Raw genomic sequence first — 144,179 nt, 5'->3', positions numbered from 1 at the left:
TTTTTATTTTTAAACTTTCAAGTTAAAATTTTACATGACAACCCTGGTTTATAGTATTAATATAGTAGAAGCCATATTTGTTTATTTATACACAAACAAACTTTCAGAAACTTCTATAAGTTACAGCTTTGTTATTTTTTGTCTCAGGAAGCTGAAAAGTATGTTAAAATTTTACTGAGAGTCTCAGCTTTCCGACAGTATGTTCGGATTGACCGAAAAAAGTCGAATTCTGGAGATATATGTGCAAACGTAAAGTTATCTCTTGAAATTGCATTGTAATGCGAACATTTGGTCTATATTTTTTAGCCTGTATTTATGTTTTCATAAAAAAAGGTGTAAAGTAGTTGAAAAAAGATTTTTTAGTGTTTACTTAAATGACGATTGTGTACTCTTTAGTTTAAAACTTGATTTAAGGTAATTTCGTTTTAGAAACAGTTTGTTAAATTTGATCATAAAAAGTATTGTACAGTATTTTTTGTATTAAGTTTAAGTAAGTAAATACAATAATGTTTCTGTACTTGATTATATTATCTAGGTTTGTTTTTAATGTTTACCACAATTAATTTACATTTATCAAACTAACTTATTTACTAACTTAATCAACACAAAAAATAATAAACAAATTAATCAGTTACGTATATATTGAAAACAAACACAATATTTTCCCCGGCGCGATGGTGCAGAGGTTTATAAACGGTCTGGCAATCGGAACGTCGTAAGATCGAAGCCCGGAGCGTCGGGCAATAATGTATTTGGCTCTGCTGTTCTTTGTAAATTTAACGGCCTTAATCAGGCTTTTTTGTTTCCAAGGTAACTTTTTTTATGTGTTTTACTAACGATCACTCCTGGTAACTGTACTTATGTGTTTAAGTTTACAGATAAATATAATAAACTTCTAGAATATTTAGTTGTTATAAAAATTTATTTATGTTCTTTTTTCTTAATGAAAAATTCAACCAACCACAAACTAGCTGACAAACTACGCAATTGCTTACTTTAACTTGTTTAACATGAAATATCTGAAACTACATTTATTCTATAATATGATAGTCCAGTATATTTAAGTAAAATGAACAAATACATAAAACAAATACCAGTTATTAACTTTCTAAAACTTTTAATTTTAAAAACGTGTTTGCATCCCCGATACATAGTAAACAAGCTCATAACAATGAAAGCGATTAATTTTTTATTTTTAAACTTTAAAGTTAAAATTTTACATGACAACCCTGGTTTATAGTATTAATATAGTAGAAGCCATATTTGTTTATTTATACACAAACAAACTTTCAGAAACTTCTATAAGTTACAGCTTTGTTATTTTTTGTCTCAGGAAGCTGAAAAGTATGTTAAAATTTTACTGAGAGTCTCAGCTTTCCGACAGTATGTTCGGATTGACCGAAAAAAGTCGAATTCTGGAGATATATGTGCAAACGTAAAGTTATCTCTTGAAATTGCATTGTAATGCGAACATTTGGTCTATATTTTTTAGCCTGTATTTATGTTTTCATAAAAAAAGGTGTAAAGTAGTTGAAAAAAGATTTTTTAGTGTTTACTTAAATGACGATTGTGTACTCTTTAGTTTAAAACTTGATTTAAGGTTATTTCGTTTTAGAAACAGTTTGTTAAATTTGATCATAAAAAGTATTGTACAGTATTTTTTGTATTAAGTTTAAGTAAGTAAATACAATAATGTTTCTGTACTTGATTATATTATCTAGGTTTGTTTTTAATGTTTACCACAATTAATTTACATTTATCAAACTAACTTATTTACTAACTTAATCAACACAAAAAATAATAAACAAATTAATCAGTTACGTATATATTGAAAACAAACACAATATTTTTCCCGGCGCGATGGTGCAGAGGTTTATAAACGGTCTGGCAATCGGAACGTCGTAAGATCGAAGCCCGGAGCGTCGGGCAATAATGTATTGGGCTCTGCTGTTCTTTGTAAATTTAACGGCCTTAATCAGGCTTTTTTGTTTCCAAGGTAACTTTTTTTATGTGTTTTACTAACGATCACTCCTGGTAACTGTACTTATGTGTTTAAGTTTACAGATAAATATAATAAACTTCTAGACTATTTAGTTGTTATAAAAATTTATTTATGTTCTTTTTTCTTAATGAAAAATTCAACCAACCACAAACTAGCTGACAAACTACGCAATTGCTTACTTTAACTTGTTTAACATGAAATATCTGAAACTACATTTATTCTATAATATGATAGTCCAGTATATTTAAGTAAAATGAACAAATACATAAAACAAATACCAGTTATTAACTTTCTAAAACTTTTAATTTTAAAAACGTGTTTGCATCCCCGATACATAGTAAACAAGCTCATAACAATGAAAGCGATTAATTTTTTATTTTTAAACTTTAAAGTTAAAATTTTACATGACAACCCTGGTTTATAGTATTAATATAGTAGAAGCCATATTTGTTTATTTATACACAAACAAACTTTCAGAAACTTCTATAAGTTACAGCTTTGTTATTTTTTGTCTCAGGAAGCTGAAAAGTATGTTAAAATTTTACTGAGAGTCTCAGCTTTCCGACAGTATGTTCGGATTGACCGAAAAAAGTCGAATTCTGGAGATATATGTGCAAACGTAAAGTTATCTCTTGAAATTGCATTGTAATGCGAACATTTGGTCTATATTTTTTAGCCTGTATTTATGTTTTCATAAAAAAAGGTGTAAAGTAGTTGAAAAAAGATTTTTTAGTGTTTACTTAAATGACGATTGTGTACTCTTTAGTTTAAAACTTGATTTAAGGTTATTTCGTTTTAGAAACAGTTTGTTAAATTTGATCATAAAAAGTATTGTACAGTATTTTTTGTATTAAGTTTAAGTAAGTAAATACAATAATGTTTCTGTACTTAATTATATTATCTAGGTTTGTTTTTAATGTTTACCACAATTAATTTACATTTATCAAACTAACTTATTTACTAACTTAATCAACACAAAAAATAATAAACAAATTAATCAGTTACGTATATATTGAAAACAAACACAATATTTTTCCCGGCGCGATGGTGCAGAGGTTTATAAACGGTCTGGCAATCGGAACGTCGTAAGATCGAAGCCCGGAGCGTCGGGCAATAATGTATTGGGCTCTGCTGTTCTTTGTAAATTTAACGGCCTTAATCAGGCTTTTTTGTTTCCAAGGTAACTTTTTTTATGTGTTTTACTAACGATCACTCCTGGTAACTGTACTTATGTGTTTAAGTTTACAGATAAATATAATAAACTTCTAGACTATTTAGTTGTTATAAAAATTTATTTATGTTCTTTTTTCTTAATGAAAAATTCAACCAACCACAAACTAGCTGACAAACTACGCAATTGCTTACTTTAACTTGTTTAACATGAAATATCTGAAACTACATTTATTCTATAATATGATAGTCCAGTATATTTAAGTAAAATGAACAAATACATAAAACAAATACCAGTTATTAACTTTCTAAAACTTTTAATTTTAAAAACGTGTTTGCATCCCCGATACATAGTAAACAAGCTCATAACAATGAAAGCGATTAATTTTTTATTTTTAAACTTTCAAGTTAAAATTTTACATGACAACCCTGGTTTATAGTATTAATATAGTAGAAGCCATATTTGTTTATTTATACACAAACAAACTTTCAGAAACTTCTATAAGTTACAGCTTTGTTATTTTTTGTCTCAGGAAGCTGAAAAGTATCTTAAAATTTTACTGAGAGTCTCAGCTTTCCGACAGTATGTTCGGATTGACCAAAAAAAGTCGAATTCTGGAGATATATGTGCAAACGTAAAGTTATCTCTTGAAATTGCATTGTAATGCGAACATTTGGTCTATATTTTTTAGCCTGTATTTATGTTTTCATAAAAAAAGGTGTAAAGTAGTTGAAAAAAGATTTTTTAGTGTTTACTTAAATGACGATTGTGTACTCTTTAGTTTAAAACTTGATTTAAGGTTATTTCGTTTTAGAAACAGTTTGTTAAATTTGATCATAAAAAGTATTGTACAGTATTTTTTGTATTAAGTTTAAGTAAGTAAATACAATAATGTTTCTGTACTTAATTATATTATCTAGGTTTGTTTTTAATGTTTACCACAATTAATTTACATTTATCAAACTAACTTATTTACTAACTTAATCAACACAAAAAATAATAAACAAATTAATCAGTTACGTATATATTGAAAACAAACACAATATTTTTCCCGGCGCGATGGTGCAGAGGTTTATAAACGGTCTGGCAATCGGAACGTCGTAAGATCGAAGCCCGGAGCGTCGGGCAATAATGTATTGGGCTCTGCTGTTCTTTGTAAATTTAACGGCCTTAATCAGGCTTTTTTGTTTCCAAGGTAACTTTTTTTATGTGTTTTACTAACGATCACTCCTGGTAACTGTACTTATGTGTTTAAGTTTACAGATAAATATAATAAACTTCTAGAATATTTAGTTGTTATAAAAATTTATTTATGTTCTTTTTTCTTAATGAAAAATTCAACCAACCACAAACTAGCTGACAAACTACGCAATTGCTTACTTTAACTTGTTTAACATGAAATATCTGAAGCTACATTTATTCTATAATATGATAGTCCAGTATATTTAAGTAAAATGAACAAATACATATAACAAATACCAGTTATTAACTTTCTAAAACTTTTAATTTTAAAAACGTGTTTGCATCCCCGATACATAGTAAACAAGCTCATAACAATGAAAGCGATTAATTTTTTATTTTTAAACTTTCAAGTTAAAATTTTACATGACAACCCTGGTTTATAGTATTAATATAGTAGAAGCCATATTTGTTTATTTATACACAAACAAACTTTCAGAAACTTCTATAAGTTACAGCTTTGTTATTTTTTGTCTCAGGAAGCTGAAAAGTATCTTAAAATTTTACTGAGAGTCTCAGCTTTCCGACAGTATGTTCGGATTGACCGAAAAAAGTCGAATTCTGGAGATATATGTGCAAACGTAAAGTTATCTCTTGAAATTGCATTGTAATGCGAACATTTGGTCTATATTTTTTAGCCTGTATTTATGTTTTCATAAAAAAAGGTGTAAAGTAGTTGAAAAAAGATTTTTTAGTGTTTACTTAAATGACGATTGTGTACTATTTAGTTTAAAACTTGATTTAAGGTTATTTCGTTTTAGAAACAGTTTGTTAAATTTGATCATAAAAAGTATTGTACAGTATTTTTTGTATTAAGTTTAAGTAAGTAAATACAATAATGTTTCTGTACTTGATTATATTATCTAGGTTTGTTTTTAATGTTTACCACAATTAATTTACATTTATCAAACTAACTTATTTACTAACTTAATCAACACAAAAAATAATAAACAAATTAATCAGTTACGTATATATTGAAAACAAACACAATATTTTCCCCGGCGCGATGGTGCAGAGGTTTATAAACGGTCTGGCAATCGGAACGTCGTAAGATCGAAGCCCGGAGCGTCGGGCAATAATGTATTGGGCTCTGCTGTTCTTTGTAAATTTAACGGCCTTAATCAGGCTTTTTTGTTTCCAAGGTAACTTTTTTTATGTGTTTTACTAACGATCACTCCTGGTAACTGTACTTATGTGTTTAAGTTTACAGATAAATATAATAAACTTCTAGAATATTTAGTTGTTATAAAAATTTATTTATGTTCTTTTTTCTTAATGAAAAATTCAACCAACCACAAACTAGCTGACAAACTACGCAATTGCTTACTTTAACTTGTTTAACATGAAATATCTGAAACTACATTTATTCTATAATATGATAGTCCAGTATATTTAAGTAAAATGAACAAATACATAAAACAAATACCAGTTATTAACTTTCTAAAACTTTTAATTTTAAAAACGTGTTTGCATCCCCGATACATAGTAAACAAGCTCATAACAATGAAAGCGATTAATTTTTTATTTTTAAACTTTAAAGTTAAAATTTTACATGACAACCCTGGTTTATAGTATTAATATAGTAGAAGCCATATTTGTTTATTTATACACAAACAAACTTTCAGAAACTTCTATAAGTTACAGCTTTGTTATTTTTTGTCTCAGGAAGCTGAAAAGTATGTTAAAATTTTACTGAGAGTCTCAGCTTTCCGACAGTATGTTCGGATTGACCGAAAAAAGTCGAATTCTGGAGATATATGTGCAAACGTAAAGTTATCTCTTGAAATTGCATTGTAATGCGAACATTTGGTCTATATTTTTTAGCCTGTATTTATGTTTTCATAAAAAAAGGTGTAAAGTAGTTGAAAAAAGATTTTTTAGTGTTTACTTAAATGACGATTGTGTACTCTTTAGTTTAAAACTTGATTTAAGGTTATTTCGTTTTAGAAACAGTTTGTTAAATTTGATCATAAAATGTATTGTACAGTATTTTTTGTATTAAGTTTAAGTAAGTAAATACAATAATGTTTCTGTACTTGATTATATTATCTAGGTTTGTTTTTAATGTTTACCACAATTTATTTACATTTATCAAACTAACTTATTTACTAACTTAATCAACACAAAAAATAATAAACAAATTAATCAGTTACGTATATATTGAAAACAAACACAATATTTTCCCCGGCGCGATGGTGCAGAGGTTTATAAACGGTCTGGCAATCGGAACGTCGTAAGATCGAAGCCCGGAGCGTCGGGCAATAATGTATTGGGCTCTGCTGTTCTTTGTAAATTTAACGGCCTTAATCAGGCTTTTTTGTTTCCAAGGTAACTTTTTTTATGTGTTTTACTAACGATCACTCCTGGTAACTGTACTTATGTGTTTAAGTTTACAGATAAATATAATAAACTTCTAGAATATTTAGTTGTTATAAAAATTTATTTATGTTCTTTTTTCTTAATGAAAAATTCAACCAACCACAAACTAGCTGACAAACTACGCAATTGCTTACTTTAACTTGTTTAACATGAAATATCTGAAACTACATTTATTCTATAATATGATAGTCCAGTATATTTAAGTAAAATGAACAAATACATAAAACAAATACCAGTTATTAACTTTCTAAAACTTTTAATTTTAAAAACGTGTTTGCATCCCCGATACATAGTAAACAAGCTCATAACAATGAAAGCGATTAATTTTTTATTTTTAAACTTTAAAGTTAAAATTTTACATGACAACCCTGGTTTATAGTATTAATATAGTAGAAGCCATATTTGTTTATTTATACACAAACAAACTTTCAGAAACTTCTATAAGTTACAGCTTTGTTATTTTTTGTCTCAGGAAGCTGAAAAGTATGTTAAAATTTTACTGAGAGTCTCAGCTTTCCGACAGTATGTTCGGATTGACCGAAAAAAGTCGAATTCTGGAGATATATGTGCAAACGTAAAGTTATCTCTTGAAATTGCATTGTAATGCGAACATTTGGTCTATATTTTTTAGCCTGTATTTATGTTTTCATAAAAAAAGGTGTAAAGTAGTTGAAAAAAGATTTTTTAGTGTTTACTTAAATGACGATTGTGTACTCTTTAGTTTAAAACTTGATTTAAGGTTATTTCGTTTTAGAAACAGTTTGTTAAATTTGATCATAAAATGTATTGTACAGTATTTTTTGTATTAAGTTTAAGTAAGTAAATACAATAATGTTTCTGTACTTGATTATATTATCTAGGTTTGTTTTTAATGTTTACCACAATTTATTTACATTTATCAAACTAACTTATTTACTAACTTAATCAACACAAAAAATAATAAACAAATTAATCAGTTACGTATATATTGAAAACAAACACAATATTTTCCCCGGCGCGATGGTGCAGAGGTTTATAAACGGTCTGGCAATCGGAACGTCGTAAGATCGAAGCCCGGAGCGTCGGGCAATAATGTATTGGGCTCTGCTGTTCTTTGTAAATTTAACGGCCTTAATCAGGCTTTTTTGTTTCCAAGGTAACTTTTTTTATGTGTTTTACTAACGATCACTCCTGGTAACTGTACTTATGTGTTTAAGTTTACAGATAAATATAATAAACTTCTAGAATATTTAGTTGTTATAAAAATTTATTTATGTTCTTTTTTCTTAATGAAAAATTCAACCAACCACAAACTAGCTGACAAACTACGCAATTGCTTACTTTAACTTGTTTAACATGAAATATCTGAAACTACATTTATTCTATAATATGATAGTCCAGTATATTTAAGTAAAATGAACAAATACATATAACAAATACCAGTTATTAACTTTCTAAAACTTTTAATTTTAAAAACGTGTTTGCATCCCCGATACATAGTAAACAAGCTCATAACAATGAAAGCGATTAATTTTTTATTTTTAAACTTTCAAGTTAAAATTTTACATGGCAACCCTGGTTTATAGTATTAATATAGTAGAAGCCATATTTGTTTATTTATACACAAACAAACTTTCAGAAACTTCTATAAGTTACAGCTTTGTTATTTTTTGTCTCAGGAAGCTGAAAAGTATCTTAAAATTTTACTGAGAGTCTCAGCTTTCCGACAGTATGTTCGGATTGACCGAAAAAAGTCGAATTCTGGAGATATATGTGCAAACGTAAAGTTATCTCTTGAAATTGCATTGTAATGCGAACATTTGGTCTATATTTTTTAGCCTGTATTTATGTTTTCATAAAAAAAGGTGTAAAGTAGTTGAAAAAAGATTTTTTAGTGTTTACTTAAATGACGATTGTGTACTCTTTAGTTTAAAACTTGATTTAAGGTTATTTCGTTTTAGAAACAGTTTTTTAAATTTGATCATAAAATGTATTGTACAGTATTTTTTGTATTAAGTTTAAGTAAGTAAATACAATAATGTTTCTGTACTTGATTATATTATCTAGGTTTGTTTTTAATGTTTACCACAATTAATTTACATTTATCAAACTAACTTATTTACTAACTTAATCAACACAAAAAATAATAAACAAATTAATCAGTTACGTATATATTAAAAACAAACACAATATTTTCCCCGGTCGCGATGGTGCAGAGGTTTATAAACGGTCTGGCAATCGGAACGTCGTAAGATCGAAGCCCGGAGCGTCGGGCAATAATGTATTGGGCTCTGCTGTTCTTTGTAAATTTAACGGCCTTAATCAGGCTTTTTTGTTTCCAAGGTAACTTTTTTTATGTGTTTTACTAACGATCACTCCTGGTAACTGTACTTGAAGAAACTTATAGAACTTACAGATAAATATAATAAACTTCTAGAATATTTAGTTGTTATAAAAATTTATTTATGTTCTTTTTTCTTAATGAAAAATTCAACCAACCACAAACTAGCTGACAAACTACGCAATTGCTTACTTTAACTTGTTTAACATGAAATATCTGAAACTACATTTATTCTATAATATGATAGTCCAGTATATTTAAGTAAAATGAACAAATACATATAACAAATACCAGTTATTAACTTTCTAAAACTTTTAATTTTAAAAACGTGTTTGCATCCCCGATACATAGTAAACAAGCTCATAACAATGAAAGCGATTAATTTTTTATTTTTAAACTTTAAAGTTAAAATTTTACATGACAACCCTGGTTTATAGTATTAATATAGTAGAAGCCATATTTGTTTATTTATACACAAACAAACTTTCAGAAACTTCTATAAGTTACAGCTTTGTTATTTTTTGTCTCAGGAAGCTGAAAAGTATCTTAAAATTTTACTGAGAGTCTCAGCTTTCCGACAGTATGTTCGGATTGACCGAAAAAAGTCGAATTCTGGAGATATATGTGCAGACGTAAAGTTATCTCTTGAAATTGCATTGTAATGCGAACATTTGGTCTATATTTTTTAGCCTGTATTTATGTTTTCATAAAAAAAGGTGTAAAGTAGTTGAAAAAAGATTTTTTAGTGTTTACTTAAATGACGATTGTGTACTCTTTAGTTTAAAACTTGATTTAAGGTTATTTCGTTTTAGAAACAGTTTGTTAAATTTGATCATAAAAAGTATTGTACAGTATTTTTTGTATTAAGTTTAAGTAAGTAAATACAATAATGTTTCTGTACTTGATTATATTATCTAGGTTTGTTTTTAATGTTTACCACAATTAATTTACATTTATCAAACTAACTTATTTACTAACTTAATCAACACAAAAAATAATAAACAAATTAATCAGTTACGTATATACTGAAAACAAACACAATATTTTCCCCGGCGCGATGGTGCAGAGGTTTATAAACGGTCTGGCAATCGGAACGTCGTAAGATCGAAGCCCGGAGCGTCGGGCAATAATGTATTGGGCTCTGCTGTTCTTTGTAAATTTAACGGCCTTAATCAGGCTTTTTTGTTTCCAAGGTAACTTTTTTTATGTGTTTTACTAACGATCACTCCTGGTAACTGTACTTATGTGTTTAAGTTTACAGATAAATATAATAAACTTCTAGAATATTTAGTTGTTATAAAAATTTATTTATGTTCTTTTTTCTTAATGAAAAATTCAACCAACCACAAACTAGCTGACAAACTACGCAATTGCTTACTTTAACTTGTTTAACATGAAATATCTGAAACTACATTTATTCTATAATATGATAGTCCAGTATATTTAAGTAAAATGAACAAATACATATAACAAATACCAGTTATTAACTTTCTAAAACTTTTAATTTTAAAAACGTGTTTGCATCCCCGATACATAGTAAACAAGCTCATAACAATGAAAGCGATTAATTTTTTATTTTTAAACTTTCAAGTTAAAATTTTACATGGCAACCCTGGTTTATAGTATTAATATAGTAGAAGCCATATTTGTTTATTTATACACAAACAAACTTTCAGAAACTTCTATAAGTTACAGCTTTGTTATTTTTTGTCTCAGGAAGCTGAAAAGTATCTTAAAATTTTACTGAGAGTCTCAGCTTTCCGACAGTATGTTTGGATTGACCGAAAAAAGTCGAATTCTGGAGATATATGTGCAAACGTAAAGTTATCTCTTGAAATTGCATTGTAATGCGAACATTTGGTCTATATTTTTTAGCCTGTATTTATGTTTTCATAAAAAAAGGTGTAAAGTAGTTGAAAAAAGATTTTTTAGTGTTTACTTAAATGACGATTGTGTACTCTTTAGTTTAAAACTTGATTTAAGGTTATTTCGTTTTAGAAACAGTTTTTTAAATTTGATCATAAAATGTATTGTACAGTATTTTTTGTATTAAGTTTAAGTAAGTAAATACAATAATGTTTCTGTACTTGATTATATTATCTAGGTTTGTTTTTAATGTTTACCACAATTAATTTACATTTATCAAACTAACTTATTTACTAACTTAATCAACACAAAAAATAATAAACAAATTAATCAGTTACGTATATATTAAAAACAAACACAATATTTTCCCCGGTCGCGATGGTGCAGAGGTTTATAAACGGTCTGGCAATCGGAACGTCGTAAGATCGAAGCCCGGAGCGTCGGGCAATAATGTATTGGGCTCTGCTGTTCTTTGTAAATTTAACGGCCTTAATCAGGCTTTTTTGTTTCCAAGGTAACTTTTTTTATGTGTTTTACTAACGATCACTCCTGGTAACTGTACTTGAAGAAACTTATAGAACTTACAGATAAATATAATAAACTTCTAGAATATTTAGTTGTTATAAAAATTTATTTATGTTCTTTTTTCTTAATGAAAAATTCAACCAACCACAAACTAGCTGACAAACTACGCAATTGCTTACTTTAACTTGTTTAACATGAAATATCTGAAACTACATTTATTCTATAATATGATAGTCCAGTATATTTAAGTAAAATGAACAAATACATATAACAAATACCAGTTATTAACTTTCTAAAACTTTTAATTTTAAAAACGTGTTTGCATCCCCGATACATAGTAAACAAGCTCATAACAATGAAAGCGATTAATTTTTTATTTTTAAACTTTAAAGTTAAAATTTTACATGACAACCCTGGTTTATAGTATTAATATAGTAGAAGCCATATTTGTTTATTTATACACAAACAAACTTTCAGAAACTTCTATAAGTTACAGCTTTGTTATTTTTTGTCTCAGGAAGCTGAAAAGTATCTTAAAATTTTACTGAGAGTCTCAGCTTTCCGACAGTATGTTCGGATTGACCGAAAAAAGTCGAATTCTGGAGATATATGTGCAAACGTAAAGTTATCTCTTGAAATTGCATTGTAATGCGAACATTTGGTCTATATTTTTTAGCCTGTATTTATGTTTTCATAAAAAAAGGTGTAAAGTAGTTGAAAAAAGATTTTTTAGTGTTTACTTAAATGACGATTGTGTACTATTTAGTTTAAAACTTGATTTAAGGTTATTTCGTTTTAGAAACAGTTTGTTAAATTTGATCATAAAAAGTATTGTACAGTATTTTTTGTATTAAGTTTAAGTAAGTAAATACAATAATGTTTCTGTACTTGATTATATTATCTAGGTTTGTTTTTAATGTTTACCACAATTAATTTACATTTATCAAACTAACTTATTTACTAACTTAATCAACACAAAAAATAATAAACAAATTAATCAGTTACGTATATACTGAAAACAAACACAATATTTTCCCCGGCGCGATGGTGCAGAGGTTTATAAACGGTCTGGCAATCGGAACGTCGTAAGATCGAAGCCCGGAGCGTCGGGCAATAATGTATTGGGCTCTGCTGTTCTTTGTAAATTTAACGGCCTTAATCAGGCTTTTTTGTTTCCAAGGTAACTTTTTTTATGTGTTTTACTAACGATCACTCCTGGTAACTGTACTTATGTGTTTAAGTTTACAGATAAATATAATAAACTTCTAGAATATTTAGTTGTTATAAAAATTTATTTATGTTCTTTTTTCTTAATGAAAAATTCAACCAACCACAAACTAGCTGACAAACTACGCAATTGCTTACTTTAACTTGTTTAACATGAAATATCTGAAACTACATTTATTCTATAATATGATAGTCCAGTATATTTAAGTAAAATGAACAAATACATATAACAAATACCAGTTATTAACTTTCTAAAACTTTTAATTTTAAAAACGTGTTTGCATCCCCGATACATAGTAAACAAGCTCATAACAATGAAAGCGATTAATTTTTTATTTTTAAACTTTCAAGTTAAAATTTTACATGACAACCCTGGTTTATAGTATTAATATAGTAGAAGCCATATTTGTTTATTTATACACAAACAAACTTTCAGAAACTTCTATAAGTTACAGCTTTGTTATTTTTTGTCTCAGGAAGCTGAAAAGTATCTTAAAATTTTACTGAGAGTCTCAGCTTTCCGACAGTATGTTCGGATTGACCGAAAAAAGTCGAATTCTGGAGATATATGTGCAAACGTAAAGTTATCTCTTGAAATTGCATTGTAATGCGAACATTTGGTCTATATTTTTTAGCCTGTATTTATGTTTTCATAAAAAAAGGTGTAAAGTAGTTGAAAAAAGATTTTTTAGTGTTTACTTAAATGACGATTGTGTACTCTTTAGTTTAAAACTTGATTTAAGGTTATTTCGTTTTAGAAACAGTTTTTTAAATTTGATCATAAAATGTATTGTACAGTATTTTTTGTATTAAGTTTAAGTAAGTAAATACAATAATGTTTCTGTACTTGATTATATTATCTAGGTTTGTTTTTAATGTTTACCACAATTAATTTACATTTATCAAACTAACTTATTTACTAACTTAATCAACACAAAAAATAATAAACAAATTAATCAGTTACGTATATATTAAAAACAAACACAATATTTTCCCCGGTCGCGATGGTGCAGAGGTTTATAAACGGTCTGGCAATCGGAACGTCGTAAGATCGAAGCCCGGAGCGTCGGGCAATAATGTATTGGGCTCTGCTGTTCTTTGTAAATTTAACGGCCTTAATCAGGCTTTTTTGTTTCCAAGGTAACTTTTTTTATGTGTTTTACTAACGATCACTCCTGGTAACTGTACTTGAAGAAACTTATAGAACTTACAGATAAATATAATAAACTTCTAGAATATTTAGTTGTTATAAAAATTTATTTATGTTCTTTTTTCTTAATGAAAAATTCAACCAACCACAAACTAGCTGACAAACTACGCAATTGCTTACTTTAACTTGTTTAACATGAAATATCTGAAACTACATTTATTCTATAATATGATAGTCCAGTATATTTAAGTAAAATGAACAAATACATATAACAAATACCAGTTATTAACTTTCTAAAACTTTTAATTTTAAAAACGTGTTTGCATCCCCGATACATAGTAAACAAGCTCATAACAATGAAAGCGATTAATTTTTTATTTTTAAACTTTAAAGTTAAAATTTTACATGACAACCCTGGTTTATAGTATTAATATAGTAGAAGCCATATTTGTTTATTTATACACAAACAAACTTTCAGAAACTTCTATAAGTTACAGCTTTGTTATTTTTTGTCTCAGGAAGCTGAAAAGTATCTTAAAATTTTACTGAGAGTCTCAGCTTTCCGACAGTATGTTCGGATTGACCGAAAAAAGTCGAATTCTGGAGATATATGTGCAAACGTAAAGTTATCTCTTGAAATTGCATTGTAATGCGAACATTTGGTCTATATTTTTTAGCCTGTATTTATGTTTTCATAAAAAAAGGTGTAAAGTAGTTGAAAAAAGATTTTTTAGTGTTTACTTAAATGACGATTGTGTACTCTTTAGTTTAAAACTTGATTTAAGGTTATTTCGTTTTAGAAACAGTTTGTTAAATTTGATCATAAAATGTATTGTACAGTATTTTTTGTATTAAGTTTAAGTAAGTAAATACAATAATGTTTCTGTACTTGATTATATTATCTAGGTTTGTTTTTAATGTTTACCACAATTTATTTACATTTATCAAACTAACTTATTTACTAACTTAATCAACACAAAAAATAATAAACAAATTAATCAGTTACGTATATATTGAAAACAAACACAATATTTTTCCCGGCGCGATGGTGCAGAGGTTTATAAACGGTCTGGCAATCGGAACGTCGTAAGATCGAAGCCCGGAGCGTCGGGCAATAATGTATTGGGCTCTGCTGTTCTTTGTAAATTTAACGGCCTTAATCAGGCTTTTTTGTTTCCAAGGTAACTTTTTTTATGTGTTTTACTAACGATCACTCCTGGTAACTGTACTTATGTGTTTAAGTTTACAGATAAATATAATAAACTTCTAGAATATTTAGTTGTTATAAAAATTTATTTATGTTCTTTTTTCTTAATGAAAAATTCAACCAACCACAAACTAGCTGACAAACTACGCAATTGCTTACTTTAACTTGTTTAACATGAAATATCTGAAACTACATTTATTCTATAATATGATAGTCCAGTATATTTAAGTAAAATGAACAAATACATATAACAAATACCAGTTATTAACTTTCTAAAACTTTTAATTTTAAAAACGTGTTTGCATCCCCGATACATAGTAAACAAGCTCATAACAATGAAAGCGATTAATTTTTTATTTTTAAACTTTCAAGTTAAAATTTTACATGGCAACCCTGGTTTATAGTATTAATATAGTAGAAGCCATATTTGTTTATTTATACACAAACAAACTTTCAGAAACTTCTATAAGTTACAGCTTTGTTATTTTTTGTCTCAGGAAGCTGAAAAGTATCTTAAAATTTTACTGAGAGTCTCAGCTTTCCGACAGTATGTTCGGATTGACCGAAAAAAGTCGAATTCTGGAGATATATGTGCAAACGTAAAGTTATCTCTTGAAATTGCATTGTAATGCGAACATTTGGTCTATATTTTTTAGCCTGTATTTATGTTTTCATAAAAAAAGGTGTAAAGTAGTTGAAAAAAGATTTTTTAGTGTTTACTTAAATGACGATTGTGTACTCTTTAGTTTAAAACTTGATTTAAGGTTATTTCGTTTTAGAAACAGTTTTTTAAATTTGATCATAAAATGTATTGTACAGTATTTTTTGTATTAAGTTTAAGTAAGTAAATACAATAATGTTTCTGTACTTGATTATATTATCTAGGTTTGTTTTTAATGTTTACCACAATTAATTTACATTTATCAAACTAACTTATTTACTAACTTAATCAACACAAAAAATAATAAACAAATTAATCAGTTACGTATATATTAAAAACAAACACAATATTTTCCCCGGTCGCGATGGTGCAGAGGTTTATAAACGGTCTGGCAATCGGAACGTCGTAAGATCGAAGCCCGGAGCGTCGGGCAATAATGTATTGGGCTCTGCTGTTCTTTGTAAATTTAACGGCCTTAATCAGGCTTTTTTGTTTCCAAGGTAACTTTTTTTATGTGTTTTACTAACGATCACTCCTGGTAACTGTACTTGAAGAAACTTATAGAACTTACAGATAAATATAATAAACTTCTAGAATATTTAGTTGTTATAAAAATTTATTTATGTTCTTTTTTCTTAATGAAAAATTCAACCAACCACAAACTAGCTGACAAACTACGCAATTGCTTACTTTAACTTGTTTAACATGAAATATCTGAAACTACATTTATTCTATAATATGATAGTCCAGTATATTTAAGTAAAATGAACAAATACATATAACAAATACCAGTTATTAACTTTCTAAAACTTTTAATTTTAAAAACGTGTTTGCATCCCCGATACATAGTAAACAAGCTCATAACAATGAAAGCGATTAATTTTTTATTTTTAAACTTTAAAGTTAAAATTTTACATGACAACCCTGGTTTATAGTATTAATATAGTAGAAGCCATATTTGTTTATTTATACACAAACAAACTTTCAGAAACTTCTATAAGTTACAGCTTTGTTATTTTTTGTCTCAGGAAGCTGAAAAGTATCTTAAAATTTTACTGAGAGTCTCAGCTTTCCGACAGTATGTTCGGATTGACCGAAAAAAGTCGAATTCTGGAGATATATGTGCAAACGTAAAGTTATCTCTTGAAATTGCATTGTAATGCGAACATTTGGTCTATATTTTTTAGCCTGTATTTATGTTTTCATAAAAAAAGGTGTAAAGTAGTTGAAAAAAGATTTTTTAGTGTTTACTTAAATGACGATTGTGTACTATTTAGTTTAAAACTTGATTTAAGGTTATTTCGTTTTAGAAACAGTTTGTTAAATTTGATCATAAAAAGTATTGTACAGTATTTTTTGTATTAAGTTTAAGTAAGTAAATACAATAATGTTTCTGTACTTGATTATATTATCTAGGTTTGTTTTTAATGTTTACCACAATTAATTTACATTTATCAAACTAACTTATTTACTAACTTAATCAACACAAAAAATAATAAACAAATTAATCAGTTACGTATATACTGAAAACAAACACAATATTTTCCCCGGCGCGATGGTGCAGAGGTTTATAAACGGTCTGGCAATCGGAACGTCGTAAGATCGAAGCCCGGAGCGTCGGGCAATAATGTATTGGGCTCTGCTGTTCTTTGTAAATTTAACGGCCTTAATCAGGCTTTTTTGTTTCCAAGGTAACTTTTTTTATGTGTTTTACTAACGATCACTCCTGGTAACTGTACTTATGTGTTTAAGTTTACAGATAAATATAATAAACTTCTAGAATATTTAGTTGTTATAAAAATTTATTTATGTTCTTTTTTCTTAATGAAAAATTCAACCAACCACAAACTAGCTGACAAACTACGCAATTGCTTACTTTAACTTGTTTAACATGAAATATCTGAAACTACATTTATTCTATAATATGATAGTCCAGTATATTTAAGTAAAATGAACAAATACATATAACAAATACCAGTTATTAACTTTCTAAAACTTTTAATTTTAAAAACGTGTTTGCATCCCCGATACATAGTAAACAAGCTCATAACAATGAAAGCGATTAATTTTTTATTTTTAAACTTTCAAGTTAAAATTTTACATGACAACCCTGGTTTATAGTATTAATATAGTAGAAGCCATATTTGTTTATTTATACACAAACAAACTTTCAGAAACTTCTATAAGTTACAGCTTTGTTATTTTTTGTCTCAGGAAGCTGAAAAGTATCTTAAAATTTTACTGAGAGTCTCAGCTTTCCGACAGTATGTTCGGATTGACCGAAAAAAGTCGAATTCTGGAGATATATGTGCAAACGTAAAGTTATCTCTTGAAATTGCATTGTAATGCGAACATTTGGTCTATATTTTTTAGCCTGTATTTATGTTTTCATAAAAAAAGGTGTAAAGTAGTTGAAAAAAGATTTTTTAGTGTTTACTTAAATGACGATTGTGTACTCTTTAGTTTAAAACTTGATTTAAGGTTATTTCGTTTTAGAAACAGTTTTTTAAATTTGATCATAAAATGTATTGTACAGTATTTTTTGTATTAAGTTTAAGTAAGTAAATACAATAATGTTTCTGTACTTGATTATATTATCTAGGTTTGTTTTTAATGTTTACCACAATTAATTTACATTTATCAAACTAACTTATTTACTAACTTAATCAACACAAAAAATAATAAACAAATTAATCAGTTACGTATATATTAAAAACAAACACAATATTTTCCCCGGTCGCGATGGTGCAGAGGTTTATAAACGGTCTGGCAATCGGAACGTCGTAAGATCGAAGCCCGGAGCGTCGGGCAATAATGTATTGGGCTCTGCTGTTCTTTGTAAATTTAACGGCCTTAATCAGGCTTTTTTGTTTCCAAGGTAACTTTTTTTATGTGTTTTACTAACGATCACTCCTGGTAACTGTACTTATGTGTTTAAGTTTACAGATAAATATAATAAACTTCTAGAATATTTAGTTGTTATAAAAATTTATTTATGTTCTTTTTTCTTAATGAAAAATTCAACCAACCACAAACTAGCTGACAAACTACGCAATTGCTTACTTTAACTTGTTTAACATGAAATATCTGAAACTACATTTATTCTATAATATGATAGTCCAGTATATTTAAGTAAAATGAACAAATACATATAACAAATACCAGTTATTAACTTTCTAAAACTTTTAATTTTAAAAACGTGTTTGCATCCCCGATACATAGTAAACAAGCTCATAACAATGAAAGCGATTAATTTTTTATTTTTAAACTTTCAAGTTAAAATTTTACATGACAACCCTGGTTTATAGTATTAATATAGTAGAAGCCATATTTGTTTATTTATACACAAACAAACTTTCAGAAACTTCTATAAGTTACAGCTTTGTTATTTTTTGTCTCAGGAAGCTGAAAAGTATCTTAAAATTTTACTGAGAGTCTCAGCTTTCCGACAGTATGTTCGGATTGACCGAAAAAAGTCGAATTCTGGAGATATATGTGCAAACGTAAAGTTATCTCTTGAAATTGCATTGTAATGCGAACATTTGGTCTATATTTTTTAGCCTGTATTTATGTTTTCATAAAAAAAGGTGTAAAGTAGTTGAAAAAAGATTTTTTAGTGTTTACTTAAATGACGATTGTGTACTCTTTAGTTTAAAACTTGATTTAAGGTTATTTCGTTTTAGAAACAGTTTTTTAAATTTGATCATAAAATGTATTGTACAGTATTTTTTGTATTAAGTTTAAGTAAGTAAATACAATAATGTTTCTGTACTTGATTATATTATCTAGGTTTGTTTTTAATGTTTACCACAATTAATTTACATTTATCAAACTAACTTATTTACTAACTTAATCAACACAAAAAATAATAAACAAATTAATCAGTTACGTATATATTAAAAACAAACACAATATTTTCCCCGGTCGCGATGGTGCAGAGGTTTATAAACGGTCTGGCAATCGGAACGTCGTAAGATCGAAGCCCGGAGCGTCGGGCAATAATGTATTGGGCTCTGCTGTTCTTTGTAAATTTAACGGCCTTAATCAGGCTTTTTTGTTTCCAAGGTAACTTTTTTTATGTGTTTTACTAACGATCACTCCTGGTAACTGTACTTATGTGTTTAAGTTTACAGATAAATATAATAAACTTCTAGAATATTTAGTTGTTATAAAAATTTATTTATGTTCTTTTTTCTTAATGAAAAATTCAACCAACCACAAACTAGCTGACAAACTACGCAATTGCTTACTTTAACTTGTTTAACATGAAATATCTGAAACTACATTTATTCTATAATATGATAGTCCAGTATATTTAAGTAAAATGAACAAATACATATAACAAATACCAGTTATTAACTTTCTAAAACTTTTAATTTTAAAAACGTGTTTGCATCCCCGATACATAGTAAACAAGCTCATAACAATGAAAGCGATTAATTTTTTATTTTTAAACTTTCAAGTTAAAATTTTACATGACAACCCTGGTTTATAGTATTAATATAGTAGAAGCCATATTTGTTTATTTATACACAAACAAACTTTCAGAAACTTCTATAAGTTACAGCTTTGTTATTTTTTGTCTCAGGAAGCTGAAAAGTATCTTAAAATTTTACTGAGAGTCTCAGCTTTCCGACAGTATGTTCGGATTGACCGAAAAAAGTCGAATTCTGGAGATATATGTGCAAACGTAAAGTTATCTCTTGAAATTGCATTGTAATGCGAACATTTGGTCTATATTTTTTAGCCTGTATTTATGTTTTCATAAAAAAAGGTGTAAAGTAGTTGAAAAAAGATTTTTTAGTGTTTACTTAAATGACGATTGTGTACTCTTTAGTTTAAAACTTGATTTAAGGTTATTTCGTTTTAGAAACAGTTTGTTAAATTTGATCATAAAAAGTATTGTACAGTATTTTTTGTATTAAGTTTAAGTAAGTAAATACAATAATGTTTCTGTACTTGATTATATTATCTAGGTTTGTTTTTAATGTTTACCACAATTAATTTACATTTATCAAACTAACTTATTTACTAACTTAATCAACACAAAAAATAATAAACAAATTAATCAGTTACGTATATATTGAAAACAAACACAATATTTTCCCCGGCGCGATGGTGCAGAGGTTTATAAACGGTCTGGCAATCGGAACGTCGTAAGATCGAAGCCCGGAGCGTCGGGCAATAATGTATTGGGCTCTGCTGTTCTTTGTAAATTTAACGGCCTTAATCAGGCTTTTTTGTTTCCAAGGTAACTTTTTTTATGTGTTTTACTAACGATCACTCCTGGTAACTGTACTTATGTGTTTAAGTTTACAGATAAATATAATAAACTTCTAGAATATTTAGTTGTTATAAAAATTTATTTATGTTCTTTTTTCTTAATGAAAAATTCAACCAACCACAAACTAGCTGACAAACTACGCAATTGCTTACTTTAACTTGTTTAACATGAAATATCTGAAACTACATTTATTCTATAATATGATAGTCCAGTATATTTAAGTAAAATGAACAAATACATATAACAAATACCAGTTATTAACTTTCTAAAACTTTTAATTTTAAAAACGTGTTTGCATCCCCGATACATAGTAAACAAGCTCATAACAATGAAAGCGATTAATTTTTTATTTTTAAACTTTCAAGTTAAAATTTTACATGACAACCCTGGTTTATAGTATTAATATAGTAGAAGCCATATTTGTTTATTTATACACAAACAAACTTTCAGAAACTTCTATAAGTTACAGCTTTGTTATTTTTTGTCTCAGGAAGCTGAAAAGTATCTTAAAATTTTACTGAGAGTCTCAGCTTTCCGACAGTATGTTCGGATTGACCGAAAAAAGTCGAATTCTGGAGATATATGTGCAAACGTAAAGTTATCTCTTGAAATTGCATTGTAATGCGAACATTTGGTCTATATTTTTTAGCCTGTATTTATGTTTTCATAAAAAAAGGTGTAAAGTAGTTGAAAAAAGATTTTTTAGTGTTTACTTAAATGACGATTGTGTACTCTTTAGTTTAAAACTTGATTTAAGGTTATTTCGTTTTAGAAACAGTTTTTTAAATTTGATCATAAAATGTATTGTACAGTATTTTTTGTATTAAGTTTAAGTAAGTAAATACAATAATGTTTCTGTACTTGATTATATTATCTAGGTTTGTTTTTAATGTTTACCACAATTAATTTACATTTATCAAACTAACTTATTTACTAACTTAATCAACACAAAAAATAATAAACAAATTAATCAGTTACGTATATATTAAAAACAAACACAATATTTTCCCCGGTCGCGATGGTGCAGAGGTTTATAAACGGTCTGGCAATCGGAACGTCGTAAGATCGAAGCCCGGAGCGTCGGGCAATAATGTATTGGGCTCTGCTGTTCTTTGTAAATTTAACGGCCTTAATCAGGCTTTTTTGTTTCCAAGGTAACTTTTTTTATGTGTTTTACTAACGATCACTCCTGGTAACTGTACTTATGTGTTTAAGTTTACAGATAAATATAATAAACTTCTAGAATATTTAGTTGTTATAAAAATTTATTTATGTTCTTTTTTCTTAATGAAAAATTCAACCAACCACAAACTAGCTGACAAACTACGCAATTGCTTACTTTAACTTGTTTAACATGAAATATCTGAAACTACATTTATTCTATAATATGATAGTCCAGTATATTTAAGTAAAATGAACAAATACATATAACAAATACCAGTTATTAACTTTCTAAAACTTTTAATTTTAAAAACGTGTTTGCATCCCCGATACATAGTAAACAAGCTCATAACAATGAAAGCGATTAATTTTTTATTTTTAAACTTTCAAGTTAAAATTTTACATGACAACCCTGGTTTATAGTATTAATATAGTAGAAGCCATATTTGTTTATTTATACACAAACAAACTTTCAGAAACTTCTATAAGTTACAGCTTTGTTATTTTTTGTCTCAGGAAGCTGAAAAGTATCTTAAAATTTTACTGAGAGTCTCAGCTTTCCGACAGTATGTTCGGATTGACCGAAAAAAGTCGAATTCTGGAGATATATGTGCAAACGTAAAGTTATCTCTTGAAATTGCATTGTAATGCGAACATTTGGTCTATATTTTTTAGCCTGTATTTATGTTTTCATAAAAAAAGGTGTAAAGTAGTTGAAAAAAGATTTTTTAGTGTTTACTTAAATGACGATTGTGTACTCTTTAGTTTAAAACTTGATTTAAGGTTATTTCGTTTTAGAAACAGTTTTTTAAATTTGATCATAAAATGTATTGTACAGTATTTTTTGTATTAAGTTTAAGTAAGTAAATACAATAAAGTTTCTGTACTTGATTATATTATCTAGGTTTGTTTTTAATGTTTACCACAATTAATTTACATTTATCAAACTAACTTATTTACTAACTTAATCAACACAAAAAATAATAAACAAATTAATCAGTTACGTATATATTGAAAACAAACACAATATTTTCCCCGGCGCGATGGTGCAGAGGTTTATAAACGGTCTGGCAATCGGAACGTCGTAAGATCGAAGCCCGGAGCGTCGGGCAATAATGTATTGGGCTCTGCTGTTCTTTGTAAATTTAACGGCCTTAATCAGGCTTTTTTGTTTCCAAGGTAACTTTTTTTATGTGTTTTACTAACGATCACTCCTGGTAACTGTACTTATGTGTTTAAGTTTACAGATAAATATAATAAACTTCTAGAATATTTAGTTGTTATAAAAATTTATTTATGTTCTTTTTTCTTAATGAAAAATTCAACCAACCACAAACTAGCTGACAAACTACGCAATTGCTTACTTTAACTTGTTTAACATGAAATATCTGAAACTACATTTATTCTATAATATGATAGTCCAGTATATTTAAGTAAAATGAACAAATACATATAACAAATACCAGTTATTAACTTTCTAAAACTTTTAATTTTAAAAACGTGTTTGCATCCCCGATACATAGTAAACAAGCTCATAACAATGAAAGCGATTAATTTTTTATTTTTAAACTTTCAAGTTAAAATTTTACATGACAACCCTGGTTTATAGTATTAATATAGTAGAAGCCATATTTGTTTATTTATACACAAACAAACTTTCAGAAACTTCTATAAGTTACAGCTTTGTTATTTTTTGTCTCAGGAAGCTGAAAAGTATCTTAAAATTTTACTGAGAGTCTCAGCTTTCCGACAGTATGTTCGGATTGACCGAAAAAAGTCGAATTCTGGAGATATATGTGCAAACGTAAAGTTATCTCTTGAAATTGCATTGTAATGCGAACATTTGGTCTATATTTTTTAGCCTGTATTTATGTTTTCATAAAAAAAGGTGTAAAGTAGTTGAAAAAAGATTTTTTAGTGTTTACTTAAATGACGATTGTGTACTCTTTAGTTTAAAACTTGATTTAAGGTTATTTCGTTTTAGAAACAGTTTTTTAAATTTGATCATAAAATGTATTGTACAGTATTTTTTGTATTAAGTTTAAGTAAGTAAATACAATAAAGTTTCTGTACTTGATTATATTATCTAGGTTTGTTTTTAATGTTTACCACAATTAATTTACATTTATCAAACTAACTTATTTACTAACTTAATCAACACAAAAAATAATAAACAAATTAATCAGTTACGTATATATTGAAAACAAACACAATATTTTCCCCGGCGCGATGGTGCAGAGGTTTATAAACGGTCTGGCAATCGGAACGTCGTAAGATCGAAGCCCGGAGCGTCGGGCAATAATGTATTGGGCTCTGCTGTTCTTTGTAAATTTAACGGCCTTAATCAGGCTTTTTTGTTTCCAAGGTAACTTTTTTTATGTGTTTTACTAACGATCACTCCTGGTAACTGTACTTATGTGTTTAAGTTTACAGATAAATATAATAAACTTCTAGAATATTTAGTTGTTATAAAAATTTATTTATGTTCTTTTTTCTTAATGAAAAATTCAACCAACCACAAACTAGCTGACAAACTACGCAATTGCTTACTTTAACTTGTTTAACATGAAATATCTGAAACTACATTTATTCTATAATATGATAGTCCAGTATATTTAAGTAAAATGAACAAATACATATAACAAATACCAGTTATTAACTTTCTAAAACTTTTAATTTTAAAAACGTGTTTGCATCCCCGATACATAGTAAACAAGCTCATAACAATGAAAGCGATTAATTTTTTATTTTTAAACTTTCAAGTTAAAATTTTACATGACAACCCTGGTTTATAGTATTAATATAGTAGAAGCCATATTTGTTTATTTATACACAAACAAACTTTCAGAAACTTCTATAAGTTACAGCTTTGTTATTTTTTGTCTCAGGAAGCTGAAAAGTATCTTAAAATTTTACTGAGAGTCTCAGCTTTCCGACAGTATGTTCGGATTGACCGAAAAAAGTCGAATTCTGGAGATATATGTGCAAACGTAAAGTTATCTCTTGAAATTGCATTGTAATGCGAACATTTGGTCTATATTTTTTAGCCTGTATTTATGTTTTCATAAAAAAAGGTGTAAAGTAGTTGAAAAAAGATTTTTTAGTGTTTACTTAAATGACGATTGTGTACTATTTAGTTTAAAACTTGATTTAAGGTTATTTCGTTTTAGAAACAGTTTGTTAAATTTGATCATAAAAAGTATTGTACAGTATTTTTTGTATTAAGTTTAAGTAAGTAAATACAATAATGTTTCTGTACTTGATTATATTATCTAGGTTTGTTTTTAATGTTTACCACAATTAATTTACATTTATCAAACTAACTTATTTACTAACTTAATCAACACAAAAAATAATAAACAAATTAATCAGTTACGTATATATTAAAAACAAACACAATATTTTCCCCGGCGCGATGGTGCAGAGGTTTATAAACGGTCTGGCAATCGGAACGTCGTAAGATCGAAGCCCGGAGCGTCGGGCAATAATGTATTGGGCTCTGCTGTTCTTTGTAAATTTAACGGCCTTAATCAGGCTTTTTTGTTTCCAAGGTAACTTTTTTTATGTGTTTTACTAACGATCACTCCTGGTAACTGTACTTATGTGTTTAAGTTTACAGATAAATATAATAAACTTCTAGAATATTTAGTTGTTATAAAAATTTATTTATGTTCTTTTTTCTTAATGAAAAATTCAACCAACCACAAACTAGCTGACAAACTACGCAATTGCTTACTTTAACTTGTTTAACATGAAATATCTGAAACTACATTTATTCTATAATATGATAGTCCAGTATATTTAAGTAAAATGAACAAATACATAAAACAAATACCAGTTATTAACTTTCTAAAACTTTTAATTTTAAAAACGTGTTTGCATCCCCGATACATAGTAAACAAGCTCATAACAATGAAAGCGATTAATTTTTTATTTTTAAAATTTAAAGTTAAAATTTTACATGACAACCCTGGTTTATAGTATTAATATAGTAGAAGCCATATTTGTTTATTTATACACAAACAAACTTTCAGAAACTTCTATAAGTTACAGCTTTGTTATTTTTTGTCTCAGGAAGCTGAAAAGTATGTTAAAATTTTACTGAGAGTCTCAGCTTTCCGACAGTATGTTCGGATTGACCGAAAAAAGTCGAATTCTGGAGATATATGTGCAAACGTAAAGTTATCTCTTGAAATTGCATTGTAATGCGAACATTTGGTCTATATTTTTTAGCCTGTATTTATGTTTTCATAAAAAAAGGTGTAAAGTAGTTTAAAAAAGATTTTTTAGTGTTTACTTAAATGACGATTGTGTACTCTTTAGTTTAAAACTTGATTTAAGGTTATTTCGTTTTAGAAACAGTTTGTTAAATTTGATCATAAAAAGTATTGTACAGTATTTTTTGTATTAAGTTTAAGTAAGTAAATACAATAATGTTTCTGTACTTGATTATATTATCTAGGTTTGTTTTTAATGTTTACCACAATTAATTTACATTTATCAAACTAACTTATTTACTAACTTAATCAACACAAAAAATAATAAACAAATTAATCAGTTACGTATATATTGAAAACAAACACAATATTTTCCCCGGCGCGATGGTGCAGAGGTTTATAAACGGTCTGGCAATCGGAACGTCGTAAGATCGAAGCCCGGAGCGTCGGGCAATAATGTATTGGGCTCTGCTGTTCTTTGTAAATTTAACGGCCTTAATCAGGCTTTTTTGTTTCCAAGGTAACTTTTTTTATGTGTTTTACTAACGATCACTCCTGGTAACTGTACTTATGTGTTTAAGTTTACAGATAAATATAATAAACTTCTAGAATATTTAGTTGTTATAAAAATTTATTTATGTTCTTTTTTCTTAATGAAAAATTCAACCAACCACAAACTAGCTGACAAACTACGCAATTGCTTACTTTAACTTGTTTAACATGAAATATCTGAAACTACATTTATTCTATAATATGATAGTCCAGTATATTTAAGTAAAATGAACAAATACATAAAACAAATACCAGTTATTAACTTTCTAAAACTTTTAATTTTAAAAACGTGTTTGCATCCCCGATACATAGTAAACAAGCTCATAACAATGAAAGCGATTAATTTTTTATTTTTAAAATTTAAAGTTAAAATTTTACATGACAACCCTGGTTTATAGTATTAATATAGTAGAAGCCATATTTGTTTATTTATACACAAACAAACTTTCAGAAACTTCTATAAGTTACAGCTTTGTTATTTTTTGTCTCAGGAAGCTGAAAAGTATGTTAAAATTTTACTGAGAGTCTCAGCTTTCCGACAGTATGTTCGGATTGACCGAAAAAAGTCGAATTCTGGAGATATATGTGCAAACGTAAAGTTATCTCTTGAAATTGCATTGTAATGCGAACATTTGGTCTATATTTTTTAGCCTGTATTTATGTTTTCATAAAAAAAGGTGTAAAGTAGTTTAAAAAAGATTTTTTAGTGTTTACTTAAATGACGATTGTGTACTCTTTAGTTTAAAACTTGATTTAAGGTTATTTCGTTTTAGAAACAGTTTGTTAAATTTGATCATAAAATGTATTGTACAGTATTTTTTGTATTAAGTTTAAGTAAGTAAATACAATAATGTTTCTGTACTTGATTATATTATCTAGGTTTGTTTTTAATGTTTACCACAATTTATTTACATTTATCAAACTAACTTATTTACTAACTTAATCAACACAAAAAATAATAAACAAATTAATCAGTTACGTATATATTGAAAACAAACACAATATTTTTCCCGGCGCGATGGTGCAGAGGTTTATAAACGGTCTGGCAATCGGAACGTCGTAAGATCGAAGCCCGGAGCGTCGGGCAATAATGTATTGGGCTCTGCTGTTCTTTGTAAATTTAACGGCCTTAATAAGGCTTTTTTGTTTCCAAGGTAACTTTTTTTATGTGTTTTACTAACGATCACTCCTGGTAACTGTACTTATGTGTTTAAGTTTACAGATAAATATAATAAACTTCTAGAATATTTAGTTGTTATAAAAATTTATTTATGTTCTTTTTTCTTAATGAAAAATTCAACCAACCACAAACTAGCTGACAAACTACGCAATTGCTTACTTTAACTTGTTTAACATGAAATATCTGAAACTACATTTATTCTATAATATGATAGTCCAGTATATTTAAGTAAAATGAACAAATACATATAACAAATACCAGTTATTAACTTTCTAAAACTTTTAATTTTAAAAACGTGTTTGCATCCCCGATACATAGTAAACAAGCTCATAACAATGAAAGCGATTAATTTTTTATTTTTAAACTTTCAAGTTAAAATTTTACATGACAACCCTGGTTTATAGTATTAATATAGTAGAAGCCATATTTGTTTATTTATACACAAACAAACTTTCAGAAACTTCTATAAGTTACAGCTTTGTTATTTTTTGTCTCAGGAAGCTGAAAAGTATGTTAAAATTTTACTGAGAGTCTCAGCTTTCCGACAGTATGTTCGGATTGACCGAAAAAAGTCGAATTCTGGAGATATATGTGCAAACGTAAAGTTATCTCTTGAAATTGCATTGTAATGCGAACATTTGGTCTATATTTTTTAGCCTGTATTTATGTTTTCATAAAAAAAGGTGTAAAGTAGTTGAAAAAAGATTTTTTAGTGTTTACTTAAATGACGATTGTGTACTCTTTAGTTTAAAACTTGATTTAAGGTTATTTCGTTTTAGAAACAGTTTTTTAAATTTGATCATAAAATGTATTGTACAGTATTTTTTGTATTAAGTTTAAGTAAGTAAATACAATAAAGTTTCTGTACTTGATTATATTATCTAGGTTTGTTTTTAATGTTTACCACAATTAATTTACATTTATCAAACTAACTTATTTACTAACTTAATCAACACAAAAAATAATAAACAAATTAATCAGTTACGTATATATTGAAAACAAACACAATATTTTCCCCGGCGCGATGGTGCAGAGGTTTATAAACGGTCTGGCAATCGGAACGTCGTAAGATCGAAGCCCGGAGCGTCGGGCAATAATGTATTGGGCTCTGCTGTTCTTTGTAAATTTAACGGCCTTAATCAGGCTTTTTTGTTTCCAAGGTAACTTTTTTTATGTGTTTTACTAACGATCACTCCTGGTAACTGTACTTATGTGTTTAAGTTTACAGATAAATATAATAAACTTCTAGAATATTTAGTTGTTATAAAAATTTATTTATGTTCTTTTTTCTTAATGAAAAATTCAACCAACCACAAACTAGCTGACAAACTACGCAATTGCTTACTTTAACTTGTTTAACATGAAATATCTGAAACTACATTTATTCTATAATATGATAGTCCAGTATATTTAAGTAAAATGAACAAATACATATAACAAATACCAGTTATTAACTTTCTAAAACTTTTAATTTTAAAAACGTGTTTGCATCCCCGATACATAGTAAACAAGCTCATAACAATGAAAGCGATTAATTTTTTATTTTTAAACTTTCAAGTTAAAATTTTACATGACAACCCTGGTTTATAGTATTAATATAGTAGAAGCCATATTTGTTTATTTATACACAAACAAACTTTCAGAAACTTCTATAAGTTACAGCTTTGTTATTTTTTGTCTCAGGAAGCTGAAAAGTATGTTAAAATTTTACTGAGAGTCTCAGCTTTCCGACAGTATGTTCGGATTGACCGAAAAAAGTCGAATTCTGGAGATATATGTGCAAACGTAAAGTTATCTCTTGAAATTGCATTGTAATGCGAACATTTGGTCTATATTTTTTAGCCTGTATTTATGTTTTCATAAAAAAAGGTGTAAAGTAGTTGAAAAAAGATTTTTTAGTGTTTACTTAAATGACGATTGTGTACTATTTAGTTTAAAACTTGATTTAAGGTTATCTCGTTTTAGAAACAGTTTGTTAAATTTGATCATAAAAAGTATTGTACAGTATTTTTTGTATTAAGTTTAAGTAAGTAAATACAATAATGTTTCTGTACTTGATTATATTATCTAGGTTTGTTTTTAATGTTTACCACAATTAATTTACATTTATCAAACTAACTTATTTACTAACTTAATCAACACAAAAAATAATAAACAAATTAATCAGTTACGTATATATTAAAAACAAACACAATATTTTCCCCGGTCGCGATGGTGCAGAGGTTTATAAACGGTCTGGCAATCGGAACGTCGTAAGATCGAAGCCCGGAGCGTCGGGCAATAATGTATTGGGCTCTGCTGTTCTTTGTAAATTTAACGGCCTTAATCAGGCTTTTTTGTTTCCAAGGTAACTTTTTTTATGTGTTTTACTAACGATCACTCCTGGTAACTGTACTTATGTGTTTAAGTTTACAGATAAATATAATAAACTTCTAGAATATTTAGTTGTTATAAAAATTTATTTATGTTCTTTTTTCTTAATGAAAAATTCAACCAACCACAAACTAGCTGACAAACTACGCAATTGCTTACTTTAACTTGTTTAACATGAAATATCTGAAACTACATTTATTCTATAATATGATAGTCCAGTATATTTAAGTAAAATGAACAAATACATAAAACAAATACCAGTTATTAACTTTCTAAAACTTTTAATTTTAAAAACGTGTTTGCATCCCCGATACATAGTAAACAAGCTCATAACAATGAAAGCGATTAATTTTTTATTTTTAAACTTTCAAGTTAAAATTTTACATGACAACCCTGGTTTATAGTATTAATATAGTAGAAGCCATATTTGTTTATTTATACACAAACAAACTTTCAGAAACTTCTATAAGTTACAGCTTTGTTATTTTTTGTCTCAGGAAGCTGAAAAGTATGTTAAAATTTTACTGAGAGTCTCAGCTTTCCGACAGTATGTTCGGATTGACCGAAAAAAGTCGAATTCTGGAGATATATGTGCAAACGTAAAGTTATCTCTTGAAATTGCATTGTAATGCGAACATTTGGTCTATATTTTTTAGCCTGTATTTATGTTTTCATAAAAAAAGGTGTAAAGTAGTTGAAAAAAGATTTTTTAGTGTTTACTTAAATGACGATTGTGTACTATTTAGTTTAAAACTTGATTTAAGGTTATCTCGTTTTAGAAACAGTTTGTTAAATTTGATCATAAAAAGTATTGTACAGTATTTTTTGTATTAAGTTTAAGTAAGTAAATACAATAATGTTTCTGTACTTGATTATATTATCTAGGTTTGTTTTTAATGTTTACCACAATTAATTTACATTTATCAAACTAACTTATTTACTAACTTAATCAACACAAAAAATAATAAACAAATTAATCAGTTACGTATATATTGAAAACAAACACAATATTTTCCCCGGCGCGATGGTGCAGAGGTTTATAAACGGTCTGGCAATCGGAACGTCGTAAGATCGAAGCCCGGAGCGTCGGGCAATAATGTATTGGGCTCTGCTGTTCTTTGTAAATTTAACGGCCTTAATCAGGCTTTTTTGTTTCCAAGGTAACTTTTTTTATGTGTTTTACTAACGATCACTCCTGGTAACTGTACTTATGTGTTTAAGTTTACAGATAAATATAATAAACTTCTAGAATATTTAGTTGTTATAAAAATTTATTTATGTTCTTTTTTCTTAATGAAAAATTCAACCAACCACAAACTAGCTGACAAACTACGCAATTGCTTACTTTAACTTGTTTAACATGAAATATCTGAAACTACATTTATTCTATAATATGATAGTCCAGTATATTTAAGTAAAATGAACAAATACATAAAACAAATACCAGTTATTAACTTTCTAAAACTTTTAATTTTAAAAACGTGTTTGCATCCCCGATACATAGTAAACAAGCTCATAACAATGAAAGCGATTAATTTTTTATTTTTAAACTTTAAAGTTAAAATTTTACATGACAACCCTGGTTTATAGTATTAATATAGTAGAAGCCATATTTGTTTATTTATACACAAACAAACTTTCAGAAACTTCTATAAGTTACAGCTTTGTTATTTTTTGTCTCAGGAAGCTGAAAAGTATGTTAAAATTTTACTGAGAGTCTCAGCTTTCCGACAGTATGTTCGGATTGACCGAAAAAAGTCGAATTCTGGAGATATATGTGCAAACGTAAAGTTATCTCTTGAAATTGCATTGTAATGCGAACATTTGGTCTATATTTTTTAGCCTGTATTTATGTTTTCATAAAAAAAGGTGTAAAGTAGTTGAAAAAAGATTTTTTAGTGTTTACTTAAATGACGATTGTGTACTCTTTAGTTTAAAACTTGATTTAAGGTTATTTCGTTTTAGAAACAGTTTGTTAAATTTGATCATAAAATGTATTGTACAGTATTTTTTGTATTAAGTTTAAGTAAGTAAATACAATAATGTTTCTGTACTTGATTATATTATCTAGGTTTGTTTTTAATGTTTACCACAATTTATTTACATTTATCAAACTAACTTATTTACTAACTTAATCAACACAAAAAATAATAAACAAATTAATCAGTTACGTATATATTGAAAACAAACACAATATTTTTCCCGGCGCGATGGTGCAGAGGTTTATAAACGGTCTGGCAATCGGAACGTCGTAAGATCGAAGCCCGGAGCGTCGGGCAATAATGTATTGGGCTCTGCTGTTCTTTGTAAATTTAACGGCCTTAATCAGGCTTTTTTGTTTCCAAGGTAACTTTTTTTATGTGTTTTACTAACGATCACTCCTGGTAACTGTACTTATGTGTTTAAGTTTACAGATAAATATAATAAACTTCTAGAATATTTAGTTGTTATAAAAATTTATTTATGTTCTTTTTTCTTAATGAAAAATTCAACCAACCACAAACTAGCTGACAAACTACGCAATTGCTTACTTTAACTTGTTTAACATGAAATATCTGAAACTACATTTATTCTATAATATGATAGTCCAGTATATTTAAGTAAAATGAACAAATACATAAAACAAATACCAGTTATTAACTTTCTAAAACTTTTAATTTTAAAAACGTGTTTGCATCCCCGATACATAGTAAACAAGCTCATAACAATGAAAGCGATTAATTTTTTATTTTTAAACTTTCAAGTTAAAATTTTACATGACAACCCTGGTTTATAGTATTAATATAGTAGAAGCCATATTTGTTTATTTATACACAAACAAACTTTCAGAAACTTCTATAAGTTACAGCTTTGTTATTTTTTGTCTCAGGAAGCTGAAAAGTATCTTAAAATTTTACTGAGAGTCTCAGCTTTCCGACAGTATGTTCGGATTGACCGAAAAAAGTCGAATTCTGGAGATATATGTGCAAACGTAAAGTTATCTCTTGAAATTGCATTGTAATGCGAACATTTGGTCTATATTTTTTAGCCTGTATTTATGTTTTCATAAAAAAAGGTGTAAAGTAGTTGAAAAAAGATTTTTTAGTGTTTACTTAAATGACGATTGTGTACTATTTAGTTTAAAACTTGATTTAAGGTTATTTCGTTTTAGAAACAGTTTGTTAAATTTGATCATAAAAAGTATTGTACAGTATTTTTTGTATTAAGTTTAAGTAAGTAAATACAATAATGTTTCTGTACTTGATTATATTATCTAGGTTTGTTTTTAATGTTTACCACAATTAATTTACATTTATCAAACTAACTTATTTACTAACTTAATCAACACAAAAAATAATAAACAAATTAATCAGTTACGTATATATTGAAAACAAACACAATATTTTCCCCGGCGCGATGGTGCAGAGGTTTATAAACGGTCTGGCAATCGGAACGTCGTAAGATCGAAGCCCGGAGCGTCGGGCAATAATGTATTGGGCTCTGCTGTTCTTTGTAAATTTAACGGCCTTAATCAGGCTTTTTTGTTTCCAAGGTAACTTTTTTTATGTGTTTTACTAACGATCACTCCTGGTAACTGTACTTATGTGTTTAAGTTTACAGATAAATATAATAAACTTCTAGAATATTTAGTTGTTATAAAAATTTATTTATGTTCTTTTTTCTTAATGAAAAATTCAACCAACCACAAACTAGCTGACAAACTACGCAATTGCTTACTTTAACTTGTTTAACATGAAATATCTGAAACTACATTTATTCTATAATATGATAGTCCAGTATATTTAAGTAAAATGAACAAATACATAAAACAAATACCAGTTATTAACTTTCTAAAACTTTTAATTTTAAAAACGTGTTTGCATCCCCGATACATAGTAAACAAGCTCATAACAATGAAAGCGATTAATTTTTTATTTTTAAACTTTAAAGTTAAAATTTTACATGACAACCCTGGTTTATAGTATTAATATAGTAGAAGCCATATTTGTTTATTTATACACAAACAAACTTTCAGAAACTTCTATAAGTTACAGCTTTGTTATTTTTTGTCTCAGGAAGCTGAAAAGTATGTTAAAATTTTACTGAGAGTCTCAGCTTTCCGACAGTATGTTCGGATTGACCGAAAAAAGTCGAATTCTGGAGATATATGTGCAAACGTAAAGTTATCTCTTGAAATTGCATTGTAATGCGAACATTTGGTCTATATTTTTTAGCCTGTATTTATGTTTTCATAAAAAAAGGTGTAAAGTAGTTGAAAAAAGATTTTTTAGTGTTTACTTAAATGACGATTGTGTACTCTTTAGTTTAAAACTTGATTTAAGGTTATTTCGTTTTAGAAACAGTTTGTTAAATTTGATCATAAAATGTATTGTACAGTATTTTTTGTATTAAGTTTAAGTAAGTAAATACAATAATGTTTCTGTACTTGATTATATTATCTAGGTTTGTTTTTAATGTTTACCACAATTAATTTACATTTATCAAACTAACTTATTTACTAACTTAATCAACACAAAAAATAATAAACAAATTAATCAGTTACGTATATATTGAAAACAAACACAATATTTTTCCCGGCGCGATGGTGCAGAGGTTTATAAACGGTCTGGCAATCGGAACGTCGTAAGATCGAAGCCCGGAGCGTCGGGCAATAATGTATTGGGCTCTGCTGTTCTTTGTAAATTTAACGGCCTTAATCAGGCTTTTTTGTTTCCAAGGTAACTTTTTTTATGTGTTTTACTAACGATCACTCCTGGTAACTGTACTTATGTGTTTAAGTTTACAGATAAATATAATAAACTTCTAGAATATTTAGTTGTTATAAAAATTTATTTATGTTCTTTTTTCTTAATGAAAAATTCAACCAACCACAAACTAGCTGACAAACTACGCAATTGCTTACTTTAACTTGTTTAACATGAAATATCTGAAACTACATTTATTCTATAATATGATAGTCCAGTATATTTAAGTAAAATGAACAAATACATATAACAAATACCAGTTATTAACTTTCTAAAACTTTTAATTTTAAAAACGTGTTTGCATCCCCGATACATAGTAAACAAGCTCATAACAATGAAAGCGATTAATTTTTTATTTTTAAACTTTCAAGTTAAAATTTTACATGACAACCCTGGTTTATAGTATTAATATAGTAGAAGCCATATTTGTTTATTTATACACAAACAAACTTTCAGAAACTTCTATAAGTTACAGCTTTGTTATTTTTTGTCTCAGGAAGCTGAAAAGTATCTTAAAATTTTACTGAGAGTCTCAGCTTTCCGACAGTATGTTCGGATTGACCGAAAAAAGTCGAATTCTGGAGATATATGTGCAAACGTAAAGTTATCTCTTGAAATTGCATTGTAATGCGAACATTTGGTCTATATTTTTTAGCCTGTATTTATGTTTTCATAAAAAAAGGTGTAAAGTAGTTGAAAAAAGATTTTTTAGTGTTTACTTAAATGACGATTGTGTACTCTTTAGTTTAAAACTTGATTTAAGGTTATTTCGTTTTAGAAACAGTTTTTTAAATTTGATCATAAAATGTATTGTACAGTATTTTTTGTATTAAGTTTAAGTAAGTAAATACAATAATGTTTCTGTACTTGATTATATTATCTAGGTTTGTTTTTAATGTTTACCACAATTAATTTACATTTATCAAACTAACTTATTTACTAACTTAATCAACACAAAAAATAATAAACAAATTAATCAGTTACGTATATATTAAAAACAAACACAATATTTTCCCCGGTCGCGATGGTGCAGAGGTTTATAAACGGTCTGGCAATCGGAACGTCGTAAGATCGAAGCCCGGAGCGTCGGGCAATAATGTATTGGGCTCTGCTGTTCTTTGTAAATTTAACGGCCTTAATCAGGCTTTTTTGTTTCCAAGGTAACTTTTTTTATGTGTTTTACTAACGATCACTCCTGGTAACTGTACTTATGTGTTTAAGTTTACAGATAAATATAATAAACTTCTAGAATATTTAGTTGTTATAAAAATTTATTTATGTTCTTTTTTCTTAATGAAAAATTCAACCAACCACAAACTAGCTGACAAACTACGCAATTGCTTACTTTAACTTGTTTAACATGAAATATCTGAAACTACATTTATTCTATAATATGATAGTCCAGTATATTTAAGTAAAATGAACAAATACATATAACAAATACCAGTTATTAACTTTCTAAAACTTTTAATTTTAAAAACGTGTTTGCATCCCCGATACATAGTAAACAAGCTCATAACAATGAAAGCGATTAATTTTTTATTTTTAAACTTTCAAGTTAAAATTTTACATGACAACCCTGGTTTATAGTATTAATATAGTAGAAGCCATATTTGTTTATTTATACACAAACAAACTTTCAGAAACTTCTATAAGTTACAGCTTTGTTATTTTTTGTCTCAGGAAGCTGAAAAGTATCTTAAAATTTTACTGAGAGTCTCAGCTTTCCGACAGTATGTTCGGATTGACCGAAAAAAGTCGAATTCTGGAGATATATGTGCAAACGTAAAGTTATCTCTTGAAATTGCATTGTAATGCGAACATTTGGTCTATATTTTTTAGCCTGTATTTATGTTTTCATAAAAAAAGGTGTAAAGTAGTTGAAAAAAGATTTTTTAGTGTTTACTTAAATGACGATTGTGTACTCTTTAGTTTAAAACTTGATTTAAGGTTATTTCGTTTTAGAAACAGTTTTTTAAATTTGATCATAAAATGTATTGTACAGTATTTTTTGTATTAAGTTTAAGTAAGTAAATACAATAATGTTTCTGTACTTGATTATATTATCTAGGTTTGTTTTTAATGTTTACCACAATTAATTTACATTTATCAAACTAACTTATTTACTAACTTAATCAACACAAAAAATAATAAACAAATTAATCAGTTACGTATATATTAAAAACAAACACAATATTTTCCCCGGTCGCGATGGTGCAGAGGTTTATAAACGGTCTGGCAATCGGAACGTCGTAAGATCGAAGCCCGGAGCGTCGGGCAATAATGTATTGGGCTCTGCTGTTCTTTGTAAATTTAACGGCCTTAATCAGGCTTTTTTGTTTCCAAGGTAACTTTTTTTATGTGTTTTACTAACGATCACTCCTGGTAACTGTACTTATGTGTTTAAGTTTACAGATAAATATAATAAACTTCTAGAATATTTAGTTGTTATAAAAATTTATTTATGTTCTTTTTTCTTAATGAAAAATTCAACCAACCACAAACTAGCTGACAAACTACGCAATTGCTTACTTTAACTTGTTTAACATGAAATATCTGAAACTACATTTATTCTATAATATGATAGTCCAGTATATTTAAGTAAAATGAACAAATACATAAAACAAATACCAGTTATTAACTTTCTAAAACTTTTAATTTTAAAAACGTGTTTGCATCCCCGATACATAGTAAACAAGCTCATAACAATGAAAGCGATTAATTTTTTATTTTTAAACTTTCAAGTTAAAATTTTACATGACAACCCTGGTTTATAGTATTAATATAGTAGAAGCCATATTTGTTTATTTATACACAAACAAACTTTCAGAAACTTCTATAAGTTACAGCTTTGTTATTTTTTGTCTCAGGAAGCTGAAAAGTATCTTAAAATTTTACTGAGAGTCTCAGCTTTCCGACAGTATGTTCGGATTGACCGAAAAAAGTCGAATTCTGGAGATATATGTGCAAACGTAAAGTTATCTCTTGAAATTGCATTGTAATGCGAACATTTGGTCTATATTTTTTAGCCTGTATTTATGTTTTCATAAAAAAAGGTGTAAAGTAGTTGAAAAAAGATTTTTTAGTGTTTACTTAAATGACGATTGTGTACTCTTTAGTTTAAAACTTGACTTAAGGTTATTTCGTTTTAGAAACAGTTTGTTAAATTTGATCATAAAAAGTATTGTACAGTATTTTTTGTATTAAGTTTAAGTAAGTAAATACAATAATGTTTCTGTACTTGATTATATTATCTAGGTTTGTTTTTAATGTTTACCACAATTAATTTACATTTATCAAACTAACTTATTTACTAACTTAATCAACACAAAAAATAATAAACAAATTAATCAGTTACGTATATATTAAAAACAAACACAATATTTTCCCCGGTCGCGATGGTGCAGAGGTTTATAAACGGTCTGGCAATCGGAACATCGTAAGATCGAAGCCCGGAGCGTCGGGCAATAATGTATTGGGCTCTGCTGTTCTTTGTAAATTTAACGGCCTTAATCAGGCTTTTTTGTTTCCAAGGTAACTTTTTTTATGTGTTTTACTAACGATCACTCCTGGTAACTGTACTTATGTGTTTAAGTTTACAGATAAATATAATAAACTTCTAGAATATTTAGTTGTTATAAAAATTTATTTATGTTCTTTTTTCCTAATGAAAAATTCAACCAACCACAAACTAGCTGACAAACTACGCAATTGCTTACTTTAACTTGTTTAACATGAAATATCTGAAACTACATTTATTCTATAATATGATAGTCCAGTATATTTAAGTAAAATGAACAAATACATAAAACAAATACCAGTTATTAACTTTCTAAAACTTTTAATTTTAAAAACGTGTTTGCATCCCCGATACATAGTAAACAAGCTCATAACAATGAAAGCGATTAATTTTTTATTTTTAAACTTTCAAGTTAAAATTTTACATGACAACCCTGGTTTATAGTATTAATATAGTAGAAGCCATATTTGTTTATTTATACACAAACAAACTTTCAGAAACTTCTATAAGTTACAGCTTTGTTATTTTTTGTCTCAGGAAGCTGAAAAGTATGTTAAAATTTTACTGAGAGTCTCAGCTTTCCGACAGTATGTTCGGATTGACCGAAAAAAGTCGAATTCTGGAGATATATGTGCAAACGTAAAGTTATCTCTTGAAATTGCATTGTAATGCGAACATTTGGTCTATATTTTTTAGCCTGTATTTATGTTTTCATAAAAAAAGGTGTAAAGTAGTTGAAAAAAGATTTTTTAGTGTTTACTTAAATGACGATTGTGTACTCTTTAGTTTAAAACTTGATTTAAGGTTATTTCGTTTTAGAAACAGTTTGTTAAATTTGATCATAAAAAGTATTGTACAGTATTTTTTGTATTAAGTTTAAGTAAGTAAATACAATAATGTTTCTGTACTTGATTATATTATCTAGGTTTGTTTTTAATGTTTACCACAATTAATTTACATTTATCAAACTAACTTATTTACTAACTTAATCAACACAAAAAATAATAAACAAATTAATCAGTTACGTATATATTAAAAACAAACACAATATTTTCCCCGGTCGCGATGGTGCAGAGGTTTATAAACGGTCTGGCAATCGGAACATCGTAAGATCGAAGCCCGGAGCGTCGGGCAATAATGTATTGGGCTCTGCTGTTCTTTGTAAATTTAACGGCCTTAATCAGGCTTTTTTGTTTCCAAGGTAACTTTTTTTATGTGTTTTACTAACGATCACTCCTGGTAACTGTACTTATGTGTTTAAGTTTACAGATAAATATAATAAACTTCTAGAATATTTAGTTGTTATAAAAATTTATTTATGTTCTTTTTTCCTAATGAAAAATTCAACCAACCACAAACTAGCTGACAAACTACGCAATTGCTTACTTTAACTTGTTTAACATGAAATATCTGAAACTACATTTATTCTATAATATGATAGTCCAGTATATTTAAGTAAAATGAACAAATACATAAAACAAATACCAGTTATTAACTTTCTAAAACTTTTAATTTTAAAAACGTGTTTGCATCCCCGATACATAGTAAACAAGCTCATAACAATGAAAGCGATTAATTTTTTATTTTTAAACTTTCAAGTTAAAATTTTACATGACAACCCTGGTTTATAGTATTAATATAGTAGAAGCCATATTTGTTTATTTATACACAAACAAACTTTCAGAAACTTCTATAAGTTACAGCTTTGTTATTTTTTGTCTCAGGAAGCTGAAAAGTATGTTAAAATTTTACTGAGAGTCTCAGCTTTCCGACAGTATGTTCGGATTGACCGAAAAAAGTCGAATTCTGGAGATATATGTGCAAACGTAAAGTTATCTCTTGAAATTGCATTGTAATGCGAACATTTGGTCTATATTTTTTAGCCTGTATTTATGTTTTCATAAAAAAAGGTGTAAAGTAGTTGAAAAAAGATTTTTTAGTGTTTACTTAAATGACGATTGTGTACTCTTTAGTTTAAAACTTGATTTAAGGTTATTTCGTTTTAGAAACAGTTTTTTAAATTTGATCATAAAATGTATTGTACAGTATTTTTTGTATTAAGTTTAAGTAAGTAAATACAATAATGTTTCTGTACTTGATTATATTATCTAGGTTTGTTTTTAATGTTTACCACAATTAATTTACATTTATCAAACTAACTTATTTACTAACTTAATCAACACAAAAAATAATAAACAAATTAATCAGTTACGTATATATTAAAAACAAACACAATATTTTCCCCGGTCGCGATGGTGCAGAGGTTTATAAACGGTCTGGCAATCGGAACGTCGTAAGATCGAAGCCCGGAGCGTCGGGCAATAATGTATTGGGCTCTGCTGTTCTTTGTAAATTTAACGGCCTTAATCAGGCTTTTTTGTTTCCAAGGTAACTTTTTTTATGTGTTTTACTAACGATCACTCCTGGTAACTGTACTTATGTGTTTAAGTTTACAGATAAATATAATAAACTTCTAGAATATTTAGTTGTTATAAAAATTTATTTATGTTCTTTTTTCTTAATGAAAAATTCAACCAACCACAAACTAGCTGACAAACTACGCAATTGCTTACTTTAACTTGTTTAACATGAAATATCTGAAACTACATTTATTCTATAATATGATAGTCCAGTATATTTAAGTAAAATGAACAAATACATAAAACAAATACCAGTTATTAACTTTCTAAAACTTTTAATTTTAAAAACGTGTTTGCATCCCCGATACATAGTAAACAAGCTCATAACAATGAAAGCGATTAATTTTTTATTTTTAAACTTTCAAGTTAAAATTTTACATGACAACCCTGGTTTATAGTATTAATATAGTAGAAGCCATATTTGTTTATTTATACACAAACAAACTTTCAGAAACTTCTATAAGTTACAGCTTTGTTATTTTTTGTCTCAGGAAGCTGAAAAGTATCTTAAAATTTTACTGAGAGTCTCAGCTTTCCGACAGTATGTTCGGATTGACCGAAAAAAGTCGAATTCTGGAGATATATGTGCAAACGTAAAGTTATCTCTTGAAATTGCATTGTAATGCGAACATTTGGTCTATATTTTTTAGCCTGTATTTATGTTTTCATAAAAAAAGGTGTAAAGTAGTTGAAAAAAGATTTTTTAGTGTTTACTTAAATGACGATTGTGTACTCTTTAGTTTAAAACTTGATTTAAGGTTATTTCGTTTTAGAAACAGTTTTTTAAATTTGATCATAAAATGTATTGTACAGTATTTTTTGTATTAAGTTTAAGTAAGTAAATACAATAATGTTTCTGTACTTGATTATATTATCTAGGTTTGTTTTTAATGTTTACCACAATTAATTTACATTTATCAAACTAACTTATTTACTAACTTAATCAACACAAAAAATAATAAACAAATTAATCAGTTACGTATATATTAAAAACAAACACAATATTTTCCCCGGTCGCGATGGTGCAGAGGTTTATAAACGGTCTGGCAATCGGAACGTCGTAAGATCGAAGCCCGGAGCGTCGGGCAATAATGTATTGGGCTCTGCTGTTCTTTGTAAATTTAACGGCCTTAATCAGGCTTTTTTGTTTCCAAGGTAACTTTTTTTATGTGTTTTACTAACGATCACTCCTGGTAACTGTACTTATGTGTTTAAGTTTACAGATAAATATAATAAACTTCTAGAATATTTAGTTGTTATAAAAATTTATTTATGTTCTTTTTTCCTAATGAAAAATTCAACCAACCACAAACTAGCTGACAAACTACGCAATTGCTTACTTTAACTTGTTTAACATGAAATATCTGAAACTACATTTATTCTATAATATGATAGTCCAGTATATTTAAGTAAAATGAACAAATACATAAAACAAATACCAGTTATTAACTTTCTAAAACTTTTAATTTTAAAAACGTGTTTGCATCCCCGATACATAGTAAACAAGCTCATAACAATGAAAGCGATTAATTTTTTATTTTTAAACTTTCAAGTTAAAATTTTACATGACAACCCTGGTTTATAGTATTAATATAGTAGAAGCCATATTTGTTTATTTATACACAAACAAACTTTCAGAAACTTCTATAAGTTACAGCTTTGTTATTTTTTGTCTCAGGAAGCTGAAAAGTATGTTAAAATTTTACTGAGAGTCTCAGCTTTCCGACAGTATGTTCGGATTGACCGAAAAAAGTCGAATTCTGGAGATATATGTGCAAACGTAAAGTTATCTCTTGAAATTGCATTGTAATGCGAACATTTGGTCTATATTTTTTAGCCTGTATTTATGTTTTCATAAAAAAAGGTGTAAAGTAGTTGAAAAAAGATTTTTTAGTGTTTACTTAAATGACGATTGTGTACTCTTTAGTTTAAAACTTGATTTAAGGTTATTTCGTTTTAGAAACAGTTTGTTAAATTTGATCATAAAAAGTATTGTACAGTATTTTTTGTATTAAGTTTAAGTAAGTAAATACAATAATGTTTCTGTACTTGATTATATTATCTAGGTTTGTTTTTAATGTTTACCACAATTAATTTACATTTATCAAACTAACTTATTTACTAACTTAATCAACACAAAAAATAATAAACAAATTAATCAGTTACGTATATATTAAAAACAAACACAATATTTTCCCCGGTCGCGATGGTGCAGAGGTTTATAAACGGTCTGGCAATCGGAACATCGTAAGATCGAAGCCCGGAGCGTCGGGCAATAATGTATTGGGCTCTGCTGTTCTTTGTAAATTTAACGGCCTTAATCAGGCTTTTTTGTTTCCAAGGTAACTTTTTTTATGTGTTTTACTAACGATCACTCCTGGTAACTGTACTTATGTGTTTAAGTTTACAGATAAATATAATAAACTTCTAGAATATTTAGTTGTTATAAAAATTTATTTATGTTCTTTTTTCCTAATGAAAAATTCAACCAACCACAAACTAGCTGACAAACTACGCAATTGCTTACTTTAACTTGTTTAACATGAAATATCTGAAACTACATTTATTCTATAATATGATAGTCCAGTATATTTAAGTAAAATGAACAAATACATAAAACAAATACCAGTTATTAACTTTCTAAAACTTTTAATTTTAAAAACGTGTTTGCATCCCCGATACATAGTAAACAAGCTCATAACAATGAAAGCGATTAATTTTTTATTTTTAAACTTTCAAGTTAAAATTTTACATGACAACCCTGGTTTATAGTATTAATATAGTAGAAGCCATATTTGTTTATTTATACACAAACAAACTTTCAGAAACTTCTATAAGTTACAGCTTTGTTATTTTTTGTCTCAGGAAGCTGAAAAGTATCTTAAAATTTTACTGAGAGTCTCAGCTTTCCGACAGTATGTTCGGATTGACCGAAAAAAGTCGAATTCTGGAGATATATGTGCAAACGTAAAGTTATCTCTTGAAATTGCATTGTAATGCGAACATTTGGTCTATATTTTTTAGCCTGTATTTATGTTTTCATAAAAAAAGGTGTAAAGTAGTTGAAAAAAGATTTTTTAGTGTTTACTTAAATGACGATTGTGTACTCTTTAGTTTAAAACTTGATTTAAGGTTATTTCGTTTTAGAAACAGTTTTTTAAATTTGATCATAAAATGTATTGTACAGTATTTTTTGTATTAAGTTTAAGTAAGTAAATACAATAATGTTTCTGTACTTGATTATATTATCTAGGTTTGTTTTTAATGTTTACCACAATTAATTTACATTTATCAAACTAACTTATTTACTAACTTAATCAACACAAAAAATAATAAACAAATTAATCAGTTACGTATATATTAAAAACAAACACAATATTTTCCCCGGTCGCGATGGTGCAGAGGTTTATAAACGGTCTGGCAATCGGAACATCGTAAGATCGAAGCCCGGAGCGTCGGGCAATAATGTATTGGGCTCTGCTGTTCTTTGTAAATTTAACGGCCTTAATCAGGCTTTTTTGTTTCCAAGGTAACTTTTTTTATGTGTTTTACTAACGATCACTCCTGGTAACTGTACTTATGTGTTTAAGTTTACAGATAAATATAATAAACTTCTAGAATATTTAGTTGTTATAAAAATTTATTTATGTTCTTTTTTCCTAATGAAAAATTCAACCAACCACAAACTAGCTGACAAACTACGCAATTGCTTACTTTAACTTGTTTAACATGAAATATCTGAAACTACATTTATTCTATAATATGATAGTCCAGTATATTTAAGTAAAATGAACAAATACATAAAACAAATACCAGTTATTAACTTTCTAAAACTTTTAATTTTAAAAACGTGTTTGCATCCCCGATACATAGTAAACAAGCTCATAACAATGAAAGCGATTAATTTTTTATTTTTAAACTTTCAAGTTAAAATTTTACATGACAACCCTGGTTTATAGTATTAATATAGTAGAAGCCATATTTGTTTATTTATACACAAACAAACTTTCAGAAACTTCTATAAGTTACAGCTTTGTTATTTTTTGTCTCAGGAAGCTGAAAAGTATGTTAAAATTTTACTGAGAGTCTCAGCTTTCCGACAGTATGTTCGGATTGACCGAAAAAAGTCGAATTCTGGAGATATATGTGCAAACGTAAAGTTATCTCTTGAAATTGCATTGTAATGCGAACATTTGGTCTATATTTTTTAGCCTGTATTTATGTTTTCATAAAAAAAGGTGTAAAGTAGTTGAAAAAAGATTTTTTAGTGTTTACTTAAATGACGATTGTGTACTCTTTAGTTTAAAACTTGATTTAAGGTTATTTCGTTTTAGAAACAGTTTTTTAAATTTGATCATAAAATGTATTGTACAGTATTTTTTGTATTAAGTTTAAGTAAGTAAATACAATAATGTTTCTGTACTTGATTATATTATCTAGGTTTGTTTTTAATGTTCACCACAATTAATTTACATTTATCAAACTAACTTATTTACTAACTTAATCAACACAAAAAATAATAAACAAATTAATCAGTTACGTATATATTAAAAACAAACACAATATTTTCCCCGGTCGCGATGGTGCAGAGGTTTATAAACGGTCTGGCAATCGGAACGTCGTAAGATCGAAGCCCGGAGCGTCGGGCAATAATGTATTGGGCTCTGCTGTTCTTTGTAAATTTAACGGCCTTAATCAGGCTTTTTTGTTTCCAAGGTAACTTTTTTTATGTGTTTTACTAACGATCACTCCTGGTAACTGTACTTATGTGTTTAAGTTTACAGATAAATATAATAAACTTCTAGAATATTTAGTTGTTATAAAAATTTATTTATGTTCTTTTTTCTTAATGAAAAATTCAACCAACCACAAACTAGCTGACAAACTACGCAATTGCTTACTTTAACTTGTTTAACATGAAATATCTGAAACTACATTTATTCTATAATATGATAGTCCAGTATATTTAAGTAAAATGAACAAATACATAAAACAAATACCAGTTATTAACTTTCTAAAACTTTTAATTTTAAAAACGTGTTTGCATCCCCGATACATAGTAAACAAGCTCATAACAATGAAAGCGATTAATTTTTTATTTTTAAACTTTCAAGTTAAAATTTTACATGACAACCCTGGTTTATAGTATTAATATAGTAGAAGCCATATTTGTTTATTTATACACAAACAAACTTTCAGAAACTTCTATAAGTTACAGCTTTGTTATTTTTTGTCTCAGGAAGCTGAAAAGTATCTTAAAATTTTACTGAGAGTCTCAGCTTTCCGACAGTATGTTCGGATTGACCGAAAAAAGTCGAATTCTGGAGATATATGTGCAAACGTAAAGTTATCTCTTGAAATTGCATTGTAATGCGAACATTTGGTCTATATTTTTTAGCCTGTATTTATGTTTTCATAAAAAAAGGTGTAAAGTAGTTGAAAAAAGATTTTTTAGTGTTTACTTAAATGACGATTGTGTACTCTTTAGTTTAAAACTTGATTTAAGGTTATTTCGTTTTAGAAACAGTTTTTTAAATTTGATCATAAAATGTATTGTACAGTATTTTTTGTATTAAGTTTAAGTAAGTAAATACAATAATGTTTCTGTACTTGATTATATTATCTAGGTTTGTTTTTAATGTTTACCACAATTAATTTACATTTATCAAACTAACTTATTTACTAACTTAATCAACACAAAAAATAATAAACAAATTAATCAGTTACGTATATATTAAAAACAAACACAATATTTTCCCCGGTCGCGATGGTGCAGAGGTTTATAAACGGTCTGGCAATCGGAACGTCGTAAGATCGAAGCCCGGAGCGTCGGGCAATAATGTATTGGGCTCTGCTGTTCTTTGTAAATTTAACGGCCTTAATCAGGCTTTTTTGTTTCCAAGGTAACTTTTTTTATGTGTTTTACTAACGATCACTCCTGGTAACTGTACTTATGTGTTTAAGTTTACAGATAAATATAATAAACTTCTAGAATATTTAGTTGTTATAAAAATTTATTTATGTTCTTTTTTCCTAATGAAAAATTCAACCAACCACAAACTAGCTGACAAACTACGCAATTGCTTACTTTAACTTGTTTAACATGAAATATCTGAAACTACATTTATTCTATAATATGATAGTCCAGTATATTTAAGTAAAATGAACAAATACATAAAACAAATACCAGTTATTAACTTTCTAAAACTTTTAATTTTAAAAACGTGTTTGCATCCCCGATACATAGTAAACAAGCTCATAACAATGAAAGCGATTAATTTTTTATTTTTAAACTTTCAAGTTAAAATTTTACATGACAACCCTGGTTTATAGTATTAATATAGTAGAAGCCATATTTGTTTATTTATACACAAACAAACTTTCAGAAACTTCTATAAGTTACAGCTTTGTTATTTTTTGTCTCAGGAAGCTGAAAAGTATCTTAAAATTTTACTGAGAGTCTCAGCTTTCCGACAGTATGTTCGGATTGACCGAAAAAAGTCGAATTCTGGAGATATATGTGCAAACGTAAAGTTATCTCTTGAAATTGCATTGTAATGCGAACATTTGGTCTATATTTTTTAGCCTGTATTTATGTTTTCATAAAAAAAGGTGTAAAGTAGTTGAAAAAAGATTTTTTAGTGTTTACTTAAATGACGATTGTGTACTCTTTAGTTTAAAACTTGATTTAAGGTTATTTCGTTTTAGAAACAGTTTGTTAAATTTGATCATAAAAAGTATTGTACAGTATTTTTTGTATTAAGTTTAAGTAAGTAAATACAATAATGTTTCTGTACTTGATTATATTATCTAGGTTTGTTTTTAATGTTTACCACAATTAATTTACATTTATCAAACTAACTTATTTACTAACTTAATCAACACAAAAAATAATAAACAAATTAATCAGTTACGTATATATTAAAAACAAACACAATATTTTCCCCGGTCGCGATGGTGCAGAGGTTTATAAACGGTCTGGCAATCGGAACATCGTAAGATCGAAGCCCGGAGCGTCGGGCAATAATGTATTGGGCTCTGCTGTTCTTTGTAAATTTAACGGCCTTAATCAGGCTTTTTTGTTTCCAAGGTAACTTTTTTTATGTGTTTTACTAACGATCACTCCTGGTAACTGTACTTATGTGTTTAAGTTTACAGATAAATATAATAAACTTCTAGAATATTTAGTTGTTATAAAAATTTATTTATGTTCTTTTTTCCTAATGAAAAATTCAACCAACCACAAACTAGCTGACAAACTACGCAATTGCTTACTTTAACTTGTTTAACATGAAATATCTGAAACTACATTTATTCTATAATATGATAGTCCAGTATATTTAAGTAAAATGAACAAATACATAAAACAAATACCAGTTATTAACTTTCTAAAACTTTTAATTTTAAAAACGTGTTTGCATCCCCGATACATAGTAAACAAGCTCATAACAATGAAAGCGATTAATTTTTTATTTTTAAACTTTCAAGTTAAAATTTTACATGACAACCCTGGTTTATAGTATTAATATAGTAGAAGCCATATTTGTTTATTTATACACAAACAAACTTTCAGAAACTTCTATAAGTTACAGCTTTGTTATTTTTTGTCTCAGGAAGCTGAAAAGTATCTTAAAATTTTACTGAGAGTCTCAGCTTTCCGACAGTATGTTCGGATTGACCGAAAAAAGTCGAATTCTGGAGATATATGTGCAAACGTAAAGTTATCTCTTGAAATTGCATTGTAATGCGAACATTTGGTCTATATTTTTTAGCCTGTATTTATGTTTTCATAAAAAAAGGTGTAAAGTAGTTGAAAAAAGATTTTTTAGTGTTTACTTAAATGACGATTGTGTACTCTTTAGTTTAAAACTTGATTTAAGGTTATTTCGTTTTAGAAACAGTTTGTTAAATTTGATCATAAAAAGTATTGTACAGTATTTTTTGTATTAAGTTTAAGTAAGTAAATACAATAATGTTTCTGTACTTGATTATATTATCTAGGTTTGTTTTTAATGTTTACCACAATTAATTTACATTTATCAAACTAACTTATTTACTAACTTAATCAACACAAAAAATAATAAACAAATTAATCAGTTACGTATATATTAAAAACAAACACAATATTTTCCCCGGTCGCGATGGTGCAGAGGTTTATAAACGGTCTGGCAATCGGAACATCGTAAGATCGAAGCCCGGAGCGTCGGGCAATAATGTATTGGGCTCTGCTGTTCTTTGTAAATTTAACGGCCTTAATCAGGCTTTTTTGTTTCCAAGGTAACTTTTTTTATGTGTTTTACTAACGATCACTCCTGGTAACTGTACTTATGTGTTTAAGTTTACAGATAAATATAATAAACTTCTAGAATATTTAGTTGTTATAAAAATTTATTTATGTTCTTTTTTCCTAATGAAAAATTCAACCAACCACAAACTAGCTGACAAACTACGCAATTGCTTACTTTAACTTGTTTAACATGAAATATCTGAAACTACATTTATTCTATAATATGATAGTCCAGTATATTTAAGTAAAATGAACAAATACATAAAACAAATACCAGTTATTAACTTTCTAAAACTTTTAATTTTAAAAACGTGTTTGCATCCCCGATACATAGTAAACAAGCTCATAACAATGAAAGCGATTAATTTTTTATTTTTAAACTTTCAAGTTAAAATTTTACATGACAACCCTGGTTTATAGTATTAATATAGTAGAAGCCATATTTGTTTATTTATACACAAACAAACTTTCAGAAACTTCTATAAGTTACAGCTTTGTTATTTTTTGTCTCAGGAAGCTGAAAAGTATGTTAAAATTTTACTGAGAGTCTCAGCTTTCCGACAGTATGTTCGGATTGACCGAAAAAAGTCGAATTCTGGAGATATATGTGCAAACGTAAAGTTATCTCTTGAAATTGCATTGTAATGCGAACATTTGGTCTATATTTTTTAGCCTGTATTTATGTTTTCATAAAAAAAGGTGTAAAGTAGTTGAAAAAAGATTTTTTAGTGTTTACTTAAATGACGATTGTGTACTCTTTAGTTTAAAACTTGATTTAAGGTTATTTCGTTTTAGAAACAGTTTTTTAAATTTGATCATAAAATGTATTGTACAGTATTTTTTGTATTAAGTTTAAGTAAGTAAATACAATAATGTTTCTGTACTTGATTATATTATCTAGGTTTGTTTTTAATGTTTACCACAATTAATTTACATTTATCAAACTAACTTATTTACTAACTTAATCAACACAAAAAATAATAAACAAATTAATCAGTTACGTATATATTAAAAACAAACACAATATTTTCCCCGGTCGCGATGGTGCAGAGGTTTATAAACGGTCTGGCAATCGGAACGTCGTAAGATCGAAGCCCGGAGCGTCGGGCAATAATGTATTGGGCTCTGCTGTTCTTTGTAAATTTAACGGCCTTAATCAGGCTTTTTTGTTTCCAAGGTAACTTTTTTTATGTGTTTTACTAACGATCACTCCTGGTAACTGTACTTATGTGTTTAAGTTTACAGATAAATATAATAAACTTCTAGAATATTTAGTTGTTATAAAAATTTATTTATGTTCTTTTTTCTTAATGAAAAATTCAACCAACCACAAACTAGCTGACAAACTACGCAATTGCTTACTTTAACTTGTTTAACATGAAATATCTGAAACTACATTTATTCTATAATATGATAGTCCAGTATATTTAAGTAAAATGAACAAATACATAAAACAAATACCAGTTATTAACTTTCTAAAACTTTTAATTTTAAAAACGTGTTTGCATCCCCGATACATAGTAAACAAGCTCATAACAATGAAAGCGATTAATTTTTTATTTTTAAACTTTCAAGTTAAAATTTTACATGACAACCCTGGTTTATAGTATTAATATAGTAGAAGCCATATTTGTTTATTTATACACAAACAAACTTTCAGAAACTTCTATAAGTTACAGCTTTGTTATTTTTTGTCTCAGGAAGCTGAAAAGTATGTTAAAATTTTACTGAGAGTCTCAGCTTTCCGACAGTATGTTCGGATTGACCGAAAAAAGTCGAATTCTGGAGATATATGTGCAAACGTAAAGTTATCTCTTGAAATTGCATTGTAATGCGAACATTTGGTCTATATTTTTTAGCCTGTATTTATGTTTTCATAAAAAAAGGTGTAAAGTAGTTGAAAAAAGATTTTTTAGTGTTTACTTAAATGACGATTGTGTACTCTTTAGTTTAAAACTTGATTTAAGGTTATTTCGTTTTAGAAACAGTTTTTTAAATTTGATCATAAAATGTATTGTACAGTATTTTTTGTATTAAGTTTAAGTAAGTAAATACAATAATGTTTCTGTACTTGATTATATTATCTAGGTTTGTTTTTAATGTTTACCACAATTAATTTACATTTATCAAACTAACTTATTTACTAACTTAATCAACACAAAAAATAATAAACAAATTAATCAGTTACGTATATATTAAAAACAAACACAATATTTTCCCCGGTCGCGATGGTGCAGAGGTTTATAAACGGTCTGGCAATCGGAACGTCGTAAGATCGAAGCCCGGAGCGTCGGGCAATAATGTATTGGGCTCTGCTGTTATTTGTAAATTTAACGGCCTTAATCAGGCTTTTTTGTTTCCAAGGTAACTTTTTTTATGTGTTTTACTAACGATCACTCCTGGTAACTGTACTTATGTGTTTAAGTTTACAGATAAATATAATAAACTTCTAGAATATTTAGTTGTTATAAAAATTTATTTATGTTCTTTTTTCTTAATGAAAAATTCAACCAACCACAAACTAGCTGACAAACTACGCAATTGCTTACTTTAACTTGTTTAACATGAAATATCTGAAACTACATTTATTCTATAATATGATAGTCCAGTATATTTAAGTAAAATGAACAAATACATAAAACAAATACCAGTTATTAACTTTCTAAAACTTTTAATTTTAAAAACGTGTTTGCATCCCCGATACATAGTAAACAAGCTCATAACAATGAAAGCGATTAATTTTTTATTTTTAAACTTTCAAGTTAAAATTTTACATGACAACCCTGGTTTATAGTATTAATATAGTAGAAGCCATATTTGTTTATTTATACACAAACAAACTTTCAGAAACTTCTATAAGTTACAGCTTTGTTATTTTTTGTCTCAGGAAGCTGAAAAGTATGTTAAAATTTTACTGAGAGTCTCAGCTTTCCGACAGTATGTTCGGATTGACCGAAAAAAGTCGAATTCTGGAGATATATGTGCAAACGTAAAGTTATCTCTTGAAATTGCATTGTAATGCGAACATTTGGTCTATATTTTTTAGCCTGTATTTATGTTTTCATAAAAAAAGGTGTAAAGTAGTTGAAAAAAGATTTTTTAGTGTTTACTTAAATGACGATTGTGTACTCTTTAGTTTAAAACTTGATTTAAGGTTATTTCGTTTTAGAAACAGTTTTTTAAATTTGATCATAAAATGTATTGTACAGTATTTTTTGTATTAAGTTTAAGTAAGTAAATACAATAATGTTTCTGTACTTGATTATATTATCTAGGTTTGTTTTTAATGTTTACCACAATTAATTTACATTTATCAAACTAACTTATTTACTAACTTAATCAACACAAAAAATAATAAACAAATTAATCAGTTACGTATATATTAAAAACAAACACAATATTTTCCCCGGTCGCGATGGTGCAGAGGTTTATAAACGGTCTGGCAATCGGAACGTCGTAAGATCGAAGCCCGGAGCGTCGGGCAATAATGTATTGGGCTCTGCTGTTCTTTGTAAATTTAACGGCCTTAATCAGGCTTTTTTGTTTCCAAGGTAACTTTTTTTATGTGTTTTACTAACGATCACTCCTGGTAACTGTACTTATGTGTTTAAGTTTACAGATAAATATAATAAACTTCTAGAATATTTAGTTGTTATAAAAATTTATTTATGTTCTTTTTTCTTAATGAAAAATTCAACCAACCACAAACTAGCTGACAAACTACGCAATTGCTTACTTTAACTTGTTTAACATGAAATATCTGAAACTACATTTATTCTATAATATGATAGTCCAGTATATTTAAGTAAAATGAACAAATACATAAAACAAATACCAGTTATTAACTTTCTAAAACTTTTAATTTTAAAAACGTGTTTGCATCCCCGATACATAGTAAACAAGCTCATAACAATGAAAGCGATTAATTTTTTATTTTTAAACTTTAAAGTTAAAATTTTACATGACAACCCTGGTTTATAGTATTAATATAGTAGAAGCCATATTTGTTTATTTATACACAAACAAACTTTCAGAAACTTCTATAAGTTACAGCTTTGTTATTTTTTGTCTCAGGAAGCTGAAAAGTATGTTAAAATTTTACTGAGAGTCTCAGCTTTCCGACAGTATGTTCGGATTGACCGAAAAAAGTCGAATTCTGGAGATATATGTGCAAACGTAAAGTTATCTCTTGAAATTGCATTGTAATGCGAACATTTGGTCTATATTTTTTAGCCTGTATTTATGTTTTCATAAAAAAAGGTGTAAAGTAGTTGAAAAAAGATTTTTTAGTGTTTACTTAAATGACGATTGTGTACTCTTTAGTTTAAAACTTGATTTAAGGTTATTTCGTTTTAGAAAGAGTTTTTTAAATTTGATCATAAAATGTATTGTACAGTATTTTTTGTATTAAGTTTAAGTAAGTAAATACAATAATGTTTCTGTACTTGATTATATTATCTAGGTTTGTTTTTAATGTTTACCACAATTAATTTACATTTATCAAACTAACTTATTTACTAACTTAATCAACACAAAAAATAATAAACAAATTAATCAGTTACGTATATATTAAAATCAAACACAATATTTTCCCCGGTCGCGATGGTGCAGAGGTTTATAAACGGTCTGGCAATCGGAACGTCGTAAGATCGAAGCCCGGAGCGTCGGGCAATAATGTATTGGGCTCTGCTGTTCTTTGTAAATTTAACGGCCTTAATCAGGCTTTTTTGTTTCCAAGGTAACTTTTTTTATGTGTTTTACTAACGATCACTCCTGGTAACTGTACTTATGTGTTTAAGTTTACAGATAAATATAATAAACTTCTAGAATATTTAGTTGTTATAAAAATTTATTTATGTTCTTTTTTCTTAATGAAAAATTCAACCAACCACAAACTAGCTGACAAACTACGCAATTGCTTACTTTAACTTGTTTAACATGAAATATCTGAAACTACATTTATTCTATAATATGATAGTCCAGTATATTTAAGTAAAATGAACAAATACATAAAACAAATACCAGTTATTAACTTTCTAAAACTTTTAATTTTAAAAACGTGTTTGCATCCCCGATACATAGTAAACAAGCTCATAACAATGAAAGCGATTAATTTTTTATTTTTAAACTTTAAAGTTAAAATTTTACATGACAACCCTGGTTTATAGTATTAATATAGTAGAAGCCATATTTGTTTATTTATACACAAACAAACTTTCAGAAACTTCTATAAGTTACAGCTTTGTTATTTTTTGTCTCAGGAAGCTGAAAAGTATCTTAAAATTTTACTGAGAGTCTCAGCTTTCCGACAGTATGTTCGGATTGACCGAAAAAAGTCGAATTCTGGAGATATATGTGCAAACGTAAAGTTATCTCTTGAAATTGCATTGTAATGCGAACATTTGGTCTATATTTTTTAGCCTGTATTTATGTTTTCATAAAAAAAGGTGTAAAGTAGTTGAAAAAAGATTTTTTAGTGTTTACTTAAATGACGATTGTGTACTCTTTAGTTTAAAACTTGACTTAAGGTTATTTCGTTTTAGAAACAGTTTGTTAAATTTGATCATAAAAAGTATTGTACAGTATTTTTTGTATTAAGTTTAAGTAAGTAAATACAATAATGTTTCTGTACTTGATTATATTATCTAGGTTTGTTTTTAATGTTTACCACAATTAATTTACATTTATCAAACTAACTTATTTACTAACTTAATCAACACAAAAAATAATAAACAAATTAATCAGTTACGTATATATTGAAAACAAACACAATATTTTCCCCGGCGCGATGGTGCAGAGGTTTATAAACGGTCTGGCAATCGGAACGTCGTAAGATCGAAGCCCGGAGCGTCGGGCAATAATGTATTGGGCTCTGCTGTTCTTTGTAAATTTAACGGCCTTAATCAGGCTTTTTTGTTTCCAAGGTAACTTTTTTTATGTGTTTTACTAACGATCACTCCTGGTAACTGTACTTATGTGTTTAAGTTTACAGATAAATATAATAAACTTCTAGAATATTTAGTTGTTATAAAAATTTATTTATGTTCTTTTTTCTTAATGAAAAATTCAACCAACCACAAACTAGCTGACAAACTACGCAATTGCTTACTTTAACTTGTTTAACATGAAATATCTGAAACTACATTTATTCTATAATATGATAGTCCAGTATATTTAAGTAAAATGAACAAATACATAAAACAAATACCAGTTATTAACTTTCTAAAACTTTTAATTTTAAAAACGTGTTTGCATCCCCGATACATAGTAAACAAGCTCATAACAATGAAAGCGATTAATTTTTTATTTTTAAACTTTAAAGTTAAAATTTTACATGACAACCCTGGTTTATAGTATTAATATAGTAGAAGCCATATTTGTTTATTTATACACAAACAAACTTTCAGAAACTTCTATAAGTTACAGCTTTGTTATTTTTTGTCTCAGGAAGCTGAAAAGTATGTTAAAATTTTACTGAGAGTCCCAGCTTTCCGACAGTATGTTCGGATTGACCGAAAAAAGTCGAATTCTGGAGATATATGTGCAAACGTAAAGTTATCTCTTGAAATTGCATTGTAATGCGAACATTTGGTCTATATTTTTTAGCCTGTATTTATGTTTTCATAAAAAAAGGTGTAAAGTAGTTGAAAAAAGATTTTTTAGTGTTTACTTAAATGACGATTGTGTACTCTTTAGTTTAAAACTTGATTTAAGGTTATTTCGTTTTAGAAACAGTTTGTTAAATTTGATCATAAAAAGTATTGTACAGTATTTTTTGTATTAAGTTTAAGTAAGTAAATACAATAATGTTTCTGTACTTGATTATATTATCTAGGTTTGTTTTTAATGTTTACCACAATTAATTTACATTTATCAAACTAACTTATTTACTAACTTAATCAACACAAAAAATAATAAACAAATTAATCAGTTACGTATATATTGAAAACAAACACAATATTTTCCCCGGCGCGATGATGCAGAGGTTTATAAACGGTCTGGCAATCGGAACGTCGTAAGATCGAAGCCCGGAGCGTCGGGCAATAATGTATTGGGCTCTGCTGTTCTTTGTAAATTTAACGGCCTTAATCAGGCTTTTTTGTTTCCAAGGTAACTTTTTTTATGTGTTTTACTAACGATCACTCCTGGTAACTGTACTTATGTGTTTAAGTTTACAGATAAATATAATAAACTTCTAGAATATTTAGTTGTTATAAAAATTTATTTATGTTCTTTTTTCTTAATGAAAAATTCAACCAACCACAAACTAGCTGACAAACTACGCAATTGCTTACTTTAACTTGTTTAACATGAAATATCTGAAACTACATTTATTCTATAATATGATAGTCCAGTATATTTAAGTAAAATGAACAAATACATAAAACAAATACCAGTTATTAACTTTCTAAAACTTTTAATTTTAAAAACGTGTTTGCATCCCCGATACATAGTAAACAAGCTCATAACAATGAAAGCGATTAATTTTTTATTTTTAAACTTTAAAGTTAAAATTTTACATGACAACCCTGGTTTATAGTATTAATATAGTAGAAGCCATATTTGTTTATTTATACACAAACAAACTTTCAGAAACTTCTATAAGTTACAGCTTTGTTATTTTTTGTCTCAGGAAGCTGAAAAGTATCTTAAAATTATACTGAGAGTCTCAGCTTTCCGACAGTATGTTCGGATTGACCGAAAAAAGTCGAATTCTGGAGATATATGTGCAAACGTAAAGTTATCTCTTGAAATTGCATTGTAATGCGAACATTTGGTCTATATTTTTTAGCCTGTATTTATGTTTTCATAAAAAAAGGTGTAAAGTAGTTGAAAAAAGATTTTTTAGTGTTTACTTAAATGACGATTGTGTACTCTTTAGTTTAAAACTTGATTTAAGGTTATTTCGTTTTAGAAACAGTTTGTTAAATTTGATCATAAAAAGTATTGTACAGTATTTTTTGTATTAAGTTTAAGTAAGTAAATACAATAATGTTTCTGTACTTGATTATATTATCTAGGTTTGTTTTTAATGTTTACCACAATTAATTTACATTTATCAAACTAACTTATTTACTAACTTAATCAACACAAAAAATAATAAACAAATTAATCAGTTACGTATATATTGAAAACAAACACAATATTTTCCCCGGCGCGATGGTGCAGAGGTTTATAAACGGTCTGGCAATCGGAACGTCGTAAGATCGAAGCCCGGAGCGTCGGGCAATAATGTATTGGGCTCTGCTGTTCTTTGTAAATTTAACGGCCTTAATCAGGCTTTTTTGTTTCCAAGGTAACTTTTTTTATGTGTTTTACTAACGATCACTCCTGGTAACTGTACTTATGTGTTTAAGTTTACAGATAAATATAATAAACTTCTAGAATATTTAGTTGTTATAAAAATTTATTTATGTTCTTTTTTCTTAATGAAAAATTCAACCAACCACAAACTAGCTGACAAACTACGCAATTGCTTACTTTAACTTGTTTAACATGAAATATCTGAAACTACATTTATTCTATAATATGATAGTCCAGTATATTTAAGTAAAATGAACAAATACATAAAACAAATACCAGTTATTAACTTTCTAAAACTTTTAATTTTAAAAACGTGTTTGCATCCCCGATACATAGTAAACAAGCTCATAACAATGAAAGCGATTAATTTTTTATTTTTAAACTTTCAAGTTAAAATTTTACATGACAACCCTGGTTTATAGTATTAATATAGTAGAAGCCATATTTGTTTATTTATACACAAACAAACTTTCAGAAACTTCTATAAGTTACAGCTTTGTTATTTTTTGTCTCAGGAAGCTGAAAAGTATGTTAAAATTTTACTGAGAGTCTCAGCTTTCCGACAGTATGTTCGGATTGACCGAAAAAAGTCGAATTCTGGAGATATATGTGCAAACGTAAAGTTATCTCTTGAAATTGCATTGTAATGCGAACATTTGGTCTATATTTTTTAGCCTGTATTTATGTTTTCATAAAAAAAGGTGTAAAGTAGTTGAAAAAAGATTTTTTAGTGTTTACTTAAATGACGATTGTGTACTCTTTAGTTTAAAACTTGATTTAAGGTTATTTCGTTTTAGAAACAGTTTGTTAAATTTGATCATAAAAAGTATTGTACAGTATTTTTTGTATTAAGTTTAAGTAAGTAAATACAATAATGTTTCTGTACTTGATTATATTATCTAGGTTTGTTTTTAATGTTTACCACAATTAATTTACATTTATCAAACTAACTTATTTACTAACTTAATCAACACAAAAAATAATAAACAAATTAATCAGTTACGTATATATTGAAAACAAACACAATATTTTCCCCGGCGCGATGGTGCAGAGGTTTATAAACGGTCTGGCAATCGGAACGTCGTAAGATCGAAGCCCGGAGCGTCGGGCAATAATGTATTGGGCTCTGCTGTTCTTTGTAAATTTAACGGCCTTAATCAGGCTTTTTTGTTTCCAAGGTAACTTTTTTTATGTGTTTTACTAACGATCACTCCTGGTAACTGTACTTATGTGTTTAAGTTTACAGATAAATATAATAAACTTCTAGAATATTTAGTTGTTATAAAAATTTATTTATGTTCTTTTTTCTTAATGAAAAATTCAACCAACCACAAACTAGCTGACAAACTACGCAATTGCTTACTTTAACTTGTTTAACATGAAATATCTGAAACTACATTTATTCTATAATATGATAGTCCAGTATATTTAAGTAAAATGAACAAATACATAAAACAAATACCAGTTATTAACTTTCTAAAACTTTTAATTTTAAAAACGTGTTTGCATCCCCGATACATAGTAAACAAGCTCATAACAATGAAAGCGATTAATTTTTTATTTTTAAACTTTAAAGTTAAAATTTTACATGACAACCCTGGTTTATAGTATTAATATAGTAGAAGCCATATTTGTTTATTTATACACAAACAAACTTTCAGAAACTTCTATAAGTTACAGCTTTGTTATTTTTTGTCTCAGGAAGCTGAAAAGTATGTTAAAATTTTACTGAGAGTCCCAGCTTTCCGACAGTATGTTCGGATTGACCGAAAAAAGTCGAATTCTGGAGATATATGTGCAAACGTAAAGTTATCTCTTGAAATTGCATTGTAATGCGAACATTTGGTCTATATTTTTTAGCCTGTATTTATGTTTTCATAAAAAAAGGTGTAAAGTAGTTGAAAAAAGATTTTTTAGTGTTTACTTAAATGACGATTGTGTACTCTTTAGTTTAAAACTTGATTTAAGGTTATTTCGTTTTAGAAACAGTTTGTTAAATTTGATCATAAAAAGTATTGTACAGTATTTTTTGTATTAAGTTTAAGTAAGTAAATACAATAATGTTTCTGTACTTGATTATATTATCTAGGTTTGTTTTTAATGTTTACCACAATTAATTTACATTTATCAAACTAACTTATTTACTAACTTAATCAACACAAAAAATAATAAACAAATTAATCAGTTACGTATATATTGAAAACAAACACAATATTTTCCCCGGCGCGATGGTGCAGAGGTTTATAAACGGTCTGGCAATCGGAACGTCGTAAGATCGAAGCCCGGAGCGTCGGGCAATAATGTATTGGGCTCTGCTGTTCTTTGTAAATTTAACGGCCTTAATCAGGCTTTTTTGTTTCCAAGGTAACTTTTTTTATGTGTTTTACTAACGATCACTCCTGGTAACTGTACTTATGTGTTTAAGTTTACAGATAAATATAATAAACTTCTAGAATATTTAGTTGTTATAAAAATTTATTTATGTTCTTTTTTCTTAATGAAAAATTCAACCAACCACAAACTAGCTGACAAACTACGCAATTGCTTACTTTAACTTGTTTAACATGAAATATCTGAAACTACATTTATTCTATAATATGATAGTCCAGTATATTTAAGTAAAATGAACAAATACATAAAACAAATACCAGTTATTAACTTTCTAAAACTTTTAATTTTAAAAACGTGTTTGCATCCCCGATACATAGTAAACAAGCTCATAACAATGAAAGCGATTAATTTTTTATTTTTAAACTTTCAAGTTAAAATTTTACATGACAACCCTGGTTTATAGTATTAATATAGTAGAAGCCATATTTGTTTATTTATACACAAACAAACTTTCAGAAACTTCTATAAGTTACAGCTTTGTTATTTTTTGTCTCAGGAAGCTGAAAAGTATGTTAAAATTTTACTGAGAGTCCCAGCTTTCCGACAGTATGTTCGGATTGACCGAAAAAAGTCGAATTCTGGAGATATATGTGCAAACGTAAAGTTATCTCTTGAAATTGCATTGTAATGCGAACATTTGGTCTATATTTTTTAGCCTGTATTTATGTTTTCATAAAAAAAGGTGTAAAGTAGTTGAAAAAAGATTTTTTAGTGTTTACTTAAATGACGATTGTGTACTCTTTAGTTTAAAACTTGATTTAAGGTTATTTCGTTTTAGAAACAGTTTGTTAAATTTGATCATAAAAAGTATTGTACAGTATTTTTTGTATTAAGTTTAAGTAAGTAAATACAATAATGTTTCTGTACTTGATTATATTATCTAGGTTTGTTTTTAATGTTTACCACAATTAATTTACATTTATCAAACTAACTTATTTACTAACTTAATCAACACAAAAAATAATAAACAAATTAATCAGTTACGTATATATTGAAAACAAACACAATATTTTCCCCGGCGCGATGGTGCAGAGGTTTATAAACGGTCTGGCAATCGGAACGTCGTAAGATCGAAGCCCGGAGCGTCGGGCAATAATGTATTGGGCTCTGCTGTTCTTTGTAAATTTAACGGCCTTAATCAGGCTTTTTTGTTTCCAAGGTAACTTTTTTTATGTGTTTTACTAACGATCACTCCTGGTAACTGTACTTATGTGTTTAAGTTTACAGATAAATATAATAAACTTCTCGAATATTTAGTTGTTATAAAAATTTATTTATGTTCTTTTTTCTTAATGAAAAATTCAACCAACCACAAACTAGCTGACAAACTACGCAATTGCTTACTTTAACTTGTTTAACATGAAATATCTGAAACTACATTTATTCTATAATATGATAGTACAGTATATTTAAGTAAAATGAACAAATACATAAAACAAATACCAGTTATTAACTTTCTAAAACTTTTAATTTTAAAAACATGTTTGCATCCCCGATACATAGTAAACAAGCTCATAACAATGAAAGCGATTAATTTTTTATTTTTAAACTTTAAAGTTAAAATTTTACATGACAACCCTGGTTTATAGTATTAATATAGTAGAAGCCATATTTGTTTATTTATACACAAACAAACTTTCAGAAACTTCTATAAGTTACAGCTTTGTTATTTTTTGTCTCAGGAAGCTGAAAAGTATGTTAAAATTTTACTGAGAGTCTCAGCTTTCCGACAGTATGTTCGGATTGACCGAAAAAAGTCGAATTCTGGAGATATATGTGCAAACGTAAAGTTATCTCTTGAAATTGCATTGTAATGCGAACATTTGGTCTATATTTTTTAGCCTGTATTTATGTTTTCATAAAAAAAGGTGTAAAGTAGTTGAAAAAAGATTTTTTAGTGTTTACTTAAATGACGATTGTGTACTCTTTAGTTTAAAACTTGATTTAAGGTTATTTCGTTTTAGAAACAGTTTGTTAAATTTGATCATAAAAAGTATTGTACAGTATTTTTTGTATTAAGTTTAAGTAAGTAAATACAATAATGTTTCTGTACTTGATTATATTATCTAGGTTTGTTTTTAATGTTTACCACAATTAATTTACATTTATCAAACTAACTTATTTACTAACTTAATCAACACAAAAAATAATAAACAAATTAATCAGTTACGTATATATTGAAAACAAACACAATATTTTCCCCGGCGCGATGGTGCAGAGGTTTATAAACGGTCTGGCAATCGGAACGTCGTAAGATCGAAGCCCGGAGCGTCGGGCAATAATGTATTGGGCTCTGCTGTTCTTTGTAAATTTAACGGCCTTAATCAGGCTTTTTTGTTTCCAAGGTAACTTTTTTTATGTGTTTTACTAACGATCACTCCTGGTAACTGTACTTATGTGTTTAAGTTTACAGATAAATATAATAAACTTCTCGAATATTTAGTTGTTATAAAAATTTATTTATGTTCTTTTTTCTTAATGAAAAATTCAACCAACCACAAACTAGCTGACAAACTACGCAATTGCTTACTTTAACTTGTTTAACATGAAATATCTGAAACTACATTTATTCTATAATATGATAGTCCAGTATATTTAAGTAAAATGAACAAATACATAAAACAAATACCAGTTATTAACTTTCTAAAACTTTTAATTTTAAAAACATGTTTGCATCCCCGATACATAGTAAACAAGCTCATAACAATGAAAGCGATTAATTTTTTATTTTTAAACTTTAAAGTTAAAATTTTACATGACAACCCTGGTTTATAGTATTAATATAGTAGAAGCCATATTTGTTTATTTATACACAAACAAACTTTCAGAAACTTCTATAAGTTACAGCTTTGTTATTTTTTGTCTCAGGAAGCTGAAAAGTATGTTAAAATTTTACTGAGAGTCTCAGCTTTCCGACAGTATGTTCGGATTGACCGAAAAAAGTCGAATTCTGGAGATATATGTGCAAACGTAAAGTTATCTCTTGAAATTGCATTGTAATGCGAACATTTGGTCTATATTTTTTAGCCTGTATTTATGTTTTCATAAAAAAAGGTGTAAAGTAGTTGAAAAAAGATTTTTTAGTGTTTACTTAAATGACGATTGTGTACTCTTTAGTTTAAAACTTGATTTAAGGTTATTTCGTTTTAGAAACAGTTTGTTAAATTTGATCATAAAAAGTATTGTACAGTATTTTTTGTATTAAGTTTAAGTAAGTAAATACAATAATGTTTCTGTACTTGATTATATTATCTAGGTTTGTTTTTAATGTTTACCACAATTAATTTACATTTATCAAACTAACTTATTTACTAACTTAATCAACACAAAAAATAATAAACAAATTAATCAGTTACGTATATATTGAAAACAAACACAATATTTTCCCCGGCGCGATGGTGCAGAGGTTTATAAACGGTCTGGCAATCGGAACGTCGTAAGATCGAAGCCCGGAGCGTCGGGCAATAATGTATTGGGCTCTGCTGTTCTTTGTAAATTTAACGGCCTTAATCAGGCTTTTTTGTTTCCAAGGTAACTTTTTTTATGTGTTTTACTAACGATCACTCCTGGTAACTGTACTTATGTGTTTAAGTTTACAGATAAATATAATAAACTTCTCGAATATTTAGTTGTTATAAAAATTTATTTATGTTCTTTTTTCTTAATGAAAAATTCAACCAACCACAAACTAGCTGACAAACTACGCAATTGCTTACTTTAACTTGTTTAACATGAAATATCTGAAACTACATTTATTCTATAATATGATAGTCCAGTATATTTAAGTAAAATGAACAAATACATAAAACAAATACCAGTTATTAACTTTCTAAAACTTTTAATTTTAAAAACATGTTTGCATCCCCGATACATAGTAAACAAGCTCATAACAATGAAAGCGATTAATTTTTTATTTTTAAACTTTAAAGTTAAAATTTTACATGACAACCCTGGTTTATAGTATTAATATAGTAGAAGCCATATTTGTTTATTTATACACAAACAAACTTTCAGAAACTTCTATAAGTTACAGCTTTGTTATTTTTTGTCTCAGGAAGCTGAAAAGTATGTTAAAATTTTACTGAGAGTCTCAGCTTTCCGACAGTATGTTCGGATTGACCGAAAAAAGTCGAATTCTGGAGATATATGTGCAAACGTAAAGTTATCTCTTGAAATTGCATTGTAATGCGAACATTTGGTCTATATTTTTTAGCCTGTATTTATGTTTTCATAAAAAAAGGTGTAAAGTAGTTGAAAAAAGATTTTTTAGTGTTTACTTAAATGACGATTGTGTACTCTTTAGTTTAAAACTTGATTTAAGGTTATTTCGTTTTAGAAACAGTTTGTTAAATTTGATCATAAAAAGTATTGTACAGTATTTTTTGTATTAAGTTTAAGTAAGTAAATACAATAATGTTTCTGTACTTGATTATATTATCTAGGTTTGTTTTTAATGTTTACCACAATTAATTTACATTTATCAAACTAACTTATTTACTAACTTAATCAACACAAAAAATAATAAACAAATTAATCAGTTACGTATATATTGAAAACAAACACAATATTTTCCCCGGCGCGATGGTGCAGAGGTTTATAAACGGTCTGGCAATCGGAACGTCGTAAGATCGAAGCCCGGAGCGTCGGGCAATAATGTATTGGGCTCTGCTGTTCTTTGTAAATTTAACGGCCTTAATCACGCTTTTTTGTTTCCAAGGTAACTTTTTTTATGTGTTTTACTAACGATCACTCCTGGTAACTGTACTTATGTGTTTAAGTTTACAGATAAATATAATAAACTTCTCGAATATTTAGTTGTTATAAAAATTTATTTATGTTCTTTTTTCTTAATGAAAAATTCAACCAACCACAAACTAGCTGACAAACTACGCAATTGCTTACTTTAACTTGTTTAACATGAAATATCTGAAACTACATTTATTCTATAATATGATAGTCCAGTATATTTAAGTAAAATGAACAAATACATAAAACAAATACCAGTTATTAACTTTCTAAAACTTTTAATTTTAAAAACATGTTTGCATCCCCGATACATAGTAAACAAGCTCATAACAATGAAAGCGATTAATTTTTTATTTTTAAACTTTAAAGTTAAAATTTTACATGACAACCCTGGTTTATAGTATTAATATAGTAGAAGCCATATTTGTTTATTTATACACAAACAAACTTTCAGAAACTTCTATAAGTTACAGCTTTGTTATTTTTTGTCTCAGGAAGCTGAAAAGTATGTTAAAATTTTACTGAGAGTCTCAGCTTTCCGACAGTATGTTCGGATTGACCGAAAAAAGTCGAATTCTGGAGATATATGTGCAAACGTAAAGTTATCTCTTGAAATTGCATTGTAATGCGAACATTTGGTCTATATTTTTTAGCCTGTATTTATGTTTTCATAAAAAAAGGTGTAAAGTAGTTGAAAAAAGATTTTTTAGTGTTTACTTAAATGACGATTGTGTACTCTTTAGTTTAAAACTTGATTTAAGGTTATTTCGTTTTAGAAACAGTTTGTTAAATTTGATCATAAAAAGTATTGTACAGTATTTTTTGTATTAAGTTTAAGTAAGTAAATACAATAATGTTTCTGTACTTGATTATATTATCTAGGTTTGTTTTTAATGTTTACCACAATTAATTTACATTTATCAAACTAACTTATTTACTAACTTAATCAACACAAAAAATAATAAACAAATTAATCAGTTACGTATATATTGAAAACAAACACAATATTTTCCCCGGCGCGATGGTGCAGAGGTTTATAAACGGTCTGGCAATCGGAACGTCGTAAGATCGAAGCCCGGAGCGTCGGGCAATAATGTATTGGGCTCTGCTGTTCTTTGTAAATTTAACGGCCTTAATCAGGCTTTTTTGTTTCCAAGGTAACTTTTTTTATGTGTTTTACTAACGATCACTCCTGGTAACTGTACTTATGTGTTTAAGTTTACAGATAAATATAATAAACTTCTAGAATATTTAGTTGTTATAAAAATTTATTTATGTTCTTTTTTCTTAATGAAAAATTCAACCAACCACAAACTAGCTGACAAACTACGCAATTGCTTACTTTAACTTGTTTAACATGAAATATCTGAAACTACATTTATTCTATAATATGATAGTCCAGTATATTTAAGTAAAATGAACAAATACATAAAACAAATACCAGTTATTAACTTTCTAAAACTTTTAATTTTAAAAACGTGTTTGCATCCCCGATACATAGTAAACAAGCTCATAACAATGAAAGCGATTAATTTTTTATTTTTAAACTTTCAAGTTAAAATTTTACATGACAACCCTGGTTTATAGTATTAATATAGTAGAAGCCATATTTGTTTATTTATACACAAACAAACTTTCAGAAACTTCTATAAGTTACAGCTTTGTTATTTTTTGTCTCAGGAAGCTGAAAAGTATGTTAAAATTTTACTGAGAGTCTCAGCTTTCCGACAGTATGTTCGGATTGACCGAAAAAAGTCGAATTCTGGAGATATATGTGCAAACGTAAAGTTATCTCTTGAAATTGCATTGTAATGCGAACATTTGGTCTATATTTTTTAGCCTGTATTTATGTTTTCATAAAAAAAGGTGTAAAGTAGTTGAAAAAAGATTTTTTAGTGTTTACTTAAATGACGATTGTGTACTCTTTAGTTTAAAACTTGATTTAAGGTTATTTCGTTTTAGAAACAGTTTGTTAAATTTGATCATAAAAAGTATTGTACAGTATTTTTTGTATTAAGTTTAAGTAAGTAAATACAATAATGTTTCTGTACTTGATTATATTATCTAGGTTTGTTTTTAATGTTTACCACAATTAATTTACATTTATCAAACTAACTTATTTACTAACTTAATCAACACAAAAAATAATAAACAAATTAATCAGTTACGTATATATTGAAAACAAACACAATATTTTCCCCGGCGCGATGGTGCAGAGGTTTATAAACGGTCTGGCAATCGGAACGTCGTAAGATCGAAGCCCGGAGCGTCGGGCAATAATGTATTGGGCTCTGCTGTTCTTTGTAAATTTAACGGCCTTAATCAGGCTTTTTTGTTTCCAAGGTAACTTTTTTTATGTGTTTTACTAACGATCACTCCTGGTAACTGTACTTATGTGTTTAAGTTTACAGATAAATATAATAAACTTCTAGAATATTTAGTTGTTATAAAAATTTATTTATGTTCTTTTTTCTTAATGAAAAATTCAACCAACCACAAACTAGCTGACAAACTACGCAATTGCTTACTTTAACTTGTTTAACATGAAATATCTGAAACTACATTTATTCTATAATATGATAGTCCAGTATATTTAAGTAAAATGAACAAATACATAAAACAAATACCAGTTATTAACTTTCTAAAACTTTTAATTTTAAAAACGTGTTTGCATCCCCGATACATAGTAAACAAGCTCATAACAATGAAAGCGATTAATTTTTTATTTTTAAACTTTCAAGTTAAAATTTTACATGACAACCCTGGTTTATAGTATTAATATAGTAGAAGCCATATTTGTTTATTTATACACAAACAAACTTTCAGAAACTTCTATAAGTTACAGCTTTGTTATTTTTTGTCTCAGGAAGCTGAAAAGTATGTTAAAATTTTACTGAGAGTCTCAGCTTTCCGACAGTATGTTCGGATTGACCGAAAAAAGTCGAATTCTGGAGATATATGTGCAAACGTAAAGTTATCTCTTGAAATTGCATTGTAATGCGAACATTTGGTCTATATTTTTTAGCCTGTATTTATGTTTTCATAAAAAAAGGTGTAAAGTAGTTGAAAAAAGATTTTTTAGTGTTTACTTAAATGACGATTGTGTACTCTTTAGTTTAAAACTTGATTTAAGGTTATTTCGTTTTAGAAACAGTTTGTTAAATTTGATCATAAAAAGTATTGTACAGTATTTTTTGTATTAAGTTTAAGTAAGTAAATACAATAATGTTTCTGTACTTGATTATATTATCTAGGTTTGTTTTTAATGTTTACCACAATTAATTTACATTTATCAAACTAACTTATTTACTAACTTAATCAACACAAAAAATAATAAACAAATTAATCAGTTACGTATATATTGAAAACAAACACAATATTTTCCCCGGCGCGATGGTGCAGAGGTTTATAAACGGTCTGGCAATCGGAACGTCGTAAGATCGAAGCCCGGAGCGTCGGGCAATAATGTATTGGGCTCTGCTGTTCTTTGTAAATTTAACGGCCTTAATCAGGCTTTTTTGTTTCCAAGGTAACTTTTTTTATGTGTTTTACTAACGATCACTCCTGGTAACTGTACTTATGTGTTTAAGTTTACAGATAAATATAATAAACTTCTAGAATATTTAGTTGTTATAAAAATTTATTTATGTTCTTTTTTCTTAATGAAAAATTCAACCAACCACAAACTAGCTGACAAACTACGCAATTGCTTACTTTAACTTGTTTAACATGAAATATCTGAAACTACATTTATTCTATAATATGATAGTCCAGTATATTTAAGTAAAATGAACAAATACATAAAACAAATACCAGTTATTAACTTTCTAAAACTTTTAATTTTAAAAACGTGTTTGCATCCCCGATACATAGTAAACAAGCTCATAACAATGAAAGCGATTAATTTTTTATTTTTAAACTTTCAAGTTAAAATTTTACATGACAACCCTGGTTTATAGTATTAATATAGTAGAAGCCATATTTGTTTATTTATACACAAACAAACTTTCAGAAACTTCTATAAGTTACAGCTTTGTTATTTTTTGTCTCAGGAAGCTGAAAAGTATGTTAAAATTTTACTGAGAGTCTCAGCTTTCCGACAGTATGTTCGGATTGACCGAAAAAAGTCGAATTCTGGAGATATATGTGCAAACGTAAAGTTATCTCTTGAAATTGCATTGTAATGCGAACATTTGGTCTATATTTTTTAGCCTGTATTTATGTTTTCATAAAAAAAGGTGTAAAGTAGTTGAAAAAAGATTTTTTAGTGTTTACTTAAATGACGATTGTGTACTCTTTAGTTTAAAACTTGATTTAAGGTTATTTCGTTTTAGAAACAGTTTGTTAAATTTGATCATAAAAAGTATTGTACAGTATTTTTTGTATTAAGTTTAAGTAAGTAAATACAATAATGTTTCTGTACTTGATTATATTATCTAGGTTTGTTTTTAATGTTTACCACAATTAATTTACATTTATCAAACTAACTTATTTACTAACTTAATCAACACAAAAAATAATAAACAAATTAATCAGTTACGTATATATTGAAAACAAACACAATATTTTCCCCGGCGCGATGGTGCAGAGGTTTATAAACGGTCTGGCAATCGGAACGTCGTAAGATCGAAGCCCGGAGCGTCGGGCAATAATGTATTGGGCTCTGCTGTTCTTTGTAAATTTAACGGCCTTAATCAGGCTTTTTTGTTTCCAAGGTAACTTTTTTTATGTGTTTTACTAACGATCACTCCTGGTAACTGTACTTATGTGTTTAAGTTTACAGATAAATATAATAAACTTCTAGAATATTTAGTTGTTATAAAAATTTATTTATGTTCTTTTTTCTTAATGAAAAATTCAACCAACCACAAACTAGCTGACAAACTACGCAATTGCTTACTTTAACTTGTTTAACATGAAATATCTGAAACTACATTTATTCTATAATATGATAGTCCAGTATATTTAAGTAAAATGAACAAATACATAAAACAAATACCAGTTATTAACTTTCTAAAACTTTTAATTTTAAAAACGTGTTTGCATCCCCGATACATAGTAAACAAGCTCATAACAATGAAAGCGATTAATTTTTTATTTTTAAACTTTCAAGTTAAAATTTTACATGACAACCCTGGTTTATAGTATTAATATAGTAGAAGCCATATTTGTTTATTTATACACAAACAAACTTTCAGAAACTTCTATAAGTTACAGCTTTGTTATTTTTTGTCTCAGGAAGCTGAAAAGTATGTTAAAATTTTACTGAGAGTCTCAGCTTTCCGACAGTATGTTCGGATTGACCGAAAAAAGTCGAATTCTGGAGATATATGTGCAAACGTAAAGTTATCTCTTGAAATTGCATTGTAATGCGAACATTTGGTCTATATTTTTTAGCCTGTATTTATGTTTTCATAAAAAAAGGTGTAAAGTAGTTGAAAAAAGATTTTTTAGTGTTTACTTAAATGACGATTGTGTACTCTTTAGTTTAAAACTTGATTTAAGGTTATTTCGTTTTAGAAACAGTTTGTTAAATTTGATCATAAAAAGTATTGTACAGTATTTTTTGTATTAAGTTTAAGTAAGTAAATACAATAATGTTTCTGTACTTGATTATATTATCTAGGTTTGTTTTTAATGTTTACCACAATTAATTTACATTTATCAAACTAACTTATTTACTAACTTAATCAACACAAAAAATAATAAACAAATTAATCAGTTACGTATATATTGAAAACAAACACAATATTTTCCCCGGCGCGATGGTGCAGAGGTTTATAAACGGTCTGGCAATCGGAACGTCGTAAGATCGAAGCCCGGAGCGTCGGGCAATAATGTATTGGGCTCTGCTGTTCTTTGTAAATTTAACGGCCTTAATCAGGCTTTTTTGTTTCCAAGGTAACTTTTTTTATGTGTTTTACTAACGATCACTCCTGGTAACTGTACTTATGTGTTTAAGTTTACAGATAAATATAATAAACTTCTAGAATATTTAGTTGTTATAAAAATTTATTTATGTTCTTTTTTCTTAATGAAAAATTCAACCAACCACAAACTAGCTGACAAACTACGCAATTGCTTACTTTAACTTGTTTAACATGAAATATCTGAAACTACATTTATTCTATAATATGATAGTCCAGTATATTTAAGTAAAATGAACAAATACATAAAACAAATACCAGTTATTAACTTTCTAAAACTTTTAATTTTAAAAACGTGTTTGCATCCCCGATACATAGTAAACAAGCTCATAACAATGAAAGCGATTAATTTTTTATTTTTAAACTTTCAAGTTAAAATTTTACATGACAACCCTGGTTTATAGTATTAATATAGTAGAAGCCATATTTGTTTATTTATACACAAACAAACTTTCAGAAACTTCTATAAGTTACAGCTTTGTTATTTTTTGTCTCAGGAAGCTGAAAAGTATCTTAAAATTTTACTGAGAGTCTCAGCTTTCCGACAGTATGTTCGGATTGACCGAAAAAAGTCGAATTCTGGAGATATATGTGCAAACGTAAAGTTATCTCTTGAAATTGCATTGTAATGCGAACATTTGGTCTATATTTTTTAGCCTGTATTTATGTTTTCATAAAAAAAGGTGTAAAGTAGTTGAAAAAAGATTTTTTAGTGTTTACTTAAATGACGATTGTGTACTCTTTAGTTTAAAACTTGATTTAAGGTTATTTCGTTTTAGAAACAGTTTGTTAAATTTGATCATAAAATGTATTGTACAGTATTTTTTGTATTAAGTTTAAGTAAGTAAATACAATAATGTTTCTGTACTTGATTATATTATCTAGGTTTGTTTTTAATGTTTACCACAATTAATTTACATTTATCAAACTAACTTATTTACTAACTTAATCAACACAAAAAATAATAAACAAATTAATCAGTTACGTATATATTGAAAACAAACACAATATTTTTCCCGGCGCGATGGTGCAGAGGTTTATAAACGGTCTGGCAATCGGAACGTCGTAAGATCGAAGCCCGGAGCGTCGGGCAATAATGTATTGGGCTCTGCTGTTCTTTGTAAATTTAACGGCCTTAATCAGGCTTTTTTGTTTCCAAGGTAACTTTTTTTATGTGTTTTACTAACGATCACTCCTGGTAACTGTACTTATGTGTTTAAGTTTACAGATAAATATAATAAACTTCTAGAATATTTAGTTGTTATAAAAATTTATTTATGTTCTTTTTTCTTAATGAAAAATTCAACCAACCACAAACTAGCTGACAAACTACGCAATTGCTTACTTTAACTTGTTTAACATGAAATATCTGAAACTACATTTATTCTATAATATGATAGTCCAGTATATTTAAGTAAAATGAACAAATACATAAAACAAATACCAGTTATTAACTTTCTAAAACTTTTAATTTTAAAAACGTGTTTGCATCCCCGATACATAGTAAACAAGCTCATAACAATGAAAGCGATTAATTTTTTATTTTTAAACTTTCAAGTTAAAATTTTACATGACAACCCTGGTTTATAGTATTAATATAGTAGAAGCCATATTTGTTTATTTATACACAAACAAACTTTCAGAAACTTCTATAAGTTACAGCTTTGTTATTTTTTGTCTCAGGAAGCTGAAAAGTATGTTAAAATTTTACTGAGAGTCTCAGCTTTCCGACAGTATGTTCGGATTGACCGAAAAAAGTCGAATTCTGGAGATATATGTGCAAACGTAAAGTTATCTCTTGAAATTGCATTGTAATGCGAACATTTGGTCTATATTTTTTAGCCTGTATTTATGTTTTCATAAAAAAAGGTGTAAAGTAGTTGAAAAAAGATTTTTTAGTGTTTACTTAAATGACGATTGTGTACTCTTTAGTTTAAAACTTGATTTAAGGTTATTTCGTTTTAGAAACAGTTTGTTAAATTTGATCATAAAAAGTATTGTACAGTATTTTTTGTATTAAGTTTAAGTAAGTAAATACAATAATGTTTCTGTACTTGATTATATTATCTAGGTTTGTTTTTAATGTTTACCACAATTAATTTACATTTATCAAACTAACTTATTTACTAACTTAATCAACACAAAAAATAATAAACAAATTAATCAGTTACGTATATATTGAAAACAAACACAATATTTTCCCCGGCGCGATGGTGCAGAGGTTTATAAACGGTCTGGCAATCGGAACGTCGTAAGATCGAAGCCCGGAGCGTCGGGCAATAATGTATTGGGCTCTGCTGTTCTTTGTAAATTTAACGGCCTTAATCAGGCTTTTTTGTTTCCAAGGTAACTTTTTTTATGTGTTTTACTAACGATCACTCCTGGTAACTGTACTTATGTGTTTAAGTTTACAGATAAATATAATAAACTTCTAGAATATTTAGTTGTTATAAAAATTTATTTATGTTCTTTTTTCTTAATGAAAAATTCAACCAACCACAAACTAGCTGACAAACTACGCAATTGCTTACTTTAACTTGTTTAACATGAAATATCTGAAACTACATTTATTCTATAATATGATAGTCCAGTATATTTAAGTAAAATGAACAAATACATAAAACAAATACCAGTTATTAACTTTCTAAAACTTTTAATTTTAAAAACGTGTTTGCATCCCCGATACATAGTAAACAAGCTCATAACAATGAAAGCGATTAATTTTTTATTTTTAAACTTTCAAGTTAAAATTTTACATGACAACCCTGGTTTATAGTATTAATATAGTAGAAGCCATATTTGTTTATTTATACACAAACAAACTTTCAGAAACTTCTATAAGTTACAGCTTTGTTATTTTTTGTCTCAGGAAGCTGAAAAGTATCTTAAAATTTTACTGAGAGTCTCAGCTTTCCGACAGTATGTTCGGATTGACCGAAAAAAGTCGAATTCTGGAGATATATGTGCAAACGTAAAGTTATCTCTTGAAATTGCATTGTAATGCGAACATTTGGTCTATATTTTTTAGCCTGTATTTATGTTTTCATAAAAAAAGGTGTAAAGTAGTTGAAAAAAGATTTTTTAGTGTTTACTTAAATGACGATTGTGTACTCTTTAGTTTAAAACTTGATTTAAGGTTATTTCGTTTTAGAAACAGTTTGTTAAATTTGATCATAAAATGTATTGTACAGTATTTTTTGTATTAAGTTTAAGTAAGTAAATACAATAATGTTTCTGTACTTGATTATATTATCTAGGTTTGTTTTTAATGTTTACCACAATTAATTTACATTTATCAAACTAACTTATTTACTAACTTAATCAACACAAAAAATAATAAACAAATTAATCAGTTACGTATATATTGAAAACAAACACAATATTTTTCCCGGCGCGATGGTGCAGAGGTTTATAAACGGTCTGGCAATCGGAACGTCGTAAGATCGAAGCCCGGAGCGTCGGGCAATAATGTATTGGGCTCTGCTGTTCTTTGTAAATTTAACGGCCTTAATCAGGCTTTTTTGTTTCCAAGGTAACTTTTTTTATGTGTTTTACTAACGATCACTCCTGGTAACTGTACTTATGTGTTTAAGTTTACAGATAAATATAATAAACTTCTAGAATATTTAGTTGTTATAAAAATTTATTTATGTTCTTTTTTCTTAATGAAAAATTCAACCAACCACAAACTAGCTGACAAACTACGCAATTGCTTACTTTAACTTGTTTAACATGAAATATCTGAAACTACATTTATTCTATAATATGATAGTCCAGTATATTTAAGTAAAATGAACAAATACATAAAACAAATACCAGTTATTAACTTTCTAAAACTTTTAATTTTAAAAACGTGTTTGCATCCCCGATACATAGTAAACAAGCTCATAACAATGAAAGCGATTAATTTTTTATTTTTAAACTTTCAAGTTAAAATTTTACATGACAACCCTGGTTTATAGTATTAATATAGTAGAAGCCATATTTGTTTATTTATACACAAACAAACTTTCAGAAACTTCTATAAGTTACAGCTTTGTTATTTTTTGTCTCAGGAAGCTGAAAAGTATCTTAAAATTTTACTGAGAGTCTCAGCTTTCCGACAGTATGTTCGGATTGACCGAAAAAAGTCGAATTCTGGAGATATATGTGCAAACGTAAAGTTATCTCTTGAAATTGCATTGTAATGCGAACATTTGGTCTATATTTTTTAGCCTGTATTTATGTTTTCATAAAAAAAGGTGTAAAGTAGTTGAAAAAAGATTTTTTAGTGTTTACTTAAATGACGATTGTGTACTCTTTAGTTTAAAACTTGATTTAAGGTTATTTCGTTTTAGAAACAGTTTGTTAAATTTGATCATAAAATGTATTGTACAGTATTTTTTGTATTAAGTTTAAGTAAGTAAATACAATAATGTTTCTGTACTTGATTATATTATCTAGGTTTGTTTTTAATGTTTACCACAATTAATTTACATTTATCAAACTAACTTATTTACTAACTTAATCAACACAAAAAATAATAAACAAATTAATCAGTTACGTATATATTGAAAACAAACACAATATTTTTCCCGGCGCGATGGTGCAGAGGTTTATAAACGGTCTGGCAATCGGAACGTCGTAAGATCGAAGCCCGGAGCGTCGGGCAATAATGTATTGGGCTCTGCTGTTCTTTGTAAATTTAACGGCCTTAATCAGGCTTTTTTGTTTCCAAGGTAACTTTTTTTATGTGTTTTACTAACGATCACTCCTGGTAACTGTACTTATGTGTTTAAGTTTACAGATAAATATAATAAACTTCTAGAATATTTAGTTGTTATAAAAATTTATTTATGTTCTTTTTTCTTAATGAAAAATTCAACCAACCACAAACTAGCTGACAAACTACGCAATTGCTTACTTTAACTTGTTTAACATGAAATATCTGAAACTACATTTATTCTATAATATGATAGTCCAGTATATTTAAGTAAAATGAACAAATACATAAAACAAATACCAGTTATTAACTTTCTAAAACTTTTAATTTTAAAAACGTGTTTGCATCCCCGATACATAGTAAACAAGCTCATAACAATGAAAGCGATTAATTTTTTATTTTTAAACTTTCAAGTTAAAATTTTACATGACAACCCTGGTTTATAGTATTAATATAGTAGAAGCCATATTTGTTTATTTATACACAAACAAACTTTCAGAAACTTCTATAAGTTACAGCTTTGTTATTTTTTGTCTCAGGAAGCTGAAAAGTATCTTAAAATTTTACTGAGAGTCTCAGCTTTCCGACAGTATGTTCGGATTGACCGAAAAAAGTCGAATTCTGGAGATATATGTGCAAACGTAAAGTTATCTCTTGAAATTGCATTGTAATGCGAACATTTGGTCTATATTTTTTAGCCTGTATTTATGTTTTCATAAAAAAAGGTGTAAAGTAGTTGAAAAAAGATTTTTTAGTGTTTACTTAAATGACGATTGTGTACTCTTTAGTTTAAAACTTGATTTAAGGTTATTTCGTTTTAGAAACAGTTTGTTAAATTTGATCATAAAAAGTATTGTACAGTATTTTTTGTATTAAGTTTAAGTAAGTAAATACAATAATGTTTCTGTACTTGATTATATTATCTAGGTTTGTTTTTAATGTTTACCACAATTAATTTACATTTATCAAACTAACTTATTTACTAACTTAATCAACACAAAAAATAATAAACAAATTAATCAGTTACGTATATATTGAAAACAAACACAATATTTTCCCCGGCGCGATGGTGCAGAGGTTTATAAACGGTCTGGCAATCGGAACGTCGTAAGATCGAAGCCCGGAGCGTCGGGCAATAATGTATTGGGCTCTGCTGTTCTTTGTAAATTTAACGGCCTTAATCAGGCTTTTTTGTTTCCAAGGTAACTTTTTTTATGTGTTTTACTAACGATCACTCCTGGTAACTGTACTTATGTGTTTAAGTTTACAGATAAATATAATAAACTTCTAGAATATTTAGTTGTTATAAAAATTTATTTATGTTCTTTTTTCTTAATGAAAAATTCAACCAACCACAAACTAGCTGACAAACTACGCAATTGCTTACTTTAACTTGTTTAACATGAAATATCTGAAACTACATTTATTCTATAATATGATAGTCCAGTATATTTAAGTAAAATGAACAAATACATAAAACAAATACCAGTTATTAACTTTCTAAAACTTTTAATTTTAAAAACGTGTTTGCATCCCCGATACATAGTAAACAAGCTCATAACAATGAAAGCGATTAATTTTTTATTTTTAAACTTTAAAGTTAAAATTTTACATGACAACCCTGGTTTATAGTATTAATATAGTAGAAGCCATATTTGTTTATTTATACACAAACAAACTTTCAGAAACTTCTATAAGTTACAGCTTTGTTATTTTTTGTCTCAGGAAGCTGAAAAGTATGTTAAAATTTTACTGAGAGTCTCAGCTTTCCGACAGTATGTTCGGATTGACCGAAAAAAGTCGAATTCTGGAGATATATGTGCAAACGTAAAGTTATCTCTTGAAATTGCATTGTAATGCGAACATTTGGTCTATATTTTTTAGCCTGTATTTATGTTTTCATAAAAAAAGGTGTAAAGTAGTTGAAAAAAGATTTTTTAGTGTTTACTTAAATGACGATTGTGTACTCTTTAGTTTAAAACTTGATTTAAGGTTATTTCGTTTTAGAAACAGTTTGTTAAATTTGATCATAAAATGTATTGTACAGTATTTTTTGTATTAAGTTTAAGTAAGTAAATACAATAATGTTTCTGTACTTGATTATATTATCTAGGTTTGTTTTTAATGTTTACCACAATTAATTTACATTTATCAAACTAACTTATTTACTAACTTAATCAACACAAAAAATAATAAACAAATTAATCAGTTACGTATATATTGAAAACAAACACAATATTTTTCCCGGCGCGATGGTGCAGAGGTTTATAAACGGTCTGGCAATCGGAACGTCGTAAGATCGAAGCCCGGAGCGTCGGGCAATAATGTATTGGGCTCTGCTGTTCTTTGTAAATTTAACGGCCTTAATCAGGCTTTTTTGTTTCCAAGGTAACTTTTTTTATGTGTTTTACTAACGATCACTCCTGGTAACTGTACTTATGTGTTTAAGTTTACAGATAAATATAATAAACTTCTAGAATATTTAGTTGTTATAAAAATTTATTTATGTTCTTTTTTCTTAATGAAAAATTCAACCAACCACAAACTAGCTGACAAACTACGCAATTGCTTACTTTAACTTGTTTAACATGAAATATCTGAAACTACATTTATTCTATAATATGATAGTCCAGTATATTTAAGTAAAATGAACAAATACATATAACAAATACCAGTTATTAACTTTCTAAAACTTTTAATTTTAAAAACGTGTTTGCATCCCCGATACATAGTAAACAAGCTCATAACAATGAAAGCGATTAATTTTTTATTTTTAAACTTTCAAGTTAAAATTTTACATGACAACCCTGGTTTATAGTATTAATATAGTAGAAGCCATATTTGTTTATTTATACACAAACAAACTTTCAGAAACTTCTATAAGTTACAGCTTTGTTATTTTTTGTCTCAGGAAGCTGAAAAGTATGTTAAAATTTTACTGAGAGTCTCAGCTTTCCGACAGTATGTTCGGATTGACCGAAAAAAGTCGAATTCTGGAGATATATGTGCAAACGTAAAGTTATCTCTTGAAATTGCATTGTAATGCGAACATTTGGTCTATATTTTTTAGCCTGTATTTATGTTTTCATAAAAAAAGGTGTAAAGTAGTTGAAAAAAGATTTTTTAGTGTTTACTTAAATGACGATTGTGTACTCTTTAGTTTAAAACTTGATTTAAGGTTATTTCGTTTTAGAAACAGTTTGTTAAATTTGATCATAAAAAGTATTGTACAGTATTTTTTGTATTAAGTTTAAGTAAGTAAATACAATAATGTTTCTGTACTTGATTATATTATCTAGGTTTGTTTTTAATGTTTACCACAATTAATTTACATTTATCAAACTAACTTATTTACTAACTTAATCAACACAAAAAATAATAAACAAATTAATCAGTTACGTATATATTGAAAACAAACACAATATTTTCCCCGGCGCGATGGTGCAGAGGTTTATAAACGGTCTGGCAATCGGAACGTCGTAAGATCGAAGCCCGGAGCGTCGGGCAATAATGTATTGGGCTCTGCTGTTCTTTGTAAATTTAACGGCCTTAATCAGGCTTTTTTGTTTCCAAGGTAACTTTTTTTATGTGTTTTACTAACGATCACTCCTGGTAACTGTACTTATGTGTTTAAGTTTACAGATAAATATAATAAACTTCTAGAATATTTAGTTGTTATAAAAATTTATTTATGTTCTTTTTTCTTAATGAAAAATTCAACCAACCACAAACTAGCTGACAAACTACGCAATTGCTTACTTTAACTTGTTTAACATGAAATATCTGAAACTACATTTATTCTATAATATGATAGTCCAGTATATTTAAGTAAAATGAACAAATACATAAAACAAATACCAGTTATTAACTTTCTAAAACTTTTAATTTTAAAAACGTGTTTGCATCCCCGATACATAGTAAACAAGCTCATAACAATGAAAGCGATTAATTTTTTATTTTTAAACTTTCAAGTTAAAATTTTACATGACAACCCTGGTTTATAGTATTAATATAGTAGAAGCCATATTTGTTTATTTATACACAAACAAACTTTCAGAAACTTCTATAAGTTACAGCTTTGTTATTTTTTGTCTCAGGAAGCTGAAAAGTATGTTAAAATTTTACTGAGAGTCTCAGCTTTCCGACAGTATGTTCGGATTGACCGAAAAAAGTCGAATTCTGGAGATATATGTGCAAACGTAAAGTTATCTCTTGAAATTGCATTGTAATGCGAACATTTGGTCTATATTTTTTAGCCTGTATTTATGTTTTCATAAAAAAAGGTGTAAAGTAGTTGAAAAAAGATTTTTTAGTGTTTACTTAAATGACGATTGTGTACTCTTTAGTTTAAAACTTGATTTAAGGTTATTTCGTTTTAGAAACAGTTTGTTAAATTTGATCATAAAATGTATTGTACAGTATTTTTTGTATTAAGTTTAAGTAAGTAAATACAATAATGTTTCTGTACTTGATTATATTATCTAGGTTTGTTTTTAATGTTTACCACAATTAATTTACATTTATCAAACTAACTTATTTACTAACTTAATCAACACAAAAAATAATAAACAAATTAATCAGTTACGTATATATTGAAAACAAACACAATATTTTTCCCGGCGCGATGGTGCAGAGGTTTATAAACGGTCTGGCAATCGGAACGTCGTAAGATCGAAGCCCGGAGCGTCGGGCAATAATGTATTGGGCTCTGCTGTTCTTTGTAAATTTAACGGCCTTAATCAGGCTTTTTTGTTTCCAAGGTAACTTTTTTTATGTGTTTTACTAACGATCACTCCTGGTAACTGTACTTATGTGTTTAAGTTTACAGATAAATATAATAAACTTCTAGAATATTTAGTTGTTATAAAAATTTATTTATGTTCTTTTTTCTTAATGAAAAATTCAACCAACCACAAACTAGCTGACAAACTACGCAATTGCTTACTTTAACTTGTTTAACATGAAATATCTGAAACTACATTTATTCTATAATATGATAGTCCAGTATATTTAAGTAAAATGAACAAATACATATAACAAATACCAGTTATTAACTTTCTAAAACTTTTAATTTTAAAAACGTGTTTGCATCCCCGATACATAGTAAACAAGCTCATAACAATGAAAGCGATTAATTTTTTATTTTTAAACTTTCAAGTTAAAATTTTACATGACAACCCTGGTTTATAGTATTAATATAGTAGAAGCCATATTTGTTTATTTATACACAAACAAACTTTCAGAAACTTCTATAAGTTACAGCTTTGTTATTTTTTGTCTCAGGAAGCTGAAAAGTATGTTAAAATTTTACTGAGAGTCTCAGCTTTCCGACAGTATGTTCGGATTGACCGAAAAAAGTCGAATTCTGGAGATATATGTGCAAACGTAAAGTTATCTCTTGAAATTGCATTGTAATGCGAACATTTGGTCTATATTTTTTAGCCTGTATTTATGTTTTCATAAAAAAAGGTGTAAAGTAGTTGAAAAAAGATTTTTTAGTGTTTACTTAAATGACGATTGTGTACTCTTTAGTTTAAAACTTGATTTAAGGTTATTTCGTTTTAGAAACAGTTTGTTAAATTTGATCATAAAAAGTATTGTACAGTATTTTTTGTATTAAGTTTAAGTAAGTAAATACAATAATGTTTCTGTACTTGATTATATTATCTAGGTTTGTTTTTAATGTTTACCACAATTAATTTACATTTATCAAACTAACTTATTTACTAACTTAATCAACACAAAAAATAATAAACAAATTAATCAGTTACGTATATATTGAAAACAAACACAATATTTTCCCCGGCGCGATGGTGCAGAGGTTTATAAACGGTCTGGCAATCGGAACGTCGTAAGATCGAAGCCCGGAGCGTCGGGCAATAATGTATTGGGCTCTGCTGTTCTTTGTAAATTTAACGGCCTTAATCAGGCTTTTTTGTTTCCAAGGTAACTTTTTTTATGTGTTTTACTAACGATCACTCCTGGTAACTGTACTTATGTGTTTAAGTTTACAGATAAATATAATAAACTTCTAGAATATTTAGTTGTTATAAAAATTTATTTATGTTCTTTTTTCTTAATGAAAAATTCAACCAACCACAAACTAGCTGACAAACTACGCAATTGCTTACTTTAACTTGTTTAACATGAAATATCTGAAACTACATTTATTCTATAATATGATAGTCCAGTATATTTAAGTAAAATGAACAAATACATAAAACAAATACCAGTTATTAACTTTCTAAAACTTTTAATTTTAAAAACGTGTTTGCATCCCCGATACATAGTAAACAAGCTCATAACAATGAAAGCGATTAATTTTTTATTTTTAAACTTTCAAGTTAAAATTTTACATGACAACCCTGGTTTATAGTATTAATATAGTAGAAGCCATATTTGTTTATTTATACACAAACAAACTTTCAGAAACTTCTATAAGTTACAGCTTTGTTATTTTTTGTCTCAGGAAGCTGAAAAGTATGTTAAAATTTTACTGAGAGTCTCAGCTTTCCGACAGTATGTTCGGATTGACCGAAAAAAGTCGAATTCTGGAGATATATGTGCAAACGTAAAGTTATCTCTTGAAATTGCATTGTAATGCGAACATTTGGTCTATATTTTTTAGCCTGTATTTATGTTTTCATAAAAAAAGGTGTAAAGTAGTTGAAAAAAGATTTTTTAGTGTTTACTTAAATGACGATTGTGTACTCTTTAGTTTAAAACTTGATTTAAGGTTATTTCGTTTTAGAAACAGTTTGTTAAATTTGATCATAAAAAGTATTGTACAGTATTTTTTGTATTAAGTTTAAGTAAGTAAATACAATAATGTTTCTGTACTTGATTATATTATCTAGGTTTGTTTTTAATGTTTACCACAATTAATTTACATTTATCAAACTAACTTATTTACTAATTTAATCAACACAAAAAATAATAAACAAATTAATCAGTTACGTATATATTGAAAACAAACACAATATTTTCCCCGGCGCGATGGTGCAGAGGTTTATAAACGGTCTGGCAATCGGAACGTCGTAAGATCGAAGCCCGGAGCGTCGGGCAATAATGTATTGGGCTCTGCTGTTCTTTGTAAATTTAACGGCCTTAATCAGGCTTTTTTGTTTCCAAGGTAACTTTTTTTATGTGTTTTACTAACGATCACTCCTGGTAACTGTACTTATGTGTTTAAGTTTACAGATAAATATAATAAACTTCTAGAATATTTAGTTGTTATAAAAATTTATTTATGTTCTTTTTTCTTAATGAAAAATTCAACCAACCACAAACTAGCTGACAAACTACGCAATTGCTTACTTTAACTTGTTTAACATGAAATATCTGAAACTACATTTATTCTATAATATGATAGTCCAGTATATTTAAGTAAAATGAACAAATACATAAAACAAATACCAGTTATTAACTTTCTAAAACTTTTAATTTTAAAAACGTGTTTGCATCCCCGATACATAGTAAACAAGCTCATAACAATGAAAGCGATTAATTTTTTATTTTTAAACTTTAAAGTTAAAATTTTACATGACAACCCTGGTTTATAGTATTAATATAGTAGAAGCCATATTTGTTTATTTATACACAAACAAACTTTCAGAAACTTCTATAAGTTACAGCTTTGTTATTTTTTGTCTCAGGAAGCTGAAAAGTATGTTAAAATTTTACTGAGAGTCTCAGCTTTCCGACAGTATGTTCGGATTGACCGAAAAAAGTCGAATTCTGGAGATATATGTGCAAACGTAAAGTTATCTCTTGAAATTGCATTGTAATGCGAACATTTGGTCTATATTTTTTAGCCTGTATTTATGTTTTCATAAAAAAAGGTGTAAAGTAGTTGAAAAAAGATTTTTTAGTGTTTACTTAAATGACGATTGTGTACTCTTTAGTTTAAAACTTGATTTAAGGTTATTTCGTTTTAGAAACAGTTTGTTAAATTTGATCATAAAAAGTATTGTACAGTATTTTTTGTATTAAGTTTAAGTAAGTAAATACAATAATGTTTCTGTACTTGATTATATTATCTAGGTTTGTTTTTAATGTTTACCACAATTAATTTACATTTATCAAACTAACTTATTTACTAACTTAATCAACACAAAAAATAATAAACAAATTAATCAGTTACGTATATATTGAAAACAAACACAATATTTTCCCCGGCGCGATGGTGCAGAGGTTTATAAACGGTCTGGCAATCGGAACGTCGTAAGATCGAAGCCCGGAGCGTCGGGCAATAATGTATTGGGCTCTGCTGTTCTTTGTAAATTTAACGGCCTTAATCAGGCTTTTTTGTTTCCAAGGTAACTTTTTTTATGTGTTTTACTAACGATCACTCCTGGTAACTGTACTTATGTGTTTAAGTTTACAGATAAATATAATAAACTTCTAGAATATTTAGTTGTTATAAAAATTTATTTATGTTCTTTTTTCTTAATGAAAAATTCAACCAACCACAAACTAGCTGACAAACTACGCAATTGCTTACTTTAACTTGTTTAACATGAAATATCTGAAACTACATTTATTCTATAATATGATAATCCAGTATATTTAAGTAAAATGAACAAATACATAAAACAAATACCAGTTATTAACTTTCTAAAACTTTTAATTTTAAAAACGTGTTTGCATCCCCGATACATAGTAAACAAGCTCATAACAATGAAAGCGATTAATTTTTTATTTTTAAACTTTCAAGTTAAAATTTTACATGACAACCCTGGTTTATAGTATTAATATAGTAGAAGCCATATTTGTTTATTTATACACAAACAAACTTTCAGAAACTTCTATAAGTTACAGCTTTGTTATTTTTTGTCTCAGGAAGCTGAAAAGTATGTTAAAATTTTACTGAGAGTCCCAGCTTTCCGACAGTATGTTCGGATTGACCGAAAAAAGTCGAATTCTGGAGATATATGTGCAAACGTAAAGTTATCTCTTGAAATTGCATTGTAATGCGAACATTTGGTCTATATTTTTTAGCCTGTATTTATGTTTTCATAAAAAAAGGTGTAAAGTAGTTGAAAAAAGATTTTTTAGTGTTTACTTAAATGACGATTGTGTACTCTTTAGTTTAAAACTTGATTTAAGGTTATTTCGTTTTAGAAACAGTTTGTTAAATTTGATCATAAAAAGTATTGTACAGTATTTTTTGTATAAAGTTTAAGTAAGTAAATACAATAATGTTTCTGTACTTGATTATATTATCTAGGTTTGTTTTTAATGTTTACCACAATTAATTTACATTTATCAAACTAACTTATTTACTAACTTAATCAACACAAAAAATAATAAACAAATTAATCAGTTACGTATATATTGAAAACAAACACAATATTTTCCCCGGCGCGATGGTGCAGAGGTTTATAAACGGTCTGGCAATCGGAACGTCGTAAGATCGAAGCCCGGAGCGTCGGGCAATAATGTATTGGGCTCTGCTGTTCTTTGTAAATTTAACGGCCTTAATCAGGCTTTTTTGTTTCCAAGGTAACTTTTTTTATGTGTTTTACTAACGATCACTCCTGGTAACTGTACTTATGTGTTTAAGTTTACAGATAAATATAATAAACTTCTAGAATATTTAGTTGTTATAAAAATTTATTTATGTTCTTTTTTCTTAATGAAAAATTCAACCAACCACAAACTAGCTGACAAACTACGCAATTGCTTACTTTAACTTGTTTAACATGAAATATCTGAAACTACATTTATTCTATAATATGATAGTCCAGTATATTTAAGTAAAATGAACAAATACATATAACAAATACCAGTTATTAACTTTCTAAAACTTCTAGAATATTTAGTTGTTATAAAAATTTATTTATGTTCTTTTTTCTTAATGAAAAATTCAACCAACCACAAACTAGCTGACAAACTACGCAATTGCTTACTTTAACTTGTTTAACATGAAATATCTGAAACTACATTTATTCTATAATATGATAGTCCAGTATATTTAAGTAAAATGAACAAATACATATAACAAATACCAGTTATTAACTTTCTAAAACTTTTAATTTTAAAAACGTGTTTGCATCCCCGATACATAGTAAACAAGCTCATAACAATGAAAGCGATTAATTTTTTATTTTTAAACTTTCAAGTTAAAATTTTACATGACAACCCTGGTTTATAGTATTAATATAGTAGAAGCCATATTTGTTTATTTATACACAAACAAACTTTCAGAAACTTCTATAAGTTACAGCTTTGTTATTTTTTGTCTCAGGAAGCTGAAAAGTATGTTAAAATTTTACTGAGAGTCCCAGCTTTCCGACAGTATGTTCGGATTGACCGAAAAAAGTCGAATTCTGGAGATATATGTGCAAACGTAAAGTTATCTCTTGAAATTGCATTGTAATGCGAACATTTGGTCTATATTTTTTAGCCTGTATTTATGTTTTCATAAAAAAAGGTGTAAAGTAGTTGAAAAAAGATTTTTTAGTGTTTACTTAAATGACGATTGTGTACTCTTTAGTTTAAAACTTGATTTAAGGTTATTTCGTTTTAGAAACAGTTTGTTAAATTTGATCATAAAAAGTATTGTACAGTATTTTTTGTATTAAGTTTAAGTAAGTAAATACAATAATGTTTCTGTACTTGATTATATTATCTAGGTTTGTTTTTAATGTTTACCACAATTAATTTACATTTATCAAACTAACTTATTTACTAACTTAATCAACACAAAAAATAATAAACAAATTAATCAGTTACGTATATATTGAAAACAAACACAATATTTTTCCCGGCGCGATGGTGCAGAGGTTTATAAACGGTCTGGCAATCGGAACGTCGTAAGATCGAAGCCCGGAGCGTCGGGCAATAATGTATTGGGCTCTGCTGTTCTTTGTAAATTTAACGGCCTTAATCAGGCTTTTTTGTTTCCAAGGTAACTTTTTTTATGTGTTTTACTAACGATCACTCCTGGTAACTGTACATATGTGTTTAAGTTTACATATAAATATAATAAACTTCTAGAATATTTAGTTGTTATAAAAATTTAATTATGTTCTTTTTTCTTAATGAAAAATTCAACCAACCACAAACTAGCTGACAAACTACGCAATTGCTTACTTTAACTTGTTTAACATGAAATATCTGAAACTACATTTATTCTATAATATGATAGTCCAGTATATTTAAGTAAAATGAACAAATACATAAAACAAATACCAGTTATTAACTTTCTAAAACTTTTAATTTTAAAAACGTGTTTGCATCCCCGATACATAGTAAACAAGCTCATAACAATGAAAGCGATTAATTTTTTATTTTTAAACTTTCAAGTTAAAATTTTACATGACAACCCTGGTTTATAGTATTAATATAGTAGAAGCCATATTTGTTTATTTATACACAAACAAACTTTCAGAAACTTCTATAAGTTACAGCTTTGTTATTTTTTGTCTCAGGAAGCTGAAAAGTATCTTAAAATTTTACTGAGAGTCCCAGCTTTCCGACAGTATGTTCGGATTGACCGAAAAAAGTCGAATTCTGGAGATATATGTGCAAACGTAAAGTTATCTCTTGAAATTGCATTGTAATGCGAACATTTGGTCTATATTTTTTAGCCTGTATTTATGTTTTCATAAAAAAAGGTGTAAAGTAGTTGAAAAAAGATTTTTTAGTGTTTACTTAAATGACGATTGTGTACTCTTTAGTTTAAAACTTGATTTAAGGTTATTTCGTTTTAGAAACAGTTTGTTAAATTTGATCATAAAAAGTATTGTACAGTATTTTTTGTATTAAGTTTAAGTAAGTAAATACAATAATGTTTCTGTACTTGATTATATTATCTAGGTTTGTTTTTAATGTTTACCACAATTAATTTACATTTATCAAACTAACTTATTTACTAACTTAATCAACACAAAAAATAATAAACAAATTAATCAGTTACGTATATATTGAAAACAAACACAATATTTTTCCCGGCGCGATGGTGCAGAGGTTTATAAACGGTCTGGCAATCGGAACGTCGTAAGATCGAAGCCCGGAGCGTCGGGCAATAATGTATTGGGCTCTGCTGTTCTTTGTAAATTCAACGGCCTTAATCAGGCTTTTTTGTTTCCAAGGTAACTTTTTTTATGTGTTTTACTAACGATCACTCCTGGTAACTGTACTTATGTGTTTAAGTTTACAGATAAATATAATAAACTTCTAGAATATTTAGTTGTTATAAAAATTTATTTATGTTCTTTTTTCTTAATGAAAAATTCAACCAACCACAAACTAGCTGACAAACTACGCAATTGCTTACTTTAACTTGTTTAACATGAAATATCTGAAACTACATTTATTCTATAATATGATAGTCCAGTATATTTAAGTAAAATGAACAAATACATAAAACAAATACCAGTTATTAACTTTCTAAAACTTTTAATTTTAAAAACGTGTTTGCATCCCCGATACATAGTAAACAAGCTCATAACAATGAAAGCGATTAATTTTTTATTTTTAAACTTTCAAGTTAAAATTTTACATGACAACCCTGGTTTATAGTATTAATATAGTAGAAGCCATATTTGTTTATTTATACACAAACAAACTTTCAGAAACTTCTATAAGTTACAGCTTTGTTATTTTTTGTCTCAGGAAGCTGAAAAGTATGTTAAAATTTTACTGAGAGTCCCAGCTTTCCAACAGTATGTTCGGATTGACCGAAAAAAGTCGAATTCTGGAGATATATGTGCAAACGTAAAGTTATCTCTTGAAATTGCATTGTAATGCGAACATTTGGTCTATATTTTTTAGCCTGTATTTATGTTTTCATAAAAAAAGGTGTAAAGTAGTTGAAAAAAGATTTTTTAGTGTTTACTTAAATGACGATTGTGTACTCTTTAGTTTAAAACTTGATTTAAGGTTATTTCGTTTTAGAAACAGTTTGTTAAATTTGATCATAAAAAGTATTGTACAGTATTTTTTGTATTAAGTTTAAGTAAGTAAATACAATAATGTTTCTGTACTTGATTATATTATCTAGGTTTGTTTTTAATGTTTACCACAATTAATTTACATTTATCAAACTAACTTATTTACTAACTTAATCAACACAAAAAATAATAAACAAATTAATCAGTTACGTATATATTGAAAACAAACACAATATTTTCCCCGGCGCGATGGTGCAGAGGTTTATAAACGGTCTGGCAATCGGAACGTCGTAAGATCGAAGCCCGGAGCGTCGGGCAATAATGTATTGGGCTCTGCTGTTCTTTGTAAATTTAACGGCCTTAATCAGGCTTTTTTGTTTCCAAGGTAACTTTTTTTATGTGTTTTACTAACGATCACTCCTGGTAACTGTACTTATGTGTTTAAGTTTACAGATAAATATAATAAACTTCTAGAATATTTAGTTGTTATAAAAATTTATTTATGTTCTTTTTTCTTAATGAAAAATTCAACCAACCACAAACTAGCTGACAAACTACGCAATTGCTTACTTTAACTTGTTTAACATGAAATATCTGAAACTACATTTATTCTATAATATGATAGTCCAGTATATTTAAGTAAAATGAACAAATACATAAAACAAATACCAGTTATTAACTTTCTAAAACTTTTAATTTTAAAAACGTGTTTGCATCCCCGATACATAGTAAACAAGCTCATAACAATGAAAGCGATTAATTTTTTATTTTTAAACTTTCAAGTAAAAATTTTACATGACAACCCTGGTTTATAGTATTAATATAGTAGAAGCCATATTTGTTTATTTATACACAAACAAACTTTCAGAAACTTCTATAAGTTACAGCTTTGTTATTTTTTGTCTCAGGAAGCTGAAAAGTATGTTAAAATTTTACTGAGAGTCCCAGCTTTCCGACAGTATGTTCGGATTGACCGAAAAAAGTCGAATTCTGGAGATATATGTGCAAACGTAAAGTTATCTCTTGAAATTGCATTGTAATGCGAACATTTGGTCTATATTTTTTAGCCTGTATTTATGTTTTCATAAAAAAAGGTGTAAAGTAGTTGAAAAAAGATTTTTTAGTGTTTACTTAAATGACGATTGTGTACTCTTTAGTTTAAAACTTGATTTAAGGTTATTTCGTTTTAGAAACAGTTTGTTAAATTTGATCATAAAAAGTATTGTACAGTATTTTTTGTATTAAGTTTAAGTAAGTAAATACAATAATGTTTCTGTACTTGATTATATTATCTAGGTTTGTTTTTAATGTTTACCACAATTAATTTACATTTATCAAACTAACTTATTTACTAACTTAATCAACACAAAAAATAATAAACAAATTAATCAGTTACGTATATATTGAAAACAAACACAATATTTTCCCCGGCGCGATGGTGCAGAGGTTTATAAACGGTCTGGCAATCGGAACGTCGTAAGATCGAAGCCCGGAGCGTCGGGCAATAATGTATTGGGCTCTGCTGTTCTTTGTAAATTCAACGGCCTTAATCAGGCTTTTTTGTTTCCAAGGTAACTTTTTTTATGTGTTTTACTAACGATCACTCCTGGTAACTGTACTTATGTGTTTAAGTTTACAGATAAATATAATAAACTTCTAGAATATTTAGTTGTTATAAAAATTTATTTATGTTCTTTTTTCTTAATGAAAAATTCAACCAACCACAAACTAGCTGACAAACTACGCAATTGCTTACTTTAACTTGTTTAACATGAAATATCTGAAACTACATTTATTCTATAATATGATAGTCCAGTATATTTAAGTAAAATGAACAAATACATATAACAAATACCAGTTATTAACTTTCTAAAACTTTTAATTTTAAAAACGTGTTTGCATCCCCGATACATAGTAAACAAGCTCATAACAATGAAAGCGATTAATTTTTTATTTTTAAACTTTCAAGTTAAAATTTTACATGACAACCCTGGTTTATAGTATTAATATAGTAGAAGCCATATTTGTTTATTTATACACAAACAAACTTTCAGAAACTTCTATAAGTTACAGCTTTGTTATTTTTTGTCTCAGGAAGCTGAAAAGTATGTTAAAATTTTACTGAGAGTCTCAGCTTTCCGACAGTATGTTCGGATTGACCGAAAAAAGTCGAATTCTGGAGATATATGTGCAAACGTAAAGTTATCTCTTGAAATTGCATTGTAATGCGAACATTTGGTCTATATTTTTTAGCCTGTATTTATGTTTTCATAAAAAAAGGTGTAAAGTAGTTGAAAAAAGATTTTTTAGTGTTTACTTAAATGACGATTGTGTACTCTTTAGTTTAAAACTTGATTTAAGGTTATTTCGTTTTAGAAACAGTTTGTTAAATTTGATCATAAAAAGTATTGTACAGTATTTTTTGTATTAAGTTTAAGTAAGTAAATACAATAATGTTTCTGTACTTGATTATATTATCTAGGTTTGTTTTTAATGTTTACCACAATTAATTTACATTTATCAAACTAACTTATTTACTAACTTAATCAACACAAAAAATAATAAACAAATTAATCAGTTACGTATATATTGAAAACAAACACAATATTTTCCCCGGCGCGATGGTGCAGAGGTTTATAAACGGTCTGGCAATCGGAACGTCGTAAGATCGAAGCCCGGAGCGTCGGGCAATAATGTATTGGGCTCTGCTGTTCTTTGTAAATTTAACGGCCTTAATCAGGCTTTTTTGTTTCCAAGGTAACTTTTTTTATGTGTTTTACTAACGATCACTCCTGGTAACTGTACTTATGTGTTTAAGTTTACAGATAAATATAATAAACTTCTAGAATATTTAGTTGTTATAAAAATTTATTTATGTTCTTTTTTCTTAATGAAAAATTCAACCAACCACAAACTAGCTGACAAACTACGCAATTGCTTACTTTAACTTGTTTAACATGAAATATCTGAAACTACATTTATTCTATAATATGATAGTCCAGTATATTTAAGTAAAATGAACAAATACATAAAACAAATACCAGTTATTAACTTTCTAAAACTTTTAATTTTAAAAACGTGTTTGCATCCCCGATACATAGTAAACAAGCTCATAACAATGAAAGCGATTAATTTTTTATTTTTAAACTTTCAAGTTAAAATTTTACATGACAACCCTGGTTTATAGTATTAATATAGTAGAAGCCATATTTGTTTATTTATACACAAACAAACTTTCAGAAACTTCTATAAGTTACAGCTTTGTTATTTTTTGTCTCAGGAAGCTGAAAAGTATGTTAAAATTTTACTGAGAGTCCCAGCTTTCCGACAGTATGTTCGGATTGACCGAAAAAAGTCGAATTCTGGAGATATATGTGCAAACGTAAAGTTATCTCTTGAAATTGCATTGTAATGCGAACATTTGGTCTATATTTTTTAGCCTGTATTTATGTTTTCATAAAAAAAGGTGTAAAGTAGTTGAAAAAAGATTTTTTAGTGTTTACTTAAATGACGATTGTGTACTCTTTAGTTTAAAACTTGATTTAAGGTTATTTCGTTTTAGAAACAGTTTGTTAAATTTGATCATAAAAAGTATTGTACAGTATTTTTTGTATTAAGTTTAAGTAAGTAAATACAATAATGTTTCTGTACTTGATTATATTATCTAGGTTTGTTTTTAATGTTTACCACAATTAATTTACATTTATCAAACTAACTTATTTACTAACTTAATCAACACAAAAAATAATAAACAAATTAATCAGTTACGTATATATTGAAAACAAACACAATATTTTCCCCGGCGCGATGGTGCAGAGGTTTATAAACGGTCTGGCAATCGGAACGTCGTAAGATCGAAGCCCGGAGCGTCGGGCAATAATGTATTGGGCTCTGCTGTTCTTTGTAAATTTAACGGCCTTAATCAGGCTTTTTTGTTTCCAAGGTAACTTTTTTTATGTGTTTTACTAACGATCACTCCTGGTAACTGTACTTATGTGTTTAAGTTTACAGATAAATATAATAAACTTCTAGAATATTTAGTTGTTATAAAAATTTATTTATGTTCTTTTTTCTTAATGAAAAATTCAACCAACCACAAACTAGCTGACAAACTACGCAATTGCTTACTTTAACTTGTTTAACATGAAATATCTGAAACTACATTTATTCTATAATATGATAGTCCAGTATATTTAAGTAAAATGAACAAATACATATAACAAATACCAGTTATTAACTTTCTAAAACTTTTAATTTTAAAAACGTGTTTGCATCCCCGATACATAGTAAACAAGCTCATAACAATGAAAGCGATTAATTTTTTATTTTTAAACTTTCAAGTTAAAATTTTACATGACAACCCTGGTTTATAGTATTAATATAGTAGAAGCCATATTTGTTTATTTATACACAAACAAACTTTCAGAAACTTCTATAAGTTACAGCTTTGTTATTTTTTGTCTCAGGAAGCTGAAAAGTATGTTAAAATTTTACTGAGAGTCTCAGCTTTCCGACAGTATGTTCGGATTGACCGAAAAAAGTCGAATTCTGGAGATATATGTGCAAACGTAAAGTTATCTCTTGAAATTGCATTGTAATGCGAACATTTGGTCTATATTTTTTAGCCTGTATTTATGTTTTCATAAAAAAAGGTGTAAAGTAGTTGAAAAAAGATTTTTTAGTGTTTACTTAAATGACGATTGTGTACTCTTTAGTTTAAAACTTGATTTAAGGTTATTTCGTTTTAGAAACAGTTTGTTAAATTTGATCATAAAAAGTATTGTACAGTATTTTTTGTATTAAGTTTAAGTAAGTAAATACAATAATGTTTCTGTACTTGATTATATTATCTAGGTTTGTTTTTAATGTTTACCACAATTAATTTACATTTATCAAACTAACTTATTTACTAACTTAATCAACACAAAAAATAATAAACAAATTAATCAGTTACGTATATATTGAAAACAAACACAATATTTTCCCCGGCGCGATGGTGCAGAGGTTTATAAACGGTCTGGCAATCGGAACGTCGTAAGATCGAAGCCCGGAGCGTCGGGCAATAATGTATTGGGCTCTGCTGTTCTTTGTAAATTTAACGGCCTTAATCAGGCTTTTTTGTTTCCAAGGTAACTTTTTTTATGTGTTTTACTAACGATCACTCCTGGTAACTGTACTTATGTGTTTAAGTTTACAGATAAATATAATAAACTTCTAGAATATTTAGTTGTTATAAAAATTTATTTATGTTCTTTTTTCTTAATGAAAAATTCAACCAACCACAAACTAGCTGACAAACTACGCAATTGCTTACTTTAACTTGTTTAACATGAAATATCTGAAACTACATTTATTCTATAATATGATAGTCCAGTATATTTAAGTAAAATGAACAAATACATAAAACAAATACCAGTTATTAACTTTCTAAAACTTTTAATTTTAAAAACGTGTTTGCATCCCCGATACATAGTAAACAAGCTCATAACAATGAAAGCGATTAATTTTTTATTTTTAAACTTTCAAGTTAAAATTTTACATGACAACCCTGGTTTATAGTATTAATATAGTAGAAGCCATATTTGTTTATTTATACACAAACAAACTTTCAGAAACTTCTATAAGTTACAGCTTTGTTATTTTTTGTCTCAGGAAGCTGAAAAGTATGTTAAAATTTTACTGAGAGTCCCAGCTTTCCGACAGTATGTTCGGATTGACCGAAAAAAGTCGAATTCTGGAGATATATGTGCAAACGTAAAGTTATCTCTTGAAATTGCATTGTAATGCGAACATTTGGTCTATATTTTTTAGCCTGTATTTATGTTTTCATAAAAAAAGGTGTAAAGTAGTTGAAAAAAGATTTTTTAGTGTTTACTTAAATGACGATTGTGTACTCTTTAGTTTAAAACTTGATTTAAGGTTATTTCGTTTTAGAAACAGTTTGTTAAATTTGATCATAAAAAGTATTGTACAGTATTTTTTGTATTAAGTTTAAGTAAGTAAATACAATAATGTTTCTGTACTTGATTATATTATCTAGGTTTGTTTTTAATGTTTACCACAATTAATTTACATTTATCAAACTAACTTATTTACTAACTTAATCAACACAAAAAATAATAAACAAATTAATCAGTTACGTATATATTGAAAACAAACACAATATTTTCCCCGGCGCGATGGTGCAGAGGTTTATAAACGGTCTGGCAATCGGAACGTCGTAAGATCGAAGCCCGGAGCGTCGGGCAATAATGTATTGGGCTCTGCTGTTCTTTGTAAATTTAACGGCCTTAATCAGGCTTTTTTGTTTCCAAGGTAACTTTTTTTATGTGTTTTACTAACGATCACTCCTGGTAACTGTACTTATGTGTTTAAGTTTACAGATAAATATAATAAACTTCTAGAATATTTAGTTGTTATAAAAATTTATTTATGTTCTTTTTTCTTAATGAAAAATTCAACCAACCACAAACTAGCTGACAAACTACGCAATTGCTTACTTTAACTTGTTTAACATGAAATATCTGAAACTACATTTATTCTATAATATGATAGTCCAGTATATTTAAGTAAAATGAACAAATACATATAACAAATACCAGTTATTAACTTTCTAAAACTTTTAATTTTAAAAACGTGTTTGCATCCCCGATACATAGTAAACAAGCTCATAACAATGAAAGCGATTAATTTTTTATTTTTAAACTTTCAAGTTAAAATTTTACATGACAACCCTGGTTTATAGTATTAATATAGTAGAAGCCATATTTGTTTATTTATACACAAACAAACTTTCAGAAACTTCTATAAGTTACAGCTTTGTTATTTTTTGTCTCAGGAAGCTGAAAAGTATGTTAAAATTTTACTGAGAGTCTCAGCTTTCCGACAGTATGTTCGGATTGACCGAAAAAAGTCGAATTCTGGAGATATATGTGCAAACGTAAAGTTATCTCTTGAAATTGCATTGTAATGCGAACATTTGGTCTATATTTTTTAGCCTGTATTTATGTTTTCATAAAAAAAGGTGTAAAGTAGTTGAAAAAAGATTTTTTAGTGTTTACTTAAATGACGATTGTGTACTCTTTAGTTTAAAACTTGATTTAAGGTTATTTCGTTTTAGAAACAGTTTGTTAAATTTGATCATAAAAAGTATTGTACAGTATTTTTTGTATTAAGTTTAAGTAAGTAAATACAATAATGTTTCTGTACTTGATTATATTATCTAGGTTTGTTTTTAATGTTTACCACAATTAATTTACATTTATCAAACTAACTTATTTACTAACTTAATCAACACAAAAAATAATAAACAAATTAATCAGTTACGTATATATTGAAAACAAACACAATATTTTCCCCGGCGCGATGGTGCAGAGGTTTATAAACGGTCTGGCAATCGGAACGTCGTAAGATCGAAGCCCGGAGCGTCGGGCAATAATGTATTGGGCTCTGCTGTTCTTTGTAAATTTAACGGCCTTAATCAGGCTTTTTTGTTTCCAAGGTAACTTTTTTTATGTGTTTTACTAACGATCACTCCTGGTAACTGTACTTATGTGTTTAAGTTTACAGATAAATATAATAAACTTCTAGAATATTTAGTTGTTATAAAAATTTATTTATGTTCTTTTTTCTTAATGAAAAATTCAACCAACCACAAACTAGCTGACAAACTACGCAATTGCTTACTTTAACTTGTTTAACATGAAATATCTGAAACTACATTTATTCTATAATATGATAGTCCAGTATATTTAAGTAAAATGAACAAATACATAAAACAAATACCAGTTATTAACTTTCTAAAACTTTTAATTTTAAAAACGTGTTTGCATCCCCGATACATAGTAAACAAGCTCATAACAACGAAAGCGATTAATTTTTTATTTTTAAACTTTCAAGTTAAAATTTTACATGACAACCCTGGTTTATAGTATTAATATAGTAGAAGCCATATTTGTTTATTTATACACAAACAAACTTTCAGAAACTTCTATAAGTTACAGCTTTGTTATTTTTTGTCTCAGGAAGCTGAAAAGTATCTTAAAATTTTACTGAGAGTCTCAGCTTTCCGACAGTATGTTCGGATTGACCGAAAAAAGTCGAATTCTGGAGATATATGTGCAAACGTAAAGTTATCTCTTGAAATTGCATTGTATTGCGAACATTTGGTCTATATTTTTTAGCCTGTATTTATGTTTTCATAAAAAAAGGTGTAAAGTAGTTGAAAAAAGATTTTTTAGTGTTTACTTAAATGACGATTGTGTACTCTTTAGTTTAAAACTTGATTTAAGGTTATTTCGTTTTAGAAACAGTTTGTTAAATTTGATCATAAAAAGTATTGTACAGTATTTTTTGTATTAAGTTTAAGTAAGTAAATACAATAATGTTTCTGTACTTGATTATATTATCTAGGTTTGTTTTTAATGTTTACCACAATTAATTTACATTTATCAAACTAACTTATTTACTAACTTAATCAACACAAAAAATAATAAACAAATTAATCAGTTACGTATATATTGAAAACAAACACAATATTTTCCCCGGCGCGATGGTGCAGAGGTTTATAAACGGTCTGGCAATCGGAACGTCGTAAGATCGAAGCCCGGAGCGTCGGGCAATAATGTATTGGGCTCTGCTGTTCTTTGTAAATTTAACGGCCTTAATCAGGCTTTTTTGTTTCCAAGGTAACTTTTTTTATGTGTTTTACTAACGATCACTCCTGGTAACTGTACTTATGTGTTTAAGTTTACAGATAAATATAATAAACTTCTAGAATATTTAGTTGTTATAAAAATTTATTTATGTTCTTTTTTCTTAATGAAAAATTCAACCAACCACAAACTAGCTGACAAACTACGCAATTGCTTACTTTAACTTGTTTAACATGAAATATCTGAAACTACATTTATTCTATAATATGATAGTCCAGTATATTTAAGTAAAATGAACAAATACATAAAACAAATACCAGTTATTAACTTTCTAAAACTTTTAATTTTAAAAACGTGTTTGCATCCCCGATACATAGTAAACAAGCTCATAACAATGAAAGCGATTAATTTTTTATTTTTAAACTTTCAAGTTAAAATTTTACATGACAACCCTGGTTTATAGTATTAATATAGTAGAAGCCATATTTGTTTATTTATACACAAACAAACTTTCAGAAACTTCTATAAGTTACAGCTTTGTTATTTTTTGTCTCAGGAATCTGAAAAGTATCTTAAAATTTTACTGAGAGTCTCAGCTTTCCGACAGTATGTTCGGATTGACCGAAAAAAGTCGAATTCTGGAGATATATGTGCAAACGTAAAGTTATCTCTTGAAATTGCATTGTAATGCGAACATTTGGTCTATATTTTTTAGCCTGTATTTATGTTTTCATAAAAAAAGGTGTAAAGTAGTTGAAAAAAGATTTTTTAGTGTTTACTTAAATGACGATTGTGTACTCTTTAGTTTAAAACTTGATTTAAGGTTATTTCGTTTTAGAAACAGTTTGTTAAATTTGATCATAAAAAGTATTGTACAGTATTTTTTGTATTAAGTTTAAGTAAGTAAATACAATAATGTTTCTGTACTTGATTATATTATCTAGGTTTGTTTTTAATGTTTACCACAATTAATTTACATTTATCAAACTAACTTATTTACTAACTTAATCAACACAAAAAATAATAAACAAATTAATCAGTTACGTATATATTGAAAACAAACACAATATTTTCCCCGGCGCGATGGTGCAGAGGTTTATAAACGGTCTGGCAATCGGAACGTCGTAAGATCGAAGCCCGGAGCGTCGGGCAATAATGTATTGGGCTCTGCTGTTCTTTGTAAATTTAACGGCCTTAATCAGGCTTTTTTGTTTCCAAGGTAACTTTTTTTATGTGTTTTACTAACGATCACTCCTGGTAACTGTACTTATGTGTTTAAGTTTACAGATAAATATAATAAACTTCTAGAATATTTAGTTGTTATAAAAATTTATTTATGTTCTTTTTTCTTAATGAAAAATTCAACCAACCACAAACTAGCTGACAAACTACGCAATTGCTTACTTTAACTTGTTTAACATGAAATATCTGAAACTACATTTATTCTATAATATGATAGTCCAGTATATTTAAGTAAAATGAACAAATACATAAAACAAATACCAGTTATTAACTTTCTAAAACTTTTAATTTTAAAAACGTGTTTGCATCCCCGATACATAGTAAACAAGCTCATAACAATGAAAGCGATTAATTTTTTATTTTTAAACTTTCAAGTTAAAATTTTACATGACAACCCTGGTTTATAGTATTAATATAGTAGAAGCCATATTTGTTTATTTATACACAAACAAACTTTCAGAAACTTCTATAAGTTACAGCTTTGTTATTTTTTGTCTCAGGAAGCTGAAAAGTATCTTAAAATTTTACTGAGAGTCTCAGCTTTCCGACAGTATGTTCGGATTGACCGAAAAAAGTCGAATTCTGGAGATATATGTGCAAACGTAAAGTTATCTCTTGAAATTGCATTGTAATGCGAACATTTGGTCTATATTTTTTAGCCTGTATTTATGTTTTCATTAAAAAAGGTGTAAAGTAGTTGAAAAAAGATTTTTTAGTGTTTACTTAAATGACGATTGTGTACTCTTTAGTTTAAAACTTGATTTAAGGTTATTTCGTTTTAGAAACAGTTTGTTAAATTTGATCATAAAAAGTATTGTACAGTATTTTTTGTATTAAGTTTAAGTAAGTAAATACAATAATGTTTCTGTACTTGATTATATTATCTAGGTTTGTTTTTAATGTTTACCACAATTAATTTACATTTATCAAACTAACTTATTTACTAACTTAATCAACACAAAAAATAATAAACAAATTAATCAGTTACGTATATATTGAAAACAAACACAATATTTTCCCCGGCGCGATGGTGCAGAGGTTTATAAACGGTCTGGCAATCGGAACGTCGTAAGATCGAAGCCCGGAGCGTCGGGCAATAATGTATTGGGCTCTGCTGTTCTTTGTAAATTCAACGGCCTTAATCAGGCTTTTTTGTTTCCAAGGTAACTTTTTTTATGTGTTTTACTAACGATCACTCCTGGTAACTGTACTTATGTGTTTAAGTTTACAGATAAATATAATAAACTTCTAGAATATTTAGTTGTTATAAAAATTTATTTATGTTCTTTTTTCTTAATGAAAAATTCAACCAACCACAAACTAGCTGACAAACTACGCAATTGCTTACTTTAACTTGTTTAACATGAAATATCTGAAACTACATTTATTCTATAATATGATAGTCCAGTATATTTAAGTAAAATGAACAAATACATAAAACAAATACCAGTTATTAACTTTCTAAAACTTTTAATTTTAAAAACGTGTTTGCATCCCCGATACATAGTAAACAAGCTCATAACAATGAAAGCGATTAATTTTTTATTTTTAAACTTTCAAGTTAAAATTTTACATGACAACCCTGGTTTATAGTATTAATATAGTAGAAGCCATATTTGTTTATTTATACACAAACAAACTTTCAGAAACTTCTATAAGTTACAGCTTTGTTATTTTTTGTCTCAGGAAGCTGAAAAGTATGTTAAAATTTTACTGAGAGTCCCAGCTTTCCGACAGTATGTTCGGATTGACCGAAAAAAGTCGAATTCTGGAGATATATGTGCAAACGTAAAGTTATCTCTTGAAATTGCATTGTAATGCGAACATTTGGTCTATATTTTTTAGCCTGTATTTATGTTTTCATAAAAAAAGGTGTAAAGTAGTTGAAAAAAGATTTTTTAGTGTTTACTTAAATGACGATTGTGTACTCTTTAGTTTAAAACTTGATTTAAGGTTATTTCGTTTTAGAAACAGTTTGTTAAATTTGATCATAAAAAGTATTGTACAGTATTTTTTGTATTAAGTTTAAGTAAGTAAATACAATAATGTTTCTGTACTTGATTATATTATCTAGGTTTGTTTTTAATGTTTACCACAATTAATTTACATTTATCAAACTAACTTATTTACTAACTTAATCAACACAAAAAATAATAAACAAATTAATCAGTTACGTATATATTGAAAACAAACACAATATTTTCCCCGGCGCGATGGTGCAGAGGTTTATAAACGGTCTGGCAATCGGAACGTCGTAAGATCGAAGCCCGGAGCGTCGGGCAATAATGTATTGGGCTCTGCTGTTCTTTGTAAATTTAACGGCCTTAATCAGGCTTTTTTGTTTCCAAGGTAACTTTTTTTATGTGTTTTACTAACGATCACTCCTGGTAACTGTACTTATGTGTTTAAGTTTACAGATAAATATAATAAACTTCTAGAATATTTAGTTGTTATAAAAATTTATTTATGTTCTTTTTTCTTAATGAAAAATTCAACCAACCACAAACTAGCTGACAAACTACGCAATTGCTTACTTTAACTTGTTTAACATGAAATATCTGAAACTACATTTATTCTATAATATGATAGTCCAGTATATTTAAGTAAAATGAACAAATACATAAAACAAATACCAGTTATTAACTTTCTAAAACTTTTAATTTTAAAAACGTTTTTGCATCCCCGATACATAGTAAACAAGCTCATAACAATGAAAGCGATTAATTTTTTATTTTTAAACTTTCAAGTTAAAATTTTACATGACAACCCTGGTTTATAGTATTAATATAGTAGAAGCCATATTTGTTTATTTATACACAAACAAACTTTCAGAAACTTCTATAAGTTACAGCTTTGTTATTTTTTGTCTCAGGAAGCTGAAAAGTATCTTAAAATTTTACTGAGAGTCTCAGCTTTCCGACAGTATGTTCGGATTGACCGAAAAAAGTCGAATTCTGGAGATATATGTGCAAACGTAAAGTTATCTCTTGAAATTGCATTGTAATGCGAACATTTGGTCTATATTTTTTAGCCTGTATTTATGTTTTCATTAAAAAAGGTGTAAAGTAGTTGAAAAAAGATTTTTTAGTGTTTACTTAAATGACGATTGTGTACTCTTTAGTTTAAAACTTGATTTAAGGTTATTTCGTTTTAGAAACAGTTTGTTAAATTTGATCATAAAAAGTATTGTACAGTATTTTTTGTATTAAGTTTAAGTAAGTAAATACAATAATGTTTCTGTACTTGATTATATTATCTAGGTTTGTTTTTAATGTTTACCACAATTAATTTACATTTATCAAACTAACTTATTTACTAACTTAATCAACACAAAAAATAATAAACAAATTAATCAGTTACGTATATATTGAAAACAAACACAATATTTTCCCCGGCGCGATGGTGCAGAGGTTTATAAACGGTCTGGCAATCGGAACGTCGTAAGATCGAAGCCCGGAGCGTCGGGCAATAATGTATTGGGCTCTGCTGTTCTTTGTAAATTCAACGGCCTTAATCAGGCTTTTTTGTTTCCAAGGTAACTTTTTTTATGTGTTTTACTAACGATCACTCCTGGTAACTGTACTTATGTGTTTAAGTTTACAGATAAATATAATAAACTTCTAGAATATTTAGTTGTTATAAAAATTTATTTATGTTCTTTTTTCTTAATGAAAAATTCAACCAACCACAAACTAGCTGACAAACTACGCAATTGCTTACTTTAACTTGTTTAACATGAAATATCTGAAACTACATTTATTCTATAATATGATAGTCCAGTATATTTAAGTAAAATGAACAAATACATAAAACAAATACCAGTTATTAACTTTCTAAAACTTTTAATTTTAAAAACGTGTTTGCATCCCCGATACATAGTAAACAAGCTCATAACAATGAAAGCGATTAATTTTTTATTTTTAAACTTTCAAGTTAAAAATTTACATGACAACCCTGGTTTATAGTATTAATATAGTAGAAGCCATATTTGTTTATTTATACACAAACAAACTTTCAGAAACTTCTATAAGTTACAGCTTTGTTATTTTTTGTCTCAGGAAGCTGAAAAGTATGTTAAAATTTTACTGAGAGTCCCAGCTTTCCGACAGTATGTTCGGATTGACCGAAAAAAGTCGAATTCTGGAGATATATGTGCAAACGTAAAGTTATCTCTTGAAATTGCATTGTAATGCGAACATTTGGTCTATATTTTTTAGCCTGTATTTATGTTTTCATTAAAAAAGGTGTAAAGTAGTTGAAAAAAGATTTTTTAGTGTTTACTTAAATGACGATTGTGTACTCTTTAGTTTAAAACTTGATTTAAGGTTATTTCGTTTTAGAAACAGTTTGTTAAATTTGATCATAAAAAGTATTGTACAGTATTTTTTGTATTAAGTTTAAGTAAGTAAATACAATAATGTTTCTGTACTTGATTATATTATCTAGGTTTGTTTTTAATGTTTACCAAAATTAATTTACATTTATCAAACTAACTTATTTACTAACTTAATCAACACAAAAAATAATAAACAAATTAATCAGTTACGTATATATTGAAAACAAACACAATATTTTCCCCGGCGCGATGGTGCAGAGGTTTATAAACGGTCTGGCAATCGGAACGTCGTAAGATCGAAGCCCGGAGCGTCGGGCAATAATGTATTGGGCTCTGCTGTTCTTTGTAAATTCAACGGCCTTAATCAGGCTTTTTTGTTTCCAAGGTAACTTTTTTTATGTGTTTTACTAACGATCACTCCTGGTAACTGTACTTATGTGTTTAAGTTTACAGATAAATATAATAAACTTCTAGAATATTTAGTTGTTATAAAAATTTATTTATGTTCTTTTTTCTTAATGAAAAATTCAACCAACCACAAACTAGCTGACAAACTACGCAATTGCTTACTTTAACTTGTTTAACATGAAATATCTGAAACTACATTTATTCTATAATATGATAGTCCAGTATATTTAAGTAAAATGAACAAATACATAAAACAAATACCAGTTATTAACTTTCTAAAACTTTTAATTTTAAAAACGTGTTTGCATCCCCGATACATAGTAAACAAGCTCATAACAACGAAAGCGATTAATTTTTTATTTTTAAACTTTCAAGTTAAAATTTTACATGACAACCCTGGTTTATAGTATTAATATAGTAGAAGCCATATTTGTTTATTTATACACAAACAAACTTTCAGAAACTTCTATAAGTTACAGCTTTGTTATTTTTTGTCTCAGGAAGCTGAAAAGTATGTTAAAATTTTACTGAGAGTCCCAGCTTTCCGACAGTATGTTCGGATTGACCGAAAAAAGTCGAATTCTGGAGATATATGTGCAAACGTAAAGTTATCTCTTGAAATTGCATTGTAATGCGAACATTTGGTCTATATTTTTTAGCCTGTATTTATGTTTTCATAAAAAAAGGTGTAAAGTAGTTGAAAAAAGATTTTTTAGTGTTTACTTAAATGACGATTGTGTACTCTTTAGTTTAAAACTTGATTTAAGGTTATTTCGTTTTAGAAACAGTTTGTTAAATTTGATCATAAAAAGTATTGTACAGTATTTTTTGTATTAAGTTTAAGTAAGTAAATACAATAATGTTTCTGTACTTGATTATATTATCTAGGTTTGTTTTTAATGTTTACCACAATTAATTTACATTTATCAAACTAACTTATTTACTAACTTAATCAACACAAAAAATAATAAACAAATTAATCAGTTACGTATATATTGAAAACAAACACAATATTTTCCCCGGCGCGATGGTGCAGAGGTTTATAAACGGTCTGGCAATCGGAACGTCGTAAGATCGAAGCCCGGAGCGTCGGGCAATAATGTATTGGGCTCTGCTGTTCTTTGTAAATTTAACGGCCTTAATCAGGCTTTTTTGTTTCCAAGGTAACTTTTTTTATGTGTTTTACTAACGATCACTCCTGGTAACTGTACTTATGTGTTTAAGTTTACAGATAAATATAATAAACTTCTAGAATATTTAGTTGTTATAAAAATTTATTTATGTTCTTTTTTCTTAATGAAAAATTCAACCAACCACAAACTAGCTGACAAACTACGCAATTGCTTACTTTAACTTGTTTAACATGAAATATCTGAAACTACATTTATTCTATAATATGATAGTCCAGTATATTTAAGTAAAATGAACAAATACATAAAACAAATACCAGTTATTAACTTTCTAAAACTTTTAATTTTAAAAACGTGTTTGCATCCCCGATACATAGTAAACAAGCTCATAACAATGAAAGCGATTAATTTTTTATTTTTAAACTTTCAAGTTAAAATTTTACATGACAACCCTGGTTTATAGTATTAATATAGTAGAAGCCATATTTGTTTATTTATACACAAACAAACTTTCAGAAACTTCTATAAGTTACAGCTTTGTTATTTTTTGTCTCAGGAAGCTGAAAAGTATGTTAAAATTTTACTGAGAGTCCCAGCTTTCCGACAGTATGTTCGGATTGACCGAAAAAAGTCGAATTCTGGAGATATATGTGCAAACGTAAAGTTATCTCTTGAAATTGCATTGTAATGCGAACATTTGGTCTATATTTTTTAGCCTGTATTTATGTTTTCATAAAAAAAGGTGTAAAGTAGTTGAAAAAAGATTTTTTAGTGTTTACTTAAATGACGATTGTGTACTCTTTAGTTTAAAACTTGATTTAAGGTTATTTCGTTTTAGAAACAGTTTGTTAAATTTGATCATAAAAAGTATTGTACAGTATTTTTTGTATTAAGTTTAAGTAAGTAAATACAATAATGTTTCTGTACTTGATTATATTATCTAGGTTTGTTTTTAATGTTTACCACAATTAATTTACATTTATCAAACTAACTTATTTACTAACTTAATCAACACAAAAAATAATAAACAAATTAATCAGTTACGTATATATTGAAAACAAACACAATATTTTCCCCGGCGCGATGGTGCAGAGGTTTATAAACGGTCTGGCAATCGGAACGTCGTAAGATCGAAGCCCGGAGCGTCGGGCAATAATGTATTGGGCTCTGCTGTTCTTTGTAAATTTAACGGCCTTAATCAGGCTTTTTTGTTTCCAAGGTAACTTTTTTTATGTGTTTTACTAACGATCACTCCTGGTAACTGTACTTATGTGTTTAAGTTTACATATAAATATAATAAACTTCTAGAATATTTAGTTGTTATAAAAATTTATTTATGTTCTTTTTTCTTAATGAAAAATTCAACCAACCACAAACTAGCTGACAAACTACGCAATTGCTTACTTTAACTTGTTTAACATGAAATATCTGAAACTACATTTATTCTATAATATGATAGTCCAGTATATTTAAGTAAAATGAACAAATACATAAAACAAATACCAGTTATTAACTTTCTAAAACTTTTAATTTTAAAAACGTGTTTGCATCCCCGATACATAGTAAACAAGCTCATAACAATGAAAGCGATTAATTTTTTATTTTTAAACTTTCAAGTTAAAATTTTACATGACAACCCTGGTTTATAGTATTAATATAGTAGAAGCCATATTTGTTTATTTATACACAAACAAACTTTCAGAAACTTCTATAAGTTACAGCTTTGTTATTTTTTGTCTCAGGAAGCTGAAAAGTATGTTAAAATTTTACTGAGAGTCCCAGCTTTCCGACAGTATGTTCGGATTGACCGAAAAAAGTCGAATTCTGGAGATATATGTGCAAACGTAAAGTTATCTCTTGAAATTGCATTGTAATGCGAACATTTGGTCTATATTTTTTAGCCTGTATTTATGTTTTCATAAAAAAAGGTGTAAAGTAGTTGAAAAAAGATTTTTTAGTGTTTACTTAAATGACGATTGTGTACTCTTTAGTTTAAAACTTGATTTAAGGTTATTTCGTTTTAGAAACAGTTTGTTAAATTTGATCATAAAAAGTATTGTACAGTATTTTTTGTATTAAGTTTAAGTAAGTAAATACAATAATGTTTCTGTACTTGATTATATTATCTAGGTTTGTTTTTAATGTTTACCACAATTAATTTACATTTATCAAACTAACTTATTTACTAACTTAATCAACACAAAAAATAATAAACAAATTAATCAGTTACGTATATATTGAAAACAAACACAATATTTTCCCCGGCGCGATGGTGCAGAGGTTTATAAACGGTCTGGCAATCGGAACGTCGTAAGATCGAAGCCCGGAGCGTCGGGCAATAATGTATTGGGCTCTGCTGTTCTTTGTAAATTCAACGGCCTTAATCAGGCTTTTTTGTTTCCAAGGTAACTTTTTTTATGTGTTTTACTAACGATCACTCCTGGTAACTGTACTTATGTGTTTAAGTTTACAGATAAATATAATAAACTTCTAGAATATTTAGTTGTTATAAAAATTTATTTATGTTCTTTTTTCTTAATGAAAAATTCAACCAACCACAAACTAGCTGACAAACTACGCAATTGCTTACTTTAACTTGTTTAACATGAAATATCTGAAACTACATTTATTCTATAATATGATAGTCCAGTATATTTAAGTAAAATGAACAAATACATAAAACAAATACCAGTTATTAACTTTCTAAAACTTTTAATTTTAAAAACGTGTTTGCATCCCCGATACATAGTAAACAAGCTCATAACAATGAAAGCGATTATTTTTTTATTTTTAAACTTTCAAGTTAAAATTTTACATGACAACCCTGGTTTATAGTATTAATATAGTAGAAGCCATATTTGTTTATTTATACACAAACAAACTTTCAGAAACTTCTATAAGTTACAGCTTTGTTATTTTTTGTCTCAGGAAGCTGAAAAGTATGTTAAAATTTTACTGAGAGTCCCAGCTTTCCGACAGTATGTTCGGATTGACCGAAAAAAGTCGAATTCTGGAGATATATGTGCAAACGTAAAGTTATCTCTTGAAATTGCATTGTAATGCGAACATTTGGTCTATATTTTTTAGCCTGTATTTATGTTTTCATAAAAAAAGGTGTAAAGTAGTTGAAAAAAGATTTTTTAGTGTTTACTTAAATGACGATTGTGTACTCTTTAGTTTAAAACTTGATTTAAGGTTATTTCGTTTTAGAAACAGTTTGTTAAATTTGATCATAAAAAGTATTGTACAGTATTTTTTGTATTAAGTTTAAGTAAGTAAATACAATAATGTTTCTGTACTTGATTATATTATCTAGGTTTGTTTTTAATGTTTACCACAATTAATTTACATTTATCAAACTAACTTATTTACTAACTTAATCAACACAAAAAATAATAAACAAATTAATCAGTTACGTATATATTGAAAACAAACACAATATTTTTCCCGGCGCGATGGTGCAGAGGTTTATAAACGGTCTGGCAATCGGAACGTCGTAAGATCGAAGCCCGGAGCGTCGGGCAATAATGTATTGGGCTCTGCTGTTCTTTGTAAATTTAACGGCCTTAATCAGGCTTTTTTGTTTCCAAGGTAACTTTTTTTATGTGTTTTACTAACGATCACTCCTGGTAACTGTACTTATGTGTTTAAGTTTACATATAAATATAATAAACTTCTAGAATATTTAGTTGTTATAAAAATTTATTTATGTTCTTTTTTCTTAATGAAAAATTCAACCAACCACAAACTAGCTGACAAACTACGCAATTGCTTACTTTAACTTGTTTAACATGAAATATCTGAAACTACATTTATTCTATAATATGATAGTCCAGTATATTTAAGTAAAATGAACAAATACATAAAACAAATACCAGTTATTAACTTTCTAAAACTTTTAATTTTAAAAACGTGTTTGCATCCCCGATACATAGTAAACAAGCTCATAACAATGAAAGCGATTAATTTTTTATTTTTAAACTTTCAAGTTAAAATTTTACATGACAACCCTGGTTTATAGTATTAATATAGTAGAAGCCATATTTGTTTATTTATACACAAACAAACTTTCAGAAACTTCTATAAGTTACAGCTTTGTTATTTTTTGTCTCAGGAAGCTGAAAAGTATGTTAAAATTTTACTGAGAGTCCCAGCTTTCCGACAGTATGTTCGGATTGACCGAATAAAGTCGAATTCTGGAGATATATGTGCAAACGTAAAGTTATCTCTTGAAATTGCATTGTAATGCGAACATTTGGTCTATATTTTTTAGCCTGTATTTATGTTTTCATAAAAAAAGGTGTAAAGTAGTTGAAAAAAGATTTTTTAGTGTTTACTTAAATGACGATTGTGTACTCTTTAGTTTAAAACTTGATTTAAGGTTATTTCGTTTTAGAAACAGTTTGTTAAATTTGATCATAAAAAGTATTGTACAGTATTTTTTGTATTAAGTTTAAGTAAGTAAATACAATAATGTTTCTGTACTTGATTATATTATCTAGGTTTGTTTTTAATGTTTACCACAATTAATTTACATTTATCAAACTAACTTATTTACTAACTTAATCAACACAAAAAATAATAAACAAATTAATCAGTTACGTATATATTGAAAACAAACACAATATTTTTCCCGGCGCGATGGTGCAGAGGTTTATAAACGGTCTGGCAATCGGAACGTCGTAAGATCGAAGCCCGGAGCGTCGGGCAATAATGTATTGGGCTCTGCTGTTCTTTGTAAATTTAACGGCCTTAATCAGGCTTTTTTGTTTCCAAGGTAACTTTTTTTATGTGTTTTACTAACGATCACTCCTGGTAACTGTACTTATGTGTTTAAGTTTACATATAAATATAATAAACTTCTAGAATATTTAGTTGTTATAAAAATTTATTTATGTTCTTTTTTCTTAATGAAAAATTCAACCAACCACAAACTAGCTGACAAACTACGCAATTGCTTACTTTAACTTGTTTAACATGAAATATCTGAAACTACATTTATTCTATAATATGATAGTCCAGTATATTTAAGTAAAATGAACAAATACATAAAACAAATACCAGTTATTAACTTTCTAAAACTTTTAATTTTAAAAACGTGTTTGCATCCCCGATACATAGTAAACAAGCTCATAACAATGAAAGCGATTAATTTTTTATTTTTAAACTTTCAAGTTAAAATTTTACATGACAACCCTGGTTTATAGTATTAATATAGTAGAAGCCATATTTGTTTATTTATACACAAACAAACTTTCAGAAACTTCTATAAGTTACAGCTTTGTTATTTTTTGTCTCAGGAAGCTGAAAAGTATGTTAAAATTTTACTGAGAGTCCCAGCTTTCCGACAGTATGTTCGGATTGACCGAAAAAAGTCGAATTCTGGAGATATATGTGCAAACGTAAAGTTATCTCTTGAAATTGCATTGTAATGCGAACATTTGGTCTATATTTTTTAGCCTGTATTTATGTTTTCATAAAAAAAGGTGTAAAGTAGTTGAAAAAAGATTTTTTAGTGTTTACTTAAATGACGATTGTGTACTCTTTAGTTTAAAACTTGATTTAAGGTTATTTCGTTTTAGAAACAGTTTGTTAAATTTGATCATAAAAAGTATTGTACAGTATTTTTTGTATTAAGTTTAAGTAAGTAAATACAATAATGTTTCTGTACTTGATTATATTATCTAGGTTTGTTTTTAATGTTTACCACAATTAATTTACATTTATCAAACTAACTTATTTACTAACTTAATCAACACAAAAAATAATAAACAAATTAATCAGTTACGTATATATTGAAAACAAACACAATATTTTCCCCGGCGCGATGGTGCAGAGGTTTATAAACGGTCTGGCAATCGGAACGTCGTAAGATCGAAGCCCGGAGCGTCGGGCAATAATGTATTGGGCTCTGCTGTTCTATGTAAATTTAACGGCCTTAATCAGGTTTTTTTGTTTCAAAGGTAACTTTTTTTATGTGTTTTACTAACGATCACTCCTGGTAACTGTACTTATGTGTTTAAGTTTACATATAAATATAATAAACTTCTAGAATATTTAGTTGTTATAAAAATTTATTTATGTTCTTTTTTCTTAATGAAAAATTCAACCAACCACAAACTAGCTGACAAACTACGCAATTGCTTACTTTAACTTGTTTAACATGAAATATCTGAAACTACATTTATTCTATAATATGATAGTCCAGTATATTTAAGTAAAATGAACAAATACATAAAACAAATACCAGTTATTAACTTTCTAAAACTTTTAATTTTAAAAACGTGTTTGCATCCCCGATACATAGTAAACAAGCTCATAACAATGAAAGCGATTAATTTTTTATTTTTAAACTTTCAAGTTAAAATTTTACATGACAACCCTGGTTTATAGTATTAATATAGTAGAAGCCATATTTGTTTATTTATACACAAACAAACTTTCAGAAACTTCTATAAGTTACAGCTTTGTTATTTTTTGTCTCAGGAAGCTGAAAAGTATGTTAAAATTTTACTGAGAGTCTCAGCTTTCCGACAGTATGTTCGGATTGACCGAAAAAAGTCGAATTCTGGAGATATATGTGCAAACGTAAAGTTATCTCTTGAAATTGCATTGTAATGCGAACATTTGGTCTATATTTTTTAGCCTGTATTTATGTTTTCATAAAAAAAGGTGTAAAGTAGTTGAAAAAAGATTTTTTAGTGTTTACTTAAATGACGATTGTGTACTCTTTAGTTTAAAACTTGATTTAAGGTTATTTCGTTTTAGAAACAGTTTGTTAAATTTGATCATAAAAAGTATTGTACAGTATTTTTTGTATTAAGTTTAAGTAAGTAAATACAATAATGTTTCTGTACTTGATTATATTATCTAGGTTTGTTTTTAATGTTTACCACAATTAATTTACATTTATCAAACTAACTTATTTACTAACTTAATCAACACAAAAAATAATAAACAAATTAATCAGTTACGTATATATTGAAAACAAACACAATATTTTTCCCGGCGCGATGGTGCAGAGGTTTATAAACGGTCTGGCAATCGGAACGTCGTAAGATCGAAGCCCGGAGCGTCGGGCAATAATGTATTGGGCTCTGCTGTTCTTTGTAAATTTAACGGCCTTAATCAGGCTTTTTTGTTTCCAAGGTAACTTTTTTTATGTGTTTTACTAACGATCACTCCTGGTAACTGTACTTATGTGTTTAAGTTTACATATAAATATAATAAACTTCTAGAATATTTAGTTGTTATAAAAATTTATTTATGTTCTTTTTTCTTAATGAAAAATTCAACCAACCACAAACTAGCTGACAAACTACGCAATTGCTTACTTTAACTTGTTTAACATGAAATATCTGAAACTACATTTATTCTATAATATGATAGTCCAGTATATTTAAGTAAAATGAACAAATACATAAAACAAATACCAGTTATTAACTTTCTAAAACTTTTAATTTTAAAAACGTGTTTGCATCCCCGATACATAGTAAACAAGCTCATAACAATGAAAGCGATTAATTTTTTATTTTTAAACTTTCAAGTTAAAATTTTACATGACAACCCTGGTTTATAGTATTAATATAGTAGAAGCCATATTTGTTTATTTATACACAAACAAACTTTCAGAAACTTCTATAAGTTACAGCTTTGTTATTTTTTGTCTCAGGAAGCTGAAAAGTATGTTAAAATTTTACTGAGAGTCCCAGCTTTCCGACAGTATGTTCGGATTGACCGAAAAAAGTCGAATTCTGGAGATATATGTGCAAACGTAAAGTTATCTCTTGAAATTGCATTGTAATGCGAACATTTGGTCTATATTTTTTAGCCTGTATTTATGTTTTCATAAAAAAAGGTGTAAAGTAGTTGAAAAAAGATTTTTTAGTGTTTACTTAAATGACGATTGTGTACTCTTTAGTTTAAAACTTGATTTAAGGTTATTTCGTTTTAGAAACAGTTTGTTAAATTTGATCATAAAAAGTATTGTACAGTATTTTTTGTATTAAGTTTAAGTAAGTAAATACAATAATGTTTCTGTACTTGATTATATTATCTAGGTTTGTTTTTAATGTTTACCACAATTAATTTACATTTATCAAACTAACTTATTTACTAACTTAATCAACACAAAAAATAATAAACAAATTAATCAGTTACGTATATATTGAAAACAAACACAATATTTTCCCCGGCGCGATGGTGCAGAGGTTTATAAACGGTCTGGCAATCGGAACGTCGTAAGATCGAAGCCCGGAGCGTCGGGCAATAATGTATTGGGCTCTGCTGTTCTATGTAAATTTAACGGCCTTAATCAGGTTTTTTTGTTTCAAAGGTAACTTTTTTTATGTGTTTTACTAACGATCACTCCTGGTAACTGTACTTATGTGTTAAAGTTTACATATAAATATAATAAACTTCTAGAATATTTAGTTGTTATAAAAATTTATTTATGTTCTTTTTTCTTAATGAAAAATTCAACCAACCACAAACTAGCTGACAAACTACGCAATTGCTTACTTTAACTTGTTTAACATGAAATATCTGAAACTACATTTATTCTATAATATGATAGTCCAGTATATTTAAGTAAAATGAACAAATACATAAAACAAATACCAGTTATTAACTTTCTAAAACTTTTAATTTTAAAAACGTGTTTGCATCCCCGATACATAGTAAACAAGCTCATAACAATGAAAGCGATTAATTTTTTATTTTTAAACTTTCAAGTTAAAATTTTACATGACAACCCTGGTTTATAGTATTAATATAGTAGAAGCCATATTTGTTTATTTATACACAAACAAACTTTCAGAAACTTCTATAAGTTACAGCTTTGTTATTTTTTGTCTCAGGAAGCTGAAAAGTATGTTAAAATTTTACTGAGAGTCCCAGCTTTCCGACAGTATGTTCGGATTGACCGAAAAAAGTCGAATTCTGGAGATATATGTGCAAACGTAAAGTTATCTCTTGAAATTGCATTGTAATGCGAACATTTGGTCTATATTTTTTAGCCTGTATTTATGTTTTCATAAAAAAAGGTGTAAAGTAGTTGAAAAAAGATTTTTTAGTGTTTACTTAAATGACGATTGTGTACTCTTTAGTTTAAAACTTGATTTAAGGTTATTTCGTTTTAGAAACAGTTTGTTAAATTTGATCATAAAAAGTATTGTACAGTATTTTTTGTATTAAGTTTAAGTAAGTAAATACAATAATGTTTCTGTACTTGATTATATTATCTAGGTTTGTTTTGAATGTTTACCACAATTAATTTACATTTATCAAACTAACTTATTTACTAACTTAATCAACACAAAAAATAATAAACAAATTAATCAGTTACGTATATATTGAAAACAAACACAATATTTTCCCCGGCGCGATGGTGCAGAGGTTTATAAACGGTCTGGCAATCGGAACGTCGTAAGATCGAAGCCCGGAGCGTCGGGCAATAATGTATTGGGCTCTGCTGTTCTTTGTAAATTCAACGGCCTTAATCAGGCTTTTTTGTTTCCAAGGTAACTTTTTTTATGTGTTTTACTAACGATCACTCCTGGTAACTGTACTTATGTGTTTAAGTTTACAGATAAATATAATAAACTTCTAGAATATTTAGTTGTTATAAAAATTTATTTATGTTCTTTTTTCTTAATGAAAAATTCAACCAACCACAAACTAGCTGACAAACTACGCAATTGCTTACTTTAACTTGTTTAACATGAAATATCTGAAACTACATTTATTCTATAATATGATAGTCCAGTATATTTAAGTAAAATGAACAAATACATAAAACAAATACCAGTTATTAACTTTCTAAAACTTTTAATTTTAAAAACGTGTTTGCATCCCCGATACATAGTAAACAAGCTCATAACAATGAAAGCGATTAATTTTTTATTTTTAAACTTTCAAGTTAAAATTTTACATGACAACCCTGGTTTATAGTATTAATATAGTAGAAGCCATATTTGTTTATTTATACACAAAAAAACTTTCAGAAACTTCTACAAGTTACAGCTTTGTTATTTTTTGTCTCAGGAAGCTGAAAAGTATGTTAAAATTTTACTGAGAGTCCCAGCTTTCCGACAGTATGTTCGGATTGACCGAAAAAAGTCGAATTCTGGAGATATATGTGCAAACGTAAAGTTACCTCTTGAAATTGCATTGTAATGCGAACATTTGGTCTATATTTTTTAGCCTGTATTTATGTTTTCATAAAAAAAGGTGTAAAGTAGTTGAAAAAAGATTTTTTAGTGTTTACTTAAATGACGATTGTGTACTCTTTAGTTTAAAACTTGATTTAAGGTTATTTCGTTTTAGAAACAGTTTGTTAAATTTGATCATAAAAAGTATTGTACAGTATTTTTTGTATTAAGTTTAAGTAAGTAAATACAATAATGTTTCTGTACTTGATTATATTATCTAGGTTTGTTTTTAATGTTTACCACAATTAATTTACATTTATCAAACTAACTTATTTACTAACTTAATCAACACAAAAAATAATAAACAAATTAATCAGTTACGTATATATTGAAAACAAACACAATATTTTTCCCGGCGCGATGGTGCAGAGGTTTATAAACGGTCTGGCAATCGGAACGTCGTAAGATCGAAGCCCGGAGCGTCGGGCAATAATGTATTGGGCTCTGCTGTTCTTTGTAAATTTAACGGCCTTAATCAGGCTTTTTTGTTTCCAAGGTAACTTTTTTTATGTGTTTTACTAACGATCACTCCTGGTAACTGTACTTATGTGTTTAAGTTTACATATAAATATAATAAACTTCTAGAATATTTAGTTGTTATAAAAATTTATTTATGTTCTTTTTTCTTAATGAAAAATTCAACCAACCACAAACTAGCTGACAAACTACGCAATTGCTTACTTTAACTTGTTTAACATGAAATATCTGAAACTACATTTATTCTATAATACGATAGTCCAGTATATTTAAGTAAAATGAACAAATACATATAACAAATACCAGTTATTAACTTTCTAAAACTTTTAATTTTAAAAACGTGTTTGCATCCCCGATACATAGTAAACAAGCTCATAACAATGAAAGCGATTAATTTTTTATTTTTAAACTTTCAAGTTAAAATTTTACATGACAACCCTGGTTTATAGTATTAATATAGTAGAAGCCATATTTGTTTATTTATACACAAACAAACTTTCAGAAACTTCTATAAGTTACAGCTTTGTTATTTTTTGTCTCAGGAAGCTGAAAAGTATGTTAAAATTTTACTGAGAGTCCCAGCTTTCCGACAGTATGTTCGGATTGACCGAAAAAAGTCGAATTCTGGAGATATATGTGCAAACGTAAAGTTATCTCTTGAAATTGCATTGTAATGCGAACATTTGGTCTATATTTTTTAGCCTGTATTTATGTTTTCATAAAAAAAGGTGTAAAGTAGTTGAAAAAAGATTTTTTAGTGTTTACTTAAATGACGATTGTGTACTCTTTAGTTTAAAACTTGATTTAAGGTTATTTCGTTTTAGAAACAGTTTGTTAAATTTGATCATAAAAAGTATTGTACAGTATTTTTTGTATTAAGTTTAAGTAAGTAAATACAATAATGTTTCTGTACTTGATTATATTATCTAGGTTTGTTTTTAATGTTTACCACAATTAATTTACATTTATCAAACTAACTTATTTACTAACTTAATCAACACAAAAAATAATAAACAAATTAATCAGTTACGTATATATTGAAAACAAACACAATATTTTCCCCGGCGCGATGGTGCAGAGGTTTATAAACGGTCTGGCAATCGGAACGTCGTAAGATCGAAGCCCGGAGCGTCGGGCAATAATGTATTGGGCTCTGCTGTTCTTTGTAAATTCAACGGCCTTAATCAGGCTTTTTTGTTTCCAAGGTAACTTTTTTTATGTGTTTTACTAACGATCACTCCTGGTAACTGTACTTATGTGTTTAAGTTTACAGATAAATATAATAAACTTCTAGAATATTTAGTTGTTATAAAAATTTATTTATGTTCTTTTTTCTTAATGAAAAATTCAACCAACCACAAACTAGCTGACAAACTACGCAATTGCTTACTTTAACTTGTTTAACATGAAATATCTGAAACTACATTTATTCTATAATATGATAGTCCAGTATATTTAAGTAAAATGAACAAATACATAAAACAAATACCAGTTATTAACTTTCTAAAACTTTTAATTTTAAAAACGTGTTTGCATCCCCGATACATAGTAAACAAGCTCATAACAATGAAAGCGATTAATTTTTTATTTTTAAACTTTCAAGTTAAAATTTTACATGACAACCCTGGTTTATAGTATTAATATAGTAGAAGCCATATTTGTTTATTTATACACAAAAAAACTTTCAGAAACTTCTACAAGTTACAGCTTTGTTATTTTTTGTCTCAGGAAGCTGAAAAGTATGTTAAAATTTTACTGAGAGTCCCAGCTTTCCGACAGTATGTTCGGATTGACCGAAAAAAGTCGAATTCTGGAGATGTATGTGCAAACGTAAAGTTATCTCTTGAAATTGCATTGTAATGCGAACATTTGGTCTATATTTTTTAGCCTGTATTTATGTTTTCATAAAAAAAGGTGTAAAGTAGTTGAAAAAAGATTTTTTAGTGTTTACTTAAATGACGATTGTGTACTCTTTAGTTTAAAACTTGATTTAAGGTTATTTCGTTTTAGAAACAGTTTGTTAAATTTGATCATAAAAAGTATTGTACAGTATTTTTTGTATTAAGTTTAAGTAAGTAAATACAATAATGTTTCTGTACTTGATTATATTATCTAGGTTTGTTTTTAATGTTTACCACAATTAATTTACATTTATCAAACTAACTTATTTACTAACTTAATCAACACAAAAAATAATAAACAAATTAATCAGTTACGTATATATTGAAAACAAACACAATATTTTTCCCGGCGCGATGGTGCAGAGGTTTATAAACGGTCTGGCAATCGGAACGTCGTAAGATCGAAGCCCGGAGCGTCGGGCAATAATGTATTGGGCTCTGCTGTTCTTTGTAAATTTAACGGCCTTAATCAGGCTTTTTTGTTTCCAAGGTAACTTTTTTTATGTGTTTTACTAACGATCACTCCTGGTAACTGTACTTATGTGTTTAAGTTTACATATAAATATAATAAACTTCTAGAATATTTAGTTGTTATAAAAATTTATTTATGTTCTTTTTTCTTAATGAAAAATTCAACCAACCACAAACTAGCTGACAAACTACGCAATTGCTTACTTTAACTTGTTTAACATGAAATATCTGAAACTACATTTATTCTATAATATGATAGTCCAGTATATTTAAGTAAAATGAACAAATACATAAAACAAATACCAGTTATTAACTTTCTAAAACTTTTAATTTTAAAAACGTGTTTGCATCCCCGATACATAGTAAACAAGCTCATAACAATGAAAGCGATTAATTTTTTATTTTTAAACTTTCAAGTTAAAATTTTACATGACAACCCTGGTTTATAGTATTAATATAGTAGAAGCCATATTTGTTTATTTATACACAAACAAACTTTCAGAAACTTCTATAAGTTACAGCTTTGTTATTTTTTGTCTCAGGAAGCTGAAAAGTATCTTAAAATTTTACTGAGAGTCCCAGCTTTCCGACAGTATGTTCGGATTGACCGAAAAAAGTCGAATTCTGGAGATATATGTGCAAACGTAAAGTTATCTCTTGAAATTGCATTGTAATGCGAACATTTGGTCTATATTTTTTAGCCTGTATTTATGTTTTCATAAAAAAAGGTGTAAAGTAGTTGAAAAAAGATTTTTTAGTGTTTACTTAAATGACGATTGTGTACTCTTTAGTTTAAAACTTGATTTAAGGTTATTTCGTTTTAGAAACAGTTTGTTAAATTTGATCATAAAAAGTATTGTACAGTATTTTTTGTATTAAGTTTAAGTAAGTAAATACAATAATGTTTCTGTACTTGATTATATTATCTAGGTTTGTTTTTAATGTTTACCACAATTAATTTACATTTATCAAACTAACTTATTTACTAACTTAATCAACACAAAAAATAATAAACAAATTAATCAGTTACGTATATATTGAAAACAAACACAATATTTTCCCCGGCGCGATGGTGCAGAGGTTTATAAACGGTCTGGCAATCGGAACGTCGTAAGATCGAAGCCCGGAGCGTCGGGCAATAATGTATTGGGCTCTGCTGTTCTTTGTAAATTTAACGGCCTTAATCAGGCTTTTTTGTTTCAAAGGTAACTTTTTTTATGTGTTTTACTAACGATCACTCCTGGTAACTGTACTTATGTGTTTAAGTTTACATATAAATATAATAAACTTCTAGAATATTTAGTTGTTATAAAAATTTATTTATGTTCTTTTTTCTTAATGAAAAATTCAACCAACCACAAACTAGCTGACAAACTACGCAATTGCTTACTTAAACTTGTTTAACATGAAATATCTGAAACTACATTTATTCTATAATATGATAGTCCAGTATATTTAAGTAAAATGAACAAATACATAAAACAAATACCAGTTATTAACTTTCTAAAACTTTTAATTTTAAAAACGTGTTTGCATCCCCGATACATAGTAAACAAGCTCATAACAATGAAAGCGATTAATTTTTTATTTTTAAACTTTCAAGTTAAAATTTTACATGACAACCCTGGTTTATAGTATTAATATAGTAGAAGCCATATTTGTTTATTTATACACAAACAAACTTTCAGAAACTTCTATAAGTTACAGCTTTGTTATTTTTTGTCTCAGGAAGCTGAAAAGTATGTTAAAATTTTACTGAGAGTCCCAGCTTTCCGACAGTATGTTCGGATTGACCGAAAAAAGTCGAATTCTGGAGATATATGTGCAAACGTAAAGTTATCTCTTGAAATTGCATTGTAATGCGAACATTTGGTCTATATTTTTTAGCCTGTATTTATGTTTTCATAAAAAAAGGTGTAAAGTAGTTGAAAAAAGATTTTTTAGTGTTTACTTAAATGACGATTGTGTACTCTTTAGTTTAAAACTTGATTTAAGGTTATTTCGTTTTAGAAACAGTTTGTTAAATTTGATCATAAAAAGTATTGTACATTATTTTTTGTATTAAGTTTAAGTAAGTAAATACAATAATGTTTCTGTACTTGATTATATTATCTAGGTTTGTTTTTAATGTTTACCACAATTAATTTACATTTATCAAACTAACTTATTTACTAACTTAATCAACACAAAAAATAATAAACAAATTAATCAGTTACGTATATATTGAAAACAAACACAATATTTTCCCCGGCGCGATGGTGCAGAGGTTTATAAACGGTCTGGCAATCGGAACGTCGTAAGATCGAAGCCCGGAGCGTCGGGCAATAATGTATTGGGCTCTGCTGTTCTTTGTAAATTTAACGGCCTTAATCAGGCTTTTTTGTTTCCAAGGTAACTTTTTTTATGTGTTTTACTAACGATCACTCCTGGTAACTGTACTTATGTGTTTAAGTTTACAGATAAATATAATAAACTTCTAGAATATTTAGTTGTTATAAAAATTTATTTATGTTCTTTTTTCTTAATGAAAAATTCAACCAACCACAAACTAGCTGACAAACTACGCAATTGCTTACTTTAACTTGTTTAACATGAAATATCTGAAACTACATTTATTCTATAATATGATAGTCCAGTATATTTAAGTAAAATGAACAAATACATAAAACAAATACCAGTTATTAACTTTCTAAAACTTTTAATTTTAAAAACGTGTTTGCATCCCCGATACATAGTAAACAAGCTCATAACAATGAAAGCGATTAATTTTTTATTTTTAAACTTTCAAGTTAAAATTTTACATGACAACCCTGGTTTATAGTATTAATATAGTAGAAGCCATATTTGTTTATTTATACACAAACAAACTTTCAGAAACTTCTATAAGTTACAGCTTTGTTATTTTTTGTCTCAGGAAGCTGAAAAGTATGTTAAAATTTTACTGAGAGTCTCAGCTTTCCGACAGTATGTTCGGATTGACCGAAAAAAGTCGAATTCTGGAGATATATGTGCAAACGTAAAGTTATCTCTTGAAATTGCATTGTAATGCGAACATTTGGTCTATATTTTTTAGCCTGTATTTATGTTTTCATAAAAAAAGGTGTAAAGTAGTTGAAAAAAGATTTTTTAGTGTTTACTTAAATGACGATTGTGTACTCTTTAGTTTAAAACTTGATTTAAGGTTATTTCGTTTTAGAAACAGTTTGTTAAATTTGATCATAAAAAGTATTGTACATTATTTTTTGTATTAAGTTTAAGTAAGTAAATACAATAATGTTTCTGTACTTGATTATATTATCTAGGTTTGTTTTTAATGTTTACCACAATTAATTTACATTTATCAAACTAACTTATTTACTAACTTAATCAACACAAAAAATAATAAACAAATTAATCAGTTACGTATATATTGAAAACAAACACAATATTTTCCCCGGCGCGATGGTGCAGAGGTTTATAAACGGTCTGGCAATCGGAACGTCGTAAGATCGAAGCCCGGAGCGTCGGGCAATAATGTATTGGGCTCTGCTGTTCTTTGTAAATTTAACGGCCTTAATCAGGCTTTTTTGTTTCCAAGGTAACTTTTTTTATGTGTTTTACTAACGATCACTCCTGGTAACTGTACTTATGTGTTTAAGTTTACAGATAAATATAATAAACTTCTAGAATATTTAGTTGTTATAAAAATTTATTTATGTTCTTTTTTCTTAATGAAAAATTCAACCAACCACAAACTAGCTGACAAACTACGCAATTGCTTACTTTAACTTGTTTAACATGAAATATCTGAAACTACATTTATTCTATAATATGATAGTCCAATATATTTAAGTAAAATGAACAAATACATATAACAAATACCAGTTATTAACTTTCTAAAATTTTTAATTTTAAAAACGTGTTTGCATCCCCGATACATAGTAAACAAGCTCATAACAATGAAAGCGATTAATTTTTTATTTTTAAACTTTCAAGTTAAAATTTTACATGACAACCCTGGTTTATAGTATTAATATAGTAGAAGCCATATTTGTTTATTTATACACAAACAAACTTTCAGAAACTTCTATAAGTTACAGCTTTGTTATTTTTTGTCTCAGGAAGCTGAAAAGTATGTTAAAATTTTACTGAGAGTCCCAGCTTTCCGACAGTATGTTCGGATTGACCGAAAAAAGTCGAATTCTGGAGATATATGTGCAAACGTAAAGTTATCTCTTGAAATTGCATTGTAATGCGAACATTTGGTCTATATTTTTTAGCCTGTATTTATGTTTTCATAAAAAAAGGTGTAAAGTAGTTGAAAAAAGATTTTTTAGTGTTTACTTAAATGACGATTGTGTACTCTTTAGTTTAAAACTTGATTTAAGGTTATTTCGTTTTAGAAACAGTTTGTTAAATTTGATCATAAAAAGTATTGTACAGTATTTTTTGTATTAAGTTTAAGTAAGTAAATACAATAATGTTTCTGTACTTGATTATATTATCTAGGTTTGTTTTTAATGTTTACCACAATTAATTTACATTTATCAAACTAACTTATTTACTAACTTAATCAACACAAAAAATAATAAACAAATTAATCAGTTACGTATATATTGAAAACAAACACAATATTTTCCCCGGCGCGATGGTGCAGAGGTTTATAAACGGTCTGGCAATCGGAACGTCGTAAGATCGAAGCCCGGAGCGTCGGGCAATAATGTATTGGGCTCTGCTGTTCTTTGTAAATTCAACGGCCTTAATCAGGCTTTTTTGTTTCCAAGGTAACTTTTTTTATGTGTTTTACTAACGATCACTCCTGGTAACTGTACTTATGTGTTTAAGTTTACAGATAAATATAATAAACTTCTAGAATATTTAGTTGTTATAAAAATTTATTTATGTTCTTTTTTCTTAATGAAAAATTCAACCAACCACAAACTAGCTGACAAACTACGCAATTGCTTACTTTAACTTGTTTAACATGAAATATCTGAAACTACATTTATTCTATAATATGATAGTCCAATATATTTAAGTAAAATGAACAAATACATATAACAAATACCAGTTATTAACTTTCTAAAACTTTTAATTTTAAAAACGTGTTTGCATCCCCGATACATAGTAAACAAGCTCATAACAATGAAAGCGATTAATTTTTTATTTTTAAACTTTCAAGTTAAAATTTTACATGACAACCCTGGTTTATAGTATTAATATAGTAGAAGCCATATTTGTTTATTTATACACAAACAAACTTTCAGAAACTTCTATAAGTTACAGCTTTGTTATTTTTTGTCTCAGGAAGCTGAAAAGTATGTTAAAATTTTACTGAGAGTCCCAGCTTTCCGACAGTATGTTCGGATTGACCGAAAAAAGTCGAATTCTGGAGATATATGTGCAAACGTAAAGTTATCTCTTGAAATTGCATTGTAATGCGAACATTTGGTCTATATTTTTTAGCCTGTATTTATGTTTTCATAAAAAAAGGTGTAAAGTAGTTGAAAAAAGATTTTTTAGTGTTTACTTAAATGACGATTGTGTACTCTTTAGTTTAAAACTTGATTTAAGGTTATTTCGTTTTAGAAACAGTTTGTTAAATTTGATCATAAAAAGTATTGTACAGTATTTTTTGTATTAAGTTTAAGTAAGTAAATACAATAATGTTTCTGTACTTGATTATATTATCTAGGTTTGTTTTTAATGTTTACCACAATTAATTTACATTTATCAAACTAACTTATTTACTAACTTAATCAACACAAAAAATAATAAACAAATTAATCAGTTACGTATATATTGAAAACAAACACAATATTTTCCCCGGCGCGATGGTGCAGAGGTTTATAAACGGTCTGGCAATCGGAACGTCGTAAGATCGAAGCCCGGAGCGTCGGGCAATAATGTATTGGGCTCTGCTGTTCTTTGTAAATTCAACGGCCTTAATCAGGCTTTTTTGTTTCCAAGGTAACTTTTTTTATGTGTTTTACTAACGATCACTCCTGGTAACTGTACTTATGTGTTTAAGTTTACAGATAAATATAATAAACTTCTAGAATATTTAGTTGTTATAAAAATTTATTTATGTTCTTTTTTCTTAATGAAAAATTCAACCAACCACAAACTAGCTGACAAACTACGCAATTGCTTACTTTAACTTGTTTAACATGAAATATCTGAAACTACATTTATTCTATAATATGATAGTCCAGTATATTTAAGTAAAATGAACAAATACATAAAACAAATACCAGTTATTAACTTTCTAAAACTTTTAATTTTAAAAACGTGTTTGCATCCCCGATACATAGTAAACAAGCTCATAACAATGAAAGCGATTAATTTTTTATTTTTAAACTTTCAAGTTAAAATTTTACATGACAACCCTGGTTTATAGTATTAATATAGTAGAAGCCATATTTGTTTATTTATACACAAACAAACTTTCAGAAACTTCTATAAGTTACAGCTTTGTTATTTTTTGTCTCAGGAAGCTGAAAAGTATGTTAAAATTTTACTGAGAGTCCCAGCTTTCCGACAGTATGTTCGGATTGACCGAAAAAAGTCGAATTCTGGAGATATATGTGCAAACGTAAAGTTATCTCTTGAAATTGCATTGTAATGCGAACATTTGGTCTATATTTTTTAGCCTGTATTTATGTTTTCATAAAAAAAGGTGTAAAGTAGTTGAAAAAAGATTTTTTAGTGTTTACTTAAATGACGATTGTGTACTCTTTAGTTTAAAACTTGATTTAAGGTTATTTCGTTTTAGAAACAGTTTGTTAAATTTGATCATAAAAAGTATTGTACAGTATTTTTTGTATTAAGTTTAAGTAAGTAAATACAATAATGTTTCTGTACTTGATTATATTATCTAGGTTTGTTTTTAATGTTTACCACAATTAATTTACATTTATCAAACTAACTTATTTACTAACTTAATCAACACAAAAAATAATAAACAAATTAATCAGTTACGTATATATTGAAAACAAACACAATATTTTCCCCGGCGCGATGGTGCAGAGGTTTATAAACGGTCTGGCAATCGGAACGTCGTAAGATCGAAGCCCGGAGCGTCGGGCAATAATGTATTGGGCTCTGCTGTTCTTTGTAAATTCAACGGCCTTAATCAGGCTTTTTTGTTTCCAAGGTAACTTTTTTTATGTGTTTTACTAACGATCACTCCTGGTAACTGTACTTATGTGTTTAAGTTTACAGATAAATATAATAAACTTCTAGAATATTTAGTTGTTATAAAAATTTATTTATGTTCTTTTTTCTTAATGAAAAATTCAACCAACCACAAACTAGCTGACAAACTACGCAATTGCTTACTTTAACTTGTTTAACATGAAATATCTGAAACTACATTTATTCTATAATATGATAGTCCAGTATATTTAAGTAAAATGAACAAATACATAAAACAAATACCAGTTATTAACTTTCTAAAACTTTTAATTTTAAAAACGTGTTTGCATCCCCGATACATAGTAAACAAGCTCATAACAATGAAAGCGATTAATTTTTTATTTTTAAACTTTCAAGTTAAAATTTTACATGACAACCCTGGTTTATAGTATTAATATAGTAGAAGCCATATTTGTTTATTTATACACAAACAAACTTTCAGAAACTTCTATAAGTTACAGCTTTGTTATTTTTTGTCTCAGGAAGCTGAAAAGTATGTTAAAATTTTACTGAGAGTCCCAGCTTTCCGACAGTATGTTCGGATTGACCGAAAAAAGTCGAATTCTGGAGATATATGTGCAAACGTAAAGTTATCTCTTGAAATTGCATTGTAATGCGAACATTTGGTCTATATTTTTTAGCCTGTATTTATGTTTTCATAAAAAAAGGTGTAAAGTAGTTGAAAAAAGATTTTTTAGTGTTTACTTAAATGACGATTGTGTACTCTTTAGTTTAAAACTTGATTTAAGGTTATTTCGTTTTAGAAACAGTTTGTTAAATTTGATCATAAAAAGTATTGTACAGTATTTTTTGTATTAAGTTTAAGTAAGTAAATACAATAATGTTTCTGTACTTGATTATATTATCTAGGTTTGTTTTTAATGTTTACCACAATTAATTTACATTTATCAAACTAACTTATTTACTAACTTAATCAACACAAAAAATAATAAACAAATTAATCAGTTACGTATATATTGAAAACAAACACAATATTTTCCCCGGCGCGATGGTGCAGAGGTTTATAAACGGTCTGGCAATCGGAACGTCGTAAGTTCGAAGCCCGGAGCGTCGGGCAATAATGTATTGGGCTCTGCTGTTCTTTGTAAATTTAACGGCCTTAATCAGGCTTTTTTGTTTCAAAGGTAACTTTTTTTATGTGTTTTACTAACGATCACTCCTGGTAACTGTACTTATGTGTTTAAGTTTACATATAAATATAATAAACTTCTAGAATATTTAGTTGTTATAAAAATTTATTTATGTTCTTTTTTCTTAATGAAAAATTCAACCAACCACAAACTAGCTGACAAACTACGCAATTGCTTACTTTAACTTGTTTAACATGAAATATCTGAAACTACATTTATTCTATAATATGATAGTCCAGTATATTTAAGTAAAATGAACAAATACATAAAACAAATACCAGTTATTAACTTTCTAAAACTTTTAATTTTAAAAACGTGTTTGCATCCCCGATACATAGTAAACAAGCTCATAACAATGAAAGCGATTAATTTTTTATTTTTAAACTTTCAAGTTAAAATTTTACATGACAACCCTGGTTTATAGTATTAATATAGTAGAAGCCATATTTGTTTATTTATACACAAACAAACTTTCAGAAACTTCTATAAGTTACAGCTTTGTTATTTTTTGTTTCAGGAAGCTGAAAAGTATGTTAAAATTTTACTGAGAGTCCCAGCTTTCCGACAGTATGTTCGGATTGACCGAAAAAAGTCGAATTTTGAGATATATGTGCAAACGTAAAGTTATCTCTTGAAATTGCATTGTAATGCGAACATTTGGTCTATATTTTTTAGCCTGTATTTATGTTTTCATAAAAAAAGGTGTAAAGTAGTTGAAAAAAGATTTTTTAGTGTTTACTTAAATGACGATTGTGTACTCTTTAGTTTAAAACTTGATTTAAGGTTATTTCGTTTTAGAAACAGTTTGTTAAATTTGATCATAAAAAGTATTGTACAGTATTTTTTGTATTAAGTTTAAGTAAGTAAATACAATAATGTTTCTGTACTTGATTATATTATCTAGGTTTGTTTTTAATGTTTACCACAATTAATTTACATTTATCAAACTAACTTATTTACTAACTTAATCAACACAAAAAATAATAAACAAATTAATCAGTTACGTATATATTGAAAACAAACACAATATTTTCCCCGGCGCGATGGTGCAGAGGTTTATAAACGGTCTGGCAATCGGAACGTCGTAAGATCGAAGCCCGGAGCGTCGGGCAATAATGTATTGGGCTCTGCTGTTCTTTGTAAATTTAACGGCCTTAATCAGGCTTTTTTGTTTCAAAGGTAACTTTTTTTATGTGTTTTACTAACGATCACTCCTGGTAACTGTACTTATGTGTTTAAGTTTACATATAAATATAATAAACTTCTAGAATATTTAGTTGTTATAAAAATTTATTTATGTTCTTTTTTCTTAATGAAAAATTCAACCAACCACAAACTAGCTGACAAACTACGCAATTGCTTACTTTAACTTGTTTAACATGAAATATCTGAAACTACATTTATTCTATAATATGATAGTCCAGTATATTTAAGTAAAATGAACAAATACATAAAACAAATACCAGTTATTAACTTTCTAAAACTTTTAATTTTAAAAACGTGTTTGCATCCCCGATACATAGTAAACAAGCTCATAACAATGAAAGCGATTAATTTTTTATTTTTAAACTTTCAAGTTAAAATTTTACATGACAACCCTGGTTTATAGTATTAATATAGTAGAAGCCATATTTGTTTATTTATACACAAACAAACTTTCAGAAACTTCTATAAGTTACAGCTTTGTTATTTTTTGTTTCAGGAAGCTGAAAAGTATGTTAAAATTTTACTGAGAGTCCCAGCTTTCCGACAGTATGTTCGGATTGACCGAAAAAAGTCGAATTCTGGAGATATATGTGCAAACGTAAAGTTATCTCTTGAAATTGCATTGTAATGCGAACATTTGGTCTATATTTTTTAGCCTGTATTTATGTTTTCATAAAAAAAGGTGTAAAGTAGTTGAAAAAAGATTTTTTAGTGTTTACTTAAATGACGATTGTGTACTCTTTAGTTTAAAACTTGATTTAAGGTTATTTCGTTTTAGAAACAGTTTGTTAAATTTGATCATAAAAAGTATTGTACAGTATTTTTTGTATTAAGTTTAAGTAAGTAAATACAATAATGTTTCTGTACTTGATTATATTATCTAGGTTTGTTTTTAATGTTTACCACAATTAATTTACATTTATCAAACTAACTTATTTACTAACTTAATCAACACAAAAAATAATAAACAAATTAATCAGTTACGTATATATTGAAAACAAACACAATATTTTCCCCGGCGCGATGGTGCAGAGGTTTATAAACGGTCTGGCAATCGGAACGTCGTAAGATCGAAGCCCGGAGCGTCGGGCAATAATGTATTGGGCTCTGCTGTTCTTTGTAAATTTAACGGCCTTAATCAGGCTTTTTTGTTTCAAAGGTAACTTTTTTTATGTGTTTTACTAACGATCACTCCTGGTAACTGTACTTATGTGTTTAAGTTTACATATAAATATAATAAACTTCTAGAATATTTAGTTGTTATAAAAATTTATTTATGTTCTTTTTTCTTAATGAAAAATTCAACCAACCACAAACTAGCTGACAAACTACGCAATTGCTTACTTTAACTTGTTTAACATGAAATATCTGAAACTACCTTTATTCTATAATATGATAGTCCAGTATATTTAAGTAAAATGAACAAATACATAAAACAAATACCAGTTATTAACTTTCTAAAACTTTTAATTTTAAAAACGTGTTTGCATCCCCGATACATAGTAAACAAGCTCATAACAATGAAAGCGATTAATTTTTTATTTTTAAACTTTCAAGTTAAAATTTTACATGACAACCCTGGTTTATAGTATTAATATAGTAGAAGCCATATTTGTTTATTTTTACACAAACAAACTTTCAGAAACTTCTATAAGTTACAGCTTTGTTATTTTTTGTCTCAGGAAGCTGAAAAGTATCTTAAAATTTTACTGAGAGTCTCAGCTTTCCGACAGTATGTTCGGATTGACCGAAAAAAGTCGAATTCTGGAGATATATGTGCAAACGTAAAGTTATCTCTTGAAATTGCATTGTAATGCGAACATTTGGTCTATATTTTTTAGCCTGTATTTATGTTTTCATAAAAAAAGGTGTAAAGTAGTTGAAAAAAGATTTTTTAGTGTTTACTTAAATGACGATTGTGTACTCTTTAGTTTAAAACTTGATTTAAGGTTATTTCGTTTTAGAAACAGTTTGTTAAATTTGATCATAAAAAGTATTGTACATTATTTTTTGTATTAAGTTTAAGTAAGTAAATACAATAATGTTTCTGTACTTGATTATATTATCTAGGTTTGTTTTTAATGTTTACCACAATTAATTTACATTTATCAAACTAACTTATTTACTAACTTAATCAACACAAAAAATAATAAACAAATTAATCAGTTACGTATAAATTGAAAACAAACACAATATTTTCCCCGGCGCGATGGTGCAGAGGTTTATAAACGGTCTGGCAATCGGAACGTCGTAAGATCGAAGCCCGGAGCGTCGGGCAATAATGTATTGGGCTCTGCTGTTCTTTGTAAATTTAACGGCCTTAATCAGGCTTTTTTGTTTCCAAGGTAACTTTTTTTATGTGTTTTACTAACGATCACTCCTGGTAACTGTACTTATGTGTTTAAGTTTACAGATAAATATAATAAACTTCTAGAATATTTAGTTGTTATAAAAATTTATTTATGTTCTTTTTTCTTAATGAAAAATTCAACCAACCACAAACTAGCTGACAAACTACGCAATTGCTTACTTTAACTTGTTTAACATGAAATATCTGAAACTACATTTATTCTATAATATGATAGTCCAGTATATTTAAGTAAAATGAACAAATACATAAAACAAATACCAGTTATTAACTTTCTAAAACTTTTAATTTTAAAAACGTGTTTGCATCCCCGATACATAGTAAACAAGCTCATAACAATGAAAGCGATTAATTTTTTATTTTTAAACTTTCAAGTTAAAATTTTACATGACAACCCTGGTTTATAGTATTAATATAGTAGAAGCCATATTTGTTTATTTATACACAAACAAACTTTCAGAAACTTCTATAAGTTACAGCTTTGTTATTTTTTGTCTCAGGAAGCTGAAAAGTATGTTAAAATTTTACTGAGAGTCTCAGCTTTCCGACAGTATGTTCGGATTGACCGAAAAAAGTCGAATTCTGGAGATATATGTGCAAACGTAAAGTTATCTCTTGAAATTGCATTGTAATGCGAACATTTGGTCTATATTTTTTAGCCTGTATTTATGTTTTCATAAAAAAAGGTGTAAAGTAGTTGAAAAAAGATATTTTAGTGTTTACTTAAATGACGATTGTGTACTCTTTAGTTTAAAACTTGATTTAAGGTTATTTCGTTTTAGAAACAGTTTTTTAAATTTGATCATAAAATGTATTGTACAGTATTTTTTGTATTAAGTTTAAGTAAGTAAATACAATAATGTTTCTGTACTTGATTATATTATCTAGGTTTGTTTTTAATGTCTACCACAATTAATTTACATTTATCAAACTAACTTATTTACTAACTTAATCAACACAAAAAATAATAAACAAATTAATCAGTTACGTATATATTGAAAACAAACACAATATTTTCCCCGGCGCGATGGTGCAGAGGTTTATAAACGGTCTGGCAATCGGAACGTCGTAAGATCGAAGCCCGGAGCGTCGGGCAATAATGTATTGGGCTCTGCTGTTCTTTGTAAATTCAACGGCCTTAATCAGGCTTTTTTGTTTCCAAGGTAACTTTTTTTATGTGTTTTACTAACGATCACTCCTGGTAACTGTACTTATGTGTTTAAGTTTACATATAAATATAATAAACTTCTAGAATATTTAGTTGTTATAAAAATTTATTTATGTTCTTTTTTCTTAATGAAAAATTCAACCAACCACAAACTAGCTGACAAACTACGCAATTGCTTACTTTAACTTGTTTAACATGAAATATCTGAAACTACATTTATTCTATAATATGATAGTCCAGTATATTTAAGTAAAATGAACAAATACATAAAACAAATACCAGTTATTAACTTTCTAAAACTTTTAATTTTAAAAACGTGTTTGCAGCCCCGATACATAGTAAACAAGCTCATAACAATGAAAGCGATTAATTTTTTATTTTTAAACTTTCAAGTTAAAATTTTACATGACAACCCTGGTTTATAGTATTAATATAGTAGAAGCCATATTTGTTTATTTATACACAAACAAACTTTCAGAAACTTCTATAAGTTACAGCTTTGTTATTTTTTGTCTCAGGAAGCTGAAAAGTATGTTAAAATTTTACTGAGAGTCCCAGCTTTCCGACAGTATGTTCGGATTGACCGAAAAAAGTCGAATTCTGGAGATATATGTGCAAACGTAAAGTTATCTCTTGAAATTGCATTGTAATGCGAACATTTGGTCTATATTTTTTAGCCTGTATTTATGTTTTCATAAAAAAAGGTGTAAAGTAGTTGAAAAAAGATTTTTTAGTGTTTACTTAAATGACGATTGTGTACTCTTTAGTTTAAAACTTGATTTAAGGTTATTTCGTTTTAGAAACAGTTTGTTAAATTTGATCATAAAAAGTATTGTACAGTATTTTTTGTATTAAGTTTAAGTAAGTAAATACAATAATGTTTCTGTACTGATTATATTATCTAGGTTTGTTTTTAATGTTTACCACAATTAATTTACATTTATCAAACTAACTTATTTACTAACTTAATCAACACAAAAAATAATAAACAAATTAATCAGTTACGTATATATTGAAAACAAACACTATATTTTTCCCGGCGCGATGGTGCAGAGGTTTATAAACGGTCTGGCAATCGGAACGTCGTAAGATCGAAGCCCGGAGCGTCGGGCAATAATGTATTGGGCTCTGCTGTTCTTTGTAAATTTAACGGCCTTAATCAGGCTTTTTTGTTTCCAAGGTAACTTTTTTTATGTGTTTTACTAACGATCACTCCTGGTAACTGTACTTATGTGTTTAAGTTTACATATAAATATAATAAACTTCTAGAATATTTAGTTGTTATAAAAATTTATTTATGTTCTTTTTTCTTAATGAAAAATTCAACCAACCACAAACTAGCTGACAAACTACGCAATTGCTTACTTTAACTTGTTTAACATGAAATATCTGAAACTACATTTATTCTATAATATGATAGTCCAGTATATTTAAGTAAAATGAACAAATACATAAAACAAATACCAGTTATTAACTTTCTAAAACTTTTAATTTTAAAAACGTGTTTGCATCCCCGATACATAGTAAACAAGCTCATAACAATGAAAGCGATTAATTTTTTATTTTTAAACTTTCAAGTTAAAATTTTACATGACAACCCTGGTTTATAGTATTAATATAGTAGAAGCCATATTTGTTTATTTATACACAAACAAACTTTCAGAAACTTCTATAAGTTACAGCTTTGTTATTTTTTGTCTCAGGAAGCTGAAAAGTATGTTAAAATTTTACTGAGAGTCCCAGCTTTCCGACAGTATGTTCGGATTGACCGAAAAAAGTCGAATTCTGGAGATATATGTGCAAACGTAAAGTTATCTCTTGAAATTGCATTGTAATGCGAACAGTTGGTCTATATTTTTTAGCCGGTATTTATGTTTTCATAAAAAAAGGTGTAAAGTAGTTGAAAAAAGATATTTTAGTGTTTACTTAAATGACGATTGTGTACTCTTTAGTTTAAAACTTGATTTAAGGTTATTTCGTTTTAGAAACAGTTTTTTAAATTTGATCATAAAATGTATTGTACAGTATTTTTTGTATTAAGTTTAAGTAAGTAAATACAATAATGTTTCTGTACTTGATTATATTATCTAGGTTTGTTTTTAATGTCTACCACAATTAATTTACATTTATCAAACTAACTTATTTACTAACTTAATCAACACAAAAAATAATAAACAAATTAATCAGTTACGTATATATTGAAAACAAACACAATATTTTCCCCGGCGCGATGGTGCAGAGGTTTATAAACGGTCTGGCAATCGGAACGTCGTAAGATCGAAGCCCGGAGCGTCGGGCAATAATGTATTGGGCTCTGCTGTTCTTTGTAAATTTAACGGCCTTAATCAGGCTTTTTTGTTTCCAAGGTAACTTTTTTTATGTGTTTTACTAACGATCACTCCTGGTAACTGTACTTATGTGTTTAAGTTTACATATAAATATAATAAACTTCTAGAATATTTAGTTGTTATAAAAATTTATTTATGTTCTTTTTTCTTAATGAAAAATTCAACCAACCACAAACTAGCTGACAAACTACGCAATTGCTTACTTTAACTTGTTTAACATGAAATATCTGAAACTACATTTATTCTATAATATGATAGTCCAGTATATTTAAGTAAAATGAACAAATACATAAAACAAATACCAGTTATTAACTTTCTAAAACTTTTAATTTTAAAAACGTGTTTGCAGCCCCGATACATAGTAAACAAGCTCATAACAATGAAAGCGATTAATTTTTTATTTTTAAACTTTCAAGTTAAAATTTTACATGACAACCCTGGTTTATAGTATTAATATAGTAGAAGCCATATTTGTTTATTTATACACAAACAAACTTTCAGAAACTTCTATAAGTTACAGCTTTGTTATTTTTTGTCTCAGGAAGCTGAAAAGTATGTTAAAATTTTACTGAGAGTCCCAGCTTTCCGACAGTATGTTCGGATTGACCGAAAAAAGTCGAATTCTGGAGATATATGTGCAAACGTAAAGTTATCTCTTGAAATTGCATTGTAATGCGAACATTTGGTCTATATTTTTTAGCCTGTATTTATGTTTTCATAAAAAAAGGTGTAAAGTAGTTGAAAAAAGATTTTTTAGTGTTTACTTAAATGACGATTGTGTACTCTTTAGTTTAAAACTTGATTTAAGGTTATTTCGTTTTAGAAACAGTTTGTTAAATTTGATCATAAAAAGTATTGTACAGTATTTTTTGTATTAAGTTTAAGTAAGTAAATACAATAATGTTTCTGTACTGATTATATTATCTAGGTTTGTTTTTAATGTTTACCACAATTAATTTACATTTATCAAACTAACTTATTTACTAACTTAATCAACACAAAAAATAATAAACAAATTAATCAGTTACGTATATATTGAAAACAAACACAATATTTTTCCCGGCGCGATGGTGCAGAGGTTTATAAACGGTCTGGCAATCGGAACGTCGTAAGATCGAAGCCCGGAGCGTCGGGCAATAATGTATTGGGCTCTGCTGTTCTTTGTAAATTTAACGGCCTTAATCAGGCTTTTTTGTTTCCAAGGTAACTTTTTTTATGTGTTTTACTAACGATCACTCCTGGTAACTGTACTTATGTGTTTAAGTTTACATATAAATATAATAAACTTCTAGAATATTTAGTTGTTATAAAAATTTATTTATGTTCTTTTTTCTTAATGAAAAATTCAACCAACCACAAACTAGCTGACAAACTACGCAATTGCTTACTTTAACTTGTTTAACATGAAATATCTGAAACTACATTTATTCTATAATATGATAGTCCAGTATATTTAAGTAAAATGAACAAATACATAAAACAAATACCAGTTATTAACTTTCTAAAACTTTTAATTTTAAAAACGTGTTTGCATCCCCGATACATAGTAAACAAGCTCATAACAATGAAAGCGATTAATTTTTTATTTTTAAACTTTCAAGTTAAAATTTTACATGACAACCCTGGTTTATAGTATTAATATAGTAGAAGCCATATTTGTTTATTTATACACAAACAAACTTTCAGAAACTTCTATAAGTTACAGCTTTGTTATTTTTTGTCTCAGGAAGCTGAAAAGTATGTTAAAATTTTACTGAGAGTCCCAGCTTTCCGACAGTATGTTCGGATTGACCGAAAAAAGTCGAATTCTGGAGATATATGTGCAAACGTAAAGTTATCTCTTGAAATTGCATTGTAATGCGAACATTTGGTCTATATTTTTTAGCCTGTATTTATGTTTTCATAAAAAAAGGTGTAAAGTAGTTGAAAAAAGATATTTTAGTGTTTACTTAAATGACGATTGTGTACTCTTTAGTTTAAAACTTGATTTAAGGTTATTTCGTTTTAGAAACAGTTTGTTAAATTTGATCATAAAATGTATTGTACAGTATTTTTTGTATTAAGTTTAAGTAAGTAAATACAATAATGTTTCTGTACTTGATTATATTATCTAGGTTTGTTTTTAATGTCTACCACAATTAATTTACATTTATCAAACTAACTTATTTACTAACTTAATCAACACAAAAAATAATAAACAAATTAATCAGTTACGTATATATTGAAAACAAACACAATATTTTCCCCGGCGCGATGGTGCAGAGGTTTATAAACGGTCTGGCAATCGGAACGTCGTAAGATCGAAGCCCGGAGCGTCGGGCAATAATGTATTGGGCTCTGCTGTTCTTTGTAAATTTAACGGCCTTAATCAGGCTTTTTTGTTTCCAAGGTAACTTTTTTTATGTGTTTTACTAACGATCACTCCTGGTAACTGTACTTATGTGTTTAAGTTTACATATAAATATAATAAACTTCTAGAATATTTAGTTGTTATAAAAATTTATTTATGTTCTTTTTTCTTAATGAAAAATTCAACCAACCACAAACTAGCTGACAAACTACGCAATTGCTTACTTTAACTTGTTTAACATGAAATATCTGAAACTACATTTATTCTATAATATGATAGTCCAGTATATTTAAGTAAAATGAACAAATACATAAAACAAATACCAGTTATTAACTTTCTAAAACTTTTAATTTTAAAAACGTGTTTGCATCCCCGATACATAGTAAACAAGCTCATAACAATGAAAGCGATTAATTTTTTATTTTTAAACTTTCAAGTTAAAATTTTACATGACAACCCTGGTTTATAGTATTAATATAGTAGAAGCCATATTTGTTTATTTATACACAAACAAACTTTCAGAAACTTCTATAAGTTACAGCTTTGTTATTTTTTGTCTCAGGAAGCTGAAAAGTATCTTAAAATTTTACTGAAAGTCTCAGCTTTCCGACAGTATGTTCGGATTGACCGAAAAAAGTCGAATTCTGGAGATATATGTGCAAACGTAAAGTTATCTCTTGAAATTGCATTGTAATGCGAACATTTGGTCTATATTTTTTAGCCTGTATTTATGTTTTCATAAAAAAAGGTGTAAAGTAGTTGAAAAAAGATTTTTTAGTGTTTACTTAAATGACGATTGTGTACTCTTTAGTTTAAAACTTGATTTAAGGTTATTTCGTTTTAGAAACAGTTTGTTAAATTTGATCATAAAAAGTATTGTACAGTATTTTTTGTATTAAGTTTAAGTAAGTAAATACAATAATGTTTCTGTACTTGATTATATTATCTAGGTTTGTTTTTAATGTTTACCACAATTAATTTACATTTATCAAACTAACTTATTTACTAACTTAATCAACACAAAAAATAATAAACAAATTAATCAGTTACGTATATATTGAAAACAAACACAATATTTTTCCCGGCGCGATGGTGCAGAGGTTTATAAACGGTCTGGCAATCGGAACGTCGTAAGATCGAAGCCCGGAGCGTCGGGCAATAATGTATTGGGCTCTGCTGTTCTTTGTAAATTTAACGGCCTTAATCAGGCTTTTTTGTTTCCAAGGTAACTTTTTTTATGTGTTTTACTAACGATCACTCCTGGTAACTGTACTTATGTGTTTAAGTTTACAGATAAATATAATAAACTTCTAGAATATTTAGTTGTTATAAAAATTTATTTATGTTCTTTTTTCTTAATGAAAAATTCAACCAACCACAAACTAGCTGACAAACTACGCAATTGCTTACTTTAACTTGTTTAACATGAAATATCTGAAACTACATTTATTCTATAATATGATAGTCCAGTATATTTAAGTAAAATGAACAAATACATAAAACAAATACCAGTTATTAACTTTCTAAAACTTTTAATTTTAAAAACGTGTTTGCAGCCCCGATACATAGTAAACAAGCTCATAACAATGAAAGCGATTAATTTTTTATTTTTAAACTTTCAAGTTAAAATTTTACATGACAACCCTGGTTTATAGTATTAATATAGTAGAAGCCATATTTGTTTATTTATACACAAACAAACTTTCAGAAACTTCTATAAGTTACAGCTTTGTTATTTTTTGTCTCAGGAAGCTGAAAAGTATGTTAAAATTTTACTGAGAGTCCCAGCTTTCCGACAGTATGTTCGGATTGACCGAAAAAAGTCGAATTCTGGAGATATATGTGCAAACGTAAAGTTATCTCTTGAAATTGCATTGTAATGCGAACATTTGGTCTATATTTTTTAGCCTGTATTTATGTTTTCATAAAAAAAGGTGTAAAGTAGTTGAAAAAAGATTTTTTAGTGTTTACTTAAATGACGATTGTGTACTCTTTAGTTTAAAACTTGATTTAAGGTTATTTCGTTTTAGAAACAGTTTGTTAAATTTGATCATAAAAAGTATTGTACAGTATTTTTTGTATTAAGTTTAAGTAAGTAAATACAATAATGTTTCTGTACTTGATTATATTATCTAGGTTTGTTTTTAATGTTTACCACAATTAATTTACATTTATCAAACTAACTTATTTACTAACTTAATCAACACAAAAAATAATAAACAAATTAATCAGTTACGTATATATTGAAAACAAACACAATATTTTCCCCGGCGCGATGGTGCAGAGGTTTATAAACGGTCTGGCAATCGGAACGTCGTAAGATCGAAGCCCGGAGCGTCGGGCAATAATGTATTGGGCTCTGCTGTTCTTTGTAAATTTAACGGCCTTAATCAGGCTTTTTTGTTTCCAAGGTAACTTTTTTTATGTGTTTTACTAACGATCACTCCTGGTAACTGTACTTATGTGTTTAAGTTTACATATAAATATAATAAACTTCTAGAATATTTAGTTGTTATAAAAATTTATTTATGTTCTTTTTTCTTAATGAAAAATTCAACCAACCACAAACTAGCTGACAAACTACGCAATTGCTTACTTTAACTTGTTTAACATGAAATATCTGAAACTACATTTATTCTATAATATGATAGTCCAGTATATTTAAGTAAAATGAACAAATACATAAAACAAATACCAGTTATTAACTTTCTAAAACTTTTAATTTTAAAAACGTGTTTGCATCCCCGATACATAGTAAACAAGCTCATAACAATGAAAGCGATTAATTTTTTATTTTTAAACTTTCAAGTTAAAATTTTACATGACAACCCTGGTTTATAGTATTAATATAGTAGAAGCCATATTTGTTTATTTATACACAAACAAACTTTCAGAAACTTCTATAAGTTACAGCTTTGTTATTTTTTGTCTCAGGAAGCTGAAAAGTATCTTAAAATTTTACTGAAAGTCTCAGCTTTCCGACAGTATGTTCGGATTGACCGAAAAAAGTCGAATTCTGGAGATATATGTGCAAACGTAAAGTTATCTCTTGAAATTGCATTGTAATGCGAACATTTGGTCTATATTTTTTAGCCTGTATTTATGTTTTCATAAAAAAAGGTGTAAAGTAGTTGAAAAAAGATTTTTTAGTGTTTACTTAAATGACGATTGTGTACTCTTTAGTTTAAAACTTGATTTAAGGTTATTTCGTTTTAGAAACAGTTTGTTAAATTTGATCATAAAAAGTATTGTACAGTATTTTTTGTATTAAGTTTAAGTAAGTAAATACAATAATGTTTCTGTACTTGATTATATTATCTAGGTTTGTTTTTAATGTTTACCACAATTAATTTACATTTATCAAACTAACTTATTTACTAACTTAATCAACACAAAAAATAATAAACAAATTAATCAGTTACGTATATATTGAAAACAAACACAATATTTTTCCCGGCGCGATGGTGCAGAGGTTTATAAACGGTCTGGCAATCGGAACGTCGTAAGATCGAAGCCCGGAGCGTCGGGCAATAATGTATTGGGCTCTGCTGTTCTTTGTAAATTTAACGGCCTTAATCAGGCTTTTTTGTTTCCAAGGTAACTTTTTTTATGTGTTTTACTAACGATCACTCCTGGTAACTGTACTTATGTGTTTAAGTTTACAGATAAATATAATAAACTTCTAGAATATTTAGTTGTTATAAAAATTTATTTATGTTCTTTTTCTTAATGAAAAATTCAACCAACCACAAACTAGCTGACAAACTACGCAATTGCTTACTTTAACTTGTTTAACATGAAATATCTGAAACTACATTTATTCTATAATATGATAGTCCAGTATATTTAAGTAAAATGAACAAATACATAAAACAAATACCAGTTATTAACTTTCTAAAACTTTTAATTTTAAAAACGTGTTTGCATCCCCGATACATAGTAAACAAGCTCATAACAATGAAAGCGATTAGATTTTTTTTTTTAAACTTTCAAGTTGAAATTTTACATGACAACCCTGGTTTATAGTATTAATATAGTAGAAGCCATATTTGTTTATTTATACACAAAAAAACTTTCAGAAACTTCTACAAGTTACAGCTTTGTTATTTTTTGTCTCAGGAAGCTGAAAAGTATGTTAAAATTTTACTGAGAGTCCCAGCTTTCCGACAGTATGTTCGGATTAACCGAAAAAAGTCGAATTCTGGAGATATATGTGCAAACGTAAAGTTATCTCTTGAAATTGCATTGTAATGCGAACATTTGGTCTATATTTTTTAGCCTGTATTTATGTTTTCATAAAAAAAGGTGTAAAGTAGTTGAAAAAAGATTTTTTAGTGTTTACTTAAATGACGATTGTGTACTCTTTAGTTTAAAACTTGATTTAAGGTTATTTCGTTTTAGAAACAGTTTTATAAATTTATCATAAAATGTATTGTACAGTATTTTTTGTATTAAGTTTAAGTAAGTAAATACAATAATGTTTCTGTACTTGATTATATTATCTAGGTTTGTTTTTAATGTTTACCACAATTAATTTACATTTATCAAACTAACTTATTTACTAACTTAATCAACACAAAAAATAATAAACAAATTAATCAGTTACGTATATATTGAAAACAAACACAATATTTTCCCCGGCGCGATGGTGCAGAGGTTTATAAACGGTCTGGCAATCGGAACGTCGTAAGATCGAAGCCCGGAGCGTCGGGCAATAATGTATTGGGCTCTGCTGTTCTTTGTAAATTCAACGGCCTTAATCAGGCTTTTTTGTTTCCAAGGTAACTTTTTTTATGTGTTTTACTAACGATCACTCCTGGTAACTGTACTTATGTGTTTAAGTTTACAGATAAATATAATAAACTTCTAGAATATTTAGTTGTTATAAAAATTTATTTACGTTCTTTTTTCTTAATGAAAAATTCAACCAACCACAAACTAGCTGACAAACTACGCAATTGCTTACTTTAACTTGTTTAACATGAAATATCTGAAACTACATTTATTCTATAATATGATAGTCCAGTATATTTAAGTAAAATGAACAAATACATAAAACAAATACCAGTTATTAACTTTCTAAAACTTTTAATTTTAAAAACGTGTTTGCATCCCCGATACATAGTAAACAAGCTCATAACAATGAAAGCGATTAATTTTTTATTTTTAAACTTTCAAGTTAAAATTTTACATGACAACCCTGGTTTATAGTATTAATATAGTAGAAGCCATATTTGTTTATTTATACACAAACAAACTTTCAGAAACTTCTATAAGTTACAGCTTTGTTATTTTTTGTCTCAGGAAGCTGAAAAGTATCTTAAAATTTTACTGAGAGTCCCAGCTTTCCGACAGTATGTTCGGATTGACCGAAAAAAGTCGAATTCTGGAGATATATGTGCAAACGTAAAGTTATCTCTTGAAATTGTATTGTAATGCGAACATTTGGTCTATATTTTTTAGCCTGTATTTATGTTTTCATAAAAAAAGGTGTAAAGTAGTTGAAAAAAGATTTTTTAGTGTTTACTTAAATGACGATTGTGTACTCTTTAGTTTAAAACTTGATTTAAGGTTATTTCGTTTTAGAAACAGTTTGTTAAATTTGATCATAAAAAGTATTGTACAGTATTTTTTGTATTAAGTTTAAGTAAGTAAATACAATAATGTTTCTGTACTTGATTATATTATCTAGGTTTGTTTTTAATGTTTACCACAATTAATTTACATTTATCAAACTAACTTATTTACTAACTTAATCAACACAAAAAATAATAAACAAATTAATCAGTTACGTATATATTGAAAACAAACACAATATTTTTCCCGGCGCGATGGTGCAGAGGTTTATAAACGGTCTGGCAATCGGAACGTCGTAAGATCGAAGCCCGGAGCGTCGGGCAATAATGTATTGGGCTCTGCTGTTCTTTGTAAATTTAACGGCCTTAATCAGGCTTTTTTGTTTCCAAGGTAACTTTTTTTATGTGTTTTACTAACGATCACTCCTGGTAACTGTACATATGTGTTTAAGTTTACAGATAAATATAATAAACTTCTAGAATATTTAGTTGTTATAAAAATTTATTTACGTTCTTTTTTCTTAATGAAAATTTCAACCAACCACAAACCAACTGACAAACTACGAAATTGCTTACTTTAACTTGTTTAACATGAAATATCTGAAACTACATTTATTCTTTAATATGATAGTCCAGTATAATTAAGTAAAATAAACGAATACACAAAACAAATACCTGTTATTAACTTTCTAAAACTTTTAATTTTAAAAACGTGTTTGCATCCCCGATACATAGTAAACAAGCTCATAACAATGAAAGCGATTAATTTTTTATTTTTAAACTTTCAAGTTGAAATTTTACATGACAACCCTGGTTTATAGTATTAATATAGTAGAAGCCATATTTGTTTATTTATACACAAACAAACTTTCAGAAACTTCTATAAGTTACAGCTTTGTTATTTTTTGTCTCAGGAAGCTGAAAAGTATCTTAAAATTTTACTGAGAGTCTCAGCTTTCCGACAGTATGTTCGGATTGACCGAAAAAAGTCGAATTCTGGAGATATATGTGCAAACGTAAAGTTATCTCTTGAAATTGTATTGTAATGCGAACATTTGGTCTATATTTTTTAGCCTGTATTTATGTTTTCATAAAAAAAGGTGTAAAGTAGTTGAAAAAAGATTTTTTAGTGTTTACTTAAATGACGATTGTGTACTCTTTAGTTTAAAACTTGATTTAAGGTTATTTCGTTTTAGAAACAGTTTGTTAAATTTGATCATAAAAAGTATTGTACAGTATTTTTTGTATTAAGTTTAAGTAAGTAAATACAATAATGTTTCTGTACTTGATTATATTATCTAGGTTTGTTTTTAATGTTTACCACAATTAATTTACATTTATCAAACTAACTTATTTACTAACTTAATCAACAAATAAAATAATAAACAAATTAATCAGTTACGTATATATTGAAAACAAACACAATATTTTCCCCGGCGCGATGGTGCAGAGGTTTATAAACGGTCTGGCAATCGGAACGTCGTAAGATCGAAGCCCGGAGCGTCGGGCAATAATGTATTGGGCTCTGCTGTTCTTTGTAAATTTAACGGCCTTAATCAGGCTTTTTTGTTTCCAAGGTAACTTTTTTTATGTGTTTTACTAACGATCACTCCTGGTAACTGTACATATGTGTTTAAGTTTACAGATAAATATAATAAACTTCTAGAATATTTAGTTGTTATAAAAATTTATTTACGTTCTTTTTTCTTAATGAAAATTTCAACCAACCACAAACCAACTGACAAACTACGAAATTGCTTACTTTAACTTGTTTAACATGAAATATCTGAAACTACATTTATTCTTTAATATGATAGTCCAGTATAATTAAGTAAAATAAACGAATACACAAAACAAATACCTGTTATTAACTTTCTAAAACTTTTAATTTTAAAAACGTGTTTGCATCCCCGATACATAGTAAACAAGCTCATAACAATGAAAGCGATTAATTTTTTATTTTTAAACTTTCAAGTTGAAATTTTACATGACAACCCTGGTTTATAGTATTAATATAGTAGAAGCCATATTTGTTTATTTATACACAAACAAACTTTCAGAAACTTCTATAAGTTACAGCTTTGTTATTTTTTGTCTCAGGAAGCTGAAAAGTATCTTAAAATTTTACTGAGAGTCTCAGCTTTCCGACAGTATGTTCGGATTGACCGAAAAAAGTCGAATTCTGGAGATATATGTGCAAACGTAAAGTTATCTCTTGAAATTGTATTGTAATGCGAACATTTGGTCTATATTTTTTAGCCTGTATTTATGTTTTCATAAAAAAAGGTGTAAAGTAGTTGAAAAAAGATTTTTTAGTGTTTACTTAAATGACGATTGTGTACTCTTTAGTTTAAAACTTGATTTAAGGTTATTTCGTTTTAGAAACAGTTTGTTAAATTTGATCATAAAAAGTATTGTACAGTATTTTTTGTATTAAGTTTAAGTAAGTAAATACAATAATGTTTCTGTACTTGATTATATTATCTAGGTTTGTTTTTAATGTTTACCACAATTAATTTACATTTATCAAACTAACTTATTTACTAACTTAATCAACACAAAAAATAATAAACAAATTAATCAGTTACGTATATATTGAAAACAAACACAATATTTTCCCCGGCGCGATGGTGCAGAGGTTTATAAACGGTCTGGCAATCGGAACGTCGTAAGATCGAAGCCCGGAGCGTCGGGCAATAATGTATTGGGCTCTGCTGTTCTTTGTAAATTTAACGGCCTTAATCAGGCTTTTTTGTTTCCAAGGTAACTTTTTTTATGTGTTTTACTAACGATCACTCCTGGTAACTGTACTTATGTGTTTAAGTTTACAGATAAATATAATAAACTTCTAGAATATTTAGTTGTTATAAAAATTTATTTATGTTCTTTTTTCTTAATGAAAAATTCAACCAACCACAAACTAGCTGACAAACTACGCAATTGCTTACTTTAACTTGTTTAACATGAAATATCTGAAACTACATTTATTCTATAATATGATAGTCCAGTATATTTAAGTAAAATGAACAAATACATAAAACAAATACCAGTTATTAACTTTCTAAAACTTTTAATTTTAAAAACGTGTTTGCATCCCCGATACATAGTAAACAAGCTCATAACAATGAAAGCGATTAATTTTTTATTTTTAAACTTTAAAGTTAAAATTTTACATGACAACCCTGGTTTATAGTATTAATATAGTAGAAGCCATATTTGTTTATTTATACACAAACAAACTTTCAGAAACTTCTATAAGTTACAGCTTTGTTATTTTTTGTCTCAGGAAGCTGAAAAGTATGTTAAAATTTTACTGAGAGTCTCAGCTTTCCGACAGTATGTTCGGATTGACCGAAAAAAGTCGAATTCTGGAGATATATGTGCAAACGTAAAGTTATCTCTTGAAATTGCATTGTAATGCGAACATTTGGTCTATATTTTTTAGCCTGTATTTATGTTTTCATAAAAAAAGGTGTAAAGTAGTTGAAAAAAGATTTTTTAGTGTTTACTTAAATGACGATTGTGTACTCTTTAGTTTAAAACTTGATTTA

The sequence above is a fragment of the Thalia democratica genome, chromosome 3 (assembly GCF_965202585.1).
Source record: "Thalia democratica chromosome 3, ktThaDemo2.hap1.1, whole genome shotgun sequence".
NCBI classification, from domain to species: Eukaryota; Metazoa; Chordata; class Thaliacea; order Salpida; family Salpidae; genus Thalia; species Thalia democratica.
This window is presented reverse-complemented; position numbering follows the sequence as displayed.